At 43.7% G+C, this 143731-nt stretch overlaps 4 protein-coding genes across 5 annotated transcripts in view; 3 read left to right on the top strand and 1 right to left on the bottom strand.

The window, feature by feature from the left end:
• Positions 1-24000: 24000 nt before the first annotated feature.
• BMP7 (bone morphogenetic protein 7) lies at positions 24001-70700 on the bottom strand (the record flags this gene model as incomplete). The annotated part of the gene is made up of 7 exons (XM_082491254.1): positions 24001-25271; positions 26568-26678; positions 27346-27422; positions 29223-29420; positions 34253-34401; positions 45664-45856; positions 70178-70700. 7 exons carry the CDS (start codon positions 70698-70700, stop codon positions 25122-25124), a joined length of 1401 nt encoding a protein of 466 aa, XP_082347380.1. The 3' UTR covers positions 24001-25121.
• Positions 70701-99495: 28795 nt separating this feature from the next.
• SPO11 (SPO11 initiator of meiotic double strand breaks) lies at positions 99496-114316 on the top strand (the record flags this gene model as incomplete). Its single annotated transcript, XM_082490869.1, has 13 exons — positions 99496-99593; positions 102089-102250; positions 105270-105358; positions 105979-106045; positions 106259-106367; positions 106996-107082; positions 108763-108799; positions 109022-109131; positions 110052-110151; positions 111477-111514; positions 113099-113175; positions 113379-113490; positions 114161-114316. The coding sequence occupies 13 exons, from the start codon at positions 99496-99498 to the stop codon at positions 114278-114280; spliced, it is 1206 nt and encodes a 401-aa protein (XP_082346995.1). The 3' UTR covers positions 114281-114316.
• Positions 114317-115500: 1184 nt separating this feature from the next.
• On the top strand, positions 115501-124954 carry RAE1 (ribonucleic acid export 1). The gene is made up of 12 exons (XM_082490998.1): positions 115501-115568; positions 116147-116243; positions 116391-116495; positions 117999-118091; positions 118496-118582; positions 119552-119638; positions 119900-119971; positions 120546-120653; positions 120996-121102; positions 121202-121277; positions 121814-122008; positions 123595-124954. Exons 2-12 carry the CDS (start codon positions 116154-116156, stop codon positions 123679-123681), a joined length of 1107 nt encoding a protein of 368 aa, XP_082347124.1. The 5' UTR covers positions 115501-115568; positions 116147-116153; the 3' UTR covers positions 123682-124954.
• A 14618-nt stretch (positions 124955-139572) lies between these two features.
• RBM38 (RNA binding motif protein 38) overlaps positions 139573-143731 on the top strand; it is a 15631-nt gene continuing 11472 nt past the window's right edge. For both annotated transcript variants that reach the window (XR_014269746.1, XM_082491366.1), the window contains exons 1-3: positions 139573-139829; positions 140450-140573; positions 141178-141232. Coding sequence is in view for 1 of the 2 variants with exons in the window: in XM_082491366.1 (XP_082347492.1) it covers positions 139662-139829; positions 140450-140573; positions 141178-141232 (347 nt within the window). In the remaining variant the exon portion in view is untranslated. The remainder of the gene's footprint in view (positions 139830-140449; positions 140574-141177; positions 141233-143731) is intronic.

Here is a 143731-nt window from a genome sequence, read left to right on the forward strand (position 1 = left end):
GTTTCCATTGCTCCAGCTCCGAGCCACCGCTCGGCAGGAGCAGGTCCCCAACTCACGGGGAGATCTGGGGCAGCCGGGACTGCTCAGCTTCCCAAGGCGTATCCCAGCCTAGCACCTCCCTGGGTACAACAAGAACGCTTTAAATGCAATTAGGACTTGGGTTACAGGCTGGCTTTGCTGTGCGATTATTAGCATTACTGCAGCATTATCAAAACGGGATTTCACCGCTGATCTGGTGGATAATCCTTCAACGGGTGAAACGAACGGCTGCCGCTCCACCCCGCTCTCAGCCCTCCGCCCCCACACCTGCGCCCGCAGCAGGTGAAGCACAGGACTTTCCACCCCGGGTTGTGTTTGCGGTGTCTACAGTTTGCTGAATTATCTGCTTCGGTGAATACGTGGTGTGGGAATGGGCCAGGGCAAAGGAGGAGCCTTTTAGTTCAGCCCTTGCCCAGGGTTGAAGAATACTGGCAAAAATTAGCCAGAAATATTTGTGTTTCCTGCCAATCCCTCTCAGTGATTTCTTTCTTTTTCCTTCTTTTTTTCCCTCCAAGTTTCACACAAAGCTCCGTCTTTAGGATTAGCTGTCTACAGGCAGCTCTTTGTATTCAGCTGAATTTAAGATTATGACTGAGCCGTAAAAGGGGAGAAAGGTGACACTGGAGAGTTTCTGCAGCAGTAAATCCTGAAATATTCAGGCCCGTGACATTTTTGTAGCTGTCAAATGCTGAGCGAGGCATATCTGGTCGACACTGAGGCCCAAACCTGGTGAGGTTTCACAGAAGAACCCGCTGAGAATCTCAGGTTCGGGTGGCATCATATACATTTAGAGACATCTTTCCGGTCAGATACTGGAACGCTGTTTTCATTTGCTGCTGTTTGCAGTGAAAATGGTGTTTGATGAAAACGCTCCTTGTTGTTAAACCTCGCTGGCTGGAGAGCAGCCAAAGAGGGGGGGAAATGCGGGAGGGAGCACCACGCCGATAAGGGCCAGAGGGACAAACATGGCGCTGTCGTGGCACGGGGACCGGCTTATCGCACCTTCGTGGGCTTTTCGAATTCACTGTGAGGGAGTGGGAAGAGGACGTTCCCACCCGTTCTCCACTCTGGGCTGGGGGAAGGTGAAGGATAGCCCTCCCCACAGAGGATGGGGAAGTATTTGCCTGAGTCATCTGGTGCTCTGCACTGGATCCCTGGCTCAGCGCAAGGAATTTGCATTGCACAGGAATAAACCCACGCGCTTTCTGCTCCGGTCGGCCCCATGCACTCCCCTCTGAGGAGGGGAGAGGTATAAATGCAGTTTTCCTCTGGTACAAAACCCAGTCTCCGCCGTCTGGACGTAGCTGTCAGCATACGCGTACAAAGACATGTTTAATTTCGGTTAACAGCGTGCTCGTTTATGATGCAGTGACCACTACTGCTAATGAGAGAGGGTGTGGAAGTGTTAAGCTGCGTGGTGTGCAGCGTGCTGTGGGGATCAAGGGAAACCAGCTGTGGTTGTGTGGAAGCTCATGGTTTTCCCAGAGCTGTACAGCTGAAGTTGGCACAGGTAAAGGTCCTTTTAGGGGAGAAGGTGTGTTACCCAGAAAGCGGGGCTAGAGTGAAGGGTGCTGCTTCCTGCTGGTTTCTGAAGCTTTACTCCTGCGGCTTCAATGTCACGGCCTTTCTGTGGAGGCTGCTACCCAGAGGACTGCTTAGAGGGATAAATAACTTGTAGGAGAATGAACCGCTAAGATGTTTTACACTGGTTTCCAAAAAGTCCTGAGCTGGTGATACCTATGGAGTATCGGGATGTGCTTCGCCTGAGGTGTAAGTACGTGTGCATGGAGGTGTATGTGCATCAGTTAACTCTGCCTGAAAAGGTTACTGGCTTGAGGCTATGCGAAGCCGAGCAGCCTTATTCAAGTTCTAGTTCATCACTGGAACCACTGTTAAATCAGCTACTAGTTACAGACACATGCCTAAGTCACCGAGCTTGGATTCACAGACCTTGAGACAAACGGGATCTTGGGGATTATTAACCTAACGTGCTTGCCACAGGCTTCCCTGCTGGAATCCTTGTGCTAGAAATCATACTTATGCAGGTGAGGCTCATATAGGCAATTAATTTTAAGTCCAAAATTCATGTGTCTGCTGTTCCGGGGCAGGAAGGCAGCTTGAGATGTGGTTTCTCCCCATATCTAATGAGTGTTATTACGAGGAAGTCTTCTACTTGATCAGATGTGTCCAATGATCCTTTAAAAGGCTTTGGATGTATTTAACAGGGTACCAGAACTCACCACAAAGGGGAAGAGAAAAAAATTTATGAAGTCTGAGGCTTTGTCACCATGGTGACATCTATTTGAGTTTGGAAGTTGCATTAGTTTGAGCTCACAAATTTTTCTTTTCCTGTCGTTAATGTCACGCCTCTTATCCTCTCAGTTACCTCCTCCTCCTCTTCCTACCCCACTATGACTGCATTTAAAAACTAAATTTCCTTTCAGGGAAAAAGTACACAGGATAAATTACCTCCATCCATTACTGCTTCCAACAAGCTGCAACTGGTGCAGTCCATATCTAAGTGGACCTTATGTATAAGTGCAAAGAGAAAAAAATAGTCTCTCTTCTCTTGTGCCAAACAATTTAACAGCTGTGATCAGATATGTCCAAGCGTGAGAGGTCTTTATCCATCCTTCAATAATCACAGAGCTGACCACATTCACCCTTCCAGTGACTCCACTGGATTAGGTGGAGTTCCCAGCAGAGATGAATTTGACCTGGTAAGTACATCAGTGGTCTTTCGGGTTCGCTTTACATAGCACGCAAAGAAGCTCTTCAAAGGTTTGTGGTACAACATAACCTTGACTTCAACTCTAGTTTTAATGGCTACTTGGAAGATGACAAAGACCACACTCTTTGGGAGACTGCCGTAGGGTGAGAAGCCTCAAAACCACATGGCCAAATCTAAGCATAAGTGAAGTCTATGCAGCCCACACAACTGCAGTGGCAGCTGTCAGAAGTATGCCAGAGAAAGCCGTGCTCCTGGCTGACAACTGGAGGGTAGAGAGTCTGAAGCACAACTTAAAGGAAAAATGTTCCTTTGATGGATATCCAAAATTGGTGACTGCTTCCTTTCAGGATGAGCATGCTGTGCCCAGGGAGACACTGATCATCCCTTGAAACAACACTGCAATCGGCATGGATTGATGGTGTGACAGGAACCGTGATCCATAAGCAACGGCACTTAAAGCACTTGGTTTTGATGAGTTTGGGTGTTTGTTTAGCTTGTCAGAGGGAGAAGCCAAGCTGTGGTTGATGGGTAGAGCCGGGACCAGATTTATCCATTTGCTAATGGTTTTCTGGCCGCTGAGAAACACTCGTGATCAGCCAAAATTCTCTCCTAGCACCTGATTTTAGAAGGAATTTTCCCTCTGCACTGACCAGCATCACACATCCTCTCTCCCTGCCTCAGTCTGTGTTCACAGTCAAGTTCGCTCTCGGTGGCATGTATTTTATTATATTTGGCTGTGAGAATGTCACCAATTGTGAAGGGAAAAGCAAGAGTGAAGGTTAGGGGGGAAAGGTGAAGGTTACATTCAGACATTCACGAGTTCATGGGGCAGTTTGTCCTCAAATCAAAGCCAGGCATTCATGTCAAGCTACATAAACAGGAATAAACGCTCGTGTGAAACTTGCGTAAGAAACAAAAGCCCGTAAGAATGTTTGCCACAAAATATGTACTTTCTTCTCCCTTCCCTTCCTCTTGGCCCCAAGAAAGAAGATTGCTCAGAGCACGTTGCTATCCTGGACAACGTGATACCTCTAAAGATAAAGACAAAAAAATCCCTGCCAATAGGCACAGAGTCATGCTCAGAAGGCTGCTGTGGGCTGCAGCCACTGCTGCGAGCACAGCCTGCAAACTGGCTAGCGTAGGATCCCAGAGCAGAGGCACGTGCCCAGTCCTGAGGTTAGGAGGACACATCCCAGTCCTTCTTCAGGTGCCCAGTGATGTTTTACTTCAATATCGCGCTCCGTAAAAAGTTTAACTCGAGATCAAGTTTTGGGAAGGAATAAGAAAACCGGCGAGAACATTTTTTAAAAGCAAATTAACCTCAGATCCTTAGCTACCTTTTATTTACCAAACAGAAGAAGTTTCCCCATGTGATACATTTCTTAAATTATAGGTTTCCCATTTCCTGGCATCCTAATAAAGTCTGGATGAATGATGAGAGAGTCTGCTGGGAGAATGAGTAAACATCTCCTACTGTCTGGAATGTAAGACGACTACTGTCTTATCCTTTGTTACAGGTTGTTAAGATAAAATTACCCTATATATCAACAGCACTGTCAATGAAATTAGAAAGGGCATTCTACCTCCAAGCTGCCTGGAGGGAAGGCAGTTGCTTCTCTGTTTATTTTGGTTTTCCATTTGCTATGGAAGAAAGAAAAGGGGGTTGTTTGGGGATTTTTTTTTTTTTTGCTTTATTTTGTTTTTTAATGCAAATGAGAAAGCGGAGAAAAGCCAAGGAGGATGTGCAAGGCAGGTTCTGGATATTTCACCAGCTGTGCAAGCAGGAGAGGAAAGAAATTGTGTCTTGGTGAAAATCCTGGGCTAGTCTGAAGCTGGAGTGGCAGTAAGCTCGGGTGCAAAGGGACCCTGCAGCTGTGGATGTTGCCCTCATGGAGGGCAGAGGCTGTGAGTCCCTGAGCTGAGGGCGCTTCACCTCTTCTGGGCTTTTGTCCACCAGCAAGCGTGGCGTGCAGCGTCCGTAAGGGCGCTCTCCCACAGGGGATGCTGGTGGCCAGCAAGCAAGGAGCACCCCGGGGTGTTTCTCCAACAGCACCGCTCTCATCCAGCGCTTCAAAATCCCTACTATCAAATGTGCTTAAACATAACCAGTGGGTTGAAAAGTTAAGAGGTCTGGGAAGACAGAGGCATATGTGCATGACATATTCCCCGGAGCTTCATTGACATAGGAAGCGAAGCTGACAAGGAACACTTTCCAGACAAGTGTCTTCTTTTCAATTATTTTCAATTCCCTTTAAATAGCAAAGGCTCCTGGGGTAATGTGCGCCGGCTCTGCTCGCTCTAATGACCGTTAGTTAGCTTGTGCAGCAGGTCCTGCTGGTGGCGAGCCAAGGGCGCGCAGCACTGTCCCTCCCGTTGTCTGTGCGTGACTGCTTGGGAAGGCAAAGCAAATCCTGGCACCCCTGTTCACTCCACAGCTGTCCTGGCTCCAGCAATGGCCCCTCTGGTCCCACGGGGACTGGCTGGAGAGCAGGGAAGGGCGCAGAGCAGCATCGAGCTGAAAATGATGGGAGGTGAGGGTTGGCATCCCGAGAAAATCATTTGCATTTTTGAGAAGACCCAATCTAATCTGATTTCTAATTCAGCTCTGGGAAGTGTCTACACATTTGGTGTTTTCTCTAGATTTCCTCAAGACACCTTTCAACCTTAAGTTTTCTCCTGTGGTTTGCCCTGTTTTGTTTCCGCCACTCTTTATCTGCTGCCGCAAATTTGTCAGCTACAGTTTTTGGAGGACCCTCGTGCACATCCCTGTATTCCACTCATGTGTCTCTGGTGTCTTTTTTATCAAATCTTGATGCTGTTGCAGTTGTACTGGTCTTTAGAAAGAAGCCACTGGAGAAGATCTGCTTCTCCCAGAAAGTATTTTCTGGAAATATGGAATCTCATGAGATTGCCAAAATACTAGAAAACAGTCTATATTGTCTGCCTGTATTCAGGAGAAATCCAGCGTTGAGCTGTTTTCCTTGTAATTAGGCTGTATTGCCAAAGTAATTGCCTGGTTTAGACTTGTTATATTAACTGTATCTTCAGCTGTCACTAATCTTGAATCCTGTAGCCATGAGAGAGGGATCCAAAACTTAAATCCCACTGCCTCTTTTCCACACAAAATTAATTCTTCTTTGCTCCAGACACCTCCCCTACATGATCCCTGTGCTCCAGGAGGTGATGGGCTGTGGTGGAGCTCAAGAGTTCCTTGTGGAAGGGATGGGTCTCTCGTGCAAGTGAGAGAGAGCCTCATCGCTTCATCTCCTCTCTTGTGTCCATCCCAGCATCTGTTACAATCTCACTCCTTTGCCTTTTCTTTCTCTGTTTTTACCAAGCACTTTGTTTTCCTTCTTTTTTTTTTTAAGTTGTTTTTCCATTTTTGAAACTCAGACATTTCACACTTAGAATGTTTTTGTTTTGAAATCGGAAAAAAATGTAACTGAAAACAATACCGGAGAAAAGCTGGAAATAAAAAGCTGAACTTGGGTGAGAAATGCTCTTGGATTCGCAAATCATACCTCAGTTTCTCCATCTCATCTTGTAGTGTGTCAGAAACTTTACACGTCACTCTCGTGCACTTCTATGTGTGTGCACACACATATACGTAGGAGAATTTTCTCTGACGAGCTGTAGGGCTTTGCTGCAGATTTTTCCATCCTTAACCATGTCAAGAAGAAAATAACTTGATGCTCTCTTCACAAAATACTTTGGGCCTGTTTCCATTTGAATGTTATGCTTGTTTGCATAGGCAACTCATAGGGGGGTTCAGAAAACCTCTTTTTGCCTGAATTTGTGATTTCCTGCCCACTGCGCGGGCTTACAATGAAATTGCATTGGAAAAGGGGCTGTTTGGGGATGCGTACATTTTGCACGTGTCCTTTAAATAACTCAGATACGTTTTCAAAGGAGGATGTTTTTCCTATGGACTGAAGTACGTTTGTACCACCTACTAATTTCTTGAGCTCCACAACAGCCCTAAGTAAATAGTTGAGGTTTTTGCCAACTCAATGTTTCCCGCACTTGTATCTTCCCCTGAGAGAGATCCCTCATTAAAGGACAGGCTCTTGCTTTAATTCTCGCTGCTTGGTTCCAGCGGGAAACCCTTCTCCTACCTCCGTTCCCAGCCCGACACTGTGATAATAGGGACAAAAACTGCTTTTCGCGGTCCTGCTGCCCAGCCCCGTGCGGCGGTGCCAATAGCAGCCAGCACAAAACGGATGTTTGTCCTTATTAATCATACACACACAATCTGCAACCTGAACTGCGTACAGAAATGAATGGAAAAAGTGCAACCTGACCACAAAAGTATTATTTTATAAATAAGGTCCTTTAGTAGCAGTTAATTGGATACACATTTTGCTGGATTCATGGAACATTAAAAACTATCATATCCGAATTGACTGACTGAGTTCATGTTACATCTCCAAATTTCCAATGACCATTTTGCCTTGCAACTTCAGACCTTGGGGTCGGAAATCTAGCTCGAGGGCCTTTTTTAAGTACACGGCGCTTTTTTTTTTTCTAATAGAGATTGATTTAGTGTATGTTTAATGGCCCCATAAATCACTCAACATGCCCAACTCGCGTACAAATACTGCCAAAAAAAAACGTTTTCGAGGAAGCAGATGCCTTGTTCTTGGAACCAGTTTGCCTTGCTCTCTGCGTGTGCGTGAACCCACCATTTCAAGATCCTCCTTATAAAAACGTTCTGCTCTCCCAGGTCTGAACATTGGTCATTTTCTCTGGGGCTGCTTTCTTACTATGCCAAGTTAAACTCGGGCGATTCCCCTGCTGGGCCCGTTCTGTTCTAGTGCCTTTTAGATCAGCAATAAATAAATTCATTGTGCATTTCAACAAGAAGAAAAAGAAAAAGCCGGGGTCGCATTGTGCTTGCTCTTGTGAAGATCTATTGTGTGCAAAGTAGTGTGCTATCAAATGGCGTAGGTCATTTTTCATTACCCCACTGAGGATGCAGCTCAAAGCAGAGGATTATAGAAACTCATTTCCTTTGGTTAAGGAAAAAAAAAGAGTTAACATTCAATAAACTCAAGGGCTATGACGCAATGTGGCCCTCAGAACCTTCCGAGCGGAGCTGTTAATAGCTTCCTTTCCCAGGACGCGGGTTTGCCCCATTCACTTATCGACTTTGATGCATTAGTAAAAGAAAATATCAACCCCTCATAACTCTCAGAAATGATACAATACATCACTTGAAAGTAAGCTAGGATCAACACGTTGTTAACTGTTTGATCTCGCGAGTCAAAATTAATGATAGGTGTTTTGCACACAAAAAAATGAATGTTAAAAGCCTATTTAAGCTAACTAAAGACATCCATACAACATCAGGGTTGAATTGGAGGTGATTTCCTGCAATGCAGCTGTTATAAGTTTATCAGTCTGCGGGTGGCAGTAACCAGTAATCATAAGCAGATTGCAGGAGGGTGGGATGGAACTTATCTTTAAATAGAAGATCTCGCTAACTAACTAACTAAAGAAAGCTGGTTGAGAACTAAGTTCACCGTATCGTTCACCAGAACACCCAAGGGGCTGGGAGAGGCCAGTTTTCTGTATATTTTAAAGAAATGAAACGATTCTGAAGGTTTAACTGCTAGGCAGGGAGAAACCAGGGTTCGTAATGATTAACAGCAGACCTCCTGCACTCTGGTACTCGCAACATTTACACAAGAAGGATAGCTAATAAGAAACGGCATTAAGAAATGACTTCAGCTTTCTCTGCTGAAATGTTGCCATAGGCCGTTGATGAACTTTTATCTCATTCTCTTGTGACGTGGAAAGGAAAGATCGGAAATGTGGCATATATTTCAAGCAGAAGAGCGATTGAAAAAATTCCAAGAAATCTCTCGGAAGAGCCAAAGAGAAGTGTTGCACTCTGAGACAATGCCTCTGGACAATTACAGCCTGTTAGTTTTAATGCATCTCGAATTGCTTCCGTCTGCAGCTGATCTGACCGCTGGAAACAGTCACTTTTGCAATGCCCTTTAATTTTTCTGATTCGCGTGTGGGCGGTATCTGTTGGTATTAATATGAATGTTTTCCGGATTGAATTAGAGAAAACAAGACAAGCTTTCAAAGTAGCATCAACTTTCTTTGAGAAACGTGAACTCAGGAGCACGTAGGAGGCAGTGGCGAACCGTGCGGATGATTTAGGTCTGTCCCCGATCACCGTCGTGCGAACACGAAAAGGAGTGACAGAAAAGTCCCACTGGATCCTCAGATCTCCCCAGCACCACGCGGCAGTCTCTTTAGCCCTCTTTGTTCTTAATTTTGCCAAATACTTGGCCCCTTCTGGGCGCTGCTTCAGGCGCTGCAGCTCCATCCATTAGAGGCACGGCGCAGCCGGCCCCGCTGCCCGCAGCCGCCGGGGATACCCCAGTTTCCCCACTCGCTGACCCGTGCAGACCCGCTGTTTTCTGCGAATGAATGAATCTCTTAAACAGTTAAGGAGTGAGCCAACATCTTCTTCCATCCCCAAAGTCAGCCAAAGGCACGCCTTGGTTTTAAACTGACACAAGTTTAAAATAGCTGCTGGGGTAACCTTTCCCACCAACAGACCCCGCTCCCGCCGCCTCTCGGTGCTCCCTCCTGCAAGGAGCCTCTTCGCCATCGCCCTGTCGCGACGGCCTTATGCCGGCGCTCAAACCCGATTTCTGGAAACCGCCGGTCCGGGGAAGATCAAATTTGCTTTTTTTTACACAGAACTGGCTGGAAAATGGCAACTACATTTTAACATAAAATTCTGATAAAAATTAGTGTGTTTTTCAAAATTCTTCACATGGCTTTCCTTCAAATTTTGACACAAGTTTAAGCCTAAAATAATTCTTCCCCGTGGCTGACATTATGTATACAACACCTTTTTTCATAGATTTTTTTTTATTTCAGAGGTGTTGTTCAATGGAGAAAAAGAAATTGGTAAAACTGAAAAAAATGAAATATATTTCAATTAAGACGTTCAGCCATTTCCCGTTTTTTGTTTGCTGAATCTTACTCAACAAACCCACTTAGTTATTTCTCCATAGCCATGGGATCAGCTCGCTCCCTTCTTCTCCCTAACGGGACTATAAAATCCTCAGCTGGCAGCTCTGCCTGTATGCTGGGCTGTGAGATGTGACACATCACGAGTATCTGGAGAGGGTTAATTTTCCATTCAGCAAAGTAGCAGAGAGAAAGCAATTTCATTGCCTGTGTCAGGACAGGTGGATGGTGGCCAAACACTGCCCAATTTTTGACTTGCTGTGTGTTTTCCCGCTTGTTATTGCTTTGGAAGTGACCCGTCCCAGGCAGTCCTGTTTACTGGTCTGGGACAGCTGGACTGGGCAGGACCTGTGGCTAACTCAGAGCTTGCCCTCATGCCTCTCTGCTCCCTGGGTGTGATTACTCCTCGCCGGGCTGCTCGGCGTAACCCGTGCCCTCCCGCGTGCAGCGCCAGGGCTCTGCGTGCTTCACGGCCCATCTCAGCGTGTCCCTTCCTGTGAAAATTCTGCCACATCTGCCAAATAAAGGTTTTACAGGCAGGGAAACTGAGGCACCGATGGGTGATGCCTCTTGCCCAAAATGATGCATTGGATGATGAGAGACAAGGAGGTCAAGACTCCAGATTCAGCTCCTTCCATATCACACTGAGTTATGTCATTTAAAGTACAGAAGTGAGCGTAGCAATTATCAAAGTTCAATATAGGAACTTTTCCTGTAGTAGGCTCTGAAAGACCCTGTTGTGTAATCACTTACGATGTAGAAAGGGCTGCGTTAGGACCTCGTGTGGTTTAACGCAATCCTGAGACTCCCAAATTCGCTGGTCAAACACAGCCTTGCGAGAGCGCAGGAAGCACTGCCCATCAGTTTCAACTGGAGGAAAATCTCTATGCAGAAAACAGGGGAACTGGGAAACAACCAGTTAAGCGGCTCAGCCCGCTGTCACTCTATCCCCGCTGCATCGCAAAGAGCTGAATTCCTAAATGTGGAACCCAGATGCAAAACTAACAAAGACCACATTAAAGTGATGCTAATCATACGAGCTATGGCTCCAGAGGAAGATGCGGAAGTGCTTGGGAGGCTGATAGAGGATGGGGGGAAAGATAGCACAACCTCCAATGGCTTTTTCAAATAACGTGTGAGGGGAAAAAGGTTCCTGTGCCTCTACCAAACCCCTGTGTGTGCAGCCTTGGGCATCTGGGACCGCGTACATACGCCCACACGGGCTCCCAACCTCTCTGCAGATGTGGGGCCCCTCAACCTTCTAGGCAAGCTTGAGAGACGACTGTCTTGGGAGCAATCCTTATTAGAAACCGGCCATGGGATGTGACAAATCTACCTTTTTTACACCAGGCTTTCCAGGGAACCAGTGATTTCACTAGAAACACCCCAGCTGGCCGTGTGAAAGCAGCCCAAGAACCCTCTTGGAGGCATGTCTGGCCCTTCTGCCTCTCCTTGCTGGTGACAGGACAGCCCTGGCTGCCAGAGCCCCCGGGGGGAGGAAGGCAGGACAGAGGCAGGTTCCTCCCGGTCCCCACAGTGATGCAGGGAAGAAGGTCCCTCCGCAGTGGGGGCAGGCATGCGGCTGGCTTCTTGTGGCCGGCAAAGGAGCCTGTGAAAGGCTGTGTGACGATGCAATACAATTAGGTGAAGGTGAACACCAGCATGCACTTAGTAAATAGACGATTGCTTCATTAGTGAGCTCTTTGGGGTTGGAGCCTGTGAGAAGGGCAGATACAGGCGCCTCCGTACTTAAGCCGTACCACCTGGGGGAGAGGAAATGATGCCTTGTGATTGAGAAAACCTGATGGGTAAATGATCACCAAATGAGGTGAAAGTCAAAAGCTCCCCGGAAGGACTGAGGACTTTGAACCAGTCCCTGAGAAGTCCACCTGAGAGCTTGGTGGTGAGGCCCTGGTTAGAGAGAGTAGGGTTTGGCCTGAGGAGGTGAAAAGTCTTATGGCCTCTGGTGCTTTCGTGACTTCAGGAAGGTGCAAGCTCTCCTTTCCCTGAAAGGACAAATTGTTGGTGCTACCTTGATGTTGCAGCCTGCTTCTCTTGAGAAGACTGTGGTACTGGAGAGGTAAGCTTTACCTTTTACAGTCCTACATAAAATGATATAGTGGTTTGGAATGACTGAGAAATATGGCAGCTTGGTTGATGGGGGGGTACAGCTGGAGTGGCCAGAAATAGGGGCCGGAGGAGCCCGCTGTTGGGCAGAGCTGCCACCCTGTGTGGGGCACAGCGGAGGAACAGCCTCTTCCACCTTTATCTGTTGGTCTCCAGCCAGCCTGACTGGGAGCCTGGAAGCAGAGGCGTTGGGATGTTGGGGCTGATTGCTGAACAGACCGCAGCTTAAAACGCTGTGTGAATCCTGTGAGAGGATTTTCTGTGTAGTGTTTTTAGAGTAATGTTATTGCAATTATTATTCAAGTGTTTGATTTGCTCTGGCTTCATCTGTTACGTACAGAAGCAAGCTGGGCAGTTGCCTCGCTTGTCGTGGCTAGCAAAATCTGTCTGCTGGCTGTGTGGCTTGTGCCCTGTTCTGCTGTTGCCCTCTCTGCTCTGCTCACCGCCAGGGTTGAGTGCAGCACAGAGGAGTGGGAAGGCTCCTGCAGGCGCTCCCCACCTTGCAGGCAAAATAGTCCTGCACTTCTGAATTTCGCAGCTGTAGCATGAGCTTGTCCTCTAAGGAAGAGTGGGTGTTGCTTTATCCGTGTAGGGGCCCAAAAGCTTTGCTTGGAAGAGGGAGTGCGGAAACAAGAGTAGGCAGTGATGTTCTGCCTTTGAAAGCTCATTTGCTCTTGTCCTGGGGACGGCGGAGCTCAGCCTGCAGCTCTGGCTGGAGCGATACTGCTGCTCTGCGCCCCAACCCTGGGCAGGACGTGGTGAGCTTTATCCCAGAGCAAGCTGATTCCAGCTTCCTGAGTAATGCCGGCTTATTGGAATAAGTTTTCCTTTGATCTTGTAGACAGAAGTCCACAACAGCTGCTCTGCAATAGATAAGGACAGCCGCTCTCCAGGCTGATGGTGTTTTGGAGATTAGTCCTCAGGAGGTTGCAGAATGAAGGAGCATGGCGGCCCATAAAGGCGAGATGGCCCTGTCGGTGTGCACACCTGCGACAGCGGTGCTGGGAAGGAGGCCGTCTGCTCGTGTCTCAGGGCTGTAGCACGCTAGGTGTGATGTAAATGGATGAACTTCTGCTTTGTCTCTCTCTGCTCTATACCCATAACTGTTGCCTCTTATGGAGACTGGGGAGAAATGCTATTTTTGCTTGTTAAACCTGGGGCACGTACACTGAATATGCTAGTTGCTGTAAAGAATTTTTTTTTTTCACTTTTTTTAATGGAAATTACTTGATTATAAACTATTCTCTCCAAGTTTTTAGTAAGAAGCTCTTAAAAATTTTTATTCCAAATAGACTCACTAAAGCACCTCTTTGTACATTACTTGACTTAAATGTCACTTTGGTCTTGCGAGAGAGAATGACAGCAATCACTCAAGATGGGTGTTTTTGGCAAACGCTGATTTTGGGCTTCCTGCAGGGATCACAAAAACCTGTCAGGTGCATGTATTTTCAGTAGGAAAATAGCTCCACATTCTCCTCAAAGCTTTTGGAGGGGATGAAAAATATTCTGTATGGATGATCTGAGTGTGGGTCACCGTGAGTGCAAGCATTGGTCCTTACCGGGAATCCACTGCATCTCTGGGCAAGGTATCCGACGGAGCGACTTAATGCCTGGAGCAGGGCTCATGTGGCTTGTGTTGCACCTTGGCATTTGCGTGTCGCACCTTTCTTGGTCCTTGGGGATGTTGTGAGCTGAGATTCCCCTAAGAGCGATGCCGGCTACCTCTGTGAGGAGCAGGGCTTGGATTTGGAGGCTGCCAGAAGCGTGGGTGAGACTGTGGAAATAACCTTTGCCTGGAGCTGAAGGTAGACAGGAGCAGTGGTGGACATGACTTCACTGTGCCTGCTGCTCAGCGTGAGTAACCAGTTCCATGCATTTCCATGCCAACCATTAATTTCCAGATGCAATGACTAGCACGGTATTTTCCGTTTCCAGATCTTGTTTGTACTGGCATGATTTAAAATACTTTGTAATTACAGTGGTTCCTATAGTCAAACTGCTAGAGCCGTGCATGGTGCTTGGAAGTTTCTTCTCTAGCTAGCAATTTTGATAATGACAGTAATTCAGATAATCTATCTTCGTGCCCTTGTGGCTTTCAGAAGTATAGGGCTTTTTTTTTTTTTTTTTTTTTTTTCCCTTTTTGAGAGATGTAGCCCTGTGTCTATATATAGCTCGGTGGATATCTAGTATTCTTCTAGATGTGTTAAAATAAACTCGACTGAGAAATTTCGGTCCCGTCGCCACAAACTTTCTGCTGTTGCTCTTCGTGTTAATGCAATCAAGTAAGTGGAGGGGGCAGGGGGGCGAGCTTGGCAGGCTGCTGCGGGCACCGGCGGGTTGTATTGCCCGGCAGCTTTAGGGGCTTGGGTGAGTGCCAGCAGCGTCTCCTCCTCAAATCGTTGAGTGATGGTGAACATGCCGGCCTTTTCCCCTGAGCTAAGCAGGCTGGGTAGAGGTGACAGAGGCCGGGGCACAGGGAGATGCGCAGGGTGTTGGCACTGAGGTGTGCAGCCCCGGGGTGGGCTGTCCCCAGAGGGACGTGCCGGCGGTGCCTGACTAAGCTCTGCGTTGCTCGTGTCGGCTCCCCCGGAGTTAACAGTTGAGATGGGATGTGGCAGTTTCCTCTCAAAGATGAGGTGGCCTCGATGAGTACGACTTCAGGCAGCAGTTGAGCTTCATCTTGGCCGACAACTCGCAGCACAATAAACAGTTTTGGCAGCCAAATGTGACAACATCCTATTGAACAGGGAAAATCCTTTGGTTTTGGGAAGATGGCCGAATCCCAAAGCTGCTCTCATTTGCTGGTTAAGCCTACTACCAACAGAGACACTCCTAAATTACTTCTGGGAGAAACTGGTCAGACAGATCAGAGGCAGACATCTCCCTCGGTGTGCAATTATATGTGCTGCTTGCTTTGAGAAGAGGCCAAAGCAAACGGGAAGCCGCAATTAAGGTAGGCACCAGCAATGAAGACCTAAAGTATAGGGCACGGTGTTTATCAGTCATCACTGTACAGAAAAGGTCCCTCCTTAATTTGACTGAAGAGGGAAGAACTATAGCTCAATATTTTTGCGTACTGATTAACTGTTATTTCTCCCCAGAAGATGGTCCTGTGTAGAGGAGGGTGGGAGGGACAGATGTCGACTAAACATAAACCCTTCTGCAAATGTGTGCGTGACCTCTGGCAAGTTGCTCATTCTTACCCTCCCTTCAGAGACGGGGAACAGAGGTGGGGAGGTTTGCCATGCCTCTGCCCAGTTAACCCGTACGTTTTCAACTAGGGGCTGATAAAGCTGGGGGATCCTGCGCCTAGAACAAGCCCTTGGGGCCGCTACTGTCATACCGACAATGAATCAATTAAAATCGCTTTTTTGAAGTCTTAAGCAGTAGGAGCAATAAATGCAGTCTCTCCGATATTCTGTGACCACGGAGCCCATGGAAGATTGCAGGAAAGAGCTGTTGAACATACAGCACATCATGTCCAGGATGCATTTGTGCCCATAGTGTGTATGGGAAGCTGTGTGTTTCCCATAAAGCAATAAAACCTCTCTGGAATCTAGCTGAATTCACAATCTCTATGTAAATAGAGACAGAAATACTATGTAAATACGACACAGAAAACTCTTGATTTCAGAATCTCTATATAAATAACCTAGGCATAGGGTTGTTTCTGCCACTTTCCAGAGATCTGAAAGGTAAAGCTAAATGAAATGGAATATTGTTGTCACCTGGCTCTAGACCCAGGGTCCCTGAAGGGACTCATCAAAGGTCAGGTGGCTGCAGGACCACTGAGGGCCAAATTGCTTCTGTTTGTGCTCCCTGTACGTGTATGCAAGGAAGTGCTGTGGAAGGTGTTTTGGAGACATAACGAAAGAGATGTTGGGTATGTTCTGCCTTTCTCCATAAGGGTGTAACTTGAAGTTAGCCACATCCACAGAAATACTCAATTTGATCCACAGAAATCTGTTGTCTGGCACATGGACAGTGTGCTTATTCCCCTTTTTTTTTTTTTTTTTTTTTTCCCCTTTCCTCCCCTCTCCCCTTTCCCTCTGCTACTTTCTAGGCTTTGCTTGAAGCTACTATAGGTTTTGAAACCCTCTTCAAAACTTAGGTGTGGGTTCAACTCCCCGGTTCTTAGGGCAGTAGTCAAATTATCTTGCTTTTCTTAATTGTTTGTAAACGCACGTTTGTATTAGAAGCACGTAAACACATATACATATATGGCTGCAAGGGTATCCAAAGCACAGCAGTGGCGAGGTCTTGCCAAAGCAGGCTAAGAGCTGGAAAAAATCAGGCAACTCAGGAAGATGGCTTGACATTAGTGCTGGAAAATAAACATCAGACCGGTTGGAGCTAGCTCATTTGCAAGTGCTAAAAGAACTGGCTGTGCCTGCCTCCCCAGCACTGGGTCCTCCTCTCTGCAACCGCCCAGTACAATCAGTGGCTCTACATCAACCTGTCTTGGATGGCTCCTTCCTTGCTTGTGTCCAGTGGACTTCCATGCCATCTGAAATCCCTTCTCTTCTAAAGAACGTTGCAAGACTCATGGTCCTACAGTGTGATCCTTGATGCCATCGCAGTTTTATTAAGGGCCTTAGAGGCTTGGTAACCTGTGGTCGGGTTTACTGCTTTCCCCACCAGTGAGAGAACTATATCCTGCTGCCATCCAGAAGCAGTGGGAACAGCAAAGCTGATTAAGACTTGCTTTATTAATGAGAAAAAGGAAGTATTACTTTCAGCCTCAGAGCCCTTCTCAAAAAATAGTTGCCCTCGTAATAAAAGGGGGGCCACTCTGCCACTAGATGCAGGGTGCTATGCTCATGTCCCTGTCTAGTAAGTGCTCATCAGTAGGGACATCAGGATCCCGGGTCTCTTCTTGAAAGCCTGAAGCCTACGTGGTTCTTTGGTAGTTTGCACTAAAGGCTTTTAGTTTGTCCCAGTGTCCCAGCAGAAGAGGGATGTTTTGTCTTGCTTGCAGTGGGTAAGTGGCCGCAGAATATGTGCCATGCTCTTACAAACTGAGTATGGATCCCGTGTTTGACTGATCAGCCAAGGACTGACCTAGATGATGACAATCCTCATGATCTGTTCAGCTCTCCATTTGCTGAGCATCTTGCAAGAGGAGGTAGGTGAATCGTGCATTTGATACGTCCCTGGTCTTCTTTTCGTAAAGGGAAGGAGGATGCATCTGAGGAGACATCAGAGCATGTCTGACACATGGTCTGGAAATGCAGCAAAAGCAGCTTCAGTATCCTGCAGTGTCGGCGGAGATGTTTTTCTTTTCATTTTCTGAGAGGTGCTGCAGCAGAAAACCAGATCTGCTTCCTCAAAGACTGTCACTCCCATCTGGAGAACATAATATTTGACCTGCGGGCTTAATTTGCTGTCAGTCTCCCACATCTCCCAAGAAGGAGTCTCCATCTCTTTTAACTTGAGGCTGTTACCTCTTGCCCAAACACCAGGTTTCCCAAGGCTTGTTCTTCAGCCAGATGAGAAACATGAGATAAATGAATGCAAAATATAATCTTCATCCTTTTTAACTAATACCAATAAAAATGCTTTGAAGAGAGAGTGCTTTGCAAGTGCTAATTAATAGGATCGTCATTGTGACTCCACATTGCCACTGCAGAGGAATCGGGCTGCAAAGTGCAGTGTGTCACTGAAGACACGTGTCTCTCTCTGGGTTGTGATATGTTTTAATTGAGCATCTTGTTCTCAGCTGCTACTAGAAGCAGGAAATGTCTCAAAGCTGGGAAGAGCTGATAGGGTTTGTGCCTTGAGTTGGTTAGGCTTTTCCACCTACTCCTATGAAGCTGGAGCCATTGCTTCCGAGCGGACGTCCCTCCAGCAGCTCTCAGAGGGAGCTGGCTGCCATTCCTGATGAAAGATTGAAATGGTTGCAAGATCGTGACCGAGGTGGTAGAGGTTGGGGTGGAGGATACCTCAGCCTAGAGCCTCGACTTCATCCCCAAGCACACCAAACTCGTGGAAGGCCTTTACTACCTTGTCTCAGCCTTTTCTGTGGATCCAGCGGAAGGAATTGCAGGACTTTGGGACCACACCGTACTGTCTCTATCAAGTGTGGTCTAAGCACATCCCCGCTAGCCTGGACTATGAAGAGCTTTGTTTTTTCCTGCAAACCAAAAACACCAACTCTTTAAAAATATCTGGAAATAGACAGTTACATGATCCGCTGAAATTCATAACAAAGGACAAATTGAATCCTTCATGCTGTGTAACAGCCATAAATAAAGGCTTTATGGCTGAGAAGTTGTAGGCAATGTTCCAGCAAAATCGGATTTATTCCCTCCCCACCCCCTGCAATATAAATCTCTGGAAATGGGGGTTCCGAGGGCTGTTCTGACACAACGTTAACTGCAGCTTCTTAAACCAGACTCCCTGCCAGTATTTATAGTTCACGTTCTGTGCGTGGTATGTGTGTATATAACTGCACCAGCTTTTACAGTTGATTTCTCAGTAGTCATGTGAAACCAAAACAACTGATGGGCTGAACTTGGAATCACTTGTGCATTTCTTTAATTTAAAAAAGGAAAAAAAAAAAAAAAAAAAAGGTCTGCCTTGCTGTTAGGAAAAAGATCTCTGGATTAAAGTTGCTCCAAGTCCATGGTGGCCTAACCTCTGTGAGCGTCACGTTGCTTCTCCCCAAAACCACTGGCCGGGTTTCCAAAGGAACCCCGGCAAGATGGATTTCGACACCTGGTTGTATAGTTGCAAAGTGAGTAGCTGCATGCTTTCTTCTCACAAATGCCTGGCCCTACCTCCACTTGCTGTCAACTCCAAAATTTAGCCCTGGTGTTTTATGAAAGACATCCTTGGAGTAATTGACCAAGTTCTAAAACTGCGGTCCAGCCAGGTCGTTCACTGTTAAGGAAGAACAACTCGGTTCAGTGGATTTAAGAGAGAGATTCTGTCTTCAGGAGCCAAATATAGGTCAGTAGGGGCAGTAGATCACTGTGAGAAATTAATAAATGGATCAGAAGTAAAACTCTTCATATGTCAGTTTTGGATCAGCTGAGTATGTTGGTTTGTGTTCCTTTCTTGTATGCTTAGTATATAGTCAAAGATAGAAGCTAGAATGGGGAATTTGTTCTCATTAAGCAGTTGCCCAAATATCACCTTTTTTCTTTTTTTAAAGAGGCTGACCAGTACTTCTGCCCACGGCAGACAGATGGAGAGCCACCGACCTCTCTGCTCTTGTCTACAGCTTGTTATAAACGCTGAACAAAATGGCTTAAATTGTTGGGACCTGAGAAATGATATCTTTGAGCTCTGACCTTTCGTAACCGAATCCAGACACCGAATGTCTCTGTTTCTACATATTTTATATGAAGCACCTGACACAGCAGCAACAAATAGCATAGGAATAAATCCAGCAGCCTGCAACAGTTTGCCTTCATTAGCCAAGGCAAAGGTCACCTTGCTGGTGTCACCATTAGTGTCTGGCCACTACCAGGGCCATTGCCTGCTCTAGGCCTTAGCAGAGAGATCGCTCAAGGAGGGGGGAAGGTGGGGATTAGGGTCGAAAGTCTCCCAGTGCTTCTGGGGGGCTTTTCGTAGCCCACAACCACAGCGACACCCCAAACCTGTATGTGCTGCTTTGGAAATTTAGCATAAACCTGAAGTTCTGGTCTGGAGCTACAGGTGTTGACACGGTAAAGCACAACAGATCTGCTGAGGTCCTGGCATCCCCCGCTTTCTCTTAAGAGCTGCCGAAAATAAGACCATTAGCCCAAAGTTATCAGCAGCACAGAGCTGCTCGCTCAGGAGTCGCTTCAGCTTCCCATACAGAAAGGGTAAGTGCCTGGTTTTAATTACGGGCAAGCCCACGGACACTGCCGTGAATACAGCCACTCGCCCCTTCCCGGTTCCAGACACAAATGCTCCATTCCCCAAATGACTGCTGACTGGCCTGGGATTGGGTTTTATTGCAGACAAGAAAGCCAATTCTTTGAGGGTGAGGTTAATTCAAGCAGCCCCATGTCGAGCCTTATCCTGCAACTGGTTAAAGGCTTAACCATGCCTGCAGAAATTAGTCAAGTGCAAAGTTACCTTCCTAAGGGCTCGCGGGACTGAGGCTGTAGCCCCCTTTTCTCCCCTCGTTTCCCCAGTGCTTTTCCCTGATTGGGGGGGGGGGGAGGGGGTGAAGTTGATGAATCTGGCTATGACTTGTCCTGTTTACCTTTTAAATCTAAAACCAAATTCAAGCTGTCTAAAAATTCTGCGGTCTTCATTTATGGAATTAGTTCAAACATCAGGATTCTATTCATTGGAGAAAACAGCAGATTTGTCCCAAAGTGGCAAACCTCACCATATCAAAATAACTCCAAATATTAAAATTAAAAGTCTGCTCCTACTGCCTGGCCAGCCAACAGACCCGAGGAAATCCAGCGTGCACGCTAGGAAAAATCAGTGCGTTAAACGTCTGTTATGCAAAACTTCTGATCTTTCTTAGCTGCTGGTTTAGGAATCCAAATTCTACTGCGTTAAGAAGAAAAAGGGAATAGATATTTTTATTTAAAACAGAGTAACTCAAAGTGGCCATAATAACCCATTTGTGTTGTTTTTGTACTTGGGTAATGAACGACTGGAGTATAAAGTGCTCCTGGTTTTTGCCTCAAGGTCTTGTCAATCATTACCTGATAAATAAAAACTTCAAACAGGCTCCTTTTAGCTTAATTGGGCAGAATTTCTCTCCAAAGGAACGGCTGAATACAGAGAATAATGTGTTTGTGGCAGCCATGGAAGTCAGCGAGCAGGGTATTTGGATGGAAACACAGAGGGTGCAAATTCTGAACTCAAAAGATGAGTCTTTTGGGGGTTTACTTACCCAGAAGGTGCCTGTTCCCACTGCAGGCAGAGCTGGAAGGACTGAATAGAGCAGCAGAGGGAATCCCGCGGTCCTTGGCAGCAGCGCTGAGCTGCGCTTCTGCGAGCTCTGCTCTCCCTCTCTGGTTTTCGGCTTTACAGCTGACGCTTCCATAAAACCCAGAAATCTTAAAATTGCACTAAGGCTTACTTAAATCATTATCTTTTATTATATGAACATTGGCAGCGGCGGAGGCGGTTTCCTGCATAGGGACAAAAGGATCCTATTGTCAGTACTGGAACAGATCTAAACCAGCTCAATTAAGCAAACATAACATCCTCAAAGTTTGGCCTGAAAGGAAGTTAAACTAACTGATCTATAAAACGTTTTAAATGTGCTTTAAAATGTCATTACTCGGCTAAATCTAGCTGTTTTGAAGCTGGTTCGCTAGTTTTATGGCCCTGCCAGTTTATGGCAGCGTACGTGTTCGTGTCGAGAGTTCTTCTTCCAGAACAGTAGATGGGGAGACAAAGCCACAGTAGCGCTGTGGACCGAGGGGAGGCTGCAACCAGCTCGGGAACGGAGTTTTGGCTCCCAGGCTGGGAAAGCTGCTACGAAGCGCATCCAGCAAGTCGTGTGTGTTTGTGGCAGAGCTGGAAACCGACCGATATTTCACGCTATAAGGCTCGAGGTGTTGAAGTTAGTGGTAAAGCTTCTGTTGGCTGCAAGACTGGCACTGTAAAGCAGGATGATTTTTCTTTTCTCTTTTCTTTCCCCTCCCCTCGTGGGAACCACCTCTGACTTACACTGGGTCTAAATGCAGAGAATTGGGACCATACTGAGAAATGCCAGAGGATCCTCCCAAAGTTAGGCTAGGCATACAAAAGCCAAGTAGGCATCGGTTTAGGTTAATAAAGGTCTTTCCACTGATGCTTTCTGGGCTTCCGATCGGTGCACGAGGGAAACTTACTTATGAATTTGTAATCGCTTGTGAAAGATGATAGTTTAACTGCAAAATGCTGATGATTTAAGCTTCTGGATCAGCAAATACATCTACGTAAACTGGCACAACTCTGCACACAGTTCAAAGTAAACAAGAACCCCAAAATTGCTGTTATGCCCTGAAGATACAATGTTTAGTTAATACAGGGATTTAGACTTTTTTTTTTTTTTTTCCAGCTGCCTCCATAGCAATGCGGTGTGTTATCCACAGTAGGAAACCTCATGCCAGCAGCATCTCTGAAATATGCTAAAACAATCTAAATTAGAAAATGTCAGCTTCTTGGCTGATGTTCCTTTGGAGTTCCTTTTTTCCTTTCTTGTGCCTCTATAATTTTATTGGGATGACTAAATCTCTGAACTATGTTAGCAGTAAACAGAACTAATTTACCCCCTGCTTCTTTGAAACAGCTGCTGACAGCTGCACTATAATTCAATCATGGATCTTTGCAGTGCAGTCTGCAAAACATATTCATATTTTTTTGTGTGTTCTTCCTTCTCTGTTGTATTTGGACTGAAGGAGTCGTACCAAATAGCGACATGTGCCGATTTTGCCCGTACATAGAAATTGAGCTACATGAAAGCGGAGGCTCAAGATGAAATATTGCCCGGCCAAAAAGGTCCTCTGAATACGGGGAGAATAACCACGCAGAGACACAACGTTGTTGGGGTATCTTTTGCAAAGTTGCAATGATTTATTTTACTAGGTTGTACAAAAGGCTTCTGACAACTGCTCTATGAAAAGAACCAGAAATGTGAATGCATTTTTGCCAACTGTTAATAAATATCTTCTTAAATAAGGAAACAAATGTGTTTAGGAACCGAGAATCATTTTTCCTGGATGTGATTGAAAAGGAATTCGGAGATGGAAATAAATAATTCTTCTTCCACTTGTGACAACTATTTACATAAAAAATGTACAAACAGTGAAGCTGATGTTGAGCCTAGCAACAGAGATCCTGTTAGTATGTTTAAAAAAAACCCAAAACCAAACAACTAAAACAAAACAGAAACAATCCCCACACAATATTTAATATATGAATCCTATACAGCAAGATACTGTGGTCCAAGTTAAAAATGCAATACACCAACGCAGTGACCACCAACACTGAAACACCCGCAAGAAATACTAATTCTTGACTACTAAATAGTGGAAGTTTAGGCATGATTAGCTTTTTAACTTTCTAGGCAGCACCTTAACTTCCTTTAGGAGGTTTACAGAAGCACTGGTGTATATACGTATACAATGTCAAGAGACACCTCCAATCTGTGCGATTTCGATCCCTCGCTCTAAATAAGAGGTGCGCTGAGGGCAGTTTTGGCTGTTTGTCGTAGCTGCTCTTGTCTGCAGGCTCCAGGGAGAGATGGGCTGTTGGCTTCAGCTGTGGTCCTGCCATTTGGCTGTCTGTAACTATTTGGCCAAAGTCTCCCCTTGGGGCAGTCAGGAAGTTTGCTGGAGTGGCGCTGGCGCAGCGTGTGTGCCGTGGCCAGGCTGGTCCGGCAGGCGTGTGAGCCGCCGGGGTTGGAGGCCGGGCACATCTGGCAACGCGGCAACCGCTCACCGAGGCCCCGGTCCAAAACCTGTCGGTGTCACGGAGAGACTTCCGCTTTCCCGTGAGCCTAATTCCGCTACTGGGAAAACACCAATTGACTTAAATAAGATTAGAATTAGACCATCAGAAACAAGTTCCCAATTTATTTCATAGGCAGTAACTTTTTTTTCTTCCTCTGCTTATTCTTTTTAAAGCAAAGCATCTGGTCTGGGTTTGATCTGTGACTTAAAGGAAGAAGAGCAGCGACTGATTTCCAGAATCGGGTGGTTGCGTTCATTTATCTTCTTTCTCTAACTCTCCTCTAAGGCCGGACGTGGAGCCAAGTTCCCACTGCGGCTGCATCGCCCTGTCCGCTCATGGCGCAGAGAGAACCATCTCCAGGGATTTATTATGTTCTGGACCCATCTGTTGGAGGTTGAGGTTTTTGAAGTTTGGAGACTTAGAGCCAGGTGTGCTGAGGACCTGGTGTTTTATTGGGCAGATTTTTCTTTTTTATCTCCCTGGTGAAATTTATGCCAATCCTACTCCCGTAATTGCAACGTATGCCAAAACGTTGAATCAGATTGTGATTGGTTACTGCTACTTTGTATTCTTATCCACAACTTTAATTGAGTTTTAATTACATAAGTGTGATGTTTGTGTAACCTGTGACATTAAAAGAAGGAAAAAGAAAAGCCTTGAGGGGACGTTTTCTTGCTCCTGGTTCCTGCTTGTTCTGTGGCTCTTGAAAAGGAATTATTTTTTTGATTTTTTTTTTTTTTTTTTTTTTTTTTTTAAAGGTGAAGCTAGTAACAGAGCAGGGGTTTTACCGTAAACGCTGACTCTGGGAAGTGAGGTTTCCTAGCTTGTTCCTAGCTGAATCTGTGTGGTGCTGGGGGTCTGTCCCAGCTTACGGCACCTTCTGCGCTTGAGCCTCCACGTTTTTGCAAAAGCGTTGGGACTTGTTCTGTCAGTGAAGTCCATGGACATTTTCCAAACAGGAGCAGGATCTTCAGCTGGCTTTCACAACGCCGTAGGATACGCTGCTTAGGATACCCAGCTAGATGTCAGGTTTAATCCCCGTTTCTTAACGTTCTACTGCTTTCTTGTTTCAAGTTCATAGCAAATTCAAATTCTTTCTGGTTGCCAGAGGAAATTTCTTTCCCAGTTGACAAAAAAAGTATACCCCAAAAGTCTTGCTCTTTGGAAGTATTTTCTTCAGTTATTTTGCTTGCCAATTAGATTTTTTTTTTCCTTAGACTAATCTGTCCTTTGAAGGTGCGTCAATCCAGATACAGCTTTTGCTACTGCAGTTTAAAACTGGAAGTTGCATGTAATTGAGCTTTGCTTTTGCTTATGAAATCGAAGCAAACAAGGGATGGAGGTAATAATTCTCTAACAAAATACCTGTTCACTCCAGGTATATTTTGTTCACTTATTTTATTGCAAACTGTATTACAGGAACTACACATGCTTATTAGTCACAGCACATTCTCACCTTGGATAGATTATTATTTTTTAACTCACAGTCAACACTAGTGAGTTTGCAATCCTCAGAAAGACTCATTTGCAAAAGTATGCATCGTAGGAGCCAATTTTGTAGGCAGATTTGGTTTTAAATGGTTTCTCTGGCTTGTTTCAGTTTACAAGCTCATTGTCTCTAATAAACTAAAACAAAATGTGTTCAAATGCCACTTAGATCCAGAAACTGTCCCATTGTCTGAACTTTCAGAAGCCCAGTCCTAAAAACTGTTTGGGATTTTTTAAAACCCATTGCTGGAGTGCTAACCTTTTCCCCTCCCCCACATAGCCATACCAAACCACTCTACAAATAACTTTTTTTTTTTTTTTTTTGGTCTTTCCTACTGATCTAATGACAGCCACATGCTCGTACCACCATGTTCCTGTATTTTTTTAAGATAACATTGGAGCTGTCATCAAAATAGAGCACTGAGATGGCATTCAGTTGTGTCGGAGCACAGCAGGGTTTCGGCACAGTCTCTGGGTTTATAAAGTGAACCTGGGGAATGAAAGTAGATGCGTGTTAAGATTTACTTTTCCCCTTTCCTCCCCCGTGTTTTTCTTTCCCAGGCAACCTTCTGTCTGTCCCATCCACTCTCTCAGACATGTTCTGAACACCCGGCTTTGTGTACAAATGTCTTGAGATGTCCCCTGCCGGTACGGAGGCTGCCGCACGCACCCAAGTCAGATCTAGTCGGAAATCTTTCAGCGAGGCAGGTTTTCATTAGAAAACCCCCATTTGTCAGAGCCGTCAGCGTTCTGCAGAAGTGTACCGGTTACGATAAACTCCGTGGGACGTGCAGGCGAGGTTTTGTGAGAAACCCCGTGAAGCCTGGGGGGGGACCCTGTCCCCGCGACTGGCAGCACTGGGACCCAGCTGGGGCCAAGGGCTCCGGGTCCCCTGCGCTCCCTGCTGCGGGACCTCTGAGGAGAGGGGGGGAAAAAGCAATCTACCAGGAGGAAAACACGCAGATATTTCTTCCCTTGGAAAGGTAGACGCTTCTAGTTTCCTTAATACTTTTTGCGATGGTGTTCTTAGATGTGCAGAGGACATGGGATGCAGATGAAAAGGTGGAGCGAGCTTCCCCGTGCCCTGCCCATGGGTGCAGGGAGCCTGGGCTGGACTCCAGCTGGGAAGGGGAGGGCATCCAGGCAGGTCAGCCGGGGTACTCGGGAACTAGTGTGTCTTCCGGCCCATGCCAAGGGCTGGGGTGCGCTGGCTTTGGTGACACAGCCGGGGCTGGACGGTCCCCGGCCGACAGTCTCCCTGCGCACAGGCACCGTGTCACGAGGACACGCCAGCTCGGGGCTCCCATCTGGACATCTTTGCACAATTTCATAACACAAATACACCCACAGAGCAGCTGGGCTGTGTAATTTTGAGATTTGCTGACCCCTTCCTCAATCTGCCCTCAAATCCGCTTTTGGCGGCAGCCCACAGTGGGTCCGTACGGAGTTTTTCCAAGAGATGCCGATAGTGGGTCTCGCATCCCGCTCGTTCCTTCCCGTGCGGTGGGACTGTACTGCCATTAAGATGTCTATCACAGGGCCCTTTGAAACTACAGAGAGCATGTCAACGCTTGCAGCAAAGACGGGGTAATTCCTAGCCAACTATTAATTCAGGCCACTTGGCGAGACATGTTTAGCCAGATGCTGCAGGCATCTTGATGAGCTAATGCAGACCTTCCTTCTCTTGCTAGCTTAGGGATTTTTTGTGTGTGTGTGTGTGTAGAAACTTATTTCTGAGTAGCACCTATCAGAAATAACTCTGTACTGGGAGCTACAGGGCACCTACCAGTGTCTGCACAATGGCATGGTTTGTAGCATTCATGTATGAATTCAACGGGAAAGCACATTCTCCTTCACAGTAATACGCAGCATAGCCCTCCGGAGCGATGATCCAGTCCTCGATTAAATTGAAGATGTTAGATTGTGGGGAAAAGACAGAAATATGGTGCAGTGAAACAAAACATAGAACAGCACATAAATCTAACAATTCCTACGTCTACATACAATTACAGTAGCCCGCAAAATAAAAATCTGGTACTCTGGCTCTTTTAATGCTATCTTCTACACCTCTTAAGCGTCTGCTTTTCCTGGAGGAACACATCCCGCTTTGCAAACATGCCCAGGATGTAGCTGGGTTTAGTTGTTTATCCATTCAGCAGTATCCTCCTGGCTGTGGATGACTTCACCCGTCACTGAAATGCAGGCACAAGCTTTCAGAAACAAAAAATGTCTTTTACCAGGTATAAGAGAATCGATAGATGAAAATGGAGAGCCGTATGAGCGTTCAGCACTGCCAGAGGAAATTCAGGGGACCACCGTTTCTCAAAAGGACTGAAGTGTGTAGTTTCTAGCCAGTCTCGCGCTAAATACTTGTGTACCCTAACTTTGCAGAAGCACTTCTTCACCTTTATGAAGCACTTCGTAAAGGCAATATACAATTTTTCCCCCAGGGATAAAAAAAATAAATAAAATAATCCAGTTATTGGCTTGTTTTCACTATTGCAGCTCAATAAGTGATGTGCAAAGGCAGCCCACGGCACAGCCCGGGCACGCACAGCCCTTACCTGCCACCCCAGGTCCCTGAAGCTGACGTAGAGCTCGTGCTTCTTGCAGGCTTGTCGCTGGTCGCTGCTGCTGTTCTCTGCAGGGGGCAAAGGGGGTCGGTAAGGCTGGGCCGCCCCAGCGCCCCCAGCAATGCCCCAACTGGGAGTGAGGCATCGCTGCTCATCTGCTGCACTTGTGGCTTTTTTTGTTGTTGTTGCTTTTAAAACATTCTCAGTTTTAGTCATAAAATAAGTACTGGGTTCAATATATATGAAAAGTCCCTCTGGCCTTTTGTGCAAATCCAAAAAAAAGCCTGGGAAAATAGCTTTTTCCTTTTTTTTTTTTTCTTGGGCTTCCTTTGACCTCTTATTAACAAACAGCAGATCTCTGATTATTGCCTACGGTGTAAAATGAGAACCTGTGAAAGCAGTGATGGGAAAAGGCACCATTTACCTATTCTCTAAATTTCTCTCTTTGAATCACCCGCGTGACTGGCGATAGTTGCACCTTCGGCCCTACAAAGGCAATGTATGACATTAAGATAACGCGGAATCTGTTCCTCTGTCCAGTGCAGCTGGATCCGGATTACAGATTTGTGACAATGCTGAAGCCAAAGAATAAAGCATGAGTCTGAATCGCGGATCTGAACAACTGTGACCGTCGGTGCAGTTTTAAAGTTGTGTCCGTCCTGGACGTGCAGCCTGAGCTGGGCACCCAAGCAGAAGTACCAGAAAATATTTTTCAACTCTTGTTGTTGGAAACTAACTCACCATGGGGTGCCCAGGCTGGAAGCAGGACAATGGTTACAGGGGCTTTTCTAACTTGCTGGCAGAAGTAAGAATTTTTTTTGTCCACATACTTTACAAATTGAACTGATACATGAAATAGGTGGTAACAATGCCCACCTAAAGTGCAGGCTGTCTGTGCTTGGGGAGCTGCAAACCCCACAGCTCAGAGGCATAACCCATGGAAAACCATTTTAAGAAACTAGGATTTGGGGTGAGACGTGCAGAAATACATGTAGGTGGGCAGGTGAGAGAAGAGAAGCCGCACCTACCACTGGGGCCGCAGAGAAACATCGTTAGTTCTAGGACAGGAATGACCCGATTAAATATCGGGAGGCGGCAACAAGACTGATGGGAGAGAGTTCGCTCATAGCTTTGCGGGTAATCCCAAGCAGCCCAAGGTGAAGGTGAGTCGTGTAAGATGATATTGTGCCCTACATCATCCTTTTCCTTCCACCTCTTGCAAGCTCTCCTTCCGTTCCGTGAAGCACTTGCGGCAATAGAGCTGGAATTTGCCACTGCCCTCAGTGGCACTGGTTCCTGCTGGGAAGGTCACCAAGGGCCCGTTATTCTGAGGGATCTCGTAATTAAGCCACGTTTCTATTTCAAATGCCTGATGGAATTTTCTTCCATATTAGGAAGCACAGCTCCCCCCAGAATAGCTGCGGTTATCCCGAGCAACAAATGGGTTTTCCTCTTCCATACAAAACTTTTGGGACTACCAAACTTTTGGGGGGCTAAACTTAAAATCACACACTCTGAAAATCTACAATATTTTGATTCAGATCCACTGAACTATATTATTGTTTCAATCACTTACTCATCGGTTTAATGTAATTATCTTACATTTCAAAATAAGAATTTATTTCATGTGGGAGAAAAGGAGATTATTTTTTTTTTATATTGGATTAAGAAATCCCTCAGTTTAACATTGTTTCAAAGAAACATTTTGAATAATCCCAAGTAGTTTCAAACCAGCGAGAGAACACTAGTGGTAGACCGAAGAGAGAACAAACAGGCTGAGTATGGGAGAAACTGTTCCCGTCCGGTGTTAAGTCCAGCAGCGCATTATCCCACACCCAGAAATGCGGACCCAGCAACCCACGCTGTACCTGCAATGTTCGACACCCGGAAAGCTTCCTGGTTCTTTGGTGTTTTTGATCGATTCTGGCTCCTTTGCTTCCCTCCCGTGGAGCGAATACTGCGGAGGTGGACCTCGGTGGCTTTGAAGAAGGCTACCGTGAAGGGCTGTTTGTTCTGCGGGCCGTGCCTTCCGATAAGACCCGCCAGCTTGGGATTGATGCTTTGCCCTTAATGACAGAACGGACTGATAAGAGGGCAGGCAGTAACTTCTCATTTTCAGCAGACACAGTGAGGATAAGAAGGAGGAGAGCTGCTGTCTGGCTGGTAAGGGTGATTCCTAGGCACCTCTGGATGCCCCGATCCACCAAGGGCCTGGACTTAATCGGCAAAGCTGCTCCTGACAAGAGCAGCTCAGCACAGCTAAGTTCATTTTATATCTGCGTGTAAAAGTTACATAAAATAGCCCTACATATAATTATTTTACCCTAAATCCGCTTAGCATTAACTTTTCCTGCATTCTTTAGAGGGGTTTCTTTAAGTTCACCAACCTATAATTTGAAGTGATCCTATAAAAGGAACCATAAAACTCAGCCCATAGGAACACTAAATTCCCACTGGAAGGTTATTAACTTAAAATAAAAATGCCTTGTATGAAACGTTGACAGAGTTCCAGATACACTGTAGCTGAGAGAAATAAATAGTTCAGATGCTTAAAGTCGTTTTGCTTATTGGTGTATCTCTGCACTACCGGACCTGATAACTTTGTTGCAAAACTGTTGATTACCATTCATGCTTCCTTTACCCTGGGCTTTTAAAACAATTTGATTTTTCCTAAAAGATGATAAGGCGGTTTCTCTGCAGAATTAAATCAATTATTTACAAAAGATGCAAGGAAGGGGCGGCAGTGGGAAAGTTAACGCTTCTCCCTTTGGCCTCCAAAGGATGTCTGGGTGCTGTTGTGAAATGCAAGGGTGAGATCCAGGATTACTCCGTTCCGAGCTACTGAGCGCTGCTGCTAAGTCAAAGTTATGTTTATGGCTTTGGTGAGCCGTTTGCTAAGGACAGAGCTGGGTCTTGTCAGCAACAAGGCAAACATGCCAAAAGACGGCTGGCGCTTTCCTAGAGAAGCCCTGAAAGGCAGCCTGGCCGGGGAGAGCAGGCGACGGGCTCTGCAGTCCGCTGGCAAAAAGGTCCTTATCTTACTAGTTTCGGACTACCGTGTGAAAAGAAGCTGGTAACTCAAAGGGTTTCTAGGTAATGTTCTATAACTGCTGTTTTTAAGGTGAACAAAGTAAATACCGAGGCGTATAAATTATTGGCTTTAAGGGATTGTTTCCATCTTGGCTCTTGCACGTGGCTAAAAGACTGGTAAATGTGACGGGCCCGGAAAAAAGGGGGCTGTGGTCAAAGCTTGAGGCCAAGAAACGGAGCGGCCTAGGCTGGAGTCCACTCTCTACTTTCCCCAAAGTGCGCAGCTCAGCGGGTGAGCCCCAAGCTGCGGCACGTGGGACTCGCGGAGAGGACGGGCTCAAGAGGTGTGTTACTGGGAGCATGGCAGCAGCAGGGCTGCCCGTGGCCAGGTCCCGTGGCACGCCGGCTGTGGAGGAGCGGGCTCAGGCCTTGCAAACTAGGTAATAAAGCAAAACTGACCTCAGGGTACCAGGAAAGCTCGGTCAAAAAGAGCAAGTACGAAAACTCGTGTACGTAGATTTATACGTGGATGCACATCAACAGCTCCTTCACCTTCTGCTTAAGCTCCTTTCCAGAAACTTGTCCAAACAGTTTTCATTTTAAACATTTGAGGCTGAGCCCACAAGTGCTTAAGCAAGTAGCTAATGCTAAATATATAAGTAGTTCCACTTGTGCTCAGGCTTTGCCAGATCGAAGCCTTATTTCCTGAAAACAAGCTCAGCTGCAGGAGTCAGAGCTCACTGACTGCTGCTCCTACAGCTTGTCCTGCCCCTTCTGAGAAGCCTCTCTGCTTCCCAAAGCTGTTTGAACTAGCAAAGACATCTATGGCTGTGGTTTGTCCTGAGTAACTTATTTTACCTCTACCGTGTCTCTAGAGCGGAGGTCAGCAGCACGCAGCGAGGGCACCCAGCTTCACGCCCATGTGTTTAACGGAGTTGCATTAGCGCAGCAATTTGACCAAGGAATTCCTCATTTAACACCGACATGTCGTGTTCAAGACCAGAATGGTGGCAATGTCTCCTTAGGGGGGAAAAAGGCGTGCAATGCTCTGTATGCAAAGTAGCATATTTCTTTTTAATAAAGATGGGGGAAATCCACTTTCTAGCTTTCCGATGCATCCAGAAAGCAAGGTTAAACACAAGGACACACGTGTAGTCCCCGTTAGACAATGCTAAACCTATCTCGAAAGAACTCGATCTGTGCTCTTGAGCGAGAGGGCACAGCTCTACCTGCTTTTAGGAAGCTGCTTTTTTAATACCGTCAAGAATGGGCTCTTTAGTAATGCACTAAGTAAACCTAAGTGGGCAGCTGCTGTTCCCGTGTGCTGGGGCCGAGCAAGGCGTTTCGGGTGCTGGGTGAGAGCTCGCTGAAGGCTACTGAGTCACTCGAATGTTTCTTTTGCTTGCTGCTTGAGCTGATCCCCATTTTCTAAGAGTAAACAAATACCCTTTGATTCCACCCTAGTTATACACGTTGATAGACTTATTTGGCAAGATTATAAAGAACTACAAAGATCAGTTAAATTAATTTCTTTTGTATAATTTCATCTGGACAGTGCTCATGCTGTCAGAATTTTTTTTACATAGGCTGCGTTGGCTTCATGGTTAGAGATCTCTATATGTAAGGACAGATGCAAAGAAAAGGTTTGGATTTTTTTTTTTTTTTCCAATTTACTTAAAGCTTTGGGGGTTGCCCAAGCATATGGTGTTGCATCAAACTCCTGCTGTGTTTGCAGCATATGATTTTCATATGAAGTCCAGGTGTAAAAGCAGCTTTCTTGTTAGCACACACAGTTGGTCTAAGTCCAAAATGAAACTTGGGGAGCAAGGAAGGACATGTCCTTGCCATTCAAAATAGACAGAAAAATTCGCGTGTGTGGTACAGAATTGCGAGTGCAAAGGTGTGCTGCCAGGGGACTTGGTGACAGAAGACAAGCAGACAATCAGCTCCTGTATCTGTGTATTTACTTCTTAAACACCGCAGTTGGCTTTTCTAACTTCAATGACAGGCTGATTAAAGTATTGTGTTAGTCTATTTTGAGAAAGCAGCAAGTCACTTGGTGTATGATTTCAACCCTTTACAGACTCAGCTAGATTTTTCAGGAGCGTAAAAAGAAATTAGATTCCTAATTTTCATCGAGCTGAATAACAGATGAGAATGCGCTTATCACTGAACCTGGGAATTTCTGCCTTTGAAAGCTCCCTCTGCGACAGATCTGGCTGTATGCTTTTGAGGGACCACTCCTGATTGCTCCCGCAGAGCAGAGTGTTACTGTGTGTGCAGTGTCCCAGCAATGATCCTGGAAAGTCTCCGTTGAAATCTGTAACATATTCATAAATTAGCTGCCTTCCTCCTTAATGCTGACAAACAGGATTGACCTTTGCTGTAAAATCCCTGGGTGAGGATGGGGGAGGACAGAGTGATAAGACAGCATCGGTAGAAGAGTGTGAGTGTGATACTGTAGTATCTATAGTGTTTGGAGATGTTAAGCCTACTTCCAGCTATCGCTTTTCTGGGGACTCTGGGCTGGGTCTTGATGGTTTTCCTACACATGACCCCAATTGAATGAATGGGGCGTGACTGTGGACGCAACTCCTGCACTTCCAAGTATTTCCTTTAGGAGGCAAACTGGAAACTGAAAACAAGGACAAGTGTTTGAAAACAGGTTAAGCTTGTCTTGGCTGTTAACTTGCCTTACTGTTTTAGCTTTAAGAGTTAATCTTAACTTGTAAATCAGGCTGAATTTGAATCTTTATACAAAGATGGCAAAAGTCATCTGTCATTGGGGTGGGGACTCGTAACTTCCACGGCGAAGCTCCTGCTTTGTATCTGTGTTCGGGTTTCTGCATTCATAGATCCCTCAGAAAGGGCAGGTTAAAACAGACCTGTGCACCTCTCTGGCTGCAGGTCTCACACCAGTAAAATCTCCCTTTTACATAAATGACTCTCTGCAGGTTGCCTGCTTCAAAGCTGCTTTGCACAGTCTTTATGCAAAATACTACTTACTGGAAACGTTCAGACGGTTGCATAAACCCAATAGTGAGTGATATAGATGCATATCTGGAGAATGAAAGTATGCTCTTAGATAACTACATTCTGAGTATTTGTAATTGCCTTGAGCTGGGGCTGTGGGGCAGCCAGGCAGTTCCAGATAGCCCCAGGTCCTGGGAACCCCCCGGAAGATCCAGGATACGCTGGTTTCCTTGCACAAGTCTCCAAGCGAACATCAGGAATCTTAACTTTAAGACAAAGCAGCATGACTTTTTAGTTAAGGACCGGTTAGGAAAATTCCCCGCCTGATTCTAAACACACCCTTTCTGGAGATGTCTCAGAGCCAGGTCTTCCCACCCATTCCCAAACCTCACCGGTTTGTACCGTAAGCACGCTGCGGACCTTGGAGCCCAGACCAGGCATAAAAAGTTAACTACTCATTTCTACTGCCACAAAGGAAATTAAAATGGTTCCTAGCTGTTTTCTGAAATGGAAAGGGCTTTTGTGCCAATTAACACCAGCCTTCTACATCGCTCAGTTGTGTCTTTTTGCACATTGCAAAGTTTCTCCCTTTCTCTTCGACTGGATTGCGCTACCTGCGAATCAGCCAGCAGCACAGAAATCCCTTCACGGGGATGTGTAATACCGAAATGACTGCAGACAGGTTACCAATCTGTTAAAGCATTTGAGTATATCCTTAACCTGAAATATGTCTATGGATTATTTTTTATTATTATTATTATTATTTGCATCTTTGGCAAATTCAGGAAAAACATGCTTAAGAAATCCTATTCAAAGGAAAGAGTACCGAATGCGTAAGGCTTCCCCTGGCCGGGAACTGGGGACTCGCTGATTGCTGCTGGTGTCCGACACTCACCATCGATGCCTTCCACGGACAGCTGCAGGCCCAGGTTGTGTTGGGGATTCACCACCCAGTGATTACTGGTTGCAGTAATGTCAAACACCAGCCACCCTTCTTCTGCGGCCCAGATCGTTCGAGAGTCAAGCAGGAACAAATCTGAATCCCTGAAAAAAAAAGAAGCGTAATTCCCAGTTACCCGGGCTTTCCGCTGGAGCCCACAGAGACTCACAGCCGCGCTTCGTGCAGCACACTTGGTCGGCCTTTCAGCACCAGGCAGGTTACGCCGGCGCAGGGCTGGCGTGCTGTCCCGGCTAACCGCCTTCAGATGAAGCGCTTTTCTTCTCTTTAAAATAGGGAGGATGGGTTGAAGCAGAGTTGAGGTGGTTTTGGGTTACTTTGCCGTTACAGTTAACCTTAGAGCTGTTGATGCAACTTCAGAAAAAAACCATTTGCCAGGCACAGATTTGCAAAATTACTGTTTGCATATGCGAACTTGGTAATTGGGCAGACAATGCTGCTCATTATCCTTTCCATACATAATTTCCTGACGTTTATGCATAATTGTAGCATTGGTGCAAGTCAGCTGGAACACTGGTATGCATTTATTAACATATGTAATGGGGTTTTAAATTTGTTCGTCTGAGGTTACAGATAATTGATTAGGGCAGTAACCTTCTGCACGGTCACAGCTCTGCATTACTTTGGGTGGCAATTTTCTTTCCATTCGTTGCTTGAATTGTTTAAAGGCCACTGCTGGTTATCCTGGTTGAAGAACCGATACCAGAAAATGAGAAGGATCAGCAATAGAGAGGATATCATGCATTTGAAAGGGGTGAAATCATTCTGGATTTACAAAACATTTCCTGGCAAACTTCTGTAAAATGAAAATTTGAGGAAACACAGGTTCTGTAAAGGAAGGAATCTTCTCTTATCAGAAATTCAGACAGACATAAAACTTGGATGGAAATAGTGAAAAAATTGGATAGTGGTGCAGTTCCTTTATAAAAACGTCTTTACAGGAAGAACAAAGAAACACAGTGGCAGTGTCTAGACAAGTCCCACAAGAGCCGCTTTGGTACTTACAGTGCACAAACATGATAACTTGTTTAAGTGTAATTATATCCTTTTGAATGAAGAAATATCCTTGGAAAACCCTTTAATCACGTCCTCAAAGCTTAAAGAAGGCCTTATTAATTTTGTCGCTATTGATTTGTCAGTGCAAATACATATATTTAACTTAGTTTACACAGTGCCTCTTGTTTGCTTGAAATATCAAGTGATCAAAAATGACTCTGAGAAGTGCCGTCGGCATAGAGGCTTTTGTCTCGTAGCTTTTAGTGATTCTTTTCCCTGTGAGATACCAGGAAATTAGAGGCTTTTGTCCCACACAGCTGACTCAAAACAGAAATGGAGTTTTATGGCAATGTTTTTACTACCTAGCTTTCCTTTCAACCTTTGTGGGGCAGGGCGTATACGAGATGACGGCTTTCCTCTGTGAGCTGATGGATGTCACCGCCTCGGGCTCTGCGCTGGCGTAGGCGAAGTTAAACTTCTGAAACGTGCTCACGTGCCCTACAGGAACTAGTCGCCCAGCGTGCGTAAGAGGATTCTGTTTCCTCACCAATGCACGATACCTTTGGACCCCACACGGCCGAAGACGTGGACACAGCCAATGCTGCTGAGGCTGCGATGAGTGCTGCATGTGGCAGCCTGAGGGGCAGCAGTGGCTTTCTGTGTCAGCTCAATTCAGAAAGACGAGGCGAGGTCTGACGCTTGCAAGAGATGTTTTGCAGGCGCGGGAGGGCGCCAGGAGGATGGGAACGGTCTTTTTTCAGTGGTGCCCAGTGACAGAACAAGAGGTAACGGGCACAACCTTGAGCATAGGAAGTTCCATCTTAACATGAGGAGGAATTTCTCTCCCGTGAGGGCGGCAGAGCACTGGCACAGCTGCCCAGAGAGGGGGGGAGTCTCCCACTCTGGAGCCATTCCAAACCCGCCTGGACGTGTCCTGTGCCACTGCTGGAGGTGCCCCTGCTCTGGCGGGGGTGGGACTGGGGGAGCTCCAGAGGGCCCTTCCAGCCCTCACCAGTCTGGGATTATACCGACTGTAATTCCTCCCTTTGCCCAGCGTGTTCCTGCTACGGAGGAAGGCACGGGAGGGGGAGTTTTGCTTTCTTTTAAACAAAGCTTTGGTTTGTGGAAGAAGCCCTACATCAGAATTGAACTTGTTGCAACACTTTCTTGCTAACACATAGGGGATCCTATGGGGAGTATTTCGGTGGGTGTTTGGGCAGCTGAAGCGGGTGGCTCAGGAAGGGGCCGTGGTGCAGCAATGGAGAGCCTCAACCCGGGTGTTGGGAGCTGCTCTCCGGAGCTCGGTCAGCTTTGCTGGATGCACCTAGGGCAACTGGAGAGAAACAGTACGGATAACCCCCTCCCTCCACGTGCACATGAGTTACAGGAATGTCAAACGCTTGAACCCTAACCGGGGGACAAATTTCCTGGGGTTTCATCCCCACCCAGAAGGAATGGCCCCGTTCCCGCTGTGCATGACGCAGCTGCATGGACACCTCCCGCCCTTCCCTGTTTACAACACACTGAACAAAACGCATCCCAGAGGGGCCAGGGACGAGGGAGTAATACGGATTGGCCCGTTCCAATGGCTGAGTCCAAGTTTCCAGAAGTGAAGGGTTTTTATATTCACATACTGCATCATTTAAGCATGGTCCCTGACTGGAACTCATGATTCACACAAGGTTTAGTTAATAGGGCCTTGGCTTGCTTGGGTTTTCTCCCTTGTAGTTTGCAGGTTGAAGATAATAGCAATAATGATAACTCTTTTTGTTTTTAGCTACTGCTTGACTGCAGTATTATTACTCAGAAAAACCAGCCTTTAAGCTTCCCATGCTGACATGATGCAATCAGGGTAACCAGACAACATGAGGCATCGAGTACCAGGGTGAGTCAGTCTGGGAAATTGTATAATGCGTTTGTTTTCCTGTAGTTACAGCAATGTGCAAACAATAGGCCTGGAGGGGAAGCCCGAAGTGAGAGATCAAAGGGACCCACTAAAGGGAAATGTCCTTCCCACACACACTTGGAACATTTGGACCCAAAAAGGCCCCATGTCAGATGCACTGGAGAAGTTCAAGCACTCCTGGATTAGCGCTTTCCACTCTGGCCCACCAGATGCAAAACCTGACTGCTGTTGCAGGCAGAGGCTCCTGAGATTGTAGCGCCTGTTCTGATGAAAAGAAACCTCTTGTTCTTTTAAAAAGGACGACTCCCTTTAAGTTAAATGCCCTGCTCTCCAAAGGCTCATGGCAAACAGCGTTAAATCACCAGCTAATAGACAGCAAGCCCTTTAGACATCATTGTTGGACAAGACATGATAAACACGGCAAAGGAATGTTATTTTGCTTAGACTTAAACAAAATTTGCTCTGAGGGCTCCTGTCTAATGAGTTGTCATATGAGACAGTGTTAGTTAAGTCTAACTAATGTGGCTGGTTTGGGTTTTAGGTTTGAGATAAAGATCTAAGCACAAAGGGAAAAGGTTCCCCCTGCACATCTCGCCCTCTGCTACCTTACCCACCAACTGTGCGCACATTTAGAGCGTTCTCGGAGCAACGTGAATAATGGCTCTGCAGCCAGGAGGCAGAGAAGCGTGTTGGTTCCTTGGCCCTGCATTCAGTCCCTTCACTTGAGAACGTCAGAGCGTGTGAGAGACTGTACTGAACCTCCTACGAGACCAAGAGATAGGAAAAGGCACATGATCCTCATTTTACAGAAAATTAAGCTGGGACATGGAAAAGTTAATGTCTAGATTAGAGTTACATAAATGATGAAGTCTGGATCCAGACCACAAGTATGTTTTGTTGAGACCACATCAAAATGGCTCAGCGTTCAAAGTACTTACATCAGCGGGAGTGTCAAAGCTTTTAGCAATGATAAAACTCGGGGCTTTCGGCTCAGTTTTCTCGAGCATTTGACTGTCGATGGAGCCCAAGATGAGGACAGGAGGTTGGCACTTGTCTACTGATCGCTTTGGTAGTGTCTGGTGCTGGATGCCAGAAAGGAGAGGCAACTCCTGTTAGAAACACTCCCCAAAATTTGTCTACAGGTCATAGAACTGCTGTGTGGGCTATGAAACTTCCTTAGTAAACTTGGTGTTTTCTTGAATCAAGGGTGAATAACAAGTATTGCAAAGCGAGGGTGGCCGGGGAGGATGCTCGTGAGATGGTGTCTGGAAAGCAGCCGGAGTTACGGAGGTGGAAGGGCTGAAGCTGCCAAAGGGCTGTGGAGGGCTGGTGGCATGAGTGAGGTAAGAAAAAGAATCGCAGGTGATTAGCGGAAGAGCAAAGGACTGAAAGAAGAAATTAAGGGGGCCAAAATACAGAAAAGGCAAGTAAGAGTATCCTGAAAGAAACAGTGAGGAAGAGAATTGCCACTTTGCGACACGGTAGTTCTAAGATAAGAAAAAAGATTAACAACCATGAAGCTTCACAGAATATAGTATGTATGAGCTCTTTGCCTTTCCTGGGGTATTTTTACAGCCTCTAGGATGCACTTTGATTTGTAGCCATAAGTGTTAGCAGCGTATCCACAAATCAGAAGTGCAGCTTCTCTCCCGATCTCCTGCCTTGATGAGTTGGGGCGTGAGGAAGAAGACGGACTAGAAAGAGAGACTCGGAAAATATGAGAGCTGGCAATTCTGCCACAGCAAGAGAGAACAGGAGATGAAACTCTGCAGTTGCATACTATAATGGCATATAAGGTCTATGCAGCTGTAGGGTGGCCCTCTCACCAAACAGCACCTGCTTTTGCGTCCGTTTTCTTCACGCGCTTCCCCCATCCCCCTCGTCAGCTCTGTCACTTGAAGCTGCTGGCTGACAAGCGGCAGTAAACACTAACGAGCACTTCCAAACGGATACAGATCAATGGGAAGAAGGAGAGGCAGCGGGAGAGAAGGTGACTCTCAGCAACCTTCATTACCCTGCAGGCCGAGCTGGTTTCTGTGAGGCGCTGGTGCTCTGAGTGGGGGCAGACTGGGAGCCCTGCCTCACCTGGCCGTGTCCTGCCAGCAGCCAGCCCGGGGCCACTGCCAGCGGGTCCTGCCGTCCCCTGCCCTGCCTTCAGGTGACCTGCCAGCCCCAAGGGCACACCGAGGCCGCCCGGCGCCTGCCCCGCTCTGATCCCTACCTGCTAGTTTGAGGAATTACAGATCTAGCAGCGTTTTAAACACTAACGGTACTGTGACGCCTTGCGACAGACTTTGCTTTACAAATATGGGTGAACCCTCTCGCTTCTGTTTTAAAGTGGGACACACTGGAGGCACAGATATGTTAAATGTCTTATAGACTAGGTAAACCCCAGCCACCGTGCCAGGAGCATAGTCCTGTCCTCGTGAGTGGCATTCTAACGCCAGAGGGGCTGTCTGGGTCACAGGCACGGTGCAGGACAGCAGGGTTACTAACAGGCAGCCCGGGGACGGAGCTGGCACGGGGGGCAACTGACAGGGGCAACTCACTTCCAGGTTTGAGGAGGTGGAGGGAGGAGGAGGCAGAAAGGGCATCCCGGGAGGGTGAGAGCAGATCTGGGGTTAGAAGACATCTGTTTGGATTAAAAAACTGCAGTATCCAGATTCCAGTTTGCTTGGTGTCATTGCTTAGAAGTCGGCTGCAGCTGTCCAAAGACAAGCTTAGGAAAATATTTTTCAGACTTTCCTACTCTGAGAGGGCCCCAGGATCTCCCTGGGCCTCTCCCTGGCACGTTTGCAACACCCTCTGTACACAGACCTGCTGCAGCCCTCCTCCCACACCTTCCCTCCCCGCGCGCCTGGGATCCCGGGATCCTCTGCCCGTCCTTCCCTCTCCCGCCCCGCTGATAAAAACCCTCCCCGCGCTCCCGGGAAAGAGCCGCCAGCCGAAGGCCGCTTGGGGTCTCCTCCAGGTGAAGGGATGGCCGCAGCAGGAACAGTTTGCTGGAGGTGGTTTCCAAGGACTGGCGTGAAAACTGGCTGGGCTGGTAGCGAAACAGATCTGTGTAAAATTTGTTGAATCTTAGGAAAAATTAAATTCACCGTAAAATTTCAGCAGGTTTTTAATTCTGTTTTGCGCGTCTCTCGTAGCCTTGTTCCCTTTCCTGTGTGGTGCTTGGGAAGGGTAAGATGTAGGTTTCAAAGACTGATTAAAAGCGGCAACAGGCGTTTGTTAGAGAGATGCAACACGTTTCCTAAAGACGAAGCCTCTTGTAAAAGCGGTGCTGAGAGAAATGAGGTTATATACATATCTCTGACACTCTAAATACAGCTGTTTCTGTTCAGCATTGAATCCCTGGTCATTAGTGCACGGCTCAGCTGAGCAAGAGCCCACCGGGGTATGCAGAGTGCCTCCTGCGGCTACCCAAGTGCCTGTGAAGGGTTGTGCCTTGCTAAGTGAGTTCAGGGTTTGTCAGAGGTTTTGCAGGCTGCCGTGGCTTTCAGGAATGGTCTGAACGCGATTAACTAGATGCAGCTCTGTTCTCGGAGAGCTACAGGGTTTCCATGCTAAAGTGCCCTTGCTACTGCGCCCGAGAGCATATCTGGATGAGTACAGTTATCAACTGATTTGCACCCCCAAAAAAAATCACAGCTACTGTCAGTACCTTTCTAGATGCTGTTAGTACTCGCAGATACCGTCATGGTTAGCAGCGTACCCGCAACGTTAACACAAACTATACCCTTCTTTGCTGCCCCATCCCTAGAACGATCACGCTGGTACTTTAAAAAGCTGCAAAAAGAAGGCACATCTGCTTCGTGGGTTGGGTGGGCCTGAGCCTTTCTTAGTTACTAGAATTACATGTTTCAAACCACAACATGGAAGCAGACTCCAGTGAACGGGAGAAAGGGGTCCGGAGAGGGGCTCAGGTTTGATCTGGGTGCAGAAGTGGCAGAATTTGAAGCACAAACTAAAGCGTTCCAGCTGCGAGTCAAACCCAGGAATGCGTCCTGCAAGATCTTATTTTTCTGTAGGGCTGGTAACACGAGCATTCAAATCATGGACTGCCTTTGAAGCCTGTGAAACCCATAATGGCCACAAAGAGAACGTGTAGCAACTACATTTCAACTACCAAAGGCCGGTCAAGTACCTGGCTTTATTCTCCCCAGTAACAAAACTCCCATCGACTTCAAAGGGGTTGGGGCTTTACTCCACAGTGCGAGTGCTGGGTCCGACGAAACCGGAGATGTAACTCCGGGACGAGGTATTTTAGCTTCTGAAGGTGCAGACAGATGGTCAGGATGGAGCTCTGCTGTTGAGGGAAGCTATACAGTCTGCCTTTTTTCTGCAGCTTCATGTTAATAAATTGAGGACGATGTCCCGACTGATAATCTGCCCCAGATCTGCGTGGGTACTTTTTGAAAATACACAAGTTCCTATCAATTGCAGCAGGAGTTAGGTATCCAACCTGCTTAGCCGCTGTTAGAAATCCCACTACGTACCCGCGTGTCTCTTCAGCACTTCTGTCCCTTTGAAATTCTTGCTTTGACCATTGCTTACAACAACAGTGGAGAGTTTGAGGGCAATGGATATTTCTTTTGCAAAATAGTTCACAAACTAGTTCATTATTCCACTGTAAAGGTATCAAAGCCCATTTTTCTCAGGTTCATATCCGTAAGCTCTACTTAGACACCTTCCCTGCTTAAGGGCCGGAGATAAACGGCCTTCGACACCCTGCAGCAAGCCTTGTGCCCCGTGATGTGCGCTCCCTAGCGCTGGAGTCTGCTTCGCTTTCCCACAGCACCCAGGAGGGAGGAGACGGGGGCTTGAGCAGCACCCGGCTCCCTGATGGTGACCTTTAGTTCCCCCTAGCAGGGTTTGTGACCACAAACAGGGACTTGTCCTGCTGCTCAGCACCCTTCTCAAACCAGTCCCTGGCTTTATAAAGCTCTTTTCCCAGGCGTTTGGGTGAGTGAACCATGAAGACCAAACAGAAGTTGGACATGAGTCACTGGACTTTAAGTTATGCACACAAAAGCTTTGAGACATGTTATATTAGTCAAAACATCAACTGTTTTCATAGTGTTTGTGATATTAGGAACATTTTTGTTCATGAATGTACTTGTTTGCTTAAAGCGAATAACTGATGGTTTGTGCCTAAAGAATGCTGTACGTGCCTTTTTATGACGGAGATGTTGCCAGTTTGAAAAGCTTACCTTGCAATGAATTCATAGATTTGGAAAGGCCAGAAAGAACATTTGATCATTTAGTCTGGTTTCCTATAAACACCTGTAATAATATCTCCAGTTTGACAGAGAGAGATAATTTCTATTAGTCAAAGTCCAGAGCGGCATTCCCTCTGCTACAAAGGACGGAGCTGGGCTCTCGTTTTCACTGCCAAGGTTGTTAAGGCGTCTCTCTGCCCACGACTCAGCAGGGGGATGGAGGAGAGCTTCCACCCTGTGTTCAAACATGGGTACTTTTGAGGGGCGGGATTCCAGAAAGAGTCTGCCCTGAGCGCAGCTGTTGGCCTGGGAAGACCTATGCCTGTATCTTTCACCAACAAGGAACTGCAGACGAGAGATGTTGCTGGTTAGATACCTGCCAACCTGTCCAAACTCGTAAAGCAAGTCATTAATTGTCGAACTGCTCGTGCTTATGGTTTATTTGAACTGAGGGCACACCATCACACCCTCCAAACTGGAGGCTCATCTGAGGTTTAACTGAAAACCAAGCCTTCAGCCTATCCAATGGTCTCCTCGCCCTCAAAGGGAAGAAATCTCCCGTCAGCCTCAGCTTGGGCTTTTCAGCTGCAAACCGTGCCGGTTCTGCGGCCCTAGAAGCTGTCCCGATACCGGCTGGGTGTCGCTGTGTTACAAAGGAGAGGCGACGCTGCAGCTGCCTCTGGGCAGCCCGGCGCTGAGCTGCTGTGCCTCGGGGCACCTAGACAGGAGGCACCCGATCGCCAGGAGAATACCTGGTGTTCCAGATCCCGAAAGGCAATTCCAGCAATCTCCTGGGAGATCCCACTGCTCCTGTATCACCGCTAAGAGCACAGGGAGAGGGAAAACCAGTTGGGTTTTTGTTGGCCGTTGTACCCGCCGTGCTCTAGGGAGAGGAACCTACAAAGCCAAATGCGAGCAAAGGTTTTCTTGCCTGCGTGGGGGGGAGGCTTTGGCTTTGTTTTGCTCTTGTTGCTAACAACGTCAGATGGGTCTGACTTTCCAGCCTGCTCGGGGTGAGACAAACAGCCAAGGAAGCATCAAAGTGAATGGGTGTTTTTTGATCAACACTGGAGAGAGTTTGTTTTCTTTCTCCACTTGCCCAGTGACACCCTGGCTTGGATGACTGGCCTGTGACAGAGCCGGTTGGAAAATGTCAGTGGAAAAATGCAGAAAAAGAGCAAATATTTTCACGAATGTTAGGGACAATATTTTCACCTTTGGTCAGTCCAAACCACCATGAATATTTTTTCAGGACAAACTGTTCAAAACTCATCATTGCCTGTGCCAAAAATGTATGCAAAAGGTGAATACGCACCAACACTCATTTTAAAAAGTGTTCCTGTGGTGAATATGATGCAGTAAAATTGCATCTAAACTTGCAGCTGGAACATCTGTGTAATTAGGAAGATTGCTCACCTCTTCCAGGCAGCGGTTCGTGTATATGCCTGCCCTTTGCATACATTTTTTCCTTTAGGAATAAGAATTTGTGAAGGAGACGGTTTGCAGAAACGCTTGCTGCTCCACTCATAACCATCCCCAGTGGGTACCCTGCAGCCCTCTCTAAACATAGTCTTAACAAACCTGTGGCTGTATCACCTTAAAATTGAGGTAACAAATGTCACCCTAACTCTGTCAGTAAGATTCCCAGTGAGGAGCTACCTTGCTCATGAGGATCTGCAGGAGAACTTCCCTGGCATCTGATGAGGAAGGACATTTACTCCGAGAGCAGGTTTTTGGCAATTCCCTAATGCCCTGGCACGCTGGTGAGGGCCTCTTCATCTGCCGACACATCTCTTGTTTCTGCTTTTCCCAAGAGTGAAAAGTCATCCCTGCAGGCTTGTACCTAAATAACCTACTCGAGAAAGACAGCAAAGGGAGGCTTCTGTCTCTGGAAGGGCCTCAGATGGAATAAACTGAAATGCTTATGGTGAGCAGGACACCTAATGGGCCCTATGCAGGTTTGCGGCTTGTTGCCTTCTCCTTTAGGAAAGCCTCATTAAAACGTATAGTTTGGATTATCATTGTTTGATAAAAATAGGTTAATATTAGCATAGTCCCCAAACCCTGCAAATAACTGTGTCGTTAGAAACACCAAGAGAACCATAAGCTTTAAGCCATAAAATTAGAATTTCAGATGTGGAAGAAAACACACCAGTGGTTAAATACTTTTACCATACAGCAAAGCTGGTAGAAATTCTCACCATTTAAAAATGTTGATAAGGTTCCCTGTCATATTTCTTTTTTTTTCTGCATTTTTATTAGCTCTCATAAAAATATAAAGCCAGAGTCCTGATTACGCTATTTTTTTCTTACCCTTTTGGACTTTCCCCTCTTTAAATCCCTAGTGTTTCTCTTTTCATAAACCTAAATTAGGGCTGTAGTATTATTACCCCGTATTTAGTAGTCCTAAAGAGTAACTTCTAACTAGCACGTGGCTGTAAATACTTTACACGTAAATAAATGCAATCTCACTTTCGGTAGGATTTGTATGTAAAAGAAATATGTGCAAATGAAACTAAGTGCCTTTGATAAATGGTTTGGGATTGCTGATTAATTGGAACTAAAAACAGATGAGAAAATTGAACATATGTTCTTATTCAAGTTCCCTGGAGGATTTGTCAGGGAGCTTGGCATACATTAATAATTGCTTGGAATGGATTTAATAACTCATCTTGTAGTTTTGAACACACAAAACAATCAGTCAGTATAAAAAGCACGGTGTCATCTGTCTTTGTTAATTAGGGATCTCGAATGCCTTTGGTAATAAGGGCTAGTAATTAAGCTACAATTAGAAAGGAAGCAATTGGATGCGGTTTTGCCACCTCAGGATCCATAAGCAGCAGGAGGAAGAGGGTAGGTCTTCCAGAAATCTTGAAGCGCTCTGAGTGTATCATCTCCTGCCCTAGCACACAGCCAGGCCTGTTGGCTCCTCCGCTACCGACTGCTCCCAGAGACGGGAGCGACAGCGCTGGGGATGCTCCTGGGGGTACGCGGGCGCTCGGGGCACCTTCTCCCCCTGCCCTCGGTGGCTGACCACACATGGCCACTACGTGCCCACTGCATTTGCATCGACTGAGAGTTCGCTGTGCAACCCCGATGCCCAAACCCAGCTCTTCAGACGCCTTGGCTGATGGCGCTGGTATTTCTCAAAGAACAGGATATAACTCTCTGAAGGAACGGACTGTGCTTGCGCTTTCATTGGGATTTCCCTGTGGGTCACTCACCTTCCCGGGTGCTCCTGGAGTACCTGGTAGACACTAATCTGGAACGTTTCATTATCGAAGCGTTCGCGGATGTAATCCTTATATATCCTGAACTCAGCAGCCGTCACCGCTTCCCCCTCTGGGATTCTGGAGAGATCAAACCTGAACTCTCGGTAGTGGCAGCGCTGATGGTGAAACTCTCTGTCATGCTCCACTGAAACAGAAAAACAGCCCATTAGCCACCTGCTTTGTTCCCTTTCCCCTTGCCATCAAACAAGCTCGCGAGTTGCCGCAACAGAAAAGGGCAAGAATATCTGATTGCAGCATCTCGTGCTGTTGTTCGGTTCATTACAGCACGTAGGAAATACATGACACTATCTGGGCTATTATAAGCATATATGTGTTTATCGGACTCTCTTTGAAACAGTTTTGCAGCTGGCTGGTACTGGGTGTGGGTGACCGTTGTGTTTTAATGATTTTTGGCAGCTCCGTGCTTGACAAGTGACTCTGGACATTTGCCACTGATAACGACCAAGCGGCTGTGGGAAGGAGCTGAAAGAAACAGATGGGGCTTTTCAGGGGTGCTGGTTCTTGGCCTGACTCTGCTTCTGAGAATTGCACACGCACACGCATACCCGCACACACAGAAATACACAAATTCCAGTCCTGGAGGCTTTTCGTGCTGGCGACCCACAGCTGGTGCCAGCTGAATTCATCGCAGACCCAGAGCCCCGCTTTGAAGGGTTGAAGAATTCATTTTAAAGCATCTTTAGCGACCAGGGCTGTGAAGCAAATGTTCAAAGCGGGGACCTTCTTCCACCCCCCAACCATGGCCATGAAATAACAAGAAGTGCCAGAGTCCTCCCAAGACAATGTTAGGACAGTGCGTCATCCCACCAAGTGACAGACCTGCTGTCGCCGTGATGGACAGCTGACGGTCTGGTGTAACACTGCTTGTGGCTACTGAAGCTGAGAGACGGTGTTGTGAGAAAACAAAGATTTTGAGACTGTCCTCCATCGAGGGGGAGGTGAGGTGTCGGTGCCCCATCCCCACGCGCGGAGTGAAGCGCCCTTCTTGGAACAAATTCTAAATTAAGTAGACAAGTCAGACAAAGGAAAATGGGGAAGCGGAGGTATAAGGGATGAACTGACCCGCCAGAGGTCACACCCCACGACATTTTAAGAGCTGAGGTTTGAACCAGGGACTTCCCGTATGTCCCAGTCCCGTCGTCTGTCCACTTGACCTCCCTGCAGCTCGACTGCACAATTCAAGTAGTTAGCTCTGAGATTTTCTTGGCAAAGAATGTGTGTCTTTCTACAGGCCTGATTCTCTTCTGGCAGCAGTAAATCCATTGTGTAAATCCATTGACTTAAATGGAATTACTCCTGAAAAAGAGGAGTTTCAAGCCCGAGTCTGGAAAGTGCTATTTAAATTTACAGCGCTGACCAGAACAAATGTATATCAGGACTCGCGAGAGCCTCCCCCGTGGCGGGGATGGAGCGTGGGGAGCCTCCGGGAACCGGGCTGCGTCCAAGCGCTTCCACGGAGCAGGTTCAGCGCTGCTTTGCTGGCCGCGATTCAGCCGCTGGCCACGGGCTCTTCCTCCTCTCGCACGTTCCCTCTGCACGGAGTCCAGGGCTCGCAGTTTGCCGCTGTGTGATTGCTGTTCAGGGAACTACTTCAGAGCTCTTACTAATAGCCGGGATTCGTCTTAGAGCAGCTTTTTAGGTACGAAACCCCTCGACTTTCCAAGGCAAAGGCGATTAAGTTCAGCAAATGGTTTTGTAGGTTGAGCAGTCTCAGCGTGCACTGAATGAACAAAGTCAGAGTTGCACCTCCGGCTGTGACATCTCCTGCAGCCTCAGGACGCGCACTCCGTCAGTCATACCCTGACGTGGGGGAATATTGTGAATATTCACCAGTGTTTATAAAACAGCTGGCAGGCTAAAACCGCCCTGTGAGTGCTAGCAACACTATTAAATTTGCCTCAATCCCTTTCCTCCAAAGTATTCTCAGCAGAGTAAGATATAAGAGTATGATTTCAGTCTCAAAGGAATTTGTCTCCGCCTAAATTATAGAGGGGCGGAAAAATATTTTAATATGGAATAACTCTTTTAACCACAACTATAGAAGAATGAATATTATGTTGTGTGGTTTTAGTTATATTACGGATAACATCACCAGCAGGGTGTATGACGGAGAGGTCGAGCAGTAGGATGTACCAGTGTGATTTGCTTCCCAAGACACAGGGAAGGCTGAACTTTCAAAGGAAGGTGGGTGCACCTTTTCTATGTACTTATGTGATGACAACTACATCAGCCAACACCGGTCTTTAGCTGCAGTTCATACACAAAGTCTGACAACAAACACATGAAGATGAAACTTTTTCGGGCGCCGCTAGAGTTCACAGTGATTCCCGCTGCAGAGTCCTAGCAAAAATGTGTCATATTAGTATGAAAAATTAACGGCCAGGGTCATAAAATAAAGAGCCCCGAAGTTTGAACTTTCCCATGCTTTGCAGATGTTTGGATATAGGGTTTTGGGCCGAGCCATCCTTAGTGTTAAAGCAAACATTCCTGTGGCTATAGTCATTAAGATCATGAAAATATGTGGATATGTAACTGAAGAAAGAATCCCAAGAAAGCCTTCAACTCAGTGTTTATTGTTTTTCCCCTTTTTCTTTGCACTCTGGACCTATCTGCTGACCCAGAAGTAACAAATCCTTTCAGAACTAATTTATGAGAAACACTGACCCTGAATCAACATCTGTTAGATGACTGCAGTAAATCTTATTACATAATTAAACACCAAAATCTATGTTAAAATAACGTTAAGGGTCTGACTTGAACTCATAAAAGCAAGACTCTTCATAATGAAGGCTGAAACCCTATCCTTAATTCATGCTGCTGTGCGTTGGTATTTGTGAACATATGGTACAGTATATGGCATCGTGCACTTTCCGTAGACCCCGGTAATACCTTCAGCACAAGAGCGCGAGGTAAGCAGGGGAGCGCTCAAGAAGTCCGAGTTCCCTGGGTCTGATGCGTGGTAGTCAGACCTTTGCCAATACTGCAACGGGGTTGTTTCCAATTAACTACCTGAGGAGTTTGAACAGTGCGGGGGTGGGGGTGTTTTTTTAAAAAAAAAGCGGAGGGGGGGAGTATTTTAAATGTTCCCTGAAACAGTTGAGAGAATTGCTACAGCTCTCTGACTTCTCCCTTAGATCAATAAAGTCCGTGATCCCTATTGACACAACACACCATAATGAGAACCTTTGGGTCATTCTCGCAGAACTTAATCTCAGCTGTTTGTCAGCCATTGTGTGTTAAGTGCTCCCTTAAAAGTCATCAAGCAACATGAATATTTGCTGGGTATGCTTAATAGCCCTTCTGCCCGAAGAACTTGAACTCATGTTTGTCCCAGGTTCATAGTTCTTACAAATCGCTACTACCCAGAGGCTTTTGGTGAATGGTTTTAGCCCAGTTCCTAATTTCAAACATTGGAAATTCCAGCTCAGACACTGTCACAATCCCAACGCCTTGGCAAGGCGGCTGCTTGGAGAGGAAGCCAAAGCTCTGGATGTGCAATCAAAGGTTATAAAATATGAAAAGGAAGAACACCCTCGAAAAATAATTCTGCTATGGAACAGGCTGTGTGCCTTCGCTGTGGGAAAACAGTGGATTTCCTCTCCTACAGAAACAATCCAAAGTCACTCGCAGGTGATGCATGTGTAAATGCGCCTCTCCTCATTTCTGGAAGCTGTATCGTGTTTTGGAGGCACAACCGCTGTAGACAAATTACAGTCTCATTTAACACGTGGCTCCAAATCTACTGGTGCAAAATAACTCTGGGGCATGGTGTGAGTAGCGTGGCAGCTAATCGTAGCTACAGTAGGTGGGGATCATCAGACGCTCCCTTTGGCGTAATCCTTTGGGAAGGAAAAGGTCAAAACGATGGGACTTGAAAGCTGTAGCATGGAGGCATGGACAACAGATTCATGAGAAAATGCATAGAAGTGTGCAGGACAATTAAGGACAATTAAGGTGACGCAACCAAAACAAGCACATATCTTAGGTTAGTGGTTATCAGTAAATTTGCCACACCTCTGTTGCGAATATGCCAGTAAGCTCAGCATCTTTGAAAGTCTGCCCTTGACTATCTGTCTACAATCTGAATGCTGCACAGACTGCACTCATCTCTCTGATACAGATAGGGCTCTGATCGCTCTGAAGTCTTTTGTCTCTCCAAACCGACTCTGTTGTGGCATCCTGGTGATGCAAGAGGAGGCAGGACGGCGTAGTTGTGCAACAATGGGGGTGGCTAAAAGAAAACATGATGGATAAGTGTGCTCAGATGTGAAGTAGCCAGGTATCAGATCCAAAAATATGGGAAAGCTGGAGATAAAACGTCAACAAATCCCTGGTACTTGTTTGGACATATCCTAAAGTGTACGCTTTTCAGATACAACACTTGAAAACGTTAAGATGCAGGGATGAAAAAGTGTAGTTACTGCTAGAATTCCTAACAATACAGCTGAAACCAGTACCAAAAAAAGGAATGTTGGACAGAAAGTCTTGCGATCCTGGTTTAACACTGCGGGGTACCCAAACTTCTACAGCAAATGGCACATCAGCATAAAGCTGGGAAATCTGAACTGGTCCCATGTTTGGTCATTTTCACAACAAAATATGTTAAGACCAGAAAGAAGAGCCCCAGATATTTTCAGCTACTTTATAAATCACTACCAGTAAGTGAAAAGCCAACCTGAGCTAATTCTGTAAACGCTGGTCGGACCACTGGTTTTGTACTAGGGCTTGACGGTAGGCAAGGCATCATACACGGCCGCAAAGATTATGTTGAGACACAGCTTGCAGTAGTTATCATCTCTCTCTACGCACACCAAAGAAACCGTACCGTTTTAGCCTTAGTACCGAGCGCAGTAGCACAATGTCAATCACGAACTCTGTGTCAAGCAAAGAACCAGCGAATCACAGCAGTAATTTTCCAAGAATGACTGTGTTAAAAAATAATTATTACAGGAGTGTTAAAGAGCTAACCCAAACCCCAGGGAAGTCAACAGAAATATTCCTACTCGTTTCAGTGGATTTCATGGGAGGCCTTACTTTTGCCAATGTACCTACCTAAGTATTTTTATGCTCTGGTTTTCTGAAGATGTAAAAAATCTCTTTTTCACAAGCAAAGTCAACACCAGTTTAATAGATTCTGTGCTCAGGCTGCCAAACTGGGAAAGCTTTGGTAATTCCATACCTCCTCCTCCCTGGCACGTTTGGGTGATGCACTTGGAATATACTTAAAAAACTTAAATTTTCCTTTTAACACTTTCGCCTGATAATATGTTAATTGTTTTTATAAGGCACTTTAAGAGTAGTCGTCTCATTCATTGGAGCCTCACAACAATTAGAGTGCTACTTGTTTCTCATTTGCGATGGAGAGAGCACCAAAAGGAATGTGCAGTAGGGTGTCTGTAACTTCTTTACTCCCAAAAAAGGCCAGAAGGGATTTGCAAAGGACTTTAATCTCAAATAGATTAAAGGTCCTGAATTCCTCAGACTGAGAGATAAGTCAAAGGAAAATAGATTCCAAAAGACAACACCCCCTCGCCTCAGCCCCTCGGCCAGGCGGGGCACTCGGCTGCAGAGCCATCAGCAGTTGCCTGCAAAACCCCTCAGAGATTTGGATGCCAAAAAATATCTGCCACGCTCCGGCATCAAGGTCTAACGGGTTTGCAGAGTCTACCTGTGCCTGCCCGGCCCCAGGGGCTGAGGAAGTCATGTAGGCGACTTCAGTGGGGAGGGAGGTCTTGATCTGCTTTGCCTCTGATAGCTGCAGAAAATGAGCGCGATTTCTTCAGAGGCGGCTGAGGGCCGGCCGGCGTGCCCAGCGAGCCCGCGGATTTTAGCCTTAGCGTTATCACGAAAGGGCAAACTACGCTTTGAGTTACACCGTTTTCACCCAGCAGCACAGAATATTGTTTGAATTTTCCTAGAAAAACGACCTTTAATCCCCTCCCTCGCTGCCCCTAGAGATCCAAGCCCAAACTGCAGAAACTCTCTGCATCGTTTCACTGTGGAGCACAGGATTCCTACAAACCGGCTGCCCTGGGACCACCAGCTCCGCCTGGGGTCCACGAGCCTTTTTAGCCTACGTACGTTACTGCTTTCAAAGGGAAGGTCCGCTCTTCTCTTCACCCTGCTGTCTCCCTGGGGAAATGGGAAAATACTTTTCCCTTTCCCAGATAAGTTTTCAGGTGGATCCCATCCCCGGCCGGCTCCCGGCGGCGCCCCAAGAGCAGCGGTGGCAGGAGGAGGACCGGGGACCTCCCAGCTGGGCGGGAGGGAGGGCAGGGCCACCCCTTGGTCTCGGGGCTTGCAGCCGTTGTGAAACTGCGCTGTAAATTTTCAGGATGCCAAATTTGAGACCTCTTGATGGGATTCTAATTAACAGGCATTAAATGTTCCCTCTATAAATTGCACTCCTTTGTCTCTAAATTGGTGGATAAAACCATGTCACTTATGAAATATGGGCCTTTTCTCCTTATGTTAGGGAGGTTCAAGAAGGAGGAAACCAATTACAGGGGAAGGATCCGGCGGTCTCCGCAGCTGAAAGAGCCCACTGGGCTCAGCGGGATTCCCCATTGAGCAAGAAGCGCAAGGTCAGTCCTTATATTTTTCTGAGGAAAAGGGGGAATAATAATGATTGCAATAATGTCATGCCAGGCCACGGTCTGCTAAGGCGCATGTTTCCCTCCTCATTGTGCTTGACAGCAAAAATTACAGGGGCAGTGGCAGTAAATTTATAATGGCAAGAATTTGGGAATGCGAAGTTCTGTGATTGGTTTTCATTTGCTTCGTCCTCGCGGCTACAAGATTTACATGCTGACATTAGGCAGCTAAAGCAGCAGTTAAAGAAGTATTTGAAGAAAGAGTTAAAGAATATAAATCGGGAGTCCTATAAGTGGGGTAGAGCAAATGTCCTGGGTGGTGCGATGGGATTTTTTTTAATTTTTAAGAGTGATAGAAACAGCTTTTTCACATTGGATCGTTGCAGCTCTCCAACTCATCTAAAGGCTACTGCAGGTTTCTGGAGAAACCTACGGAAAAACAAACGCGCCCTTGATTTTGTTCTGCAAAACAGGCTTGCTAGAAAAATAGTCTGTGGCTCTTCTATAACTCACTAATGCATCCCATCGCCAGGGACTGCTGCCATCCTGCCACTTCTAAAGACACGGCCTGTCCTTCAGCAACAGGCCCGGGACCCCCGGGCACTGGGGGGGCGGTGGGCTCATCTGCTGAAGCCCCGTCCTGGTGGTCTCGTCCCCGGCTGCCCTTTGCCGAAGGGGCTGCTCTGAGCCGAGGCAACGCTCAGCAGAAGGGAATCTGCACCCCGACACTCGGTGCTCATGTGCCCATTTTACAGTCGGGTAAAGGGAGGTGAAGGTGATAAGTTATTTCTCGCATGTTAAGTTCAGTGTGTGGCAGGACAAAGGCCTGCCCTGTCCATGGGTGAAAAGCAGGACTTAATGCATTAACTTCAGATGAGAGGAAAAAAAAGGCTCCATAAATCCTGATCCCCAAACCCAGAGGTTTAGAAACAGGGGGGTTCAAAATTCTTTAGTACTCGCTCTGCAAAGTGACCTTTTTGCTTCAAAAGGGGGGGGGGGAAAGCCCTCTGGAGTTAATATTCTTCCTTTAGCCATCACTTCATTTTTTCAGCTTTCAGCATGAAGGTGGTGTTGCCAGCAAGACCACCTAGCCACAAACCCAGCAGGGAGCTTCCAAAATTCTTCTAAACACTGACTCCTTGTTATAAATTGAAAAGTGGTAATAGCAACAGCGCATATCACATCTGTGCCAGGCTTCGGGCCCGGGAAGGAGCGCTCTCCCTACTGCTGAACACAACTTGGAAAGATCCTTTCAGTCCACACATGTATCAGCATTAGCCATTTCTTTGTCAACAAATCCCTTAATACGTACCCTTTCTATCATGTACAGATGTCCAAAAAATAATGGAATACTGTACTACAAGATTAAACACTTTAATGTCAGCATATGTGTTGCATGACTCCGAACAATGGTATCATTGTGCGTGTACAAACAGCGGGTTGAGGGAAGATGGGTTTAATTATCTCCGAAGCGGCAGCAAGTTCTTCCTGACTAAGTTGAACTTCAGCTAGCAAGGACTGCTCAGGGCAGAAATTGGTATTTCTCTAACAAAATGCCCGGGCCCTTTGTGATGTTCTGCCAGTTGTGGGGTCAGTGCGGTACCCGCCTCAGGCGGCGCGGAGCCACCTGCTTCCCTGGGAGCCGGGACGCCACGGGACGCGGCGGGGGATGAGGATGCTGCGCGGCACCGCATCCTCTCACCCCATGTGTCACCCAGGAGACTTTTAAAAATTCCTTAGGATGGTAGGTGGCAAAGGGGAAAGATAATAGTTGGGCGGGAAAGGACAGAGAGAAGCGTGCACGCTGCCTTCTGCATTTGGAGACATTCCCCTGCCGGGATTTCTTTGCAGGCGCTTTAAGGCAATGCTGGACGGTAAAACTATTTCTTGTTAAAGAACATCCATGAAATATCTGGGCAGGGTATGCACAGGTAATCCATTTTCTTTTCCGAGTGTGCCCTGATCGGTACCCGTTCATGCTGTGGTTTCTCTGCTGAAACCGGAGCCAGACTAGATGAAAGGTATTGTGAAAAATTTACACGTGGGACTGCTCTGTGAACACGAAACTCTCCTAATAGTAAACAGACCGACCGTGGTGTGAATCCTGATGCTGAGTTTGCAGCGTCCGTATGTGTATCTGGGGAAAGCAAAGTTAAATAAGCAGAGGAGAGTTGTGTTTCTTCAGAATACCTTATTCGCAGCCTCAGCACGTGAAACACGGCAGCACATAGAGCCGCAATCCGTCTGCAGCCGCCGTAACGCACTTAGGATTGCTGCGGGATTTGGTGTGTGTGAGGGAATGGAGAAACGGGGGGTGACAGGGGCGGGAAATAAATGGGAGTGAAGTTTGTCCTTTAGACAGACTCCCTCTATTTCTAACTTCATCTCCCAGGAATCCAATACAAGGAAATCTCCTGCAGGGCCTCCCTCAACAGCCTCTCAAATCTTCTGTCTCTTCCCCCCCCTGGACTGGGAAGGGGGGACGCAGCCCAGTGCTGCCCTGGGGATTTGCCCCCAGCAGCTCTCCCTTTCCCAGCACCTTTTGGGGGGGGGGGGGCGTTTTTCCAGAGAGACAGAGAGGCGAGCCGGGAGCCGGGGACTGCGGTGAGGCTGCAACACGCGGCTGTCCGCGGGGCAGGGCTGCCCGAGGCTGGCGCTTACCCCGGACAGACCGCACCGCCGACGCTCCGGGGCTGGTGCCTCTCTCGGTGTATCTGAAAGACGGGGACGCACCTGGTCGGCAGCGCAGAGCCGGGGGCTCCTGCGGGTCCCCGCAGGGCGGTGGGCTGCGCAGGGCAGGCTAAGGCAGCTGCCAGGCTGCCTGCCCACCGAAGGCAATCTTGGCTACGCTCTCCTCGAGAACTGTCCCTGTAGTCTAACTGAGCAGTGAGTACAACGACAGGCAGAAGCCCGTTGTTACTCCTGCTTTCCTTTCCCTCCTGCACCCTAACGCATAGCCTGGAATAACATAGCCGGAGAGCAGAGGCGCGCTGCCGTCTCATACGTCCCCTAAATCCTCTGGATGCAGCTGTGGGAGGTGTGTGGAGATGCGGGAATACCTTTTGCCTTTTCCCTCTTTGAACAGAGATGACCGCTGCGTTACAGCGTGCCCTCTGCTGCGTTACAGCGTGCCCTCTCCGTTTTTGTAACTGGGGGGCAGCGAGGCTGCTTTCCTGGCGCTGTGAAATCCGTGAGGTGTATCCGGCGCGGGCGGCTTCACGGGGAAGCTGTGCCAGCCGCAGGTGTGAACTCCAAGTCACGCATTTTGCCAGTGCATCCAAGGGTCAAGGAGATAGTGGCAGCCTGGGGAGGAGGGGGAGGAATCACAGATGAGGGTCCGGATGGCGGAGGCCGAGGTGGCCGCCACGGCGCAGAAAAGGGTAGTACTGGTCTCGAGGAGAAAGCAGAGTGACGGGTGTCTCAAGGGGGAGGAGGTTGCAGAGCACAAAGAGGGCGAAAAGTTAATGACAATATGGTTCATTGAGAAAAATAATCCCCCAGTCGAACCAGCAGACAAATGGGGCCCAAGGTGCTTCCTGCAACCTGCCCCGAGGCTGGAGGCCTCTCAAAAACCCACTGATGCAAAAACCAGCAGTCGGCCCCGTCTGCTTGTACACATAGCGCTGAGCAAATGCAGCCAAATCCCCAGGCCCAAGGAAGGAGAGACAAGCGGCTGAACAGAGCTGGTCAGAAATAAAGTGTATTCAGCCAGGGAAGATAAGAGGCAGTGCGAGAGACTACTGCAGGGCAGCCTAAAGCGGGCTATTTGGGACGAAACGCAAACTTTGAAAGAAAAAGATCCAGGTCATTCTTGAAAGCTTTCAAGCGTGACACAGTTCTTCAGCTTGGACCAAATTTCATGGCAGGGGAAGACAGGAAAATTTCCCTGGCACATCTTTAGCCAGCTCTAACCTAACCTCACGTAAAGCAAACCACCCGCTAGTGACCGGTGGTCTGGAAGGGTGCTCGTCCTCGGAGGGTGAGGGTGGCAGCGCTGCAGGCTGCCCCGCGCCTCTGAGGCAGTCTGCCCCCACCCGGTGTCTGTACAGGGGAAGGACTAAGCGCCTCTGCGGGGAGCTGGGAGCCCCCAGCACGGGCACCTTGGTCCGCAAGAAGGCGTGCGCAGGGGAGACGCGAAGGAAAAACAAACGGTGATATAGTAACTCTTCAACGCAATGATTTGATCATGCAGAGATGTGACGGCATCAACGTTCCTGTGGTCCAGTAACTACGCTGGGGCAAATTCAGAAGGCTCCAAATGTGCTTGATAAATTAGATACTGTTCATAATAAACAGTTTGAGTCGGTAATGTTGGGAAGGTCACTGCCCAAGTGTCTCTGATGTGTTTATACAAACCAGACAGAAAGGGCTAAACGTCCCACTGATGCCAAGAGAGCGTGTTCGGCCTCCGTTCGCAAGGACGGACTCCTCCGCCTCACACCGCGCCGCTGAGAGAGGATATTGCCTACCGACTTCGTTTCAATTTTTTCCAAACCGCGCTTCCAGAGCATGGAGAACTTTCATAAAGTTGTGCTCATAAACTGATGCTTTTCAAGCTTATATGCTGCTAATTATCTTCTACTACATGGGTTTTTTTTCAAGTTGCCTTCTGTTCCTTATTACTATTGGTGTATTATTATATAGCATAAAGTTCCTTAATACCGCAAAAGATTCAACAACAGTTGCAAAACTGATATAGAAAGAAGGACTGGATTCTGGACTGGTACAGCTGGTTTAAGGTATTTTAGAAGTAAATGAAATCAAATGAGAATTTATAATCCTTCCTGAGGTCTGGATTCCATCAGACTAAACTCATTAGGCATTAAGGTGCAGGTGCAGCTAAATAAAGGATTGTTCTGCTTTCCTTAATACCATAGATTCACATCTTGAGTTCAAAATAAAAGTCTTTGAAAACTACATGTATATATTGTGCATCTGCTGGCAACACTTGAAAGTTCAGCTGATGGAATCTTCAAATGCCTCATTTTTGTCAAAGGAATGTGCCCGTTTCTGCACCGGCCGTGCTAAGGGACACGAGCGGAGAAGTGACTGCACATTGGCCTCTTAAGGCTTATTCATTTCATTCGCACTACACTTCCTTTCATCTACTGAGCAGCTGCCCAAATAAATAACATAAATCTAATTAATCCTCCTTTAATACTGTATTGCCACAACAATACCAGCATCCCCCCGAATATTCCAGAGTGGGTCTACACCTGCACAGGCTCTCTGGGCGGAACACGGCGGGAGTCGCCGGCGCAGGGGATCGAGCCTTTCTTGTGGTTTGCCGTGATAAAAGGAAATAATTCAAGAACCAGTTTTCCAGGTTTGAAACCGTATGTCTTGCTGGATTTCTCAGCCGAAATCCCAGATTCTGGTTTTGTTGAGAAAGTCGTTTGTGGGATATTACAAAATAGCCGGTCGATATCAGACGTGCGGCCATCAGATAAGAATCTCAGCCTTTTACTGTAATCAGCAAAATTTTGACTTGGAATGTATACAGTGCGCGCTGTGCTGTAAGACCGCAATGGGCTGGACCTTTTGAGGTTGTCTACGCAATAGCAAACATCTGCGCCTTTCTGGGTCGGGCGAGTGCCGGGAGATTAGGGGGCAACAAACTATTCAGGGGAAAGGTCCGTCTGCCCTGGAGGGGAAATCCCGGCAAGAGCAGAGCTCGTCTTGCAGCCGTACTGTTAAGGCCATTGCATATTTCTCAGGTGCTCTGTTTGTGGGAGGTCCAGCGATATTACCACAGTTTATAAGCCGGGATTACTAGATAGAAGTGCAGTGTTTGGAGGGATGGGAGGAAACATTTTGGAAAACAATGATTAGAAACTTCAATTACTCCTTAAAAAGGGCACTCCGCAGTGCCCTTCCTCGTGTAAGTGGGACTTTGTGGCCTATTTCGCATTTTTCTTTGAAATCGTCGCGTTTCCTCTGCGCTGCCAAGACAGCGGAGATCAGGTGGGGCAGCGAGCAGAGCCCCTGCGGCTCAGAGCCGGGGACCGGCGAGGAGCTCCTTGCCCAGCAGTGGTCCTCACCGCCACCCGCCGCACAGCCCCTCGCTGTCCTTTTGCCTGGGACGGGACTCGTAGCTTATGCGAACCATCTTTTTGCTTTCTAGGAACGTTTTCTGTGCAACACATTTCTTTTTACTGAGAAACAGGCAGGGGACTGTTTATTCTTTTAATAATTTGGTATATGGGCCTGACAACTATGAATACTAAAGACCTGTAAATTGATGACATCTGCCTCTATTTCTGTTGGTAGATGCAAAATGCTCGTGTCTTAGAGTGACGGCAAGTTTAAACTATTACTTCAGAAATGTCCTCAGGAAGACATATATATATATATACGGACAGAGTGTGTGCATGTATCTATCCACTTTACACTTTAAACGTTGGTGGCCAACGCCCCAGGCGTAACAGCATCTGAAGGTTCGGAGAAGATTTATTTTCAGTTTAATTCCCACCCACGATCCCCATTATACAAGAGGAATTTTTTATTTTTTTTGGGGGGGGGGGGGGGGGGAGAAGATAAGCCCCTGGGTGCCCTCAGCAGCAGCCAGCCCTGCATCCCACGCCGCGCGCGGCAGGGCTGGGTTCCTCTCGCTGAGCCTCTCGCCAGGGTTGGGCCACCCAGGCCTGCGGAGTCAGCCCCTAACAACAGCGTTTTCTGGTTTGTTTGGGGTTTTGCGTCTTCAAACGCAATTTTGCAATTGCAGTTCTGGGGTAAAAGATCAGTGGCTGTAATATACACCCGTGTCCTCACACGGGTTTGGTATGAACGAAGGGAACACGGTTTCACATCGGGGTGGGTGCAACCATTAAAAATAGCACAGAAATGGGAGTACGGCGTTGATGAAAGCGCCTCTCAAGGAGCGGGAACGCAGATCATTCTTCTCCAGCTCGGTCTCTTGCCGACCAGTCACTGCTCTCTTGTTGGACTACAACTGCCAGTATGGGGAGGAAAGACTTTCGGCGTACGAGACACTGGCTCAGATGTTTCCCCTACTCTGTCATCTTTTCAGCGAAACAGATCTCACCTCACAGTTGCGGACTAATGAGCAAAATGACAGTTACTGTTTTCTAAAAAAATATTTGGGGTTTGCTCAAACGTGTTCCCGCATCACTCTGGATTCTTTCACGTATTTCTGTATTCCCTGTGTCAGGTTTTAGCGTAGCCTAACGGTCACGTTTCTGTGGATATGGAGTCTAATGCTCTTGTAACTTAATTACAGTGCATGCCACTGAGTTGCAGGAACTGTTGTATTCAGAGGTCAAAGTTGTGTTCACACCAGTGAGAGATGTTTCACACCACATGTCCGATTTGCCTCTCCTATTCACCTGTCTCGGAAGACAAATGATTCATCGCACAGTGCCGAAATATCTTATTCTTCCGATTTGGGCCAAGATTTAAAAAAAAAAAACCAAAAACTCAAAAGCTTCTTTTTGAGTTGAAGAGAAAGATCTGTGCTGAGTGATTCTTTTTCAGCTCTTCTCTTCTGCAGTTTATTACAAGTATATTTGTGTAATTAGGGGGCCCAGTAGTAATGTTGTTAAAATACAAGCGGGCACATTTATTGTTTCCTCCAAAAGGAAACAACCAATCTCCAGCAGTTCTGGTTTTTCCCTGTCTCAACTGACCATTTACTGCTTTATGTAGCTAGCAGATTGTGAGGCTAAAGTTACTTTTGGGGTTTTTTTTCCTATTTCTTTTTTGTTAAAAAGAAGAAAAAGAAATCCCCTCCTTTCTCTTAACAAATGCCGGATTTTTTAAGGATATGGTCAGAAAGCGGAACTTAAACTCAGCATGATGTTTATAGCGCCACACAAGCTTCAGCAAAAGTGATGTGCAGTACTCTTTATGAACATCTAAAAAGCCCCTGTGGGATTATAATTACTGCACAGTAATAAACAAACAAAACTAGCAAGATTAAAATGTTCAGAATATTTTTAGTGATAGATGCGATTAAGTTTTAACCTTGAAACCCAGGGGAGGAGCAGCTTGCGAGCATCGAGCGTGTGGGGGCAACAGACACGATGAGGAGTTGGTTCCTCTTAGTGGTGAATGATTATCATTCGTGGCATTATAGAGACTTGGCTGGTGTACGTGAGTTGTTAAAATACTGATACAGAAGTATCTGAACACTACTAAGGCCAGAGTCCTGGTAAGCGCCAGAATTCTGGTAAACACCAGAATTCAGAATTTCTAAATTACCGTAATTTTTAATCTTCCATTTAAATTATAAACCTGAACTTGCTTTCCCTCGGGGTGCCGAAGGACTCATTAAAGCCAGCAGGCGTTTCAGGGAGGCAGGCAGTGAAACACTGCCAGCCCCGTTCCTCATCCTCGCGCGGCGAGAAACTCGCCTCTCCGTCACAATTAGAACTCCCAACTACTGATGCTGTATTATTTTATGAGCATTTTTTAGCAGTTCTCCCAGGGTTCTTCTGGTCTCTTTTAAAAAGTTTTACTGCCACTGTGCTGTGGGCAGAACAATTGGTAAAATCGGAGGACCGAGGCCGCCCCTCCGGTGCCAACGAAACGAGGTGACGGAAGGCAGGATTTGGCCCGGCGGCTCTAATAACGGAGTCGACGCTCGACCTGATTTACAGCCCCCCGAACTTGGTCCAGAGGCCGTGCCAGCTCCTCACATGGTGCCAGTTGCGGTGACTTCACCGCTGGGGTGGCCTTGTGCCAGGTGGCTCCAGCTGAGGATGCTGCCTGGTGACAGCAGGGGAGGTGCGCCGCGCAGCAGCATGGCGCGCCGGGAGGGTGCAGCCTGGCGAGAGGAAACTTTTTGCTCATTTGAAAGGTGGTTGTGCACAAGAGACGAAACTTGGAAAAACGATGGGCTTGCGGGATTATCAGCCTGCTCAGCGCGGTGGTGTTCCCTCGTCATAAAGAGCCTAAGGCGGCACTTGCTCGTTTTAATTATTATTTAGAGAAGCGGTGCCTTCCCTCTCCCCCTCCCTTTTTTTTGGTTTGTTTTTTTTTTTTTTTTGTTTTTAAAGGAAGGTTGCTTTTAAGAGCTTGCCATGAAGATCTAAGTTAAAGGATTTTCTCTACTACAAAGCCTGCATAGTTTCCCAGGCCAGGTGGACCCGATAGCACTGACTGCATGCTGAAAAATCTCATCCCCACCCTTCAGGCACTTTAATTGTAAGCCTTTCCAGATACACTGGATAAACACTGTCAAAATGAACCTGAAAGGATTGCTGTTGTTGGTTTAGCCCTTAAATAATTATGAGTTTGTCTGTCTAATTACAACATAATCTTGTTTAAACTTGGATGGCTATTTGCGGGACCTTTTAAATGAGGCGGAATCCGAAAGAGTGAAAAACTGAAAATGTACAATTCTGCTACTTTAAGGCAAGGAAAAGAGAATTTTTCCTTCTGTAAAATTTGATTCGACCTGACAACAAAAGAGTCTAACTCGGAAGCCACTGCGGTAGGATAAAGACGATAAAGAATAGCGTGTGACCACCGAGACGCAACAGAAACTTAATCCTCTACGGATAAAATTTTTCAAACAGTTTAGAAATAGTTTCAGGTAATTTACGGGAAGACTTGAGTGACAAAGCACATTACTTGAAGTGCCTTTACTTCACTAGGCACTTTCTAAATTCTTTCTCTTTCATTTCTTTACTCTCCGGAGACTGTTAAATCCAGTGAACCAAAACAACACTTTGTTTGTTGGTATAGCGCAGGGCTGGCACAGATGGCAGACACTGCACCTGTTCCAATAAAAGGGGAAAATTGAGAGATAAACCATAGCGCTCATTAAGAGGAATCTACTGAAACATGAACAATTTGTATTTTGAATATCCTCCAGGAATAAAAGGAGAAATACATAAACAGACCTTGTTTTCACCATCATCAGTTTAAAATATATTTCTTTAAAGGGGATTTCACATTTGTTTCGTGTACAAAGACAGTACATACCAGTAAAGAAACTATGATTATGCTTGAATTTCTTTAAGACAGCAAATGATTTTATCTAGCTACTCCTTTTAAAGAAAAAATCTTTGGCAGTTTTAATCGAATCAGTTAATCCCCCTATTCCTTCGCTGCGGCAGCTTTTTCTGCTTTTACATTTTCTCATGCTGAGTAATATCACATTCTTACAATCTATTTCATGATGATCAGAACAGCAACATAAACAAAACTCCTTCTGCTCGCCTATTAATAAATAGCTAAAATCGTGGGAGGTGGGGGGGAACCACAGAACTGTTTGGATAGTTAGCAACAAAATTCACTGCAAAATAGTTTTTTCTAGGCAGAAGGAATACGCTACACGATATCCGATAGATTATTAAAAGATCTTAACTGAGAAGAAACATTAAGTAACAGCTACTCAAAGGATAAATTTCTCCCAACGGTTGCCTTGATCATCAGTGGCTGTGCTGTTCAACATCCCATATATCTCTCTATTTCTCTCTCTCAAGCACACACGAGCATTAAATACAAAATGTCATGAAAATTCCGAAGTATCATTTAATGTTGGCAGCCCTGCGCTGTAAAGTCATTTATATAAAACTGTGGTTGGCAGCTCTCACTCTTCCATGGGAACAAATTAACATTGGCATTCCAAACACAGGAAAGTAAGGAAATTAGAAACACAGCTTATATTTGGCCAGTGCTTTGAAATACTGTACCACGCTACTGATGTCAATTAATGAGAAGCAGAATTTTGCGGAGAGGGTCTGGTTTTGAAACACATTAACACACGTTAAACATGTTTGCACAGGAACTGGATTGTATGCATCTTGGTTCCAAAACAATAAAGCAATTACACTAAAACTTGTAGTCTCAAAGTTGCCATTAATTCAATCCGCTCAGTCTGGATCACTAAAGGATTTGCACTGACTTCAAGACGTGGCCGACACAAAGGTTTGAAAGAAGGCGCGAGGCACCGTATTGTGGGGCTCGCTCCCAAGATGCTCTTTCGTTACCTGCTGTAAATCAGGTGAATTTACGTATAAAGAATGGGACGGTACGACGTATACCCAAATAAAGGGGGTCTCGGCAAACTTTGTGGTTTTCATCAACAAAATAAGGATTTCCGAAAGAGAGATTTGAGTTAGAATGGGTTCAAACTTTGCTACCTCCCACCTTTTTCTTAGCAAAGATGTTTACTGACAAAATCTTACACACTTCTGGTTTTCACATGGACACCAAAAAAATCTAGATGGCAGTTTATCTCCTGGCACAACTCCACTGACTTCAGTGGAATTACTCCAGCCCGGAATTTGGCCCCGCAGCCTTTACAACACACTGTTTATTTGTACTGTGATTCAGATATTTTGATACCAGGAATCTTTCATCACTGAAGTTTCTCCATATGAAATATGTCTTGTATTAAGAAATATCAGTTTCACATTTTTGTCAAACATTATTTGTTACATTCTGTTTGTTGCAAAGATGGGAATTCAGCTGTAGTTCAACAACATGGATTGGGCTAATAATGATAAGCAGTGACTAATAGGAGCTAGTTCGTGTTTTGATTATTTGCAGCAAGGGCAGCCTCCCTCAAAAACAATTTCAAGATTAGGAGAGAAAACCGTTTGAAGCTCTAGCAGAAACTACTGCGCGCTCATTGTTTCAACACAGGGGCATTTCTTTGGCCCAATGCTGCTCTCAGTTGTGCTAGTGTAAATCAGGAGGGAGTTTATGGGAATTACTTTGGACGTACGGTTGTATAAACGAGACCGTAGGGCCAGCTTCAGGAGAAATCTGACAATTTACACCAGTGAAGACCTCGCCAAGTTTTTCTCATGGGTTTCCATTTTCCAGACACATGCATGTGCGGAACTTTATCCATGTGATTAGTCCTCGTGAGCAGGCCCATTGACTTCAAACAGTTGTAGAACAAAAATCTTCTTCCTGAAACTAATTTAAACAGCTCGCTCATTTCTTTAGAGGTTCCTTCCCTTTAGAGAAGAAATACCTACGTACAATAGCATATTTTATTTTTATATACATGTATGTAAAATATATTTATAGTCAATTCATGTGAGTATTTTGATGCAGGCCCCAGAGAGGAGGACTGTACCACTGGAAAGGGCTTAAAATATCATGGTCTCTTAATGCAGCGTATCAACAGGTAGTCTCTTCATCTGGCATGCTATCAAAATTTGCTTACTTGTGTTCTGGCTCAGACGACTTCATCCATCCACTTCTCACCGGTATTCATCCATTTAGAACAATTTAGAGGCATAAAACTAAATGTGTTATCATTTTAACCACAAATTAACGGTTTCCATATAAATATTAGCATTTCCTCACTTGGTTCAAGGATAGAAGCCATAATGGCACTAACAGTATATTTGATTTAAACTAATTAAAAACAGAGGCTCTTGCAATTTAATATATTGATTTTACCAGTGGGACTTAAATCTTTTATAATAAGTGTACACAGCTGCACCGCTCACCCACCGCCACTTTTAAACCTAATCCCTGCATTCCTCCTGACAATAACATGACAGGATCCACACATCCCAGTATTAGCCTTAACCCCGGTGACACTGCCAGAATGTATTAAACTAAAACATCACAGTGTCCTATTTAAAAGGAGCCTGTCAACAGCTCCGACTCGGCTTTAACAGTTATAATCTTTTTCTTAATTAATGTTTCCAACCACTCGTGCAACCTTCTCTCACACATCTCACCCCCTCCCCCCCCCGAAAATGTGTTTCGAGCTTATTTACAGGCGAAGATGCAACGCCTGGTTTCATGGTTAAACCTCCTTTGCCAAAGGAGCGCCGGGGGGGGGCGGGCGGGGGGGGATGCACACACACACACACACACACACACACACACCACACAACACACACACACAAGGAAAACCGCCGGGGAGCAGCGCTGGGGTGGGAGCAGGTCCTGCACGCTTCACTTGTGCCCAGCTCCCGTTAGAAGCATCACAAGATCTGGCCATCAGCGCTTGTCTCCTTCAAAGCACTTGACAAACCCCTGCGTTTTGCCTTTTAAACTACGGTTCCCGGAGGGGGCTTCGCCCCCCCGGGACAGCCTGTGTGGGAACGCAGGACAGACCCTGCTTCTGGGATAAAGGCGCCGCAGAAGCGTGCGAGCGGATGGGGACAACGGCCACGTCCCTTTTCCTTGCAGGAGGACATCTGTCCTCAGCTGCTCCCTTCTCTGCCCCCACCGTGCCTGTATGGTGGATGTAAATAGTTCCTGTTCTGTTCTGCCATTTTGCACCTGAAAATTAGGAAATTAATTCATTTCTCTCTAGAATACGCCTGTACGCTCAAAGCACCCCCGGCGGTCGCTTGCTGCACCGCCACCGTACTTCATACCTTTAGCTCGCTGCAAGCTCTCTACCTTATAGAGGCTAAACTTATACCACCGGGTGCTGCACATATCCGTACGGTCCAAAACAATTACAGCACGAACCTGTTCAGGCTTGAGAGCTTATAACTGCGCTAGGTGGAGGAGGCAAAAAAAAAAAAAGAAAGAAAAAAAAAAAAAAAAAAGGCCGCGGGCTTGGCCTAATGTATGGCCAAAGCATGTGATCATGGCCGGGCAGCCCGGGCTAGCATTTAATCTGCTTTGTTTCAAGTGGGAAATATGTGAAGATCAAATAAGTTCAAATCCAGGTCAAATATCCTTGAAAATCTTTGATTTATATAAGCAGGAAAATGAGGTTTAAAAGAAGTGATTATGAAAGGGTTACTAAAAACACAGCTGTACGCGTACTCTTATATCTGAGGCTCTCCAAAGAAAAACTGTGTGACATCTATATTAACCTTTGGCTGTACACCAATGAAGGCCTGTAGTGAGCTGGAATGCGAGGCAGCCCCTTCCAAATTTTAACACAAGCCAGGTTACAGCTGCAAATGCCTGCAGCCCGTGCTCACTTTATAAAGTATTCCCCGAAGGAAATTTTTTAACTGTTATAGAATCTTTTTCTAATACCCTACAGTGTTAAAGCCTGTTATTAAAGGGCAGAGAGATGGTTCTCTATGCCAAACACTTGTCAACAAAAAGGATAGCCAGATGGTATGAAATAAAAGGAAACTTGGGGGCTCTTCAGCTTCTTGATTTACATTAACAAAAGCCACTTTCATGTGCTCCTTCCAAGAATGACTAATTTCCCCCCCCCCCTCCCCTTACTTTTTGCCAGGATTAAACAACGCTGTTCATTTTATAATCAACCACGAGACAAATTAACAAATTGCATATCACTTGTGCCGACTCTCTTAAAAAATATTCTAAGCAAGTCTGTTTACCAAGGCAAGATCACCCACATAAGGACAACTCGATTATTTTTAGTCGAGAGGGTCTAAGTAACCTAGAGGATGTTTACTCCTTAGTCGCTGTTTATAAACTTGAAATTAAATTTGTGCAAAAAAACGCTTTGCATTTTTTCAGTTCCTAAAATGGATCCGTTTGTAAACTGTACTTGGACAGGATCTGAAACGAAATTCCAACTACTGAAATTATAGTAATAAATTTTATAAAATTAGCCAGTAATTAACTGACTAACTTGGTCAGACCACTGGGGCTAAATTCCCTTTTAATTTACGTGGAACTTCATTCTTGACACAAATCCATTCCCCATCCATCTTAGCACAGGTGTAAGCTAAGACAAAATGCAGCCTGTGAATTAACTGGTTATAAATCTAAATCTAATTAATTGTCAAGATTTTACAGTAACATTGCATGCTTAGTACAAAGCTCCCTGCAACGTCACCCTGACATGGAGCACCTGTATTCTGGTTCCTCCCTAGCAAGGTCCAGTATAAATTCTCTGGAATAAACATACACAGTACCTCCATAGAAATCAAGGAGGGGGCAGAGGGGGGTGTGTGTTGTTGGGGTTTTTTTACTATGTAGCCCAGTAAATCTTGCAATGTAAACCTTTTTTTTTTTTTCTTTTTTAAATACTTTTTCCTCTAAAGTTGTACGACTAGATAGGCAAAGAATATGAATAAAGCAAAAAAAAAAGTGGGTTTGTAGATTAGCGTTTGGAAGCCTGGAATAGCGTGTTTTACTTCTTGAAATTTCAAAGTATTATTTCTCTACTCACTTCTGCTTCCTCCATTCTAAGACGAAACTTACTATGCTGTGACACTTCCTCATTGTGATGGCTCTAGTATAGTAATAAAAGCCTACCTGTGAAATGCAATGCTCGCAGAGTATCTCTTACAAAACTAGGACACAGTTTACTACAGGCTGCATTTAGCAATTCAGCTCTGCTTTAAAAGGGATCATTGTCGAAAGTCCCCCCAAAAATATCAGTTCTACAATAGGATCTTCTAATTTTCCCTGAACGTCATAGAAAACTGTACGTCTCAAAGCAGGTGGTGTATTTGACTATATAGAGGGGTGAGTGGCTGGTCTAATTCATTAGAGTGTCCGTAAACAAGCCTGTCTTTGTCCTATAAAGATGAAAGAACCGATGACTATAATGGGATGAAAGGTGTGCACAGCGATGAAGAAAGCTATTATAGATCTATGTCCTTTTTAAACTCGTCCTGGCATGCACTGTTGACAAGGGAACAAAACAGTACAGACAAACCTCCGAAATGTGCCTTGCTGGTGATAATTCCACCTGTCCTTCCTAAAGCTACTGGATTTTACCTGCGCTCTTACTACTCACTGACCACGCTGACAGCAATTAAATGAAGCGGTAATTAAGTATTTTGCAGAAAGAACACTTTGGGATTTCTGAGCCGACTACAAAAGCCAGCAGGTCGAAACGAATGAGTATACCCGCTATAGTCATCACATCCCATCGGGATGTCGATTATCGATTACGTACAGTTTATACAGGTGTAACCTGCTCGGTAAGAAGTTCTCACTTAGAAACAGATGTAATTTGTATTTCACAGTTTATGCATCAATTCCACTCATTTGTATTCAACACAATCAGGAACCTGAACATTAATTCCTTTTCTGTAAAACTTCCCCGGGCTGCAAAGGTGACTTTTCCTTACACAGGACGGGAGCGCTGCAGTTTTGCTGATGAAAGTTATGCAGTGCATAACTACACCCCAGGAGCAGAGCTGCTTCCCCAGGGCTAAACTCCCTTCCATTAGGTACTTACATGTTCCACAAAGATTCTCTGAAATGGAAACAGAAGTGTGAATTTCGCTATTGTTATTTCAACATCCTTTGTCTTCTGTTCGGGGCTCTCCCTGCACTCTGGTTGTACATGGTGTAGGTCCCCAAGAACCACAGAGAACGATGTTAGCAAGATCCCTCTTATCTCTAAAGTCAAATATTTGACTGCCACCGGCACTTTCGGCTGCTCAAATATTTGATTTTAAACGTATCATTGCTGATCGGCTTAAGTATCTAGCAGCGATTAGCCAACCACTGTAATTCCAAATGGAAAGCACCAGCGCGCTCAGAGAGCGCAGCCCCCAGGCCAGATGTAACGCAGAGCTTCCCGCGGGGAAGCTTATGGTAGTTAATAAGGAGATGTGCCTCGTGCGAACTAGAGATCTCCCACAGCCTCCCGTGTCTCCCTACCGTGCAAGAATTGTGCCGGGATGGCTACCGTGTCTAATAATTATTAACGTGTGTCACGGAACCTTTACAGCTACTGATCTTTTTCAGTTAGTTAAAGCGCCGGGATTAGAGAGGTGGTGATTTAGGGAGTGATTTAATCTTTGTTGCCTCTGAAGTCCCAGACAGTGGAAGTGTCCAGAACAGTGACATCCATAAAGGCGTTAATGGCTTTACTGGCGATGGGGGTGACTTTAATCCCTAGCAGGTTACGTGCCAGAGATGGGTTCCTCTTGCTCTTTGCGTCTCCCTTTGTTTGGGACAAAGTTTGAGTTGATCTCGTTTTGGAAATACTATTCAGATTCTGTCTTGAACGTGCAGAGACCCAATCTGTACGTGTGGTGGTTTCAGAGGAGCACATGACAAGGTCTAAAAATGGATAGAGTGAACCAGGGTCTGTCATTACATATTTAAAATAGTAATGCTCATCCCGACAACGTTTTACTCAACTCTGACCAAGTCAGTCCACACGGGTGTGCAATCTACAGCAAGCAAATAGAAATCAGATTGGGCCGTGGCATCCAATTAGAGAGGCCTAGCGAGCCGCATACAAAGCATGCCAACTTGCGTATCATTTGCATAAACCCATCCACATGTGCTTGTGAAAAGAGGCGAGTTAGCTGCATACGCTGGGGTCAACAGAAAAAGCTGCAGGAGTAAATACGGATTTGCTGTGGAATCCCTCGCAAGCCATTAGGAAAACATGTGTGAGGAGCTCGGCCCCTTCCTCTGAGGGAGCGCGGCGCTGGGATGCCGCAGGGAACTATCCATCTAGGCAGCCCTGATGGCTCTGCATCCCGCACCAGCGCCAGCCCGGCGCTGGGAGCCGTGCCGGGACCCGTGGTCCTGCCTGGGTTCCACATCTTCCTTGGTGGTGCGGGATGGGGAACAGCCCTGCTAATCGTCCTGTTCAACTCCTACCTGCAAATCCGATTTCTGAGGTGCGGCGGGTAACTATCAAAGGGAGAAGACGACAAAGAACTTGGTGTGTCAGCGCGGGGGGCGGTGTACGGCGAGAGCTTATGGCTGTCCAAATGCTGTGACGGCAAGGCAGAGTCCTCTCCGCATTGCGGCCATTTAATTACCGCCTCGCAAAGCAGCCGCCTTTCCAAGGGCCGTTACCTGCCCTTCCTCGCCCAAGTGGGCTGCCGCCCATCCGACCCGCTGCAGAAGCAGCTCCCTACCGGGGCCACCTGCGCCACCAGCCCCTGCCCTCCCGTTGGTGGCCAAGGCCCTGCTCCAGCCTCCCCACCCCGGCACGGTTCTCCCGCCCGGTCATCCCGGCCGCGGCCTCGCCGAGGGCAGGCACTCACCCAAGTTGACGAAGCTCATGACCATGTCAGCCTCGGTGAGGAAGTTGCTGTCCTGCAGGCTGGCCAGGGGTGGCCCCTGGGTGCTGAAGATGGGCTTGTAGGGGTAGGAGAAGCCCTCGCCCTCCTCAGCGGCGGCCCCCGCCGCCCCCTCCTCCACGGACATGGCATTGTAGAGGTCCAGCATGAACATGGGGGCCGAGTTGTGCTTGCCGTGGAGGTGGGGCCGCGGGCGGTGCGGCAGGCCGAGGATGGAGAGGATCTCCCGCTGCATCTCGCGGCGCTCGGGGCCGCGCAGCCGCCGGTGGATGAAGCTGGAGTGCACCTCGTTGTCCACCACCGTGAAGTCGGCGAGGACGCAGCGCAGCCAGAGGGCGGGGGCGGCGGCGCCCAGCACCAGCAGCCAGGAGGCGGGCTGCCCGCGCCCCGCCGCCGGCATCGCGGCTCGGCGGCGGCGGCTGCGGCTGCGGAGGGGCGGCGCGGGGGGCGCGGGGCTGCCCCGCCGCGGGAGGCGCCCCACCGGCATGCGCGGAGAGGCGCGGAGGGACGGGGCGCGATCCCCCGCGCTCACCGGTAGCCCCCGCGGAGGAGCCGCAGCCCGCTCATGGTCCGGCGGGGGCGGGGGAGCGGGGGGCTGCTTTAGCGGCCCCGGTCCATGGACGGAGGAGCGGCGGCGGCCCGAAGCGCTTCCCCCGGCGGCGGCGGCGGCGGCGGGAGCGGGAGCGGGAGCGGCGCGGTCTGGCCGCGTCCCGCACGCCGCGGCGGAGCCGTGTGCGCTGTGCGGCGCGGCCGAGAGGCAGCGGGAGGTTGTCTCCGGTGGGAGGAGCAGGCTGGAAAACCCGAGCGCTCCCTCGCTCGCCCGCTCCAAACCGCTTGGGAGAGCAAAATCCCTGGAACTGCCTGGAGGAGGAACATCCGATCAGGTTGCTTTTCAGGATGTTTTGTGGAGGCTGCTGGCTTGGGGGAGAGGGTGAGCCGGTCCCGAGTGCTTAAATTAGCCTGAACGTAATTAAGGAGAAGACACCCCAGGAGGGAGGGTGGTTTATGCCTAAGGAAGGGGCCCGAACTCCCAGAGAGTTGAGAGATGCAAGTGTATCGTCTGGCTGCCCCAACCTGCATACACAGGCACGCTTTTTTCTGCCCTACCGCCTGTTTGGTTTGTTTTGTTTTCTTTAAAGAAGTACAGATGGGGAGAGACCATCCGGGGAAAAAAAAAAAGAAAAAAAAAAAAACAACAAAACAACAACAACACTAAATTATTTAAAACGTGATGATTATATATTCACGCACGTAGGCATGTATGTCTGTGCGCACAGAGCCCCAGGTCACTTTTTCCAGCTGGCAGCGAGGAGAGTTAATGGAGAAGCATTAGAAATCCAAGGGGGGAGTTATCATACGACAGTTGTAAAACCAGCAGCGTTTACTTGGATTGGAACCATCAACCTGCACACACGGGTAGTTTATCCCATTACATTATCCTGCTCTCTCGCCTTCCCCTTCCCTTCAGCTCTCTGGTACACGCCTTTGTGGAATACTGTCTCCAGACGGACTGTCAACTTTTTAGAGCAGTGACTTTTTCACATTTTTTAACTCAGTGGGTGGTATATCTACCGTAATGGAGCCCCGGTCCTGATTAGTCCAGGTGGATGTCTACTGCAACAGTAAATAAAAATAATAATAATCTCAGATAACAAATGTGGACTACTGCTTCCCAAATCTTACTCAAAAAGCAAGGGGAAGGCAGGATGGAAAGGTTTATCTGGGTCACTGAATCCACCCCGAGGTAATTTCAGCAACCATATATGTGTATATACACACACACTAAGTTTATGCTGACATTAAGATTCATTCCTTAGACAAAGGAGGAAGAAGAGGGGCAGGGGATAAAGGAGGTCAGCGTTGGGTTTTTTTGATAGGTTGTTCATCTGATGTTCTCAGACGAGCAATATCCAGTAGTATCCAGCACCAGATCTGCATCTGTTCTGGAAACTAATATTCAGCACTTCTTTTAGCTCTTTACGTTTAAAATCCTTGCATGAATGGCAGGTAACTAGTCAAAAAAAGCTGCATGGGAAACACGTTGAGTGATTTAGTGTGTTTGTATGCATTCATGTGCACCTCTTAATAACAGGGAAACTGAGGCATGACATCGAAATGACTCATGGCGCTATTGAAATAGTGGTGGAACCAGCATTAAACTCCTAGCTCAGTCCTAACACATGTTTAGGAGTGGCTCAAGCTCTGGGCGGATGGTGATGGGAGAGAGGTTGTGAAGCCACATCCACCTTAGGTAATAAGAGAGCACTTGCTAAACTCAGCGGTGCTAATGGGGGTGCTCAAACACCACCCCTGTAGCTGCCTTCCCATTGCTCCCCACTAACAAAAACACCGATACCGAAGCAGCTGCATTTTGGATGCCTGGTTAAGATTAAACTCTCTAGCATCTTTTGTACTTCCTGAGGAGCAGCACTAACCTGCTCTTAACCAAGCAAGCATTTGCCTAAATGTCTCTCTTGCCGAGGGTGTGGTTTCTAGATCAATTTAAGCTGCTCTAAAGCCAGACTCCTCCTAAGGAAGATTTTTTTTTCCCCATCCCACCCCAGCCAGAACCTTCAGCTGTGCGACCCCCCCACCTCCACCCACCCACACCCCCCCCCCGTGCCCATACTGACACATCCACACACAGGTCAGGAAGCTGTCTTTAAAAGTGATCTTTCTTGAAAACATTAATGTATTTGTTTTTGCTGAATTAATTTTCTGCTGGATCAGCTCCTCGTTCTGACTGACTACATATCGTGCTGGCACTGGGGAGGCCGCAGGAATGCGCAGCTGGGGGCGAGGGGAGGGGGCTGGGCCGGGCCGGGTGCCTTGGGTTGGCTTAAACTGATGGTGGAAGGGCAGGCAGATGATCCAGGATCCCTCCGCTCTCCCTTTCAGCTGCAAATAACTCGATTTCACTTTCTTTTTAGTTCCTAGTAGGTAGTTAATTTTTCCCCTGTTTTGAGTGTTGGTCTTTCATGCAGCAGCGGGAGGACGAGGAGAGTCGCCTTTGTCACACACAATGAGATTAAAAAATCTGTAAGGATGGACCAGTGGGCTGCGGAGCAGGTGTCTCTGTGGCCTGAATTGCTTACACCTGAATTGCTTTTGCTCACATTTAAAAACTGACTACATTTCAACTCAGTGTTGTGCTTTGGAATGATAGAAAGAAAATATAAAGATATTTCGGGAGGTTTGGATCACGACTTGTTAATGCCTCAGGTAATGACCGTTGAAGCTGTATGTGTCATGGAAGGAACAGTAGAGAAAGAAAAGTAACCCTTGATTTGACAAATTTCTTGAAAGAGTGATGTTTGAATCTATTTCCTTCTTGTTTTGTCTGTTTAAGTGGTCTGGGTTTGGCCAAGTCTAGATAAATCCTGATTTAATGCACAATATGTTCTTTAAAGGGGGGGGGGGGGGGGCAATGCTGTAACTCTGTCCCATGCTTTCGTAGGAATAGTTGTGAGAGTTTAAGCTTTTATAGCAGTATTTTTTATGATGCTATTGCATAAGGTACAGCATTAAATAAACATAAAATAGTTTGTAATGGGGGTGCTGCTTGCATGTATTCTTAAAACAGCATAACAAAACCACTCTAGAAGTGTGCAATGAGAAGAGGAATCTATTAAGAATAATTTTTTTGAATGTGAGGTCCTCAGCTCTTGACGTCAGCTCACTTTGGGACACAACAAAGAGCAGCGTTTATTCCGCTGCATGCAATAAAGGGTGATGCAGCCCAAATTGCAGTGGTTCAGTCCTCAGATCCAAGCTTGGATTTCCAACAGGGAAGGTACAAACCAGATTGCCTTTCTCCTGGGCAACGTCTTTCTCTTCCTTCCTTCCTTTCTTGCCTGCTGCGTAAAGCCCGTCCTGCTTCCTGCAGGATCAGTTGCACACAGGTTGCTGAAATATTGGCACCCTCATGTCATTGTCTTTTTCCTCCTCCTTCCTGGATCAATTAAGAAACCAGTTTTTCTTCTTGCTCTTCTCTGCTTCTCTTGTCTGTCCTCCTCTTCTTGAGAAGGAAAAGTAAATGCTTACGATGAAGTAATCCCTGTTTGTTGGCACTTGCTGCTTCAGATAATTTCTATAAAAACAAACTCCCAATGTTTCTGAGGTTCTGCGCAAGCCACATTACCAATTGAGTAACTTTTTGATCTCTTTGAGCTTTGCGTGTAGGCTCTTATCTGATTTTTGTACCAACTACTGCCATTGTTTTTGTTTGTGTGGAAGTCAGTATAGTTGGAAGCATGTATTTAGGAGATAAAGGATCTGATTTTAAAACATGAAATGGACAAAAGTGCACAGGTTTGTGCTTGATGAATTTTTAGGCGCTGCTGTCATCATCGCGTACCCGTATTAGGCATATGCCAGTGGCAGAATTCGGCTGTTTGCATTTAGTTTTACCAAATGGGCAGTAAAAAGTGTGGGTTCTGCTCACAAACTCATTTCATGACTTTAAAAATCAGACACAAAGCATTTTTTCCTCTTTTGTGCTGAATAAGTTTCAAGCTCCTTGCCTTCCTACTTTGATGTCCTCTTTTTAACTTTAACCATGTTTCTTTTCCATTCTGTTTTGCATCTTCTCTCATTTGTCTTGAACAAAGTGCAAGTCCTAAATTATAGCAAACTTTTTTCTTCTTCCAAATATTCCCAGTAAAATAGCCTGTGCTTGGGGAATTTTGAACGGGTCCTGTGGGCCTTGTCCATGCAAAAGGCTTATATAACAAAAATAATAGCATTATTATTTGTGTAAGAATGCATAATTAGCTTGCATATTTAATTACGCTATATTGGATCATTCTTATCAAAAGTTTCTATTCATCTCTTCAGCTTTATTACTGAGAACATATTCACCAACACAAAAGTAATCTCATTATGGGTAAGCCGTTGTATTAGCTCTGATCCAGGAATTTCAACAGACCTGGGTTGAACTGTGCTGGGTTGGACTATACTGGTTATGTTATAAAAATTAAGCATTGATTCTTATAGCTAATGATCCGAGGAGACTCAGAAATGAAATCTGTGGTTTTGGCTGTGAAAGGGCGTTATTACTTCTGGAGATGCTAGTGGTAACTAAAATAGAAAATTATCTTTGGATTTATGAAGTGGGACTGAATCTGATGTTCGTCAACTGGGTAAGGTGGGCAGGGTTCAGTCCTTCACAGTTCAGCACTTCAAAGGACTTCCCTTTCTAAAACGGGGTCTCTGGTGATTCTTTTATTATTATTTACTCCAGAGAACATTAGAAATTAATTCATATCACTGAAACGTGTAGTATTATATTTATCATACATTTATATACAGCTTGACTGTAGGCCGATGTTGTATTTTGTGTATATGTTTGTATGTAATTGTTTGTATATTGGAATGAGCAGGTATATGCGTGCGTACACCAGTATACTTCAACAATGTCTTTAAACTTCAAATAATATATTTCAGTAGCACAGATGCATACATATGAATATTGTTTAACGTAGGACCACTTTTAGGTCCATATATAGCCAAAGCGGCCCAAACAAAATGGAGTTACATTTTGTACTACTAAATTATTCCGTGCCCACTTGATTTGGCTGAAGCTTTTGGCAAAAAAACAGGCATTTCCTTCGTTGGTAACATTGTAATCTGAACATCTGAAATCTTAGGCTCCTATTATTTGTGGAAACCTGTGCTGAGAACACACTCAAACGTCACTGCTAGGAGCGGACTCGAGCCGCGCTGCAGCCCCTTGGAAGTGTGCCTCTGAAGGTCTCCTTAGCGGTAACGTTTTCTTATCATAAATGGTGATCTTTGCTGCTACAGTTCATCATCAGACAATCAGGATTCTTCTTATTAGCATAAATATATGTCTTCTAGAGTGTTTTTTTTTAGTTTTCTGCGGTTTGTATTCACTAAAGATAGAGAAGTTTGGTGTTTTTACCCTCAGCTACGTACAGAAAGCATATAAAACCTCTTCATTGTTTCCAAAGTGAACAATAATAACTGATTCTGACCTGTAAAATGCAATGGGACAAATTTGGATGGCTTTAATATTTCTCTCCAGGCAGGTGCAGAGTAATACCTCAAAAGAACTATTATTTTGTGCCTTTATTCCAATATGTACATAAATGCTTGCATAACCCTTGCACAGCTGCTGTACAAACTACTCATGCCACAAGTATTAGTAATCCTAACAGGGGAGGCTGCATGGAAAATTGGGGTGTGTATGCTAAACCATATGTACCATGCCCCTGAATCATAAAACTTCTGTTGCTGGAGCGGAGCGATCTTTGGAGACTGTGGGTTTTACAGGTCTGTAGGAAGCAGGATTATATGCAACAGCTGCACCCCATGGTTTCTCTCCTGTTGGGGCTTATCTTGTGCATTTAAATAAGCAGGAAACAGAATTTGGTCTAACATTATCTTAACGTGGTCTCAGCTTCTACTTTTATTTATATTTCATTTCCATAGGAACAATTGTTTTAACAGTTTATTTTGAATACATGTTAGAGCCACTCAGACTGGAAGTTCTGAGCTGCCAGTTTCGAGCCGCGCGGGGCTGCAGAGATGCAATGTGCATTTTTTTGTCTCTGGTTCTGCCTCTAAACTAACTTGCTTTATATCTGCGATTGATTTATAGCAGTGTTTCTGAACCAGTCTGAAGCAAGATGGAAGTTGGAGATTCATTTGATTGTCTAAAGCCCTGGCCACAAAAATCCCTTCCCAAGTTGCGCAGAGTAACACGGTTTGGCCCCAATTCTCCGTGGTTTGAGGAGCGTTCCAGCTCCCGCTCCGACCCAGGGAGGAGGTTTGCCACATTACAAGTGGCAATTGCGTGAAGCAATCTCCCAGAGCTTTAGCAGCAGAAAATCATTAATCGGAAGTTTATGCTGGAGGATTTTAAAATGATACGAAGGGACTGTTTCCTCTGCTGGTGTAAATTGGCATAGCAGTGTGCGAGCAGAGGGAGCAATGCTCGTTTGCGCCAGCGAGGAGCCAACCTGGGGCTCTCCCGTGCTCTGTGGGGTGGCTGGTGTTACTGCTACTCTTTTTGTGCAGGTTACTTCAGTTTTAAGTGCAAGACTGTAAGAGTTTATCTTTCAGAGACTGGAACTTCTAAGTTTTCACTCGGGAAAGTTTTGCTTCCTAATAGTGCTTAGCGTGCACTGAGTTTGCTTTGTAAAGTGCGTCTTTTCAGCGTTCATCCAAAGCCTTTTTTGCAGTTGTCTGAGCCCCATAGGCAAATATATACTGTTAAGCTATTAAGATAATTTTTCAGTTAAGACATCGTCAAACTGCAAACGGGACAATAGAAACAAACCCCCTTTTGTTCTGACTAAACTGTTCCTAATGACCCCCTCTATAAACAGTGGCACCAGCCGAGGGCTCAACAAGGCTCTTCATTGAGACCCCTTTCAAAAGGACAAGCAGAGCAGAACATGGGGCAGAAACTCTCAGAGTTACTGCACTTTGCTCCGCTTTGGTGGTCTGACCACAAGAGAGAATCTGTTGTTTTTGTTGTTCAAGGCACCCAAAAAGAATAATTTAAAAGCATGAATTTCCACAATTAGCATCCTATAAAGAGTTCTAAATATTTGGGTTGTCGGGAAAAGAGCAGAAGGAAGCAGTTTGTTTGTTTGTTTACTTAAATCAAGGGGCTATAAAATAGATTCTTATGAGTTTCATATAAAAGCTTACTTTTTTTTTTTTTAAGATTAGTTATCTGTTAAGATCACATGAGAAGAAAAACATGAAGTCCAAAGAAGTTAAGATTTTTACATTCCAGTAAGATCCTCACATTTGTTTTGGGGGTAAAAATCATCATTGTGAATAATGTGTTTATCATGAGCAGAGGAAAGATTTCAGTTGTTTAGTTTCTAGAGAAATTTGAGATACAGTGACAAACTGAAGCCACAAAGGACGAAACTCTTGTTCTTCCAGATGGATAACTGTAGGACGCTCTGTACAGATGCGTGTAGCATCGACAGCATGTCTTCTCGCAGTTGAGGGCTATGGAGATGATGAATCACTTCCTGATTATTTCTGTCCCTATTTCTGGGTCCTGAATACATCAGAAGAATAGCAGAGAAGACCTTCCATTTAAACAAAAACCTATTTACAAAGCGTCTTCATTGTACGTAATTAGGAAGCAGTGATAGGTCAGGTAGCAGAAGTCCACAAGTTGGATGATTTGGGAATTACGCTGATTACATCTGCAAATAGAAATGCCAGTTTCTTCTGAAAGAAGCTGGAGTTTGTGTCCTGATTTAGTAGGGGTATTCCTAAGTTAAAGCATGGGCTACTGCTTCATTAGGAAACAGGTAGGAAGAGATCGCAGTAGGAGAAGAGAGAAGAACATCCATTAAAAGACAGGAACCACGCATTCTGAGTACAAGCTAAAACATGGAGAAAAGTAACTGCTACAAGATTCAGAACACTTTCAAGCCTCTACGCTGCGATGGGCACCTGAGGGCTCTGCCATTGGTGGGAAGCGCTCAGCCGTTCGCGGCTTTGGGCTTCCGTTGTTTGGTTATGGATAGTGTCCATACTCTTCCTTCGTAGGAGAGTGGGATGGAAGGTTTCAGTGTGTCTTGGAAAAAGGAAGGATTTGGGTAAGTGCAGGATGAAGCTCTCGTGCCCTGTGACAGGATACTGAGAGAAAGAGAAATGTCAAAGAAATCTTTAAGAGATTTCCAGTAGAAACAAAAGAATCTTTGTGAAAGACACTGTTAGCAAGTCTAATGGAAGGAATGGGGACTTAAAATGAATTGAGAGGATTTGCACGTTGTTTCTAAGCCTTGAGGCAAGAACAAAAAGCTGAACATTTACTGTTTACTATATTTGGTATGTATGGAAGAGCAGTTTGGACATCAAGGGAGCTAATAAAATGCAGAGCCTAATTCGCCTCTGTACTGCAAGCTGTGGTGTTGTGCTGGGGATAGAGAAATTGCTTCTGTAAAAGGACAGCTCTGAGGAAGAGCAGCTGAGACTTGACCTGGCCTTTTGTGAAAACAACCATTTTTTGTGGCAGCGTAGCCGTGGTCCATAAGCACGCGTTGATGTTTTCCATGAATGCAATTTTATTTTTCTTATTTGTATGCACGTAAGCATTGTACAAAGTGCTGTAGATCTAGTTTTCAGGATGAAATATGGCAACTGTGTAATGTGATAGCATGAAGGTACAATATTAATTTTGTCACATCTTTCCTCAAAAAATCCACATTTGACGATTATTTCTACTGAAAATTTCTGAAAAATGACTGACTGTATCTGACTAAGATTTGCTGCCACAGAGACTTTCTGGTTGAGAAGTCCAGGTGGAGAGGCTGAAAAAAACACTTCGTCTTCTGAATCTATCAACAGAAGTTTATGGGAATTAATTTATCAGAATAAATGCACAGATGGATTTCTAACTGTGTTTAATGCCGTGTAAACCAGATTTAATTTAATGTTTTGACTAGCAACTCTCATGTTTAGGGGTCGTACTAGAGATGTGATAACTGTTAATTGTGAAGAACAACAGCATCAAAGAGGAGAATTTTTTTCTAGTTTTTGTATTATTATGTTATGATAAAGATAAGGAAAAAGTAACAACATGAACTTTATATGGACTTCGACTCATGCAAAATTGCTTTCTTTTGAAAATGATGAATCTGATTCTACATGAATCTCCTGAGCGAAAGTATTCTTCTTACTGTCTTTCAAACAATCTTGTGATTCTCTTAGATTTTAATAATGTTAGTAAACATTTATCCCGGTGCAAATAAAAGCTTATTGCAAACTTTCAACCTATACTGACAACAGTAGGACACAGGTATATTTGTACAAAGCAGTAATCTTTAAAATTTTCTGATATGCAGACTTTGGCAGCAGCCGATTCTTCATGTCATATCAAAGCAATCTGTCTCATTTACCTCTATGGATTCCTGTAAGAGCAGCTCATGGGCCCAAACGCATGTGAAGCAAGCTTTAAAAATCAATGATATAGGACAATACAGAATGCACAAATCAAATTAATTTTCCTTATGCAAGAGCTAAATGTCTCTCACTCTTCTAAAGGCCAGCAACTTGGATCAAGCTATAAGAGAAAAAATGAATTGAAGAGTTAAGGGTGGTGCACTGAGAATTAGAGTTGTCCAGAAACAAACAAAAAAAAAATCTAGTATATAAAAAAATTAACGGTTTTGACATTTGTTTTAGATTTGTCACAGAATGATTTAAAAAACAAAACATGAATAGAAAGAATGAGACATCCCAGAATAGCCAACATCCAGTGGCTAGGGTATTTACTTGGGCCCTACCCAAGTAGTGCTTTATGGGATTTGGAGCAGACATTTGACATAATGTTTTCATCATTATTTTTCTTAGACTCAAATTTGGGCTCTGAAGTGGATTGAAAAAGAGCTTCCTTGGAGTCCTCTACTTCATAGGTGAGACTTAGTCACCAGGCTGGTTGGTCACTTAGTCTTTCTTTGGCCTAGGCAATTTTATATATATATCTTTTATAAACAAAGTAAAGTAGCTGTATAGAGAATAGACAGCCACTTATTCGGTTGCATTTGGTAGGGTGCTATCATACATTTGGGTATTTTTCAGACTTTGGGAGTGAATACAGTAGCATTCACATTTCTACTCTATTCTCATTCAGAACAGATTTTTCTTACGGAAATATCTGAACCTGCCTAACTATATTTCCATGGAAATCAATATATTACTTTAAAAATTTTTATTTTTGACAAGTGGGCATTTTTTGATGGCAAAAAGTGCTTTGTCCAGAAATTCCAAACCAGCTTTTCTAAGCTGAGACCTGCCTCTGTGTTGTACAAAGGTGAGGCATTTACCTTGGGTGCTTTTGTAGATTTAAGAAAAGGTGACAAGCAAAATGTGAGCTGGAATGGTAAAATCTGTGTGTATAAGGTTGTGGGAACTTCACAAGCAATATGGAGAGTAAAATATAAAAAACTGTTGATGACTGTCTTTCAGCTAATACTGAAGTTAAGTTAAATTCAGTATGTAGGGAAAACAAAAATCAGAAAATTTATTGGGTTGAAATTGCAGCTCTTCTCCTTTGCTTTGCAAACATGGATCTTTCAATCCATTCCTTTCATCCTTGTTCCCAGTCCCACTCTGAATCTCATCAAGCTCCGCTGGACACGCATGTTCAGCTTCTCTTTCTGGTTTAGCCTGTGCTCCTGCCAACCTCCCACTAGTCTGTATTCCCTCCTCCCCGCTGTCTCCCAGGCCTGATCCTACCACAAATGCTCTTCCCCGGCACTGTGCACCCTTGGGCATTAGTGACTAAGAGCTGAGACTTGCAAGTGTCCCAGGGGAATCTAGAGGCGTGTGTAGAGGTGGAGAACATGCATCTCAACAGCACACTCTCTCCATGCCTCAGCACTCTCAATTCATTAATCAGCATAGTTAATTTTAAAGACGTTTACCATTTCTGCAACTGGTTATTGGAAAGCTGATTACTGGGTTAATGGCCCTGCTTGAAAACAGTAGTCCCATTTCTGGAGATGAAGTCAGTCCAGTTCAGCATGCCTTGTAATAAGGCGCTGTGACAGATTATGTATGCAGTCAGTGCCTTGTTTCCCTAGCAGAACGAAATGGAAATATATTTTGCATCAGATATTAAACGTACCTTGCCCAATTCCCCAGGCATTTAAATGGTATGGAACAATATTGGGAGTAGCTAAGTTTGGTGTCGCATGTGCCTCTTGGCTCCATTCTCCTGTGCAGATTCAGATACCTGTTATGTTTCACTTTTAACATTCACTTCTGAACAACTGAAGTCTCTAGAAGTTAAAAAGAACACCATGCAGAGACAGCAAAGCTATTTAAGTCATCTCCATCCCAGGACTTGGTATAGTTGTGCTAATTCACCTACTGACAAATAAAATAGTCTAATTACCTACTGAGAAGCAGAATTTATTAGCTCTGGTGCAAATTTCTTGATCTGCTGCTAGAACCCGGTCTAGCTTGTTTGAGCTAACACAGGTAGTCTGAACGGGCGCTGTACATACTTCCTGTAATTTAGGAAGCCCTGGGTGATGCTCTACTTTAGATGAAATATATAAACAAGATTCTACTGAATTCTGGTCAGTGGAGATCCTATCACGCCTCTTAGTCTGGTTCCCTGGGGAAAGTACTTACACAGTCGTCTTATTTGTCTGACCCAGTTTCCAATCTGCTGACGCTTTGTTCACAGGTTACAGAGATGTTTTGGAGATACTGTGTCCTTACCAGTTTTGCAAGAATTAGCACCTAAGCAGAGGAAGGAATCCTTATTAATGCTGCCATCGAGGAAGAAGGGAGAATTCAGCAATTATTCATTGTGTTTGACAACAGCAAGCCAGTCGACTGATTTGCGCTTTGCTGTGATATTCCTTGGCGAAAGCATTGCTTTGTTCAGGTGCCAAGTCAAAAAAGTCAGGGGATGGCTAGGGGAGAGATGCCAAGGCATGCTCGGGTCCTCTCCAGAGAAGAAGAGATCCTGTGTGTTCTTGGTGGGGGGCAGAGTCTGGCAGGCTGAAGGAGGCTGGGGGCATCGTCGTGTGGTATGGTAGAGGACGGGACAGCTGGGGTGATTCCAGTAGGGAGGTGTGAGAGATGAAATAAATCCATAAACAATCAAGCTTCATTAGTTCCACTTTTCAGGGAATAATTTGTTAGAAAAATACCGAGGTCTTAATTTTAGTATTTTGGATGCATTTACACGCTGATTTAACCCTTCTACAATCCCGCGTATCAGTTGTAGCTGGTGTTACACAGCAGGAATCTGCTGTTATTTGACCTGCAAAGATCATTATACGAGCTTTATTTGATGTGCATTTAATAAAGTTGTGGCTGTTGTGACTATAACTCATGAGTCCCGTGTCATTCGGCGGCGGCGTAACCAGCGATTCGGCATTCCAGGAGCATCAGTTCAAAGGGAGGGATGGGGGACTCGCATGTGTGCCAGAGCATTGCGACTTTTATTACTCCTCTCCTCCTTAGATACATTCTCTAGCTGCAGAACTGAGAAGTACAAAGCCTCCTTAGACCTTGTAGTGCAAAATGTAAAATGTGATGTTATCTGCAGAAAGTGGACTTTAGATTCTATCAGCGCACGTTTAGCATAAAGCATTTCCTATGGTAATGCCTCTCACTTTCCCAGACTTTTACAGGCTCCAAGTGGCACACAGGCTGCAGACCTCTTTGTAATGTTAATGAATCATCTTAATGGACTGTTTTAGCAGAAACATTCATCACCTTTTGTACCACAATGATTTTTTTTGTTATACTTAAACGGTTAAGTAGGCAATAAATGCCTATCAGACCAACCGCTATGGTCAAGTAATCCACCTCACTATAAATCACCGGTGGATTATTATTGTCCTGTTTAATTAACACTCTTAAGGGATTCTATCGTTGGATAGACTTTCACCTTGCGCTAAGCAGGCATTAACATTTCAAATAAGAAAAAGTGTGTTTATGTGAAAAGTGTTAATCAGCGTGACCTGGAACTGGTAGCGGTGGGTTGGATGAACTGTGTGGGTGTGTATATGCCTGTGCATCCATGGGTGGTGGTTCCTCACATCGGTTTTCAATGGAAGCTAAAATCAGACCTATGGAATACTTATTTAAGTCAGAACAAAAGATCATTTGTATTGCATCATTTGTATTAGGTCTTAAAAATACTTGGCTGCATTTGGTTGTAAATAGCAGCTTTAAGGATTTTAATTCCAGGAGTTAGGAAGATGACGTTTTTTGTGAGAGTACGTTTTGTGTGTAATATGGGTTGGGTTTTGGTCCGATTCGGTCTGAAGTGTTTTTGGAGGGCTGGGATCAAACCCTTTTCTTTTTCTGCAACAAAAGGTGAGAGGGGAAGTCTGATCCAGTTGCTCCTCTCTGAACTCTTTTCAGACCTCACAGCCAGAAAGAGTAAGCTAAGCAGCGAGAGCGCCTGGGAAAGGCGGGGGGTCTGTAGGCTGAGATGCTCTTCGCAGAACAATCCCCGCAGTTCTTTTGCAAGCGAAATTCCCCCACTGGGGCACAAGCTTGATACAGGATCACTCTCAATATACAAACATTTTTGCTCAATGCTGGTTTTCTCCTCCTGGCAGAATATAAAGATGGCAGCTTTTTTCTCTCCTGTGATACAATTTAATGCATTTACTGGTAATTTCCTCATCTTTTGTCAGGAGAGAAAGACATTTGAAAAAGGCTCTTGTTAAGGCAGTGTTTCCCATCCATGAAATCTTATCCTGCTCTCTTTGATTTTGTTACATCGGTAATACTAGTAGTGCACTTACCAACCGCACATTCTCTGGCTACCAACACTAACAGCAGTTATGCGAGATAACCAAGCGCTCAATTTCCATTTTACAGACAGAGCAACTAACATGTAAATGTTCAGAGGTTTTCTGAGGTCTTCAAGAGTCACAACTAGTAGCATAGCTCAAGAGACCCTGTTTCTTGTCTGCATGCAAACCTGGTGTGCACATCCCTTTCCTCTTGGCATATTTGTTAAATTATTTCCTAGTACGGACTCCTGCAAATTACAGAACAAATAAAACTAAGTGGAATGTAATCACCCTAAATCTTCTCAATTAAGAGACTGAATCTCTTAGTATAAATTAATTTCCTGAAACAAAACTCCAGTTACGTAAGATTAATTCTTTCCTCTAAGATTGCATGGATTATTGACTAACAAAATCTTCTGTTGCATAAATGGAAATGTGCTGTTTAATGGAGTCTGCTGATCAAAGGCAAAACCAGAGCATTAGCATTTTCCCTGGGTATTTTTGTTTCAGTTGCACACTAATCTGCCAGTTTTTATTCTACTTGTAACTGAAAAGGTGTGGAATGGTTCACTACTGAATACGTGGGAAATAGCCCAAAACACTAAAGGAGTTTGAGCAAGATGAGAAATTAAACTAAGACTATGTTGTTATTGCGTGAAGAACTGCAGTGACAGAAAATAAGAATCTCTTATGTGCAGGACAGTATTGTGAGGAGGTACGTGTGCATTGATCATACAATAGTTTTTTCAGATCATTTAACAGAGATGCACAAAACCCACAGTTTCAAGTGTAGGCATGTCCTGAGAAGAATCTCCATCATTCCCTCTAGACACACCCTGCTAATTAAATCCATCATGCCTAGCAGTAAGCCCCAGGGTTCGATCTTTTCTAGAGCACTGTTACTATCCAACATTTTAGCTCATACCGTAGGCAGCCAAGGTTTCATGTCTATGCATATAGCAGGACTCCTAGCCAATATTTCTTACGGTTTCCTCTTCTCCATCCCGAACTGGATACATAATGTGTAGTTTTTTGTGATAGGTAAAACTTCAGTGTTCCTTTCAGATTACTTTCTTATATCCTAATGCAATAACCTCTATGAGGGTGGCAAGTTAAAGTCTAATAAAATCAGGAATCTCTGCTCCACGTAGCTAGCTGGCCATGAGAAAGTGCAGCAAGGATGGATATTGAATGACTTCTATAGTCCAGCCAGGCTTTATCAGAACAGGTCATCAACCTGTAGGCTGCCCAAACCTGTTCCACTGCTTCCCCATTGATTAAATATCTGGAGACATTTACACGTATATCAAATTCTCCATAATCTATTTTATCTTAATCACACTCAAGTTCTTTTTCAAGCTAGGGCAAAAACGTTCCCTCCAGTGGTGAGAAAAAGATGGTATATCTCCTCAATGTACTTTTGTACGTTGAATTTCCTTGGAGCAAGACTAAGATCTCAGATTCCCATGGACTGAAATCAGTGGGTCTGCAGGGAGTATAAAAGGGGTAAAACCTGCCTATGTATGCCCAAATGTTAAGGAATTTAAAAACTGTTTTGTTTTTTTTTTTTTTTTAAATTTGATTGCAGAGCTGACATGTATGCAATAGAGGGAGTGTGTAGATTCCAGCCAAGTTCAGGTGGTCAAAATTCCTTCTGAATCTCCATACCTGTATCACCCAAAACAAGACAGAGGGTCTTCCCTGGTGTTGTTACCTGTTCCTGTCATTTTGGGATTTCCCTTCTCCTTCCTGTGTGTTTTTTCCCATCTTATTTTCCTGCTCTTACTCTCTGCCACAGGTATCATCGTGCAAACATCCTGAGTGCTGTGTTCCCTTCTCCTTGGTTCAGGGCCCTGAGTGGTTCTGTCTTTGCTTTTTGCCATTTTCCTCTGCACCTTTTTTCTCTGGCCCACCCTTCCCTCTCAGTCTGTGGCAGTCAGGGGAAGCAGTGTGGGGATACGTTAAAGATCTAAAAAAAACCCGAGTGGCATGGGAAAGGTGGGCATAGGCTGATCGTTCACTGCCTTGGTCAACACAATAAGGGGCATCATGACTAACTAGCAGAGAATATGTTCAAGGAGATGCACCTTCGAGAATGAGTAGTTAATCTGTGGAACTCCCTATCACAGGACATTGTGTATGTCAAAAAATGTGTATGTGCAAATCCATAGAAGAAAAATTCCATGAATAAAAAGACACCACCTCTGGTTCCAGAAGTCCTTGAGTCATAAACAGAAGGAGCCTGGGAGAGTACACTGGGAAAGTGTTGCTAGACGCTCTTCTTAGGCTCTTCTCATGATGCCCAGTATTGCTTACTGTCAGAAGCAGAATATTAGGCTAGGTGGACTTTAGATTAACAAGTATAATCTGTCTTAGGCTTTTTATTAAGAATAGAGGGCAGGAAGCAATTTAGCCTTTAGTTGTCAAACAGGACTACAAAGTGTTGTGGTGTTTGCTTTCCTCCTACTTTTCCATCTCTTAGACCAGTCCAGGGAAGCATGCTAGATGGTTCTTATATTTCATTGCCAGCTGCTCTAAAAAGTTCATACAAAAGCTTCTCTCATCAAGAAAACATATGTGGTGATTCATGAGTTCTTTCAGCAGTATGTTGAAGCACAGAGACATTATTAAATCAAATTCAAACTGATGAATTCAGTATAATGGGGGTGAACTCTCAGAGATGAGTTTCGAAAAAAAGATAAATAGTTTCAAACACCACGTGATCTGATAAAGCATAAATCAATATTTATATACCTCCAGTCATTTTCTTTACCGTTGCAAATTTTCTGTAGAAACAGCAATCAAATGGTCAGAAAGCCTTGGTTTGCCTATAGGCGAGTCCATGCCTTGGGTTTTAACATTGTAGAGATAATTATGTCACCTATATTGTAAACATTTTGTGTTTCTTGAATAGAGAGTCTGTATTGAAAATATTCATCACTGGTCTGTGGAAACTGAAAAGATAGAAAGGAAAGGAAATCAATTTTCTCACTGGGTACTGAAAAGCTGAATGGTTGGAACTGGATTTGAGAAGCACTAAAATTAGTATGAGCTGTCTGAAAAGTGCTGGTAGATTTAAAATCCTAAGGGAAAGGTGAAAACTTGCTGGTGTCACAAAGTACCTTAAATAGAATATCTGCAGTTTAAATCATCAAAATTGACCCCTTTACTCTAGCACACACGTTCTGCTATGGTGTTCTAAACAGATGATTAGATAAATATCACAGCTGAAGTAATAAATACCTGAAAGTGCCTGTAATAAATACAAGAAATAACCTGTCTTGATTATTCAAGTTACTGCTACTAGTTAATTAGCATGCTCACGTTGTTTGGGCCAATGGATTTTTGCAGTTTCCTTTCAATAGTTCTTCTTTTCTTTCCAACTCTTTTCTTCAACCCGTTGGACAAAGTGATGCAATGGTGCCCACACAATTCAATGGATTCATTACAAGAAGCTAATTTTTGATTCAAGGAGATGATAGTCAATATTACATTGCAAATTAAGCACTTCTGGGATTTGCGTGCTTGTACAAAAAGAACTCGTTCCTCACCAAAGAATGGCATTGTGTCAACTACTAATTGCATACAAAGGATTTCAAACAAAAATGTAGCAAACAGGTAACAAATGTAACATATGTATGTAACATATGTGTGTGATAAAATATGTGCAATAGTGTAATATGTGTAATTGAAGCTAGGAGATCTGAAACTGAGAAAACAGAGGGTGGCTATTTTTTACTTTACATTGGGTTCTTCAATTGTTGTCATTCTGGAGTGTTGTTTTAGGAGTTGTTGAGGGATTTTTTGTTTTGTTTTTCAAAGAATGCCTGAAAAACGAGTAACATTTTTTTTCCCAATTTTCAACTGAACCTCCCACGCTGAAATTTATGGGCATTTCTCCTTGTTCTGTCATATGACACTACCTACCAAGAAGAACTTGGCTATCATCTCTGTAACTACCATCCAGGCAGAGATCAGTCCTTGACCTTTTTTTTTGCCAGGACAAACAAGCCCAGCACCTTCAATCTCTCCATTTAGGTCACGTGCTCTTGGCCCTCAGCAACCCTGTGCTGAACCTCCTTTAGATTCTCCACACTGCTCTTGAGTTGGGAGAGCCAAAACTGGGCACAGTATAACCAGCCCCATCTGTTTGAATACATCCAACTTCCCTGTGGAGTCCCTGCATTGCTCCACCACTACTGACTGCCCTTCTCCTTGCCAAATTGTGCTGGTACACACAGATGTCTGGGAGCATGTTGTGCCTGTGCAAGTCAGTGCAAGAAAGGGTTTAAGAACTTCAGCCTTTTCCTCATGGTCATCTTTAGGTCACCTTCCCCACATGTTAGCAAAGCCATATATTTCCATTACAGTTGGCTTTAGAGAAGTTGACTTCTGTGCAGGATTCTCCAGTGACAGAAACTCCATCTCTCTATTACCACACAGAGAGGGGCATGACTGGAAAAAAGGAGAGTATGACAGGTTTTTCCATGTGTGAATAACTTCTGCATCTATGCCCTGGGGACTGTAAATAGCTAGTATAAATCAATGCAAATACGCTATTACTAATCTTGCCAATATGGATGTGAGAATGAATGGAGCACAAAGATGAACTTTACATATCATTAGCACCAATCTGCCTCACCGCATTTATAGGCAAGGCTCTTACTGAGGAAGTCAGTTGGCAAAACTTAACAGTTTTTTTTTCTTTTTAAAATTACCATAAAAACATGCATGCGTGCTGCACAGAAATGTTTCTCAAATATCAAGTCCATTTGGGGATTTTACAATTATGAAAACTTGAGAACACTTACGGATAATCATTTCTCAAACACTCAGCAGAAAGTATTTTTATTAGTGTTTTAGCATGACTGACCTCAGTATGTCATTTAATATATTTATTACAAGTGTGACATACAAAACACTGAAACACATAATTTCAAAGTAAAAGTTTACTTCCAGTATAAGTCTCCAGCAAAAGACTGAATGATCTGTAACACAGAAAAAAATAAGAACTGTGTTATTGTTACCCCATAATAGTAGAAAATTAGTATGAATGAGGATGATGATGATATATTCTGCAAGAACTTACCTTGTGAAACAGGCAATATGTAATTTATGAAATGAGAAGTTTTTTCACTAGGAGTGGAAATCAGTTTGAGTCTCCATAAATATTGGCTTTTGCATCATGTAAATGATTGATTTGGGGGGGGTTGGTGTGGTGTTTGTTTTTTTTTTTTTAATTCTACATTATTCTACATTATGACTAAATCCATCTGATATGAGTACAGTGACCTCTTTGGTTTGTGTTGTGATGTTTTTCCTTCCTCACAAGGAGAGCGAGTACAATATGAATGCAAATTAAGTTCCCAAGAGATGCCCACTATTGAAATCAAAAGATGAGCACAGATTGTTACAGAAACCTTTTGGTCACTCATCTTTCAGACCTCCAGTCTCTGAGTTTGAAGGCTGTGCCCCAGTTTTTCAAAAAACATTCAAAAATAAAAAAGATAATAGTTTCTTCCATAATTCTGCCTGTTTGTTTAACTGATTTATCCTATTTTGTCCTTTATTTGTCCTGTTTCTTCCCGTTTTAGCCTGGGACATGTCTAGTTTGGCTTTCCAACTTCTATTTATCATTTTCTTCCTACCAGCCACTCTTTTGGTTCTTCCCAGTGTAACAGTGACATGAAAGGGTTTAGGTAATAATCCTGTAATGGATTGCTGCACCAGAATGAAACCTCATTTCTTTTTTCCCAGGACTCCCCGGGAATCCTTTTGCCACAGCCTTTTTCTCCCCAGGGAGATGATACAAAGTTGTTCTTGTGGCCATTCATTCTGTCAGTGTGAGTGGACAATCTGATTCCTCTCAGTTCCCATGGGTAGAGCCACGATTCCCAGAAAACATACAGTCAGCACGGCGTTGCTTAGAACTGTTAGAATTGCTTCCAAATACCAGGCTAGAAGTGCCTATGTTTCAGTAGTGTGTCAGTAATCCCAATGCATACACGAATCTCTAGGGATTTGGATCCTTCCAGACAACTGATGTGGTCTAATTGTCTTCCTCCTATTAATCATTCAAATTATCATTTTATTGCTAATATGTGTGTGTGAATCTGAGTGTTCCCTGTTGCAATTATTTTGTTTGTTTGTTGGCAAAAATGGCTTTATATAAAGTTTTTCCTTTCTCTGTCAGAATATATAAAACATAAAACAATTTATTTTAGATTGTAAATCTTTATAATGAAGAGTCCTTGAAAAACTATAGAAGGACAAAAATGTTTTAAAAGTACCCAAGGGGCAAGACACTGTTTTTCTTACTACTGTACTTACTTGTAACGATATAATTTGTTTGGCGAATCCAATTTTCTGGAGGTAAAACTACATTTCAGCAAATGTCATCTCTATAGAATAAGCATGCTCTACAGAATTTAACTATTTTTAATGGAATAATTCTTTAAATTATTTTAGCTTAAAATGAAGATGTTGATGTATTTGCCATCATATGGCTGAAATATCTATAAAATCAATTAACTTAAAGGAACAGTTCTGTCCTGCTTGAATATTTAAGAGAGAAGAGCCAATATAGTGTAATAGCAGCTGTTCAGCAACACCTATTATTTGCTTACATTACATCACTAATATGAGGCACCCTGTCGTTAAAATGAGAGTTAGGAATTGGCTCTGCTGATTTGCTTCTTAGCATTCTATAATTTTGCTGAGGGTATGATCTCATCCAGCTCTCCACACCAAATAAGAATCTGGATTGGTTGATCAGCATGTTAGTTTCCCTTCTGATAAATTATCAAACTTTATTAAGTGGCTGAAAGAAAACCTTCATCTTAATTTATAGAGAAAGCTTTATTGTTTTCTTATAACTAATGTATGGACGATAGTATCTTCAGCAATGCCATTTCTACACCAGTTATTTTTTATTTCTCCTCCTCGACATGGTAGGGTCCCAATCTTGCATTCCTGGCGCTCAAAACTCCTAGTGAGTGGATCCAAACATGGATGCCTTCCAGCACAATTCATGAGAGACCTTTTAACATTACAGAGTGGAAGACATGCAGAAAAATATCGAAATAATAAATTAACACTACATCAGATTTTTCAAAAGGAGCTCTCTGGTAACAAGTGCTAGACCCACCAGTCGTCCACCTGTGCCTAAGGGAGAAACAGGAATTCTTAACCTAGAAGAGGTACTTGCTGGCAGCAAGTGGCTATTTATTGTTTATTTATTGTTTATTAAAATGAATGAGCTAACACCAAAAAAGCTTGGCTTTTGCAGAGGTATGGAACTGTTGTATATTTCTTTCTCTCAACATGTATGATATTCTCAGAAGGCTGATGACTGAGATGTGAGATCTGTCAATCAGAGACTACAGCAAATAATTTCATTAATATTTTTGCATTAACTTAATTAGATTGATTATTAGATTATTAATTATTTTTTTAAATATTAAAATTAGATATTTTTAAAAATTATTTAGTTAAGCTGATGCAACATCCTGTAATGGACATAGCCTTGCAGACGTAGAGATGTTCTTAGCATGAAAGTAATCATAGTAAATTATTATAAAGCATTAGTAAATTCAATAAAGAGTCGTAATGAATTGCATCAGGATCTGATTGAAAGTTCCCTGTCTATTTTACCATTTTGCCACATGTTATGTATCAGAAAAAAAAGTATTATTCGGTAAAAAAACACAAGGTTTTTCCATACTATAGATAAGTATGGACTCTGTGCATTTATCCCACATTTATCTGTGTGGGAAAAGTGACCGCAATAGCTATTTCTGAATAAACCATCCATAATAGCTCCCTGTGTGGATAATTTAGCCTGGAAAAGTCATGGGTCAGACAGCAAGTTGTTGCAGAATAGCTTATTCTGCAATAGCAATTCCAGTCAATTTTACAGTGTAGAAAAGCCCTTAGTCCACAGCTCCAAACTCCTGGATGTGCCAGAAGATTTTGTCTTTAGAGAATGGTATAAATCCATTCTATTCAATTCTTTAAGGCCCAAATTCAGCACTGAACTCCCTTTGGGGTCAATATATGAGATCAGCCAGGGAGAGCTTTATATTGTCAATGTTTGTATTTATGTGCACAGACTCCATAGTTTCATTAATCAAATTTAATTAACACCACCTTGTAGCTGTGAGCTATATATATTTTTGGCTGTGGGACATCCTTGTGATTCTTCTGGTCCAGTACCTTCTAGAGCCCAGTCCTAAACCAGAAGCCAGCAAGTTGCCTGGAAGAAGATCCATCAAGCCAGACTCAAGTTGGTTGGTAGCTTTCATCACCAGCAGCAGTGAAACAAGGCAAACCAGAGCAGAATGTCATACCTTCTGCTGTGCCTGAATACAGAAGATGGTTCACAGCAGAGACGTCCAGCTTTTGAGTACAGAGGAAAGAGTGGCCTATAAATGACAGAAAGACTTCAAAATGTTTGAATGGACTGAAAATGTATCCTGGAAAGACAGCGCAGAGAAGTCTTCACTGAAGGCCCATTAACAATCTCACTGCATCCAGAGCTACTTATGCAACAACTCGGTAAGACACATTTTGGGCTGGATATATTTGAATCACGGTTTTTCTCTTCTCCTCCAGTAAAAAACCCAGCAAACTGAGATAAGACATCTATGCTGTCTTTTTTTATTTGATAGACTTCTTACCGAGTCTTAGGACCCTCAAAAGTGAAGGCTGCCATTTATCCAAAATTACATCACAGTGCCCCTGGCATTTTTCTGGTGTGGACCAATTAACATTGCTAGCTTAATTAAAATCACCAAATGCATTTTAAAGGATGACATAAAGTTGATTTTAATCTAGGCTTCCAAAAATGAAGTAGAAGTCTGTTAATCAACTGCTCCACCCTTTTCGTTATTTATATGGCCCACAGTACTGAGTGTCAGAACAGACTCCTACGTCATCCTCTTACTTCATTTTCCCCAGGCATTATTAAATAGTTAATAACAAAGGTCTAAAGTCCATCCCGAGTTTTACCTGTTGACATAATTCTGGGGCTATGACAGCACCGGTGTAGCATTCATATAAATGAAAGAACAGATTTTGGCTCAAGTATTTTTAATGTACAGCAGCTGGCATTTTTGGGTTTAAAGAGCAAAATCACACCTGAGTGTTCATGCTTTCTAGGATTTTGCCAACAAAAGGAAAATAGAAAATAAACAAGATCTTTTGAAAGCCAGAAGAAATGGAGCAGCTGTTTCCAAGACTGCTATGTTCAAGCTGTCCCAGGAACATGGAATAGATGACATTCTTGCTTTCCAGTTATGTTTTAGCACAAATGTCTTCCATTTGTTAGTTTCAACATATTTTCCATTTAACACTTTTTTTTTTAAATTAGAATTTTTCCTAAAAACATGTTTATTCAATGTTCAGTTAAAACCAGATTTGGATTTTTACAAGTATGTAGATGTTTACAAATCAATTCGTTAGATACTATTACTGCTTCTATGGTACAGCATGTAGCTGCCTGAGAACTTACCACAGTTGACAAGTGGGGTTGATCAGATTTTTACCGTACTGACAATAAGAGCAGCTGATTTCTGGGAGTTGCCAGAGGGAATTGGCTGTAACTCACCCACAGTCCCCTGGCCCTATTATTTATTTAGCTGCTATATAAGCACTTCAGCCCACATTTTCATTTGATTCCCATTCCTAGCAATGAAAAATGGGGTAATAGGTAAATGATTGGTGTTTGTCTCTCTTAGAAATAGACAGACTTAGGTGCAGAGTGGTGCCATGTATTTGCATGATCACTTTTATTATTCAGCTGTCGTGGGATTTTGATATAGAAGACAGCAGAGAAGGAGTTTAACATTTTGCCCATAATACAGGCAATTATATTTATTATTTGTATGTGAGAGACCTGTAGGTTCTTCAACAGCAAAAGAATCTGTTTTATTTTCAGCAGCCACTTACAGTCGGTACAAGAAAGACATGGACCTGTTGGAGAGGGTCCAGAGGAGGCCACAAAGATGCTCCGAGGGCTGGAGCCCCTCTGCTGTGAGCACAGGCGGAGAGAGTTGAGGGTCTTCAGCCTGGAGAAGAGAAGGCTCTGGGGAGACCTTACTGCGGCCTTTCAGTACTGAAAAGGGGGCCTACAGGAAAGATGGGGACAGGATTTGTAGCAGGGCCTGTTGTGATAGGACAAGGGGCAATTGTTTTAAACTAAAAGAAGGGAGATTTAGACTAGATATAAGGAAGACGTTTTTTACACTGAGGGTGGTGAAACACTGGGACAGGTTGTCCAAGAGACGTGGTCGATGCCCCATCCCTGGAAACATTCCAGGCCAGGCTGGACAGGGCTCTGAGCAACCTGATCTCGTTGAAGATGTCCCTGCTTATGGCAGGGGGTTGGACCAGATGGCCTTTAAAGGTCGCTTCCAACCCAAACCATCCTATGATTCTATGATACATGGAGGCTTGGATGTTTCAAAATGTTTTCTCTATGTTCCCCCACAACATGATCTTCAAAAGAACAATAAAAGTAGTAGAATGCCCAACTTCCCCATATAAAATCCTACTGTCATTTTTGTCTAGCTTTTCCAAGCCTTAGAGCTGCTATGACTGATTTTATTTCTTTTCAGGCAGGGTATATGCCTGCAGCCTGCAGTTCCTGTTTTAAAACTGTGGCAAGCATGAGAAGTTGAAACAGTAACTGGGACTACCGAGGGAGAATCAGGCTGGAGAAGTGTCCTGTCTTCGTGTGAGACCAGTTTAGGAATAAGCAATAGAAGCTATGATAGTACTGGGCAAGCTCAAACTTCTCAGCACATAAAAATTATGTCTTCAAATATTCAGTCATATAATGCTGCCTGTTTGCAGCTTAATTATTGTCAGTGAACTACAGTGCATGTGGCATTTATGCTAAATTGGGAAAAGGCATTCTTTTATTTAATTTACTTTGTGTTTCTTTGTCTCAAATACATGTCTTGCCCTGCCATCCAAAATACATTACTGCCCCTGAAAGCATTAGAAAATGTTGGATCTGAAAATCACTGTGACAGAGGTTAGACGAAAACTTACTTTTCCTTTTAAGAAAGGCCTGCTAGAGTTTATTTCTGGCTGAAAGATAAAACACAAAAAGAAGAGATGATAACAAGAAAACATTTCCTCTTATGGTGATTTAGCTCACTGCAGAATAAATATTTTACAGGTGTTTCTCACTCCAGAGCCAGGTAAACTGAAAACATCAGTTGGTTTTGATTTTTTTTTTAAGCAACCATGTTAGTTGGAAGGAGATATTCCATTTGAAGTTGTTAGCTATTAGCAGTGAATGACTTTTCATCTCCTGTTTCTCTGGGCTTTGCTCATTAGAAAAAGATCAGTAACTTTTCATGTCACTGGCAGGTGATAGATCTGGCTCCTGTTTTGTCCTAACTTATTCACAGTAAAAAACATTGGCTCACAAAATGTCTGTCCTTCCAAAGATTGTCCGGATCACAACCAAGGAAGCAGGAAAGAAACTGAAGCTTGCTGGATCACAGTAGGCATACTCCCAAAAAGCTCTTAAATGGCTGGTGGAGGTTTTTTTTTTTCCTGTTCTTATTGTAGTTTTTGAGTCTTCATTGATCTCCTTAAAACTCCTATCTGGCCCAAATATGGTCTCTTGCACTGAATCACTACCTTTAACTGAGCTCTCCCCTTTTTTTAGGCTTGAGTGAAAGACTGGATTTCACATGCTATTTGACATAAACTGAAAATAGGCATATCAGGTCCACTGGTGTGCTTACCAGTCTATTAAAAGAATTAAAGACAGACCATTTGATGAGAAATATTTACCATAGCAATCATGAAAACTTAATACAAGAGACTAACTACGTATGACAAGAGGAAAAATCTTTTGATAAGATATGCAGTGAAGAAAAGGAAAAAGCATACATATGTTTCTACGTATTTTATATGCTATTTAGTCCACTCATGCAGTTATTTATATACGAGAAATCAGTAACAAGCAGTTTAAAATCTTGGCACTAAGATAAGGGCACATTTTTGTTCCATATAGCGCTCTCGTTGTGTAGTATGTAGTGGTAGCAACAGGTTTTGATCCAGACAGGTTTTTCTTAAGCAGATACAGACAGACTTTGAAACTGGCATCAGACAGCTCGTACAGACTATTTCATAGCATAGCTTCCTCCAAAAGTACACCGATAAGAGCATATGTTTATGATAGGAGACAATCTTAAGGGAAGTTTTTGGGAACAGGGTATCTTTTAAAGCAAACAAATCTGAAAGTGTTTCATTACCTATCATACTTCTTTTATCAAGGATTAGTGAAATCATAGTGTTAAATTTAACAGCTTCGAAGTAGTAATTTTCTTTTCTCTGCCTTCTGTGGTGCCCTCTACTGCACATCTTTGTAGAAGCAAGACAAACACTGCACTAACTGCACCAGTTACACTGCTTTTTTCACATTTTTCTTTCCATCTTAACATTTAATAATGGTTCGTTATATGTTTTCCTAATAATTTTACTTCTAATATCTATGAAAAATTCAGTCAGTATTTGCAATTGAAATTCTTTTTGTTTGTGTATTTGGTGGTTTGGGTTTTTTTTCGTTTGTTGGTTTGGGTTTGTTTTTTTTTTTTATGAGCAGTGTTTAAAGGGGGGAAATAAATAAATAAACAGTGGTTTAGGAAATTAACCTGCTAGTTCATTTCTTGATTGTAGTTCATCTACTGCTCATATTCTGGATACTGATTTGTGTCATTATAGATATATATATATATTTATATATGTGTGTGCAATATTACGGTTGAAATGGAAGTTTTTGTTATTGTTGCTTGTTTTTTGATCTCTGCTTTGTTAACTCAGGTATAAGCATTGAGTATTTTGCTTGTGCTTTTTTATAGTTGCTGTTCACTGCTATGAAGAAGAGGTAAGTCATTAAGTTAGCTTCTTGCAAGTTGATGTATATAGTTTTGTTTGCAATCTGTTGCCAGGGGCATGATATAATTTTGTCAGTTCTATATCAAACAAGAGCCTGTTGATTTTGATGTTAAATTGTTGGAAAAAGCTACAGAGATTTTACATAAATATTTCCGGGGTGATCTCAAGGTACCCAAAGGCCAAGACTTAAGATGAAAGATCTGAAAACTTCATTTTATTAATTCCTCTTTCTTTTGCTTGCCTCTTTTAATTGAAGCACCTTGTGTTTATATCATCATAGCCTGAGGTTTTCCTTGAATAAATCAATGTATGAATTTTTTAATTACCTACCTAAGCTGGATCTGGACTGCTTACTCTTAGGAGTACCGGAGAAGAAAGGTTCACGGGTAGAAGCCACCTGCCTCCAACATTTTAAACACTATGTTGTCTAACTTGGTAACAACAAGTCTATGCATCACAGCATTTGAAATGCTGTTGGCAGCGAGCTCGATACAGCACAGCTTCCAATATTACTGACTGCTGTGCATAAAAGACGATTTTATCAACAGTGAGCTATAAAAATTTTTCTCTAGAAAGGACAAGCCTTTAAGATATTTATCTCCTAAGTAACTGCTAACACTCTCAAAATGACCACTGTCAGGCAGTCAATTACGATGATGTAGTTAGGAGTTGAAAATATGCTTTGGCATATCATAACTGCAAAGGTGAGAGCAGTTTAAATTCCGAGGATTTGCTTTTTTTCACCATTGAGCTGCCTGTGAAGGAGCCCCGATCTCTGCACCCAAAACCCACTGAAGAAACTGAGCTCGTGGTTCTCCTCTGGGAGGACCCGGGGCTGCAGGGGGCGGTTTCAGCAGTGAAGAGGAACCGGCCATGCACTGCTGCGCTCCTCTGGCCTTCACAGGGTCTCCCAGAAGTATTACAAAATTACAAAGAGTTTAAACTTTGTGAAGCGAAAGAGAAGGCTGGAATTTTTGTAGGAAAAGCTGAACAGCTGTAGACAACAGTTAAGAAAGGCATCAAAATGATAATTGCATGTGGGGTTTCTTTTCAAATTCGCAGTCTGTCTCTGGCCGTGCATCGTCCATTTTGAAGTGATGTCCTCTGGCCGAGGATACCACATGAATCATAAAAGTCTTGGTTCAGCCATAAGCCTTACAAAATTTAGCATTTTTTTCTTAAATCTTGGCTTCCTTGGAAGCTGGTGATTCATGACTCTTAGAGTTAAGGGTTTATTGTTTGTTCAGAACACAAGTTTTTAATGGTGTATTAGGAAAGATTTGAAAACATATCCCAAGTCTATTCAAAAAATTCTGAATGCCGAAGGCAAATTATAAAAATAGTATTAAATATTTAATCTCAATAGAAGCCGAATTCCATTTTGGGGAAGGAAGCTGAATTTTCAACACTTGGAGTTGCACTGGAGCTTTCAGCTATTTTGGCTTTCTTCCAGTCGCTTGAGATTAGTCAGAAAAACACATTTGAAACTGAGGGACGAAAAGAATTGCTGGTCATTCAGAAAGGATGAGAACAGTATTGATAAGCCATTTGACCGCTTCAGCCGGATTTATTCCAGTGACCTTGAGATCTGGGTGCTGTGGAGTTTGTGTTTAAATATCTGCTCACGCACAGCAGCTCCAGAGATGGCTTTGAGGCTCAGCTCCTCCTCAGTGGAGGATGTGGTCAGTCAGGAAGGGCAGGAGAAGGTCCCTGTCAGTGTGGGCGGGGCCATCTCCTGTCTGTTAGCAAGACCATGAAAAGCCATTGGTCAGTCAGGAAGAGCGGGAAAAGCCATTGGTCAGTCAGAAAGAGCGGGAAAAGCCCTCAGTCAGTCAGGAAGGGCAGGGCTGGGTCCTGTCCATTAGAAAGGGCAGGAAACGCCCTCAGTCAGTCAGGAAGGGCAGGAAAATCCTGACTGGTTTCCACAGCAATTTTCTGCTCATTCTCTCTGGCCCTATGGTTTGACTTCAGATCATGAGTTTTAAGTCCAGCACGTAGAATAGCCTTTTCTAATTTCGTTGGTAATCTCTTTTGCCTCTTTTTAACGTGGTGTCACCCCTTCCAGAGCAGTTGGATTGGTCTGCACCAGCCTTCATGGAAGACCACAGTGTGTGTACCACTGAAGAGCCAGCTGGGAACAAGGACAGCTTCAGGGAAACAAGTCAGCCTGGTCATGAGAGCCACATCCCTAGGTAAAAGATGTGAAAAATAGCACCCATACTCCCTTTCTGTGGTAACACTTAAGTAGGTAGTCCGCCATTGTGCAAAAGTGGAAAACATACTTCCCTACAAAAACACAGGGGAGAAGGGGCCGTCTCACTACAAACAGCATCTCTGTTCCCTCAGACCTCTCCAAAAAGTCTGTAGGTACAGACAAAAAATACAGAAAACCATGACAAAACAAACATACTGAATTTCAGTAACAAAAAACTCTCGTGTTTTTTTTAAAGACTCTATACACAGTATATCAGCCTCAGAGGCTAGAAGAGACTGGGCATATCTTAAAAGTATTTTAAAAGGATAATAATAATAATAGTGATGACTTGGAGAGTTCTTAGTCTTCGTGGCAGGCTATGAGAACTGCACGGCTTTAGCGACGTACAGTTCTGGGGTTTGGAGTGTGTTGGTTTATTACATTGCAGATTTTTATTTGTAACTGTTTCTCTTGTGTAGTTATATTGTTTGCTTGCTAAAGGTGCTATAATACTAATCTTTTGTGCTACTAATGTTGAAGATCATTTCTTGTGCTATACAGAAACAAGTATCTACTCATGCTGCAATGTGTTGGAAATGATCAGGCAAACCCTGCGAGACACACAGTGCCTACCCCTTCTGTGCTCAAATTTCGCTGTTAACTAAACCAGAGTGAATTTTAAGTAGGCATACTTGCCCAGTATTGTATGTTTTCTTATTAAAATCCAGTTAATCTCTGCAAAAGGAGACAGAATATCAGCGGGGGGTATACAGAGAATTGCTGTCCTCTACCTCCTATTTTGCCACATTTACAACTTCTGTGGGCCAATAAATTGGGAAATTGGGATTGGAACAGAAACCTGGACTTCCAAATTCTGCAGCAAACTTTGAAGTACATCTGGAATATTAAGACAGTTACATTGGACAAAACGAAATGAATAAGTAACATATTTATGAATATCAAAGCAATGACATGGTTTAGATTTCCTGTCTACCTATCTATTCTTTCATCCATCAGCCCACACATAGTTCTGTCATCTTTGGCACTCTAACTTTTATTTTGTTGGAGGTCTGCACCATAGTCAGCTTTGCTTACCTATTTCAGTCTTACCACTTGCTGCATTACACATTTAGCTCACCGGCCAACCATTTCCTCTGTGCTTAATAGAATTTATTCTTTGGGTATGGCAGTGAGATGTAGGATTTTAATTAGGAGGAAGAGACTGTGAACCTGAAAGTTAGGGAATCTTGGATTTGGTTATGAAGGTATTATACAGTAGAAAATGAATTTTTATATTGGCTGCATGTCTTCTTATATTATCAATACTGCAAATGCTTCACTGTTTCACCTTTGGAAAGGCATTAGTCTCTCTGTGTCCAAGTTTATTCATCTGAAAACCAGAAAAAAAATCTTGTATTGTGTTTGTTGAAATGTTTAATGTTATTGGACAAAAATGTTAGTAATACTAGTAGGGTTTTTTTATACAGATACTATTACAAATAACATTTTTAAATAAAAGGTTAATACTTTCCAGAAATTGCTTTCAAAAAAACGAATCTCGTTTCAGCAGAATGAGGAGTAAGTGGAAGTTGAGCTACACAATGGAAGAAACATATTCAGCTGATAGAAGAGAGGTTTAATGACACTTCATTATTGTTTAAGGAGACTCATAGCTAGGTTTTAAAAAATCATTCTTGCTGATTTTTTAACATGGGGGTAATTCATTTGTGTGGTGTGCACTGGTATTGACTCATCTTTTCTTAGTATATTACTTAATGACAAAATTGGACTTTGCTGATAAAAATTTGAGCTAAAATAAGTTTTGTCTATTCTTTTAATTCCTACATAAGCTTATGATAGTGTATAGTAGTACACCTGTAATTTTAAATTGGAGTCAGATTGCTTCTTATGAAAATAAAAGCATTTGTCATAACACTCAAACCAGCCTATGGTTTTGCTGCAAGGAATCTTCTGCAAGGTTACTTTGTCTTTTTAGGTGAAACATATAGATTTTATTCTTTTCACAGTGCATCTGTTGAGACTAAGCCTTCATATAATTAAAGCCCTTAACAGTTTGTTCAGGGCAGCAGATCAAAAGGTTAACATGCAATGGTACAACAGGAAGTATTTGTACTCTTGAACATTTTTTAAATTTACAGCATTTAAAAACAACTTAACCCAAATCATAGCCAAAGACAATATTACATCATTTATAGTAAAACATTAATCATTAGTTACAAACCAGCCAGTTGGTCTAAAAGTTCAGCTGGTGAAAAATTTGATGGTTTCAGGATTGAATAGAAATGTACTTTTAATTGTGTCCGCAGTCATGCATCAGGAATGGAAAGTCAAAGATTTTAGGGAAAATGAACAAAACAAAATTAAAAACCAAAAGAGTTCCTCCAGTTTTTTGGAAACAAATACATCCTTGAAGCAGTTTTGGATTACATTATTTTTGTAGGAGTGGGGATAGATGATCAAAACTCAAAGTAGAACTAGATTTTATCATATGAACTGTATCATTAATTTTCTTCGTTTCAGTTCTGAAGTTCTTGAAGCAATAGAAAATGTTATTCAAGATGTACTTAAGAGCTTGGCCCAAAAAAAAGCACCTGTTCTCACACTGGCTAACAGATCAGATTGGAGGAACATAGGGTAAGCATTATATATTATAAAGTCCTGTCTTACATTAATATAAATGCCATGATTATAAATTTGATTATGTAAGTTCCAGAAAAGTTAATCATACATAGTTCTATAAGTATTAGAATCAATAAATAATTTGACTTCTTAAAAAGTAATGGACAAATAAAAAGTAATGCTTAGCAACCACTCTGCATGAACAGGCATCATGTATTAAGTAACAGCAGACCATAGCATAAAGGGAAATGTGAAACTACTGTAACAGGGGTTAGAAAGGAAAGGGAGGTCCTGTAAACAATCATTTTCTGGTAGCAGTAGAAACCAGAAATGATAAGTCGTGTTAGAGTGAAAAAAATCTGGTTTGGGCTGGAAGCAATTAACAATTTTATCCTCCAATGCCCTTTCTGTGCTTCCTCTTTTCATTTTCTCTGCTTTTCCTCATGGTATCTTATTTCGTAAAATGATAGTGATAAAGTAATCATTTTGCTCCAAAGAAGATGCATCTCACCTCTTCCTGTTGTATTTCTTACCACCATATTGTGTTCTTAGTTCATTACCAGTCAATAAAGCAAACCAAGTTTCTAATAGTAATATACATTTCAGATCTTATGCCAGCTTGTCTAGAGAGGATGAGAGAAAAAGCAACCTGTCTTCCTTTATAACACACTTTGTGATTTGCAGAAGTTGCTTGTGCAACAGTATTTTTCCAAGGAGGTCATTTAAACTGAAAATACCTGCAACTGAGAGATTAATTGCTTTCTATAATACAGAAGCAAAATGATAAAGGAAGCCCTGTAATAGCTTTGGACGTCAGTGGGTTAAAGGATATTTCGATTGATAAGATTGCAGAGCTGCTTGTAAGTAGACACATTACAAACATTTGAGGCTGAGAAAGCATAGCAAAGCTTCCACGCATAACTCTTTCGTGGAATACTCATTTAAAGAGAACAATAAATTTCTATCAGTCAAAAAATCCGAGGGGCCTGAAGGTAATCAGTTAACTGAAAGGCTTATATGTTCCAGGGAATTTAATGGTTTGTGTCTTGATAGTTTGACAAAAATGTTTCACTCAGACGTCTGTAAAATTAAAATACTATAACAAAGTTTTGCAATTTTTGGCAATCTTTGGGGAAATGGCATTCCAGGCTAGAAAAACAAATGTGAGATGTTATTTGCCATCAGAACACGGTGGTGGTGGTGGTGGTGGGGAACATACAAATTAAAACAAGTTAACATCACAGTATGTTAAAAATAAGACTCATCAATCACATTAAAAAAAAAGATGAGCCGTTATTTAAGGTGGAGAAATGTAATCTCAGATATGCATTTCCATTGAATAGTGACCAATATCCCTTTTCAATACAACAGTTTAAGAAGATTAAAATAAAATTAAGTAGACAAATAAAAATAAAACCAGAATGCCAAAATATAATATGAATTGAAGAAAATATAGTCTGTGGGGCATTTTTTTTCTTTTTTAGGCAGCCTTTTTATACCTAATCTACAGAGCTGGAATCTGCTGGGCAGGAACTAGTAGAATGAGAGAATGATTTCATGTTTGAAATGTTTCTTGTAAACATTTGTAGATGTCCAAAGAGGTATTTACCTAAGAATGATGTCAATCAGTGGGAATGCCAGGGCTAAAGCAGTACAATCAGTTTCCATCGTCCAGCTATATCTTTCCAGGAAAATAAAATTAAAAAAAATATATATTTTCCATTGGTGGAAATAAGATTTTTATAGAAAACTATTCTGCTGGGGTAAATGCAACCCTAGGAAGAATTGCTGGATGTCCTATCTATTGATCTATTGGTAGTTTGCAGTTGCCTTTATGAAATATCTGTGGGAGCCACGTTGATCAAGTCTTTCAGCTTGCTGTCTTGTGAAACGAGTGTTTCGTCTTTAACCTCAGAGAGCAATCCAGCAAAGTTTTGATTACTGTTTTCCTCCCTGTTTTCGTGCAGTTACAATGTAGGGAGCATGCAAGTGAAAAGCTCAAATGTCTTTTAAATGTTGCAGCACAAAGGCAAGAAAGTTACTTTAAAGCTGTCAGGCAGATGCTACACCCTGCTGTCACTTTACATATGTACAGCGTGGTGTGTTCTGCCACCCAAAGGATGCATGGAGCAAAACCTTTGACAAAGAAAGAAATTTAGAAACATTATGTGGGTTTAAATAAAATAATGGCCACCACCAAAGCGTACCAACAATGCTTTCTAAAAGTACGTACAAAACTTTGAAATGGAAAACAATGCTTTAAAGACAGGACTGTCATGTCATAAGACACTAAAATAATTCTAAGTAAAATAATGGAGCATCATTAAGAAATAACCGATTCTTTTGGTGAAGTGTGCACCTTCAGACATGAAATGGTGAAGTTTGAAATGGTGGACCTCATTTAGATTAAATAACTGTTTGACTAGGGTGGACTGTATTTTTGTTTCCAAAAGTTAATAATGGAATATGATTGAGTTATTCTGATAACAATTTAAGGGCATAAATTAGATAATATTGTTGTAATATGAAATAATAACACTTTTTCATACATTCTATGTCAGGAAGTCAGTCAGACTTGATTTGTATTCTAATAATGATTCACATTTTTTCCTGTCATTTATTCCCTTGTTTTCTTGCTAAATAATAATTAATGCTTATATATTAACAGTTATAAACATGTATAAAATATTTTTCTTGTCTCTATTTTTATCTGGAAACTTATATATTTTAGTCTTAAATTCAGTCTTGAAGTATCTTCTTGAGAAACTCTTTGGTGTTTTGAAGCCAATGATCAGATGGGGGGCAGTTCAGTAATGTTTTGAATGGATCACTTTGGCAGATGATGACTGCTGCTTGCCTTTTCCCTTTGGCCACTCCAACTCCACCCAAGCTGATGGTTTCTGTACTGAGTCTGAAAATAGCACTAGCATATTGGATTATAGGAAAGGGGTCTGAGTCTGAATTACCTTGCAGAGAACAATTTACATATACTCAATAAGTTTACAGTTTATTGTATTTGTTTGCAACGTGTCAGGTTTAAAGATTCTGTAGGTCTACAGATGATACCACGTTGCACTAGAAAACAAATAAGAAGTGACTGCCCTAGATCAGCACCAAAATTTGGTAAGTTAAGAAAGTCCGAAAGCTGAATTCCTCTTTCTTCTTGTATTTTAGTTCAAAGCTTCATAAAAAGAAATACAAACAAACAAACAATCAAACAGTTATGCATTGTGATATAGAAATGCATGGCTAACATAGCCTGATATTATGAGCAGGCCTTCAGGTTTTCTCTATTAAATTATAGTGAGTGACAGTGAAATTAATACAGCATTCTTGCAGTTTCTACCCTCCCTGAATGAATATCAGCTGGGATTTTTCAAAAGGGATTCTTCAAAGGGATTTTTCAAAAGGTCCTCATGTAAAACATCACCCTCTTCAAGAAGCTATCTAGTAAAGGAATCTTGGAATATGGACAACATACTAATTTCTAACTCAGGCATTTAATTTCTTGGCCTGGACAGCAGGGCATACATTCCCTCACTTAATTCCCTCATTTTTTTTCTAATTCGGCTAGAAATTAAGTCTATTAATTAGTACAGTTTCTCTGTATTTTCATAGCACATTAAAACGTATGTTCCAAATTTTTATTTTATGGGACACAAATATGTGTCAATATAAAGACAAGTTATTGTATATGCATTTCTGAAAATGGATAACATATTTTGTAAAATGTATCTTTTCAGCTCTGATGCTCAAAATATTATCTATGATCTATAAGATGGTGCAGAGCAATACTTATGCAACGAAAAGGTAACATACTACATTTCTGTAATTTCAAATAAAGTTGTATTTTAAGAGTGTTATTGTGAAAACCATCCTGTAGGATGCAAACCTGTAGGATAATGGATTCCTGTATGTAAAATGCTTTAGGTTGATTTGTTTATCTATGCCCTCTATGAAATTCTCATGAGCCTACAGCTGTTTCAGTATTATAATTACAAATACAATATTTTCTCTTGATAGAGATATATATTATTCTGATACACTACTGTTTGGTAGCCAAAGTGTTGTGGACAATATAATCAATGACATTTCTTGCATGCTTAAGATACCTCGGAGAAGTCTACATATAGTAAGTGGCTTATTATGAATGTTTTTATCATTATTTCCAAATCATATAGATTGAACTGAAAGCTGAAATACAAAGAAAAGTTATCAGTAAGAAATAAGTAGTTAAAATAAAAAGTGTCATTTGTGCAAATGAAACCTAATTATGGTTTGTTATAGCACTGGAAAGGTTTCTTTCTTCAAAGAAAATTCATAGAGTTTGCTTGCTCCAAAGAGTTTGGGACAAACTGCAGCTAAGGGCCTTTTGCTATTACCTAGTGAAGGCACTGCTTAAACTTCAGAGTGCAAGACATCTGTTTAGCAATTCGTACTCCAATGATTTGCTAACTTGGGGGTTAAATGAAAATGTAAAGTCAGAGACATACCAACTTTTCAAATTTATTTGTATCTCATGCCTCACAAGAATTCTTTTGTATCTATAAATGTAGTTGTTAACATAATTTGTTGTAAGTACACCTTCATATCCGTGATGACACTAACATTGCCTAGGGTTTAAAAGTTTGATGGCAGTTGATCACTGCTTATTGCCAGTTAGAATTCTTTTCAGAGGTTTCTTGGTTTGCCTGTGCAATATACTAACATAACAGCATGTAACTTCCAATTTACTGTATGCACCTTACTGTTTTTTTCAGCTGTCTACAACTAGAGGTTTTGTTGCTGGTAATTTAAGTTACACTGAGGAAGATGGTACAAAAGTGAATTGTACCTGCGGTGCAACAGTATGTATTATAAAACAGTAATGGTAATTCATAGCATCTACCTTTGCATGATATCCTTCATTTCTTGTAGCTCAGGTTACTGTATACATTTATTATACAAACCTGTGCTTGCAGCAAATTGAGACAATACAACCTGGGTGAAAAAAGAGAGATAAAAAGTTTTGCTCAACTGTATTGCAGTTCTGAAGCTCAGCTCTATAGTCATCAGGAATATAACCTTTGTATGTGGTTTTTAGCACTACCTTCTATGGTGGGAGCCTTGCAGAGAAAGGGGTATATATTGTGTATCTTAGGCATTATATTACAATATTCTGTCAAGTAAGTGCTCTGAATCAAAGAATCCTGAACACTCTGAATATACTTTGTTTCTGTCACAATAGATTAATTTCTGGCAGAGTAAGAAAAAAAGCCTTACAGCCTGAGTTAACATACTTAGATGGTTCTCAGTGAGCTGCTTCGACAACACTGGGCAGACTCCTCTAGTAGCAACAGCACAAATGAAAGACTGAACGGAGCCTCTAAACTTAGACAAAGAAATCTCTTGCTGGACCCAAATTTTATTCTCATTTACAGAAGTTTAATGATGATACTCCATCAGCATAAGAGTTGATATGTTCTTCATTTGCCCAGCACTGTATAACCAAAGATATATCATATCAGGCTGTTTGGTCTCAAGATTATCACTTATACAGGAATTACGGACATTAGAAGGGCTTGTATTGTCAATTAATTTTATCAAAGGTGGCACTGAGCTAAAGAGAACTTTATAACCATGGTTTCATAAGAGTCGAGAGCCAAAGTGGTTTGAGGAGATGAGATTCAACTAATCTAGTCCTAAAAGATTTCCTATAGCTGTGCAGAATATGAAAGCAGGAACAGAACTCAGACTTGCCGACTGTTGTCATGATTTCCTGGAAAATGTGTTCCTTGTAAGCCTAAGTCAGTAAATTCAAAATGGAAATATAACCTTAGCTGCCTACTGTACTTTGTTTTGAGGCGGCGCATAAAGGCCCCTGTTGTTAATGCTCTTCTACAGCTCTTAATATTTTTATTTGTTGAGTTGTTCCACCCTGGCACTAGAGGTGATTTAGCAGTCAGAAGTAAAAGTAAAATGCTCTTTTGCCAAGTTCTTCCTCTAGTTCCTGTTTTCTCATCCATATGCTTGCCAGATTGAGCCAATCCTAATATGAGATGTAAAGTAAACATTACTAGGTCTTAAGATTGCTGCTCCAAAATCATTGTAAAATCAGGTTAGAGGTTAATAAAAGAAAGGATTTAATGGTCTTCAAAAAGGATACTTAAATGTTTTAAGCCTGTATTAAATTTGCAATCTTCACACCAAGCTGACTTTTTTTTCTGGCTAAGACAGATAAATAATTAATTAAGACATTGTTATCTCTGTAATGCCCATTTGATGAACAATCTTCTGTGACAGTAGCACAAACACTTTTGAAAAGCATCTTGTTATAACAGGAGGACCTCTACACAACCATACAATAGAGCAGGATATGAATGGTTGAATACACTTATAAAGAGGTGAAAATGTCAAGACTGATCTTGTATATAGAAGATGAATGCTTGTTTCAGGATGTAATTGTGTCCTTCATTACCTAACGTTGTTATTTTAAAATATATCATTTTCTCTATTTAAAATGATTAATCTCGTTTTTGTTGTTTTAGGCAGTCACTGTGCCATCTAATGTTCAAGGAATTAAAAGTATCCTTTGAGCAAGAACTCTTGCTGTAGACTGAAAAAATAAAGTAAAAGCAAAGAATATTCCAAGTTAAACAATGTTCTGGTAATTTTTTCTTTGCTTGCTGGCTCTGAAATTGAGTAATGAACACTGCTTTTGGCTCCAGAACAGGTATTTTAGAGCATTTAGTTTTAATTGATTGGTGTGATGGATCATTTTACATGCAGCTAGCCTTAACAGAAAAGATTTAATCTCACATGCCAAATTTATGTTAATTGTAGAAAAAGATGCAACTTTTCAGAGACTCCTGGATGATGACTTCTGCAATAAATTGTCCCCATGTATAATGATTACGGTACACATCTTACATTTCATATCGTCTAGATAGACGTAAGAATTTAAATAATACTTTAGCATTGTAGTGGTGCTCCAACTTGGTCAAAAGACCGTAATGAAATTAATATGAAACATGTCTGACTGTATTTTTTTAATTTTATTATCCTCATAGAAATACAAAATGCACATTCTAAAGACTTATTTCCTCCAAACATCTCCTTAGATCTCGGTAGTTTATCAACTTCATGTGCTGCTGCAAAATAGCTGCTCCACTCAGTCTCAGAAAACATTAACTGTTGAGTAACCTTTCGTCCTTCAGGATCCTAGATTTAGCAAACCCAAATGAAACAGAATTGGTTGGATTTTGGATTGTACTGAAATTGCTATGGAGCCTGGAGAATTAATAGGAATGTGTAAATGGAATATGCATACCTACATGTTCTGGGACAAATCTGGCCCACAATGAGGAAAAAACATATCCCCATACCTAAGAGAGAGAAGCCTTTATACTATGCCGCATACTGTCCAGTTATAGTCAGTCATAGCAAGAACTTGTTTTATGTTGTTTTATTAGTGCCATAAGTATTTTTGAAAAGAAAAATGTGGCCTTCTTAGACCAGCTTATACAGATACCAGGGTACAGCTGTACATCAACTCCCAGAATTACAAATTAACTCCTTAAATAGAGGAACGTATGATACTTCTACAGTGCCCGTAACCCAGGACATCTGCTGTCCTGCTCCCCAGACCATTCCTGCTTCCTTCCTCACAGAGCCAAAATAGGAGCATAGAACTTTCCCTGCAAAATAGCTGCTGGAGGAATATTTCTGCCAGCATTTTGTTTGTTTGCTTGCTTTCAAATGACAAATGTAAACACATATGTAGCCAGATGCTGTTTTAATTAATTTAAAACTGTCTCCTTTTATTTTATTTCCTTAGGGAAGAGGTGTACCAGATCTTAATACACGACTTTTGGTCAGAAAGCTGTGGGATACTTTCCAAATTCCTATTTTCACCCTTATGGATGCAGATCCGCACGGTAAATCTGTAGAGGTTCAATAACATAGAAGGGAAGCAAAATTCATTTAGAATGTTTTTTTCTCACTTTTGTGGGAAGGTGTTCAGAGCATACAGATCCAACACAATCAGAAGGTTCCTAATTTATGCAGAATATATCTAGGAGTGTGGAAGGAGTTTAACTGAAACATCAGTGCTGGCTTTACCACCCCATTGAATATACCCTTACCCTCTGTGATAATTTGTTGTGCTTTCAGATATTACTAAGAATCTTACCTTGTACCTAAAAAAGAAAAAAATATTTTATAGAATTCATAGCTCAGAATAGAGCTAGATTTTGAAAGTACCTGTGGGCCTAAAAATGAGGATACAGATAATGGAATTTTATGATCCATTGCATGATTCCACTGATTTTAATGGGAGTTAGGCACTTGACCAGTTCTAAAAGTCCCAGGAGGTCCTAGCTATAGATTTATTGAGTTAAACACCACTGAAACTGTTCCTCTGTCAAGAATTCCAGCTCTTGGCTATACCATTCCTTTGGTAAAATAAAAGGAAATAACAGGAACTTTTGTAAAGGTTGCTCAGTTTGGTGTAAAGCAAAATTTTTAACTACATTATGAACCTTAGGCCAGATAGACATGAAGAAAATAGTATGTTGGAGTCTTTTATTGGGTTTAAAATATTTCACATACAGTTATATTAATAATTCAGCACTCATGTCAATAGTTTACAGTAGTGGAAACTAGAAACTACAAGTCTGATGCCAGCAGGAATAAAGTTAATCCTAAAACAAGTCCATCACATTCTGGATGTCCTATTCTGTTACATCAGCGGCAGGTCTGAAATTTCCCTTATTTCATGAAGGATTCTGTGTATGTGAGTGCGTATGCCTTTGTTTGAATTCAGAATCTGAATTCACATACACAAAATGCAGAAAATCTCTTATGTATCTACAGTGATACCACGTGAAATTAGGAAGATTACTGCAAAATGAGAAGCAGCTGCTCAAAGCAATAGTATTAAGAGATACAGATTACACAGGACAAAGAAAGACGCTTTTTGTGATAGATGTTGGACAATGTGTAAAAGAGCTGATTATCCTTGGTTTTGAAAGAACTATGCACAGACAGCGTGAAACATTTAACTATATAAAGGTGACGACACATTATGCTCAAATTCTGATTATTTTGACATACTCTAAAAATAATTGTAAAGCATAAAGAACCACACTAATCATAAAGCCATAACTGTTATGCCATAAAATTGAATTTTTAATGCAGTCTTCTTAAACATGCCCAGTGTGCAGATAAACAGACACCTGACATTTGGTATTCTGCAACCTAGGTGTAGAAATAATGTGCATCTACAAATATGGATCTGTGGTGAGTACAATTTTCCCACTTCAAATATATTGTTTTGTAGCCTAGCCTTGAAGATGGAATGTATGAAAAGTTACAGCCTTTGTGGGAATGGTTACTGCCATTTTATCAGTTTGTTTCCACACAAAGACACGTTTTTTAGGCCTTGTGTATCTGCAGAAATGGCTTCTTCCTGCAACAAAAAGAAGCTGGATAACAATGAGAGGTGTTTCATTTAACTATATTTCAGTTTTTCCCTGCTGCACAGGCAGTTTTCAGGAAGTCCAAACAGAAAAGCGTTCTCCATTTTGCTTTGTTTCTGCCTTAGAAGAGAAATGAAGGCTGGAGGGACCTTGGGAGGAGGAGGATATATAACTTGTGAGATGGGTGACTCTCCACAAAATCATGTTATGTTGGTAAAGATTTTGTTTTGGGGTGAAAATTCACTTATGGATAGATGTGTTAGTGTGGAACATTATGGACGATGAGGCAAAGGGAACAAGAAGGCATTATTATATTACACTGCTAAAAGATGAGGTAGAGGAAGACAATATGGAAGGCAGGCAGGCTAAGGTAAAGGCAGAGGGCAGGAGCAGGCGGGCGAATTGTTCAGTACAGCAATGGAGAAATAACATCCAAAGTTTAAAAAAAAAAACCAACACAAAAAACCTTCAGAAAACTGCCAGACATCGATGATGTCAGAGTTCAAATATATGTCATAACATACGCCTCAAGGCCATCCGGGGACACAGAATTCCCAAGTTTTCAGGTGAGCTGTCACACTTTCATCTCTCCTACAAAGGAGTGTGTAAACCTGATGAAACACCATCTTCCAGGATTAAATTAAATTGTCAGGTTCCTTTGAAAGTTTATTTTGTTCAATTACAGAGCAACAGGTGTAACAAACGAAACTAGAATATGTGAAAGTTAATTACAAAAAATGGAAGTATTCCTTTATACATGTAATTTAACTGTGATACTTTGCTGTAGGGTGCTGTAGATGACAAAAGTTTTCATGGATTCTAAAAGCAACCCGACAAAATCAAGTATTACACCACCACCACCACTTCTGGCTCAGAAAGTTGGAGTCACAAACCGTTGGGAGCAGGGGGAGTATTCTGAGAAGTATCATTAATTGCTTATTTGTTTTCTTACTTTTCCGTAAGGTATTTACTATAGCCATGATACTGGACCAGATGAACCTTTGTTTGGGCTATTTTTATATGATGCGGTACTTTCCAGCAGAAAATATCAGAAATTTCCAGATTTGATTGTCATTGCTCCTCCTGGCTTAATTTTTTTATTTTTTTGGCAATCAGACTCATACTGACTGTAAGAAAACAAAACAAAACTATTCAGACTAGACCAGCCTAAACTGGACTAGTCTAGAATCTGTCTTAGGCTGAAGGGTGCATGTCTTAGCGAAGCAATGGTTTCCAGCAAGGGGATATGGTAAACTTCAGTCGCACTATTTTCTCCTGTACCATTCTGAGTGAAAATACCAAACTATCTTTGTAATAAAACCTGACCATGAACTCGGAAGGCATGTATCTCAAATAATTTAAACTAAAAGTCACTGAATGTTATAGTTGACCTTTCTTATTTTAGTCAATGTCCTTTGAGGCCCATCATCTCACCGTTCCGTCTATAAAGTGGCTTGGTCTCCTTCCATCTGATCTTGAGAGGTTAGTTATTTCCCCAAAAGAAACAGAAGTATTTTTCTGTTTCATAGACAGGAAATGCAGTCTGACTTAATGCACAAAAGGACAACTGACATGTAAATCCATTATTCTTTGCATATATTATTTTGGCTTAATATAAAGAAATAAGTTGGAATAAATGTTTTTTAAGTATATGAGAAAATGTAACAACTTTATTTTCTTTTCAGATTACATATACGCAAAGATGTCCTGATTCCTTTTACAAAGCAAGATCAAAAGAAGTTAGCAAGTATACAAAAGAGACCTTACATTGCTTGTCAGCCAATGTGGAAAAAAGAAGTATGTATAAACCTATTGTTTCCTATTTCTTACTCCCCACAGGACAATCCTGCAATCCTGTTCCTCTCTGTGATGACAAACTCTTAGTGCAGCAGCACCAGTAAAGTTTTGCAGCGCTAAAAGGAGGCCAGATTGAGACAGCCCATGCCCACCGTCTCTCTGAGTCAGTGGGCCTCTATGGCTCACAGGCCAGAACAGGCAGCTTTTTAAGCTTTCCTGCCTTCAGTCATCTGATGACCGTAGGCTGTACAGGGGATTTTACTGCTTTCCTAAATATTACAGAATGTGTTAGGTCTTTACAAGGAGGGCAATGCTTACAGCGGTTACTTACTCAGTACGAGATCACTGATCTCGCCTGTAGCTTTTAAAGCATGTATCTCAATTCAGGCGTATATTGTGTGAAATGGTTCAAAAGGAAGAAAAGGTACTGTGTACCTTCTTCCTCCTGTTTATACTCCTCTTATAAATTGCTTGTGTTACTGTGCGGTACACACTAGAGAACACACAAACATAAGTGAAATGTATCTCAGCTCAGTGACAGGGATTTTGCACTTTATGGTTCTCATACACATCCACCAGATGTAATTCTTATTTAAATAATTTCCTAACCCTGGATCAGGCTGTTACAGCATGACACTCTAATTTTTTCTTTTTTTTTTTTTTTTTTTAGCTGGAAATTATGGCAGCATCTAAACTGAAGGCTGAAATTCAAGTTTTAACTTCTCTTTCATCAGATTACCTTTCCAGAGTCTATTTACCAAACAAACTGCAATTTGGTGGATGGCTGTGAATCTTGTTTGCAAATGAAATGTTTTCCTTGATATTGACTTATTTTGTTGACTGTGCTTGGAAAAAATGCAGACACGGAAGAGTATACTTCAGTTTTTTGTTAGGTTTCTTTATCACTGTATCTAGATTATCATTATCTCTTTTTCCTCCTTCAAAATTAAGAGAAATTGCAGTTCTTTTACAGAATACTGTTGAGTCCATTCTGTGGCTTCTGCACTGTAACAATGCCAAATGCAACGGTACATACATAAAAAGATAATGAAATATATTCTTTTTGGCCAGAAAATGTTAAGTTCAGAAATTTATCAAAGAATTGCTTTGCCTTCTGCCTTAAAGCACAAGATGATGCTGTACCAACCTTTTTTTTTTTTGAAGAGAGTAAAAGACTTTAACAATTTACTGCACATGCCTCCTTTTGGAAATTATTTTAAGTACAGCATTGTGGCATTTTGTGTTTGCTGTAAAGTCAGGCTGAAAAATCAGAGATAGTTCTTCAGTACTGTCTATCTCAAGCTGCTATAAATGTTCCAGCAACCAAATTACTATTTGTCTTCAATAAACAAGTAAGCAAGCAGGTGTTACTGATTAAGAATTTAATAAATAATCCTGTTAGTGATGCACATCCTAACAGAATCCCTTGTTCATTTTCTTTATCTAGTTGGCTCTAAAACAATAAAAAGGAGCAGAAAACAGTGATGATAAAAGTGTACAATAAATTTTATGTGAGGAAACCAAATTGACTGCACAGAAAATACTTCCAAAATTGACCTACACAGTCACCACCATGGATCTTACACATAATATTTTCAGTAGACTTCTCTAGTTGGGGCTTTTTTTACTACTGTTCCACCAGTATTAAATTCAAAAGGAGTAAAAATTCCTTTTAATTTACCGCACAGTAGCAGTGGTGCTACCTACTAGTAATCTCTAGTGTCCGTGTCCGGGTGTATAAACAATGCGGATCCGCGACGGAGCCGTGGCTGTTCCGTCGGCCGGGGCCGGGACAGCGGGACAGGCCTTACCCCGCGGGACAGAGCCACACGCGGGCAGCGGGGAACCCTCCTCTCGTCCGCCCTCAAGGAAGGCTCCTGCCGGGCCCGAGCCGGCCCGAGCCGGCCCGGCCCCGCCCCGCCCCGCCCCGCCCCGCCCCGCCCCGTCCGTCCAGGGCGCAGGCGCAGCCACCGCCCCGCCGGCCTCCGCGCCTGCGCAGAGAGACGCGGCCTGCCCCCGCGCCGCCGCTGCCTGAGCCGCTGGGCCGCGTCGCTGCAGGCAGCGGGCCTGCCACACGGGTGAGTGAAGGTGGGCGTCGGGCGTCCCGCACGGTACCGCCGCGGCCCCGCTTCTGTTAACAACCCTCTGCCCCCGACCGGCTGCGGGCCGTTTCTGCCGGCGGGGAAGCGGGACCTCCGCGAAATGGCGCCTTCTTGCCTGCCGGGCATTCTCGCGGCCCCTCATCGGGCGGGCGGTAGGCAGAGACATGAGGTTGTGGCCTATGCCCGAAGGGGAGCACCACCGTGGCGGGAGCAGGGCTCCCCGAAGCGGCGCAACCCGGCGGTGCCGGGGCGGGTTGGGGAGGTGGGGGTGTGTTACTTCTCGTCAGGTGACGGCCGGAGAGGGACCCCTGACAGCGGTGGCAGGGTGGCCGACCTCGAAATGTCAGGGATCCAACTGCAACGAGAAGTGTGGGTTTTTTTGGTGTGTTTTGTTTGGCTGGGGTTTTTTTATAATAATTTCGTATATTTTTATATTCCTGTGTGCCTCCCGGGTGGGCTGAGGGGTGTGCTGGTGTAGTGATTGTGGTGAGACACCCTGGGGATGCTTGAGGGCCTTGTGAGTCTTAGTAAGCCTTTTCCTTCCTCGTTTGCAGGGCAAAGATGAGTCTGTTCGGATCAACATCGGGGTTTGGTACTGGAGGTACCAGCATGTTTGGCAGCACGACTGCAGATAACCATAATCCAATGAAGGTATGTGCATTAGCCTGTGTGGAACCACTGTTCCTATGGTGTGTTTTAACGTGTCATGGCAGTACCTACTAACTTACTGTATAGAAGTAATAGGATCTTAGTGCACGGTTTTCAAATGTGGCTAATTTCATCTTCTGTCTTTTATAGGATATTGAAGTAACATCTCCACCTGATGACAGCATATCTTGTTTAGCATTTAGTCCACCGACATTGCCGGGTAATTTCCTCATTGCGGGATCATGGGCAAATGATGTAAGTACTCATAATCAGACCTACAGATGACTAAGTGGGAGCATTAGTGCCTAAACTGCAAAATGTGATCCTAAAAACTTATGCCAGGGCACCTGAAACTTTTGCAGAACTGCAAAATTTGTTTCTGGTGCCGAGGCACTAAGTTTGACATAGCTGAGCTGCTTCAACTGAGAAAGTCGGTTGTGATCCTCAGATAAGTCATTCCTCTGCCTGTGTGTTTTAAGATTCGGATCAGAATATGTGCTCAATGTTTTCCCCATTAAATTTTTATTGGTTTGATTTTTTTTTTCCCTACTTGCTTGGTTTTTAGCTTCATTTTCTTATACAGTTAGGCTAACATAGTTATGCTTTGCCTGGTGACAGAACCATGAACACAACGGTAAATCATCCAATTTCACAGTGTAGTCTCAAAAAGATTGAGTTCCTACAACCTTATTGAAGTTTGTTTGGATTGAAGGGTGAGATCCTAATGGGCACAAACAGGGAGGGGAAGACAAAGGCGAGCACCTTTTTTAACTGGTCTGTTTGGTCTGTTGGATGGTAGGCTGCAGCAGGCAGCTTCTTCCTAGCTGACGGTTGAGGGTTCTCCAGGAGAGCACTGGGAGGTGTTATGTGATCGTAAGGTACTTTTGAGGTGGGATTGAAGTTGTAGGGTTCAGTTGTGGTTGTACAGATAAAAGGAATGTAGTCAGAGAAAATAAGGTTTCACTAGTTCTGAAAAAAAGCTTGGTGTTTCATAATCGTAGAATCATAGAATGGTTTGGGTTGGAAGGAACCTTAAAGATCGTCTCGTTCCACTCCCTCTGGCATGGGCAGGGACACCTCCCACCAGCCCAGGTTGCTCAAAGCCCCATCCAGCCTGGTCTTGAACACCTCCAGGGATGGGGCAGCCACAGCTTGTCTGAGCAACCTGGCCCAGTGTCTCACCATCCTGAGAGTAAAGAATTTCTTCCTAATATCCAATTTAAATCTCCCTACTTTCAGTTTAAAACCGTTACCCCTCGTCCTATCACTACACTCCCTGATCAAGAGTCCCTCCCCAGCTTTCCTGTACCCTGTAGGTACTGGAAGGCCTCAAGACCTAGAGCCTTCTCTTCTCCAGGGTGAACAACCCCAACTCTCTCAGCCTGTCCTCACAGGAGAGGTGCTTCAGCCTGCTGAGCATCTTTGTGGCCTCCTCTGGACCTGCTCCAACAGGTCCGTGTCCTTCTGATGTTGGGGGCCCCAGAGTCCAGGTGGGGTCTTACCAGAGCGGAGCAGAGGGGAAGAATCCCCTCCCTCACCCTGCTGGCCTCACTGCTGGGGATGCAGCATGGGACACTGTTGGCTTTCCGGGCTGTGAGTGCACGTTGCTGGCTCATGTTGAGCTTCTCATCCACCAACATTCCCAAGTTTTCCTCATACTTTTTGTTGGAGAAACTAACGCTGGAATCTTGAAGAAGAGAAGTCTTTTAAGTTCTTAGTGTTAATATGTTATGTCTGCATATGCTTCTCCTGTTACAGGTTCGCTGCTGGGAAGTTCAGGATAATGGACAGACAATTCCAAAGGCTCAGCAAATGCACACAGGGCCTGTACTAGATGGCTGCTGGAGTGATGTATGTTCCTATTTAAAAATAAACAGTTTTTACCAAAACCCTAAATTGGCATGTGGTTTCCAGACAGACACAGGTGTCACATGTAGATGCAGCCCATGATTATTGTATAGATTTATGTTACTGTAAATATGTGCTAAGCATGTCCTAATAGAATAGAGTAACATGGGCGTAAGAAGGGTAAAAGTGAGTTTAAAAGTAAGAATGTATTTAAAGCTAGAAAATAGCTAGCACAGTTTTCTCTTTTACAACATACAATTGTAAATTTCCATTTGTAAGTTTCTTCAGGGTCTTGCAATTCCTGTAGATGTTATGCTATTACTAGAAGAGAATATGATGTGACAGTTTTCTCAATAGATACTGCATGATAGAGCTATTTAATCTCTTGGCCTTTTTCATGTTTTTAGGATGGGAGTAAAGTATTTACTGCTTCCTGTGATAAAACTGCCAAAATGTGGGATCTCAACAGTAATCAAGCTATTCAGATTGCACAAGTAAGTAAGCAAGCCCCAAGCTATTTAGGCGGGTTTTTTTTTTCCTTTTCTGTTTTGATTAAAAGCTACCTTTATTAGCAAATTAAGCTAATGTTTAGTGCTTCTGAAGTAGATAACTAGTATATGAAGAACAGGTTGTAGGGTGCTTTTTATATTTTTGAGCTAATTAAGTGCACATGAATAGGGAGAACTGCAATCAAAGTGATTTGAATAACCTGTGAAGCTGTTGCCTGATTGCTGCTGTGATCGCACTAAGTCACCCTGCTGCATTATAGGGGAAAAAAATTTACCAGCTTTCTGCTGCAGCAGTAATAGGGATTGTAATTTACATTCTCAATTCAAATTTAGAATCTTCTTTTCATAGTTTTATATATAAATATATATAAATTTTCATAGAATATGTAGTTAAAGTGACTAAAATGAGTTACCAGTTATATAATTTAAGATAATTAGTCCATTTAGTGCTTGCTTCTTCTGTCTTATTTGAGGTGATAAAACTCAGATTCTCAGCCTTGACTATAAAATGTTGTTGGTGTAATTAACATAGGCCTTCCTTCTGTAGCTCTTGTCAGAAGAAGATGGTTTTTATATTAGTTTGCAATAAATAATGTATTAAAGTGTTGATTTTTAGCATGATGGATAATATCCTTTATAAATAAATAAAAGTCCTGCTGTTCATAATTTGTATTTCTGCTGGGACCGTCATCCTGTGTAGGGATGTGTACTACTTCATTGTAGTTCTTCGTGTCGGGAACCATTTCTTTCTTATGATGTGGGTGATTTTACAGCATCTAAACAACACAATAAGGTCATGACCAACCTTTATCGTAACTGCTGTGACTAAAATGGTGAATCACTTTTCTTGAATGGATAAAAAGTGTAAATATATACAAAAAATATGAGCAGCATAAACAGGAAATGTGGACTGTTATCTTAGTAAGTGTATGCGTTTATCCTTTTTTTCTTCAGCATGATGCTCCTGTGAAGACTATCCATTGGATTAAAGCACCAAATTACAGCTGTGTGATGACAGGAAGCTGGGATAAAACTTTGAAGGTATAATTTTTACCTGAACAAACGGACACAAAGCTACTAATCCTTGTATGAAAATATTTATGTGCAATTAAAATCTTTTGTTAAACACTAATACAAAAAACAGACTAATGAAATAGCCTCACTTCACAGAGAGCAGCAGTATTCTGACTATAGACAAGAATGAAACAACTTGGTACCAATTGCATTCTCTTTACTAAAGTAATTTAAATGGTATATCCACAAGTCCAAGCATAAGTTTGTTGATTTCTCTGTTTCCATCAGTTCTGGGATACCCGTTCACCAACACCTATGATGACATTGCAGCTCCCTGAAAGATGTTATTGTGCAGATGTGGTAAGCAATGATGTACGGTAAACTAATGGTCAGCTGGGTGACTGGGAGTAAGAATAAGCTGGCAGTCCTTGAGGCTTTTGTAGGTTAGCACTAACACCAGCTGTTGATATGGTATCATAGAATAGCATTCGATCTCTGTGATTTTAGCAATAAGACATAAATTGATTTTGATCAGGCTCTGGAAAATAGGTATTTCCATCATACAAAACACACTTAGTATCCTTTTAACATCACAAAACCAAATCATCACTAGGACTGACCTACCCTTATTTCTGGATGAGTTTGTGTTAACACTACTGCGATTCACGTTGGAAGGGTCAGCTAATAATTAGATGATTTTTAGTATGTTTTATTTCTCAATGGCAGGGAAGAACTGATTTGTTTGGTTTGAAGACATGTCTACAAATGAACTTTGTTCTTTTTCTTCTTCCCCTTTCCCTCCCTCTCTTCCCCACAGAAAATAGTCTAATTCCTTTAACTTCTTTAGGCATTTCTGTGAAATAATAAATAGAATTCTCCACCATGCTATTAACGCAAGTGTGTCTGTCTCAACCTATTTTACAACATTATCCAGGTTCATCCTATGGCTGCTGTGGCAACTGCAGAAAGGGGTTTGATAGTTTATCAGTTAGAGAACCAACCTTCTGAATTTAGAAGAATAGAATCTCCTCTTAAACACCAGGTAAATGATAATATTTATTACAAGTGTATTTGTACAAATTGTTGAAGTTTGGGGTTTGTCGTTTTTTGGTAAAAACAAGCAATGTTTAAAACCAAAGTACTTTATTATAGTATGGCACATGTCCTGGTTTGCCACTGATCCATTGCTGATCTTCATAAGGATTTAGAAATGTAAATACTGTTGCCCAAATTCTCAATAGAATTTGACCTATCTCTTGGCCTTGTTTGTGGTTTTGCTTTACTTTGCATTGATGTATGTGATGTTTTGTGTCAACGGACAGCATTCAGAAAATTTGGCCCTCAAGTCTTTGTCTGAAACCCTCTGTATCTTTCTCAAATTTAGCATCGCTGTGTTGCTATTTTTAAAGACAAAGTGAACAAACCTACTGGATTTGCTCTTGGAAGTATTGAAGGAAGAGTAGCTATTCATTATATCAACCCCCCAAATCCGTAAGTATCATTTAATAAAACATCCTTTTTGCATTGCTCAGTTTACAATGAGGAAGTAAAAAGATTTTTTTGTTTATTTTAAATTTCTTCCCTCCCCAGTGCAAAAGATAATTTCACTTTTAAATGTCATCGCTCCAATGGAACAAACACATCAGCACCTCAGGATATCTATGCTGTAAGTATTCAGTGTACACTGCTATATCATTTATACAGGGCGATATACACTCTTAATGTAAAATTGGCTATGAATTGTTTGTTCTCCTTGACCTTTTATCCTGCCTATTGTTATCTTAGACGTATGTTTAAAGACCAGTCACAGTTATACCTTAAGAGGAAAGTTAAATTTTTGCACTTCTGTTAAAACAAGCACCAGATCAGCCATTCATTAATTCATCGTAGTGGAATTGATGCTTGTTAATTTTGCTGATATTGAAACAATACTTTATTTGTGTAATGGGGTTATGCATTGAATTTGTAGGTACTACGAAAAGATGATACTTTCCTTGTTGCTTTGCTGGTTTTATTTGATTATGTTTCTTTTCCGAAGAACATATCTGAAAACAGTTTAAAAAAAACCCCTCTATATCTAGTTGGAAAAAAAAAAAATCTTTGCTTCATATTTACTCTCTGAGGATTCAGCGTATGTGTTGTGAGTGTTCCCATCATCTGTCCATTTGTGTGTTTTACATTGCAATTGTTATGATTCTGCAGGTAAATGGGATTGCATTTCACCCTGTCCATGGTACTCTTGCAACGGTAGGATCTGATGGTAGATTCAGCTTTTGGGATAAAGATGCACGAACAAAGCTAAAAACATCAGAACAACTTGACCAGCCGATATCTGCTTGTTGTTTCAACCATAACGGCAATATATTTGCGTATGCTTCCAGTTATGATTGGTCAAAGGTAAGAAAGGTTTAGACTCGGTTGTCAAGTGCAAGTATGAATGTAAGACTATCCTTTTCACCTGAGGCTTTCACTGTTCTTTATAAATAGTAGCTGAGTCTTTCTAATTTCACAAGCGTGCAAGAAAAGTTACAATGGTCATTTTTTAACACTGAAGTAAGTAGTTAATTCTTTGGTTTTTAGCTTCAGTTGGATAAGAGTGCTAAACAAAGCTATTTTGCAAATGTGGATGAGCAAAATGCAAATTACATGATTTAGAAGTTACAATGGTTGCCTAACACACATTCTGCTCTGGGGAGTGTCATGGGGCAATGTGCCACCCTAACAGGTTCCCACAAATCTCTTTGAAATGCACATCTCTGCTTCTACAGATTCTCTTTGGCTTTAAAAAAAGCCGAGACTGTCGTTATAACCACTTAAACCAGCGTTTGGATGCCATGTACTGAATTTCCAGTACCATTCAGTGCAGCTTGCTGGTGGCCCTTATTTGTGTATTTCTCTTCCAAACTTGACTCGGCAATAAATCATACAGATGCAAGAGAATCACAACAAACCATAATATGTGGAGAATCAATACTTCTTAATACTTTAGGAAGGGAGCAGCAAGGCTGAAATGTAACCGATTTTAATGGAGTGGCAACTTCCATTAAAAGTATTACTTTCCTGCTTTTAAATTTGAGGATAACACTCCTTGTGTTTTTGACTGAAATGAATGCAGATGGTACACAGGTGAACTGGATTGCATGCCACAAAAAGAGCAAAATTTTTATTTACTGCATTGTATCTAGTCTTCTGGATGCTGCCCAAAGGTAGCTTTGTTAGATGCTAGGACGGATGAATTCTGTTCTAAATGCTTGGGTAGACTGCAGTGGTAGGTATGGACTGATGTATCCTTCTGACCTGTAAACCAATATTAAGTAGTAAAACCATTAGGTACTAAGTATTAAATTTCCTTTGTAGAACCACTTCTGTCAAGTAGAGTTGTTAATTTTCAAGTTCCGTGTTGGACTGCTAATAGCTTTATTAGTGTTTACTCTCCCTGATTCGAGTACTTGTGTATTGAGTTGGGAATGTGTATGCAAATAATGTCAGTATGCAAAATAGTATATTTGCATCTGCAATCGGGAAACAGATGTTTTTGCAATTGCCTGTAGAACTTGGGGTTTGCTTTGAAAAAATGTGACCTTGTTTCATTTAAAAGATAGAAAATATGAAGTGAAACTGGGTGGCCATTAAAGTTTGTTTCTTCTCTACCTAGAATGATATTTAAAAAATAAAAAAATCATATTGAGCTCTTATGCTGCATCTATAAAGTAGAGCTTAGACATATGTGGTTATTTTTTATGAAAAGTTTTTTATACCTTAAAAATGGATGAACATTCCTTAAATTTTACTTTATATGCACAGTTCTTGTAATTACTTGTTACAGTAACCCGTTCTAATCCACCAGTGTTGTCCAATATCTGGTCTTAAAAGACTTTAAGATTAAATCTTAATAAACCAAACTCATGGAATATTCTTACATTTTAAGGTAATGCTGATATTTTCTTATTTAAAGAGAGTAAATAGATTATTTTTCTTTTTAGGGTCATGAATTTTACAATCCGCAAAAGAAAAACTACATTTTTCTGCGAAATGCAGCAGAAGAGCTAAAGCCTAGGAATAAGAAGTAGTGAGTATGAGCCTGACTTGTGTTGCTCTACTGTTGCCATTCCTGCCTCTACTCCACTGCTCTTCTGCCATTTGTGCCCTGTTGCACCACGGTTCAGTCAACTTTGGATCGCTAACATTTAGCAGGAACTGTAAAAGTTACATTAAATGTATTCTAACTTGCTGGAGAACATTTTTCAAATTAGATATTCTGATGTGTGTAAGAGAGAGAGACTAATATTCACGTGACTTAACCACTGTCTGTTCCACAGCAATAATGAAATTGCAGCAAAATCTAAATCTGGGTTAGATATTCCTGCTTAAAGTGCAACCATTTGTATCTATGGATTTATTTTATTAGTACTATATTAAAATATGTTAATTGTAATTGTTCTGGAGACGTTGTATAAATACTGTATTTTTTTGTAAGTACTTGAAGAATTGCAAGTAATTCTTCTCAAAGGAGGCTTGTTATTACTTATTATTCAGGGGTTCTTTCATTGCTTTCTGATTTTTAAAATGGAAATACTGTCTTCTGTATGCCAGGAAGAAATGCCTTGCAAATTGTTTTCCCTCATTTTTTGAATGAGTTTGGTAGGTATGTAAGTGGCCAACAGGAGTGACAGAAACTTGAGACAGAAGATGGGCACAGTGCAAATTCTGCTTTATTTTTTCTTACGTTCCAGCAATGGACATGACTTTTGAGCCAACGATGCTCATCCTTTTTCTAGTCCGAAGGAGAAATTGCCAGTTGTGCCAAGCGATGTATAGTTAAGGAATATGAGCAAACCATTAAAAGTTTTATTTTGTTCATGACCAAACCAGTGTGTGCAAAATACTTGTGGCCTGAACTGCTTTAAAACTGACACCTTTTAGAGTTAGAAGTTGGTTCGTTTACATCTTTCTTAACCTGTTTTTGTCCCTTAACGGGGTTCTGTACTGAAAAAAAAAAAAAAAAAAAAAGTACTAATTTTTGTATTAACTAGAAAATAGTGCTGGCGAGTTTCATCCTGATCAAAAATGCTGTGAAACAAAACAAGTGGGTCTCTTTCTGACTTGAATCTACCACTGTTTACTTTTAACTAGCCAGTTGTATACATGCCAAAGTTTTCTTTTTAGAAGTGAATGCTTATTATTCCTGTTCAACTGTTGTTTGATAATGACTAAATAAAAATGCGGGGGCGCATGTATAGAAATACCTGTCCTATTGTACAAATTCTCTGTAAAACTGTTTGTTGTAACATTTATGGTTATGGATTCATGCTACATTTCAAATAAAATTTTTACTAAATGCTTTTTTTATACTCAAAATTTCTATTATTAAAAACATGGGCAAGGTGGCATGCTTCACTTCTAAAAGCAGCTTCTTGTCCTCCCACTGTAATTCAGATATATTTTCTGAAAGTAAAGTACTTTTCTTCCAGCTGCTTGACCTGGAAATGCGTTTTCCAGTTGCTATTTCTTTATGAATGATTCCTGTGGTTTTGCGTCAAAGAATGAAGTGGACTAGTGTGAAAGGCCTTTTGTTCTATAAGAATGAATCAAGTTCCTGGCTATCTCAACAGCCAAACACCTTACAATTTGTCTTTAGTACAAATGAATTGTACTATTTTCAAACTCTCCATAGCCTGCTGGTCCTTTAACTTCTGACTCTTCACTTTATGGTGTTCATCAGGTTTTGTTGGGTGTGTATTTCTTGTTTGGTATAGTCGCATAGTTGAGGAAAGTCCATGAACTATAATCTGCTGTTGTTTTACAGATGCTCTATTCTGGGTTTTATTTCTCAAGATAGATTGTCTTTTTTCCTGCTACTTCTATGTTTTACATGGTTTTCGATTTCACATTCATGAACTCTTTGTTTTCTTTAAGATAGGAAAGAGTTCCCAGCAGTTAGATCAATAGCCGCTCGTTTGCTCAAACATTTCTTTCGGTTTTGTTGATTTTTTTTTTTTTTTTTTTTTTAAAAAAGGTTGTGATTGTTATGCTGTAGACTGTATTCCCAGACTTCCTAATCAAAGGAATGTCACCAAGCAATTGCAGACTCAAGGTTAAGTGTGTGTGGTCATAGATGGCAAAAAAAAAAAAAAAAAAAAGTCATCTTCTGTGTGCAGAACTCCCACTGGTGTAAATAGGGAAGAATGGAATGTATCATCTGTTTCTTGTTTAAAAAAATCTTTTTATTTGTTTAAATATTTAACAGTGTATGATGAGAAAATAGATTCACTCTAGTTCAGCAGGTACGTTGCTACTGGATCCAATGGAGTTGCACTTACTTAAGTGGATACGAAGTTTGGCCAAAATATATTTTCATTACGAAGCCAGCACTGGTAAGCCTCTCGTTTGGTAACACAGTTCTGTATTAATATGTTGAGTACGTACTCTCCTGTTGGAATCAATTTCTTTTTATCTGTCAGTGAGGTTTCAGAATTATTTAGTCATCACATTAATTGTTCAGACTAATTTTAGAAGGACGTATTTTCCATTACGTTGCCGTGCACATTAGGTATATTCAGTTGGGAGGACAGAGTCAAACTTTGAACTGATTTGTTTTCCATTACCCAAGTTAAGAGAATGCATTGGCAATTTACTCCTCCCTGGAATTACTGTGAGGTTCTCTTGTAAAGTACATACAGCTGTTTCCCTTCAAGCATCAAACGTGTAGTGAGAGCTTATTCATACACAAATAAGTGTTAGCGCATGTTCTGGAAATGCGTTAACTTGCTGTCCTATGATAGTTACCTGCCCCAAAAAACTGAATGAAGTAAAATGAAAGGTTCTAACGTGTACCCAAAGCTAGGAATACTAGATTTATAAAATAACTGATTTTTTTTTTTTTAAAGTTTGCTGTCAATGTTTGTTTTATTGCAGAAAAATAATCTTTGGCATAAAGAGAAACTCAGTTAAGCCCCCTCCAAAATGGGGACATTTTATAAACATTTTCAGATAAGCTATCTTAACCTTCCTCCTGCAAGTCTCGCATGTCAGTGGCCTTGCACATTGTTTTAATAAAGTGTATTTCAGAAAACTAAGCAATTGACAAAAAGATTGTCTGCTAAAACCTTTCAGAAATTAAAGACAGACATGTTTGCACAACGGCAGGCAGTCGGACAGAGTATCTTAATTAACCATCTGTGAAATGCAATAGCTGAATTGGGGAGTGCTCCAGCCTAGCTCCTCAGCCAGGAAAACAGGTTAATTTGAGTCATTCTCCAGAGAAGTATGGATTTGGGATAGAGGTGAGGTTAGGTCTATGTGGGAAATTTCAATAAAATTATTGGTTAGGCCTAGCTCAATTTAGGTGTGATTAAGTGCTATTTGCAGACGAGGCGTTTGGGCAACCGTCCACTGTAAAGGAATTGTGTCAAACCAGTCTCCAAAGGTTTACGCTGTCTGGCCTTTGAAATCATAGAAGCCTCGTATTTCTTGTTTGGTTTTTTGCTGTTGCTGTTTGTAGAGATGAGCCAGGGCAAAATGCAGAGTTAAGGTTTATGCTGTTAGGTTTTTACGTCTCCAGGTTTGCTAGCTAAGCGTCATTTGCAGTCTGGCGTTACGACTAACTTCGCTTCTTTCAGAAGTTTTGGATGGAGATTCGCTACGTATACCGTTTCCCCTGGGCTGCTCGGCTTACCAGCCAGGTGGGAATCATCATCTGGTGCTGCGACACGAAATAACGAATGGAACAGATTCAGAATAAAAAACCAATTCCTTTATAAAATTCTCTGCGCTAGCACTTGCAGTACGCACAAAACGCTCTGCCTGTGCAATTTGAAGCTGTTGCTGTAAGTCTCCCGTTACGCCAGCAGGTGGCAGCGTTGATGGCTTCGTAGAGAAAGCTTTCCCTGCAGCGGCCGTGCGCTGCTGCGCGCTGGGCTGCGCTGGAGTAATCCCTGGAGCGCAGAGCCTCTGCTGTAACACAGATACAGTCATTTGTAATATCGGGCTGTCCCAAAATACTCAGCGAATGGAAGGAGATACATACAAGATGGAAATACTTTTTAATTTGAGTTTTACAGGAGCGTACATGTCTATCCATAAATGTAAACCGAGACCTTTCTTAGAACAAACAATGAGATGCTCAGAGGGACATCTGTCTGTCTGTCTGAGCTTTAGGGACCAGAAATTTAATTTAAGTGTTTAGATTAGACGAGGGTGGAGCTGAGCAAGTTAGTATATGACATGGACTATTGGCTACTAGTGTTCTAATTAACTTCCCTTTCTAGGACAAATCTTAATAAATTAGACTAGTTTTCATACTGCTATTGTAGGATTCTGTAGGTTTAAAACTGTTAAGCAACTTTTTTTTTCTAAATTGGATTTCTTGAAGGGAGAAAAAAGCCAAAAAAAAATCCTTCACTAGAAAACAAACAAGTAAGCTCAGTGATAAGCTACTTAAAAACAAGGGCACTTATTTCCAAAAATTTGAAATGCGATGTCTTTTTTTTTATTTTCCTTTTCAAAGCTGGGAAATGCACAAGATAATGAAAGGGAGAAATAGTCTTGAATTACAAGATTTGAGTACATTTTAAAATTGCTTATTTACCCTGTGTAGCCATTTTGTCCCTGGGGCGTGTGTGACCGCTAGCCCCAGCTCCCGAGCCCCGGTGATGTGGTTAGCCTGACTAACGCCGTTTTGTGAGGCAAGCAGCCATTCGCTGGGACTGAGCCGCTCGTGTATTCGTTTCCCACGTTATCAGTCCCTGAAGGTCCTGTGAAGCAAGTAGACGAACCAAACAGATTTCTTCTTCCTCTCCATGCTGGCTTCAAGATTTCTGGGTGCCAGGCCGGTTACTCCCTTCCTTGCCAGCCTTGACGGCCCCAGGCACCCGGCCAGCCTGGTGGCGGTGGTGTTCCCAGCACGGAACAGGGGAGCGTAACAGCCCCCGGAGCGCTGTCTATAAAATCAAGCAGTTACAAGCCCTCAGTGGGGAACTTGGACCTGAACTGCTGCTGGTCAGTGAGAGCCGTGACCAGGGGTGCCTCCAGCCTCGGCTCCTTCTCCGAGGATTGAGTGACTTGACTCCTTTTACATGATTTTTTTGAGTCTAAATTATGATCATCTATTGATACAGAAAACCGTGTATTAAGATCTGACCCGATCTGCAGAGGGCCCAGGTGATTAGAAATGATAAGGTTGTATTATAAATTCTGTATTATGCTACTTATAGATTGTACCACATTGATCCTGCTTGTAGACATCCTGTGCCATTTTAATCGTAAAATCTGTGCTGTGCTATACAAATCGTAATGTCCTGTTAAGAAAATAAAGCTTCAACTGTAACTATTGCTGTAACTACAATTTAGTGCTGTTATCATTCTGCCAAGGATCCCTAAAAGAACCCCTCTGTCCTCTTGGTATTAAGCGACAGGCATAGTTTAAAAAAAAAACAACCCAAGCCAGTAATATCTGCATTGACAGAATGTTGTCTTCACACACCTCTGGCCATGAGTTGGAGTTGGTGAAACTGTATATTTCATCCTACAGCTCATGGTCAAACATCTATTCTTATTTCCAGGTAAGCTTAGGCTTATATTCAGGCAGTGCAGAGGCCGTTGTGCTGCTCTCGGCAACGGGACAGCCATTTCATGTGTGGAAACTGCTTCTCTTCTTCCCTCGCCAGGTCAGAACCAAGGGAGCGGCATCATCAGCTGGCAGGTGTGTCCTGTGTACACCCGGAGTAGCCTGTGTTCCCAAGAATCCCCAGCAGGAAACAAGCGCACGGGAATACAGCCGCCGGAGCGGCACACCGGGATGTCACAACTACGAGTGTCATGACTGAGAAGTGTCAGGGATGCGTCGGTTGGTCCCCCGGGACACCACAGCACGGGGCGGGAGTTGGGCTGCAGACGACTGTTTTGGGTTGATCAGACTCGTTCCGCAAATGCAAAGCAACCCCGTGGTTATTTGCACCGGGTACCTGCTTCTGAAATGGGGACAGCGGTACGTTAGGCAAAAGGAATTTGCGCTGTTTAGGACTTGCTTGTACGGTAACAGGAGACCGAGGCGATACGGCAGAGGGGCTGTGTGCCTCGGGAACGCTTTGGCATGGACACAGCAATTCCGAATGTCTGTGTCGCATCAGTTCTGCAAATACTTTTTGTTACAGTGCATAAAAGATACAATACCTGTCAACGTTAGCTTTGTAAAGAGAGACCGTTTTCTTCTGTTGGCTAATTATCCAGTGAATACATTCAGTTTGAAGAGACACTTCAATAATTTATCGGGCATGTGCCAGGTAATATAGGAGCTTTTGTCTTCCTCGCGGCATAGATCTTCAGTCGTGTGTAACTCAATCTCTGGCTTTATGTATTCAAGGAAGTGTTTCGTATAGCTCCTGTATCAAGTGCCACTGAAAAGCAGGCCTAGATAAAAGATTAAGGTAACGCTCTTAACTGTGAATAGGGAAAGTTTACCCTTTGCTGTCCAGTATATCTTTTGCAGGCGGTAACTGCTTTATACGTGAGGTGCGTATGTGCTGAGAGCCAACGATGAGTTTGTCGCAGTAATAGAAAAATGCTGGAGACGGCCTGGTAAAAACCCGGGTCAGTGAAGTCTCTCCTCCCTGACTTTATGGGGTATTAACAAATGCTTTGTAGTCTGATACCGAACGCTTTCTGTCATTAGCGTTTCTTAAATGCAAATCGTCAGCAGCGCTGCATTCTTTGGTTTGTTCCAGATAAGGAGAATGATAATGTTCAGTTCCTGGGAACACTGTGAAGCAAAACTCAAGCGTCGGATTTTCTTCAAAGCCTCCCGTGGTATTCAGTGACAGTTGTGCCATCTCCCAGAAAGGCGTAAGTTCAAATGTCCTTTTCTGAGCCGCTGTCAGACGGTTCAGTCCTCCCCCTCTGCCAGCCTGCACGACAGCTCGCCTGCCGCAAAGGGAGGCACAGTTTGTTTAAAAGAGACCATGATTATTGCGCTCGGTAACGTGCAGACATAATGCAGCAGCTCAAACTATTCTCAAATGACTCAAACCAAAGTTAAAATACACTGTGTGGTTTGTTTTTTTTTTTTTTCCTTCGGAAGGACAGCTGTCTGCCATGCTCCCCCTGTAAGGCAGAGTGGGACTTATGGACTCAAAAGGATGGATATCACTTACTGACAGGTAATTGCTTTCTGCAGACATCTGACTCTTTTCCTTGGAGGTCTCTTTTTTCTACATAATATTCATTCGTGGTCTAAAGCGGCAGGGTTGCAGACAGTAATTGCTTGTTTATGCATTAATGTTTGATTTATGGAACACAACCTATATATTTGTAAAGAACGACTTTACATCCGTTGAACATTGTCAGATTTCAAACATTAGTATGTGGCCTTTCAGAAACACGGTCACTGGACTGAACTGGCTGTTCACAAAAACACAGAAAGATGGGAAATGTCTATTAAAAGAGAACAGCTTAGCAAAACCTTTTTCATTGAACCCTTCTCCCATCCCGCTTTTGTTCAACCATAGGCTGTGTGATGCAGTTCGAGTCATTCTGTAATGCTGACCTATGTCTTTCACAATGGCTGAGGTCATCCAGTTCATCATCTGAGCACCTTTCTTTGGTGGTCCTGCCAGCAGCAGCCAGGAAATGAAAGAAAAGATGACTGACGTCTCCAGACTGTTCTGAACATGGCTTGGCCCAGTGAAAAGTTCCCCAGTAGTAACTTTCCTATCACGGAGTCATCTGAGAACCTACTTGCTCTACTATCTTGCTCCTGCTAAGCCTCCTTATCTTCGTGGACAGTGCTGTCAAAGCTGTCCTGGTAAGGAAACAGAAGAGTTGTTTTTTCTTCTTGTAGGCTGATGAAAATGTCCTTTGAGGTAGGACTGGCCTTGGCACCCGCAGGCTGGCAAAAGGAAAACAATACTCCAAGAAGCAGAATGGATTTCCGGATTTAGTACCAGTCCATAGGCGTCATTCACAAGCTTGACTTTGCTTCAAAAATATCGACCAACTGATCTATCGACCTTTTTCTGTCTTTCTGAGAATGCATGTGATACATACCCTCTTTATTGTCTTATGCACGTCTCTAGGTACTTACCCACTAACTACAGCATGAGGTTGTAACTGGTCCCGGTGATTTAGCAGGAAATAGCCTGGCTTTCTTTCAGTTGTCATGTTCAGCCGATGTCATGTTCAGCCGATGTCATTGTCCTGCTGCAACGTTGGGGACATCGTGTTGCTGTCAATTGCCTGTTGAGCTATTGATGGCTGTTCCTCGTCAGCAATGACTGCCATGCTCCAGCCCATCGGGTGTGGGTGTTGCGTGGCATCACCCGAGTGAGCTTTGACCTTTGCAGTCTGTGACTGTGCTGCCCGTCGGTAGCAGTGCCATAACTGAGTTTTTTGTAAAAGGCACATTTTAGGCCTTTTGAGATCATGTAGAAGCTGGAATCATTCTGCCCAGATTCCAGTCCAGGTAATGGTGTCTTTCTTTTTAAATACCTTTCCAGGCTCCATGGATATAGCTTTTGTATGCGGGGCTGATATGTTGGTCTGATGTCTTGGCAGTTCAGTTGTGTTCATACCCTGTTCAGAGCCACTGCAATAAATCTTTGCTGCCTTGTGTTTGAATAGAGTAGACATGGTGACTAGAAGGCTCTGAGAGTTTCTAACTAAACCTTTGAAGAAGGTTAATTATATACCATGCCAATCTTTTTTTTATTGTGTATGTATTCTGCACTTGGCCAGTTCATTGTGGGCATTAAATATCTTCTAAAAGTATCAGAAATCGGAAGGGTGATACCAGAGTAGGTGGATTATTCATCTCATTGGATGCGACAAGACGGAACAGTCTGTATTAGTGAGGTCTATAATACAGCAACCTGCAGAAGAAGACACTATCAGATTAAGGAGGTGATCCAGATGGGTGAGACCTGGCTGTGCTCACCTGTGGGAAGTTGGGTAGAAAGGGCCCACCTGAGGGCTGACCCAGCGCTGTCGATGTGTTCCAGCTCTGAATTCGCTTTTCTTTAGCTGTGAAGAATGTCTCTCTTGCCCATACAACTGTGTTGTACGTCCCAGAGCTAAGACATCTTGTTTAATGTTCTTCTGTGTCCTGACCATTCCCTCGTTGGAGCGGGTGGACAGTGCCTGCTCAGTTTGTGCTACCAGTGTCACATGCAATCCCATGAAAAGGTCACGGGATGTGGCCCTGGCAGCTCAGGCAGAGATCGTTAGGAACCTTCTGGCGTTTTCTTTTCTTTCTTTTTTTTTGTAAATCAGAAAATATCACTTAGTTTTAACATAACAGTTCAACAAAAATTTTTGAGGAAAAAAAAATATTAATACTGTTTCAAAATTCCCAAAATTTTCTGCTTCCATTCTTTGAAGAACATGAAATTATTTCTTGCTCATTTTAAAATGTAGTGTATGGTTTTCAAAATGCTAACAAACGTATGATGTTACAATTAATATTTTCCCAAGGTACAACGTAAAATTGAAATAGTGAAAGCATTTCCTGAACTATTTCGAGATGTGAGCCTTGCAGTGTGACTAAAATTGAATGTTTTTTTCTAAAAAACTTTTTCAGGGAGGAAACCCCTTTTGTTCAATAATTAAATCCCAGCCTGAGAGAGCTGGGACAATGTTTCCATTAAAAAAAGCCATAATTTCTGTGCAGGGATTCAGGAAAAGAACAATATCTTTATTGGAGGTTGTGTTTAGCAGATGATGACTACTGGTTTTGTCTCTTTATCTTTCTCTGCCTTCTCCCCCAGCCCTGCCCGTCAGATCTGGGGATACCTGAGCCTGTTCCTGAAGAAAGTCTTCCTCCGTGGCATCGCCAAAGGTAAACTTGAGGAAATGGGCAGTATTTTGGCCTACATATTTAATGTTCTCCTGACATCACCTAATGCCGTCAATAGCAGGAAAATGGGCCTCTCCATTTTACACCTCGTCTTCATCATTACTTGCTCTCAATGGAGGACTTGTGGTAGAAAATCTGGATAGAAACTTCTGATCCAGAAACAGACATGAGCTGTTTGCTTTGTCTTGTTCCTTTTCTATTTCTAACCTTTGTCATCCCTTTCCTATCTTCTCCTACAAAGTGAAGAAGAAACTGAAATCAGGTAGTGAAGGGTTCTATGATTTTGTTGCGTAATTCAGTTGCAATATGAACATCACAACCCTTTGCATTAGTTTATTCACTAATAGGCCAAAGAGCAATCATCCCCAAGGTCACAGGAAAGGCAAGGGTTACCGTTGCTCTAGGCCAAGGCATTACAATACCGATAATGACAAAACTGTTCGGTATAGATGGCAACGATGCCAGAAAACAAGTCACCATCCTAATCGAGGGCAGTATTTTCCTCTCTCGGAAAGCCATCCCAGCTCCTGCTGCCAGGCTGTGACAATGCCCGGCAGGCAGCCCCAGCCAGCTCGGCCGCATCCTCCATGCGTTGCCATCCCAGCTCCCAGCGTGCCCTGCCAACACCGGGTATAGTCTGCCTGACCGGGGCATTTACACACACAACTGCCAGGAGGCTCCCTGTGATAAACACCACCTCGGAGACCATGGAAGAGAAGCTCCCCAACAGCAGAGTAATCAGTACCAGTTTGCTGATACCAGCACCAATAAAAGTAGGTTTGACCACTCAAGGTGTGCTGCAGCACATGTTCACCACTGGGCCACTGAAGCACCTCTCCTTGCTGTCCCAGTCCTTCATGGTCCCAAGCGGGTGGTTTGTTCTTCCCCTGTGACGTGCTGTGACATGCATGCTCAGCACAAGAGCACAGGGAAGAAAAAATGCCAAGCTGCTGTGTTGCAGCTGAGCCTCATCTCTGAGAAATTCATGGGAAATGGTGATGGCGGCTGTGTGAGCTGCAGGGAGTCTTACTGCCACAACGTGTCACCTGGTTGACAGGAGCGAAGGTAGCTCTGGCAGTGGCAGCACCCAGCAGTAGCAACTGAAAGCGGTTTACCATCCAGTGGACTTTGATTCTTAACATTGTCCATTGGTCCTGGGAAGTGCAGGACCAGAGGAGGTGGGGAAGGAAATAGCAAGCTCTGGACACATACCATCAATAAAGAACAAAGCACAACATTCCTGAATAGAGACGTTCTTGCTGGTGGTTGCAGGTGTATGAGCAATGACGTGATGGCACAGCCTCTTGGTTTCATTGGCCGTTGTTCCTCTTATGCCTGTATTTTAATCCAGGCTTATATCCAAGGCTTGCATCGCAGCTCTGCCTTCCTGTGGCAAGATCCTCCAAGCAGCTATGAGCTCTGCAGTTTCTCTCCCTAGCGTCTGTTTTATTTTTAGGGGATCTTGTTAGCCGTTATCATGATTCGGTTTGTCCCTAGTCTTGGCACAGACACACAACTCTTATTTTGCGAAGGGATATCAAGTGGGAGGGCAGGAAAGTTTGGAGAAGTAGAACTAGTCTTTTAATGACTTTTCCTTTCACCACTTACTCTCTTCAAAATGTGTTTGTGGTCCGGTCAGGTGTCCCATTTCTTGCTTTTCTCAATGCCGGAGTTACCAATGTCCATATCCATGTGCCATCCTATTATGTTCTTTTATTGCAGGTTGCTTTTATCATTAAAACAGATTATTCTGTGACCACTAGAGCTGATGGTCCATTTCTATGTAACCAGCGTAGGAAATAGAGCTTGCTCAGCATCCCCAGTTCTGAAATATTTCAGAAGAGAAAATAGTCCTGTCGGAAGAATCCTACTGAAGCAAACGCCTATTCAAAAAGCAATCCTGATTATGAACATCCTCTACTCAAATATTTTGTTAAAAGTGGCCCAAAGAGGAAGAGTTTTTATTTTTTTTTAATTCTTGTTGCAGCAGCAGCTCCGAGTTAAGCGATGGTCATGCTGTGTTCAGGGCATCAAAGCAGAAAATCTGAGACAAAGGGCCCAGATGCAGAATTTCCTGCTATAACCTAAACCAAATGCCACTGCATGCAGCTTCCCTCAAGGTCTCCCAGCTACGCTACTGTTCACAGCCTCGCTGGTGGCCAGCATCCAGACTGAGCATTAGCAAAACTAACAAACCAGACCGTTCCCACAGTAAGTCCCTTGCTCTCCAGCTAACTTATTTAACTGCAGAGCTTCGAAGAGGGATGTTTCATCTACTGTTGTTGCAATAACGAGTAAGCGGGTATCCATGGCGAAACCCAAGGGCACTGCCCTACAGCGACGAAGTTTTGGCTAAGCAGCAGCAGAAGCTGAAAAAGGTCAGAGCTCCGCAATAGCCCCGCTCCATTTTAAAAATAAAGTCCATCTGTTTCATAAGACACGAGGGAGGTTCTTCAATGGCTTTCAGATCAGACCTGCGATGTCTCTACACAATCCTCCCGAAGACACCAGGGGACGAACGGGAAATGCTCAAACAAGTACACAAGGACAGCACCACGGAGCTCCACTGACGGTCACGCCACCCCTCCCTGCCAAGGGAGGGACAAGAACAGAAACGACTTTGCGGCTGTGCAGAGGGCACGGAACAGGGCTAGCTTTTCCCTGCAATGAATTTGCTACTCTTTCCTCATCTCTCTGTCCTGTTCTGCTCCCAGAGCTACAACTCCCTCTGCCATACTTTGTTTTTCTTCCTTTGGACAGGGACCGTTTCTGCATGGTTCTGGCTGCTCTTGCAGTGCCGCCTTCTCTAAGACTTTCGGTGGAATGCAGGATGCTTTGGTTCGGTGATCTGCAGCTGCTCCGTTTCACGTCTTGGATAATGCTGCTGATGTCCACCTGAAGGAGCCTTTGTGTATCAGTTTTGCATAAACCTCAAGGAATATATTAACATGCAAGTAAAAAAACAGTGAGTTCTGTTAAGAATGCTGAATTACCATAAAATTAGTCTTCCCGATGTGTATGAGAATAGGATTCTCTGGATTTACAGTACAAATCCTATACATTAAGAACGTGGATGGTCCTACACCGCTACTACAGCTGACTTCTCCAAATCTACTCTTTGATTCACCGGTGTAGTTTTATTTCTTAATAAATACAAAGAACTAAATACAGCCCCACAATAGCACATATCTGGTCTGCGTTCCCCTTTTTGCTTGCAGTCTGCTCTGGGATTTGGGCTGAGCATGGTCCAGCGTTCCCCAAGGCAGCTTTGTACTTTGACTGTGTCTCTCTCTGCAGGAGCTCCTGAAGTGTTCTCTTCTCGGGTGCTCTTATCATTGTAGTAAAAACACAGGACGGTGTCAGCAGACGAGCTCTGCCGGGCTCCCTCAGGTTTGAGCTGATGGCTGGATTTAATCTGCTGGTGTTTTGGGGAGGATGACTGCTTATCCCAAGAAGGAGGGGGAAAATGAGAAAAAGGTTATGATTAAGTCACATAAAGTTACCCTTACTTGCTTTCTCTTCTCTTTCCCGCTGCGTTTGTGGTAACAGCTCATTAGGCTGTGCTTATAATAGCTGTGCCGTGAGACAGGAGATTTCGTTTCCCGTCCTGCTTTCCAGGGTGTGGCAAAACAAATGCACACCCCCCGGCCGCGCCAGCAGTGCTGTGGGGTCTGCGCTGCTCCCCAAGCGCGGGTTCACCCCGTCTTCTTTCTTTTTCTGTTCTGCCTGTAAGTGAACTTCTGTTGCTGCCACGAGGAAAGAGGAGGATCTGGGATCCCTCTTTTGAGAGATGTGGGGGCTCGTGTTTGAAGAGGAAACAAGTCTGCGTTGTTTTCCCCCCCTGACCAGCGTAAGCATCGAGAACGGAGATACTTGTGGTAGCTTTTGAGAACTCCGTGAGCCGTGCCCGCCTTGCAGAGGAGCCGGAGTCTGTTTGGATGATTTGAATCTCTGCCATCATTTGGAGCAGAATGAAGCTCTGTAAGAGGACCGCGACTGAATGCCAACTGGGTTGTCATTAGCTCGGGCAGCCCGGGGAGCAGCTGATGTGCAGTTTGTGGTGGAAGTCATGCAGACAGAAGGGGTATGACTCAGTGGTGGAGGGGCCCCAGTCTCCGGCTGTATTCCGACCCCAAAGGTGTATTCTGGGCTTGCTGTTGGGACGGAGCAGGGACAGCCAGCGGCTGCTCACACGCACGTCACTGCGTGAAACACAAAGGCTCCCGGGCTCCCCGCGTGACCCTCCCTTCTGCAGAAGGCCGTCGCTAATGTTGCTGTGATGTTGGGTGCTGCTGGCCCAGCTCCATCTTTCTTCCACAGTAATCAATGGAGTCGTGTCCTACTCCTGAAGTCTGGTGATTTAGGAATGAAAAGCTTAATGGCTTTCCTTGACTTTTTTTTTTTTTTTCCTTCTTCTTTTATGAAGCATAGGGTGTTTAGAACTATGGAAGCAGTGCAAGAAAAATATTAATGAATAACTACGGAGTGCAGACATTAACGCATTCCTTTCTCTTGAAATAACTGGCTTTTCTCTGTGGGCTCTGTAAAAGAAAAACGTCTGCAGAGTCTGAACCTGCTGTACAGAAGCCAAAGTAGATGGTGATTTAGAACTTCACTGGCTTTTTTGCTAAAATGTTATCTCTGCATTTATCATGTGGCAAAAAAAATCTCTCTTTCTCTGCCAAATGATAACCCCGGAGAGGCAAGATAAACCTAAGGAACAGGGCAGTTCTTGGGGGTCTGGCCAATGAATTTCTGGGTGATGGCAACTGTGAATAGAAAAATGTTTTGTAGGACCCCGTCCCACACCGTAGGCTCTAACTGCTGTTGGGGGGGAGGAATAAAAGCATTGCAAGCACTCCACCATTGGTGTGTCTTCCAAGGGTGGATTTTGAGGCACCGAGTAGCTTTTCAGCTTTTATTTTCCTGCAGTTATGAACAGAGGGCTACAGGAATTAAATATGGGGCTGCACTACAGTAACTGTACTCCCAGCTCTCAATCCCAGCTTTCCCAGGTCAGGGCTGAAAACTGCAGGTCAGATCAGCCGCCCTCGTATGAGCCGCCCATCTCGAGAGGGAACAAAATGCAAAAGGGGGACAGCGGAGAGGAACCCCATTGCTGCCCACCAGTGGAAATGGGAATGCTGCGTCCCTGTCCCACAGAGGCAGGCTGCGCAGACAGATGCTGTCTGTGTGTCCGCTGGCGAAGCAGGAAGCTTAGGAACCTGCTTCAGAAAGACACTTTTGGGCCTCTGTTCCATGTTTAAACCCCCGTCTGTTCCTCCTCCTCGACTCGGTTCCTCCTGCCTCGGCTGCCGAGCGCGCCCAGGCTGGCGAGCTGCTTGGTGGCCTTGTCCCGGTGTCCGAACCTGCCAGCGACTGAACACTTGCAGTTGAGATTATTGTGCAATTGAAAAGAGGGAAGGGGTGGGGTGGGGGGTGGGGGCGGTGTTGAAAAAAAAAAAAAAAACAAACCTCTTTCGAGGCGGTTTTCTTTGGCGGGCTCCTGCAGGAGCACTGCCCTCGCCTCCCCCCCCCCCCCCCCCCCCCCGCCCCGGGGTTTGTAGCTGCTCCCCGGGACTTGTACTCTGGGCCGGGCTCGCACCGGGGGTGCTGGCCGCGGGTGTGTCCCCCCTCCCCGGGGGTGGTGGCCGCGGGGGTCCCCCCCCTCTCCCCGGGGGTCCGCAGGAGCACCGCGGCGCCGGTTCGAGGCAGCTCCGCCGCTGGGCCGGGGGCAGCGCCCGGGGTCCGTCGCCGCAGGGGGCTCGACGCCCCCTTCTCCCCATAGATAGAACCGCAGGGCCGGTTCTATCCCCCCAAAACCCCGCCCGGTAGTGCCGCGACGGCGGCGAACTACGCGCCCCGAGCGCCCCTGCGCGGGGGCGGGGCGGGGCGGGGCGGGGCGGGCGCGGCCCTACAAAGGCGGCGGCGGCGGCGGACGGCCGCTACTCACCGGCGGCACCGGCGGGAGGGAGCGGCGGCGCCGCCCGCGCTCCCGGGACAAAGCGCGGCCATGAGCCGGCTGTAGGGCCGCCGGGACCCGGCCGCCTGCTCCGCTCCCTTCGGCCGCCGCGGGGGCTCGGAGCGGGGGTGGTGGTGGTGGTGGTGGTGGTGGTGGAGGGGGCGGGTGTGGGTGTGTGCGTGTGTCTGTTCCCGTCGCCGGCGGCGCGGGGTGGATGCCGGCTGGGGCCGGCCGCGCCCGGCACCATGCACACCGTGCAGAAGGACACCACCTTCACCAAGATCTTCGTCGGGGGGCTGCCCTACCACACCACCGACTCCTCCCTCAGGAAGTACTTCGAGGTCTTCGGGGACATCGAGGAGGCGGTGGTGATCACCGACCGGCAGACCGGCAAATCCCGGGGATACGGCTTTGTGAGTGCCCATCCGTGTGCGTGCGTGTGTGTGTGTCCCGCGGTGATGGGCGACGGGACTGTTCCCCCTCCCCTCTCCAGCCCCGGGGATGGGGTCTGGCAGCGGTGCCCCCGGGCCGGCGCCCCCCCCCCCCCCCCCCCCCCCCGGTGGCTCGGTGCTGCCCCGCGGCTCGGTGCTGGGGGTGCCGGGGCCGGGGGGGAAAGCGTGTTCCCGTGTCCCCTCCCCCCCACCACCCCCCCGGTGCCGGCCGAGGCGGTGCCGTTGCGGCTCTCGGCGCTGCCCGCGGAGCCGCCTCCGCCGTGGGGAGTTGGGGCACCGACTCCGCCGACTCCTTATGGAAGAAAAAAAAAAAAAATAAAAAAAAAAGGAGCACGGGGGGAGGCGGGGGAGACGGGAGGGCGAGGGCAAACAGCTGGCGTTAGCCCAGCGGAGTCACTGGGCGAGGGGGGAGCCCGCTCCTGTGCCAGCCCCCCCCCCCGCAGCCCTCCCCGTCCCGCCGCGCAGGGAGCGGAGGTTTCCTCCCGAGTCAAAATAGACGGAGGAATAAACTCCGCTCGGTGCCCGTTGCCGGAGTGTTTACAAAGCGCCGTTGCTACAAACACGGCTGTGCTTAATTCCAGGTGACCATGGCCGACAGAGCCGCGGCTGAACGGGCGTGCAAAGACCCCAACCCCATCATCGATGGCAGGAAAGCCAACGTGAACCTGGCCTATTTGGGAGCAAAACCGAGGAGTATTCAAACTGGTGAGGCATCCAGGAGAGCCCGTCTCCCTCTATTAGAATAACTTGTAAGACGAGGAAACGAGTTGCTCGGGCTGGATTCATCTGATCTGGTGATGCGCGCTCGTCCCTCGTAGTGCTCGTTGCTGACTGAGGACGCTGTGTAGCCCGGTTACCGCTCTGCCCCAGCTGCTTACTGGTACCTGTTACACCAGTGTTAAGCACTTGAGTTTGTATAACTGAGTTAAAGCCGTTTCCTTCCATGGCTGAGCTGTTTTCCCGTTATCCTCTTCATTACATCAGTATTAACAGTAAGATCCACTTCATCATTCCGCCCTTTGGTTTAATGACCGCAGTACCCAGTGGGTGAAATAAGGCATTATACCCCGTTGGCTCTCCAATAACACCACTTTCGCATTGTTCTTTAATCTGAATTCCCATCTGGTCACATACGCATATTAAAATTAACTTGCTTCTAAATGGGGCTCTGAATTCACTCGTATGCATAGCAGATGAAATGCATATATGTGTGGTCCGAGGTGTAATTATGCACGTATATTGCTAGTTGAATCTTACAATGGATGCCATTCATTAATATTTCTTTTTTCTGAACTTTTTTTTTTTTTAGGTTTTACCATAGGTGTGCAGCAGCTACATCCAGCCTTCATTCAGAGACCCTTTGGGTAAGTGGAAATGTTTCTTAACAGTCTGTTTGAAATCAAATTCATGAATCGGCTTCCTCCTTATTTAAAATGCGTGGAAAAAAAGCCTTAGCTGTCAAGAGTGGACAGTTTCAACAGCTGTTGTTAATGTCTGGAGTACTTTATTTCTGGTGAAGATTTCGGGAGTTTTGTGCGTTTGTCAGCTTTAATGTAATTCCCAAAGATCCTCCTTTATCCTCAGTAAATCTTAGTCATAATAAACCCAATGCGTCCCTTGCTGCTTTGTCAACTTTAAGAATTCACAAGAATTCAAATAAATGGAAAATAGTTTCTCTATAATAGTACTTAAGGTGTCAAAACAATTAAGCAAATTCTGTTCTCATGTTTTTCAAATAAGATCTTCTGCTTCCTCTGTGCCGTTTCCCACGTAATAATGCTTAGGATACAGTTTTATCGTAGAAAACAAATTGCATTGGAAACAAAGTCTGTTACTTAATGAAAGTAACATTAGGTCAAAAATTGATTTTGGACAGATGTTATACAAGGCTTGAATAGTCTGCAAAAGTGGGCTTTTGTCTGCTGTTTTCAATAGCTTATACCATCCCTGCTCGGTTAGAAAAGTCCTCTTTTTATACATCTAATAGGATCTGGCAGCTGCTCGGCAAAAGACAAGTGTGCTTCACGAGAACAATAGTGACTGTCATACTGCCTTCATTTAACTGTTTAATGATTGATGCAGTTCTTTTTTTACACCATTTCAGAAAGTGAATATTGATAGGGTTTTTTATTATTATTTTCTAAGAGCATTAAGAAAGTAGGTGCATTTTTTTAAAGCTTTTGAGCACTGCTCTGTTGTGGGTTTTTGTGTGACTCTAATATAAATAGATGGGATTTTCGCCTTTGTCAACAGAAATACTTCATCCCTTTCCTGCTCTCTGCTAATGGTTTTTTTTTGGATTTTTTTTTTTTTTGAGAAAAAAATAATCTGCTAACAACAAAACCGAAACTTTCACTCCTCTGCCCTCACGGCTGCAGTTGCCAACTGCCTGGGTAATCTCATTCCAATGAGTTTATGGATGTAAGAGACTGTGTTGCCACAATAGTGCACACCCAGTGTACGCGAGTTGTGTACGGTTCAAACATGCCGGTTTTCATAAGTGGTTACGGCTCTGTTGGAAAGACTCGAAGAACATCTGTCATGAAAAGAAGAGTGTCTCTTTTTTGGTGCAGGAGCTGCAGTAGTCCGTGTAGACAAGATGCTGTTTTTTAGCAGCTCTCCTTGCATGGGAGCTGCGATAGCTTTCTCAGCTCCCAAAGCAGGCAGCAGCGGTACATACGAGATGAGAACCCCAGAGGCTTTCCAAATTGCACAGGAGTGCACAAGAGAAGTTGACGATAAAACCAGCCAGTTACGAGTTTTTCCACGCCTGCTAACAGAAAAGAACAAAAGGGTGAAGCACGTTAAACTCCTCGTGTTGGCAGGAGCGCCGGCGCACGCCTGTTCCTCTTGCAGATAATCTGCTGTTCCTGAGGGTGCCGTTCCTGCCCAGCAGCCGCGGCCCTGGAAAACGTAGTTTTTCTTTTTTTTGAACAGTTTGCTTTTAGTTTGGCGCACAGAGGAGTGCGGGATCAACTGGCTACGTGTTCCTTGTGATGCAGACAGTCACTGTTCCAGTTCTTAGGCATTGGTTTCATCATTAAACCAGCAGAGCTGCAGTTAGCACATACAGCAGAGCGCACTATAAATTATTTATCAGTTGCCAAGAGACAGGAACCAGGAGACTGGAGGGTTGGAGGAAGGGGATTATATATCATTATTTGCAAGCATCAGTAAACAAGAATTTCATTGCATTCAGTCGTGGCTGGCGCAGAATCACTCACAATGGGAATTGGGCAAAAAGTGGAGCCGTTTACCTGAGCACCACGACTGGGGCTGCTCTGTGGCTTCTGAGCAAAGCATCAGGTGCTCAGTCAAGCAACGGAGTTTGGCTGCCGGTTCCCTCTTTGTCTCGTCAGTAAACCAACAGAATTAAGAGCCTGCCGGGCTCCACTCTTTCATTCCCTCCAACCCACAATTTCCTTGGCTTTCTGTGGGATTTGAGGGTAGATGAGGAGTTTATCAGGGTCTGTCTGCCTTTGGAAGCTTCATCAAATTGCTGTTGTCTGTTTGCTCTGCACTGCGTGGACCTTCCCCACGTGAAGCTCGGCGTCTCGCCTGCTTTGCCCGTGCAGGACGTCGCAGGGTTCTCCCTCCTGCGGTTCCTGCCTCCGCAGAGTGTTTGTGCCCGGGGGCTGGCATGCGCTTTCCAAAAGATAATTGTTATGGGACACGGGGTACCAGGTGCGCGAGCTGGACTTGGCAAGGAAGAACTGAATGAGCAACCCACAAGCTGCTCGGCAGGTAGAGAAGGGAAAGCCAGTCAGTCATGTTCCAGCTATCAAGCCACAAAACGTGGGTTTTGGTGAAACCTGAAATGAATGGAAACTATGAAAATTACCCAAACATCAGTGAGGATTATT

This window comes from Vanellus vanellus, assembly GCF_965231255.1.
Source record: "Vanellus vanellus genome assembly, chromosome: 15".
Taxonomy (NCBI): Eukaryota; Metazoa; Chordata; class Aves; order Charadriiformes; family Charadriidae; genus Vanellus; species Vanellus vanellus.

What these genes read in the sequence shown, in the direction of transcription:
- RAE1 (XM_082490998.1), top strand. Translation starts at nt 116,154, where the DNA reads ATGAGTCTGTTCGGATCAACATCGGGGTTTGGTACTGGAGGTACCAGC. An exon ending in TATATCAACCCCCCAAATCC is followed by an intron (nt 121,103 to 121,201) that starts GTAAGTATCATT and finishes TTCCCTCCCCAG; the next exon opens with TGCAAAAGATAATTTCACTT. An exon ending in CACCTCAGGATATCTATGCT is followed by an intron (nt 121,278 to 121,813) that starts GTAAGTATTCAG and finishes ATGATTCTGCAG; the next exon opens with GTAAATGGGATTGCATTTCA.